This window comes from Triturus cristatus, chromosome 8 (genome assembly GCF_964204655.1).
Source record: "Triturus cristatus chromosome 8, aTriCri1.1, whole genome shotgun sequence".
Taxonomy (NCBI): Eukaryota; Metazoa; Chordata; class Amphibia; order Caudata; family Salamandridae; genus Triturus; species Triturus cristatus.
Genome location: NC_140591.1, coordinates 1,300,704,743 through 1,300,848,921, shown reverse-complemented (window position 1 = coordinate 1,300,848,921; position 144,179 = coordinate 1,300,704,743). Strand labels below are relative to the sequence as shown.

Sequence of the window (144,179 nt, the reverse complement as noted above, 5' to 3'; positions counted from 1 at the left end):
GGCAAAACACAGGGCCATGTCACAACCTGTGCACGAGCACAACGACAGCTACCTGCATCATATAAGTGTGTGGAACAACTCCATGTGCCCACGTACAGTGCTACACGGAAGGCGCCAATGCACGGCTCGCCACACCTGCCCACTCCACTGCTGACTGCAGTCACACTTGACGCAGCAAGTAAGACTGTGCCACACATAGGTAAAGTCGCCAAAGCTGTGCCCAAGGGACATACCCAGGCACAAGTGCACTGTGAGTGGAATGCAAGACATAACCAAATCCCCAGAGGAAATGTGCCAACTTTGAAATGAATGAAACATGGATGTTGCATGGAACAAAATTAACATTGTCTCTCTCACACACAGGTCAACGTCGTGGATCATCCCCCAACACTGGGGGGGAAGACTCACAGGACCCGGCTCGGCAGGATGAAGGAGCCACCGGCAGCGATGAACCCGACCCCGACCAACCTGGCCCCTCTGGTGTCCAACGACCTGCTGCACCTGCGTCAGGTACAACTGGGCCAACCACCACCCCCACTCCTGCCACATCCCAGGAGACACCCAGGATCCCTGCCCCACCACCACAATGCAGCCAGGCTGGCCAGGAGGGACACGGTGTCCCGGGCACCCAGGAGGAGGCAGGCGACAACGCCAATGCCACCCCTCAGGGGTCCCGGAGACCCGATGTGCCCACAAGGGCATGCCAGGTGCAAGTGGGCAGGGGTGGTGGGAGTGGAGGACAGCGGAGGCGCCAGCCTGACCAGTTGGCTGGGGAACCGGTATATTCCCATGTCCAAAACATCCTGGACACATACCGGCAGGACACCACGGGCATGGCCCAGGTTGTGTCCATCCTCGAGGAGATCAAGACCCAGCATGCCCAGCAACATGCGGAGCAACATGCCTGTCTACAGCAACACCAACGGCGGATGGAGGACAGACAGGCTGAGCTCGTGACGGTGTTCACGGGAATTCACAGTACACTCTGTCGGATGGCCGACAACATAGGCAACCCTCCCTGTGCCAGCAGGCGTAGAACATCACCACCCACAGGGAGGGATCAGGAGGAGGAGGAGGAAACATCCGATGGAGCATCCCAAACATCGTCACGGCCTGCTTCTGAGGGTCCCCGCAGGAGGGAGGGTCCCCGCAGGAGGGTGGGTCGTCCACGTAAAAGACCGTGAGGGTCGGCGCTACAGCACCATCTCCCAGGACACCTGGCCTGGCACCTGGCCCACTGGAGCAACAGCAGCACAGGATCAAAAGACATTCTCTGCCACATGGACTTGCTGGTCACTGTCTGACCAATGTTGACAAAGACTGTGGCATGGACTCTGAGGATTTCAAAAGGCAAGGACACCAACTCCCCTAGTGAACTTTGGATTCCACACACCCGGAAAGCCCCTCATGTCAAACCCCCCCCCCAACTAAAATAAAAAGTCACACCATGAAGAGAAGATGCCTACTGGTTGCATTATTACCTTACATGTGTCTTGTAAAGTCTAACCATGCCTGAGTTCTCATTTGACTTCAACCATCCACACCCTGGGGCCTGAGTCTGGCACAGGACACACATGGGTCACAGTGTATTAGGCAACACAGACATGGAGCACCATACACACCCGTGATGGGCCCAACCAGCTGAGGGGGGGCCCATCACGGGGGCCCCCACCGTGCCGACAGACATATTGAGTACAGCAACAGCCATGAGCAGAGGTCAGGGATCATGTGGAGTGTCCTGGGGGGCACCCAGGTATGTGTGGACAGGTGGCAGAACCATGTCCTGCAAGCTTGAGTCAGGTGGATGCAGAGAATGGTGGGCTGGCCAACGTTGGATGCATGGGGATGGCACATGTCACAATACCCACACAGTCATGGACATCATGCACAATACACAGTCTAATCCCACACAAACAGCTTGCATCTTGCTACTCTACACATAGACACATAGCCACTATTACGGTAAACCATGCCAGACATGCCGTGTGCCCCATGGCAACACACCAGCATTGACTGAGAAGAGGCACCTTGGAGGCATAGGGACACGGGGACACGGACAGAGGGAGGAGGCTGACACACAGAGGGAGGGAGAGGGGGACAGAGAGGGAGGGAGACACAGGGAGAGCAAATCAGCCTTGTGGTGTGTGGGAATGTCTGCTCGTCAGCAGGTGGACTGCGTGCATGTAGACAAGGGTGGCCAGTGCCAGAACCCCCCCTCTCCTCCATGGCAAAACACAGGGCCATGTCACAACCTGTGCACGAGCACAACGACAGCTACCTGCATCATATAAGTGTGTGGAACAACTCCATGTGCCCACGTACAGTGCTACACGGAAGGCGCCAATGCACGGCTCGCCACACCTGCCCACTCCACTGCTGACTGCAGTCACACTTGACGCAGCAAGTAAGACTGTGCCACACATAGGTAAAGTCGCCAAAGCTGTGCCCAAGGGACATACCCAGGCACAAGTGCACTGTGAGTGGAATGCAAGACATAACCAAATCCCCAGAGGAAATGTGCCAACTTTGAAATGAATGAAACATGGATGTTGCATGGAACAAAATGGTATGTGTGGACAGGTGGCAGAACCATGTCCTGCAAGCTTGAGTCAGGTGGATGCAGAGAATGGTGGGCTGGCCAACGTTGGATGCATGGGGATGGCACATGTCACAATACCCACACAGTCATGGACATCATGCACAATACACAGTCTAATCCCACACAAACAGCTTGCATCTTGCTACTCTACACATAGACACATAGCCACTATCACGGTAAACCATGCCAGACATGCCGTGTGCCCCATGGCAACACACCAGCATTGACTGAGAAGAGGCACCTTGGAGGCATAGGGACACCTTTATTAGTCATGTATTCGGGATTGCAGAGGCAACTCGGAGTACACATGAACAGGTCATGTGGAGTAACATGTGGATCCAACACTGGCACCCCCCTTCTGCACCACAAATGCGTGATATCCATGGAACTGGCACACAAGTGTCGGCTAACAGCTAAACACCCCCTGCTGCTCACGGAGAGCCTGCCATACACCATTGAACCGCTGATGTGGAAGTCCCACACCATGTCAAGCCAATGCAAACCGTATGTGTCCGAGGGCAGTGTAACACACATTGATGCCATCATCACATTCCACAATCCCATCACTGATGACTGTCAACAAGTCTGACCATCTATTCAGGTGTACCCATCTGCGTGTCATGTGTACCATGGTGATGCAACATGTCTGCAGAGGAACCAAACATCGACAGGGGCAGTGTGCATACATCGTGAACAACTGCCACACCCAATACACCCCTGATGCATCCCTTACCCTAAGGAGACTTCCAAACTTGTCCGTGCGTGTGACGCAGAGTCAGCACACGATGACGTGTCCATGAGGAATAGCAGTGCCACAACAATGCAAGCAGCAGACGGCATGCGCAAGTACCTGGGGAAGAGAGACACACAAGAAGTCAGCCACAAAAAGCACAGCCACTTGCATGTGCATGTGCATGTACTCGACACATGTATGGATGACAACATGCTAGGTCACAATTATGACTGGGGAAATACACTCATCACTGGAACCATCACTCCAGTGACACATCCACACACACCTCTGACTCACGTGGCATACATGCAGATGGACACACACATCGCAACACATGCCACACGGGGACCAATGCGTGCACACTCACACACTGGTACTCACCACTAAGCAAAGAAGTCGCGTATGAGCCGAGTCCGGATGTCCTCTTGCGGCTCCACATCCTCCACATCACTAGCCCCATTGCCAAGCCCTTCGTCCTCCACGGTTGGATGGTCCTGATCATCTTGATCCAGGATGAGTGGCACAGCTTTCTCAACTGCCATGTTGTGCAGCATGCAGCAGACCATGAAGATTTTGCAGACCTTCGCCGGGGCATATGGGAGGGCGCCGCCGGCCTTGTGGAGGCATCGGAATCGGCTCTTCAGGAGGCCAAATGTCCTCTCTATCACTCGCCTTGTCCGGCCATGGGCAGTGTTGTAGCGGAGCTGGGCCGGCATGCTGGGGTTGCGGAGAGGTGTGATCAGCCATGGCATGTTTGGATAGCCAGCGTCCCCTACATGGAAAGCACATGGACATAAGTAGGACAGGAGAAGCGGTCGTGCTGGAAGTCTACGCAAAATACAGGACAGACAGAGTGTACCCACCAACAACACATGCTCGTTCGTTGCGCAGCTGCGTCATCATTTCAGGCACCCTGCTACGCCTCATGATGTAGGCATCGTGTGCTGATCCTAGAAAACGAGCACAGACATGTGAAATCACCATGTTGGATAGACACACCACAAGGGCATTGATGGAGTGGTAGTGCTTGCGATTCCTGTACGCTACCTCCTGTGCCTGTGGTGGTACCAAAGCCACATGTGTCCCATCTATGGACCCAATGACATGGGGCATCCCTCCCAGGTCATAGAATCCACGCTTGACCCCAGTCAACATTTCAGGGGTTGGGAAATGGATGAAGTCATCCAGGTGAAGCAACATGGCCTCTAAGAAATCATGCAGCACACGGCAGAACATGCTCTGGGACATGCCACCAACATGAGCTATGGTATTTTGAAAGGTACCCGTGGCCAGAAAATGTAGGGCTGCCATTACCTTCAGCTTGGGTGTCAGTGCCGTAGGATACCTGTGCAGCGGTTGCAGGTGTGGTGCCAGTCTCGCCGTCAACTCCAGAATCAACCGTTGGGGGAAGCGGTAGCACCGGATACAGTCATTCTCCCGCATGGCCGCAAAGTCCGGAATTGGTCGGGGAAGAGGCGGCGCTCTGCAGTAATTTGGAAGTGACAAGGAAGAGTGAGTGCACTGCAACAACAATTTATATGTACTGAGCACATGTTAATCTGTCAATACACATATGCTACATACGGAGTCAGGTATGTGCTACATGCCCTGGACACGTATGGCTGCCAGGTGACACTCCTACCAAGACCCAGCTACACACGGAGATTGTGAACCTCCACATGCCATGGCATGGGACTAGCTGTGTCCCAGTGTAAGTGAACAGCCAGACGCAAGACAGGAGTGACATACATCCACACATCAGCAGAAGTAGGATGTCGATTGCAGAGACTGGTAGCGGAACACTAGAGCCACAGGTCACATGACATTACACTAGGACAGGCCACACACCTTGCCATGAAGGTGTCATGTGATGACTCACCACACATTCATAGTGAGGATGGAGACATGTCCTTGTGACGCTACTCTGTGTCCCATGCATACATACGCACCTCACATCGGGTACCACATGTGGCCTGGTGTGCAGAACAGTGTGCCATGTCAATCTACACACAGACACATGTTGGTTGCTGCAACAGCTGATGCTTTTGAGGGAGCACCAACATCAACCCAATGTGAACCCCCACACATACATGACATAGTCACATGGTGCACCGTGGGTAGTGACCTGTCTGGTGTGGTAACCCCTGTAGCGGGCATCAGGGGACACTTGCGTGTGTTGTTGACCGTGCCATGCCAGTGACGCTCATCCCAAGTGTGCAGTACGACATGCACACATGTCAAAGGAGTCAAGGGCATGCCCGGCACACATTGCACCGTCACACATAACATCTGTACACATCTCATCATACATCTGGTGCCTTCTCGACTCAGGAGTGAGTTGCCACATCACAGCCTTTCACACCTGTGCCCCACACATGTAGTACTGCCCAGACAATGGCTTGATGTCCATCCATGGACAAGTATGTCAGCCCTATTCCTTTCTGTGTGCTGCCTGTCACCACTGTGATGTGTGAAAGGCACCGTACTTTCGCTAAGAGGGCCTGTGTACATTCCCTATCACTATGGGAGTGCTGCCGTATGCGTACTCATAGTGATAGTGAGCGTACAGGCGTGTGTACGGTCCGTACCACTATGAGTACGCATACGCGAGAATACCCATCGTGGTACGGCCCGTACACACGCCTGTACGCTCACTATCACTATGAGTACGCATACGCGAGAACACCCATAGTGATAGTGAGCGTACAGGCGTGTGTACGGGCCGTACCACGATGGGTGTTCTCGCGTATGCGTACTCCTAGTGCTAGTGAGCGTACAGGCGTGTGTACGGGCCGTACCACGATGGGTGTTCTCGCGTATGCGTACTCATAGTGCTAGTGAGCGTACAGGCGTGTGTACGGGCCGTACCACTATGAGTACGCATACGCGAGAACACCCCTAGTGATACGGAGCGTACACACGCCTGTACAGGCCGTTGCTATGCATTTGGGGTGCCCTAGGGCCCCGGAACGCACCGTACCTGTGTGTGAAGCTCCAATTTACATAGGGGACACATGAGGGACAAGTATAAAGGCCTACATGCATGCTGGTTGTCATGGAGACCAAGTTTAAAGTTTGAATATTTGGAAGCAGGTGCACAGCAGTAGTCAGTTTGAATGAATCTACTTTGTTGCAATGTGCTTCAGGAGTTGACATCATGCTGAAGAAAAAAACCACAATGAGAACCCACTGACTGTGCTAGGTTTGAAGGGATTGGAGGAAACATAGGATGCAAATGTGAGTGACCAATCACTCTGTACTCCTGTGCATGAAACAGGCCAGCAAGGCAGATATAAGGCAGCCAGGTCCCATGAGGGAGCACTTGCCTGTACATATTTGTATTCCACGACCCAGCAGCTGCTACTGATTCCCTGGAACCATGTCAAGGTCTGTGGAGAGGTCACAGCCCTTCACCCTGGAGGAGAACTTGGCTTTGCTGGATGTGATCCTCCCACAGTACCCCATGCTGTATGGGCGACCAGGGTATCAGGTGAGTGCAGAGTCCACCAGCACAGACTGTGTACCTTTTTTGTGAGTGTGACTTCTGGCATTGTGTCCAGGTGTGGCACACATGCTATGTACTGTAGGGGGAGTCCCGGGGGGGGGGGGAATGCCTGATGTCTCCCAGCCAGTGCATGCTGTGGTGCATGTCTGCCGTCCTCACTTGCATTGTGTTTACTGTGACAATCACTGCATGGTGCATGCCACATTCTGCCTGTCTTGTCCTCCTGGGAATGTAGCCGCTGCAGTCCTCATGTGATTATGTGGTCAGCCCAGTGTGACAGGTGACTGTACCCACAGATGTGTGTTAGTTCTGTGTACCTGTGCTGAGAGTGTCCACATGATGTGTTCGTACCCTGGACATCGGTGTGTGTGTAAGTCCCCTGTCATGTGGGTGGGTGCATATGTGGAGTGTAGCACCCCAGCTGCATGAGGGATGGATATACCCTGCCCATGTGATGTGAGCAGGGAGCAGTGCTGTGTGTCTGACGTGCAGAGCCAGCCCCACACCTGTGGGCCCCCCGTCTAGTGGCACATGTGCAGAGTGAGGTTTGTCGCAGCATTTGGCAATGGCAGGTGAATGTCCTGTGCCTGTGTGTGTCTGTGTACTCTGCTGCGGTAGCGTCAGTGGCCTGTGGCATGTGACTGCTTAGAGGTGCTGCACATTATCCTGGTGTACCTTCTGATGCACAGTGTGAGCCTGGATCATTGATTGTGTTGTTGCCCTCATTCCACCTGTGTACTTTCAATGGCACGTACTACTTTTGCCCTTCCCCAGAGGATCATGTCCCTATGACAAAGGTGCAATGCGTTGGATGCATACTATGCCTTGTTGTAAACAGCTCATTTGTTCTAATATGTCTCTCTGTGACATGTGCCTGATGTATTGATGTAGTGTCACTTGTTCATCCTCACAGGTAGGCGCCTCTGCCAAGAAGCAGATATGGCTGACTGCCGTCAGTGCCGTGAGAAGTGTGCGGATGGTCGCAAGCGGCGCCTGGCCCAGGTGAGGAAACGCTGGCAGGATATCCGGTGCTGGACGCGGAGGATCGCACAGGTCCTGCTGGGGGACTCACCTGAGACCCATAAGAACCGGGGGCGCCGCCGTCTGACCCACATCCACAAGCGTGTTCTGGCGGTGGTATTTCCAGACTTGGAGAGGCGCTTACAGGAGAAGCAGCAGCAGGAAGGAGGTAGGTACATGTGTGTTTGTTGTGTGTCACCAGCATTTGTAAGTGCACAGTTGCATGGATACACTGCCAGGGTTTTAAGGTGCTGTGCAGATCCTGTTACCCACAGTATAGCTGTGCTCTCCTGCCTCCCTTCCCCTCCTTGCAATGTGTTCCCTGGTCTGTGTGTAGTCACTCCTTCACAAGGTAATGTAGGCTGGCGCTTTCTCCACGTGAACTATGCCTGTAGCATCATGTGTGGGGGTGGTGTCTAACAGGTTTGGGGACCTTGCCTGTGCCCTGTCCAGTTCAGTACATGTGGGTTCCATGTCAGTTGGCACTGATGCTGAGTCCAGACATGGGTGTTAGTCTCTCAAGTGTCAGGCCTTACAGCGCGCATGTCCTATGTTGTGGCCTGTGACATGATGTGCATGAGTGTGCGATACGCATAGTGCAGGGATGGTGGCGTGAGTTGCAGTCATTCCCATTCAGGACCATGGAGTTGTGTGGCCACTGCTGTCCCCTGGGGCATATGTTCATAGGTGTCATGTGTGTCATCACAAAACGTGGACACTCTCAGTCTCTACAGCATAGGTTGTGCTCTGTGCCATTGTCCCCTGGCGCCATGTCTAATGACGTAAAATGTAGTACAAGTGTGCACTGTACAGCCTGACCTGATTGTCCTTGTTCATACTCACGGTGGCCAGTGCCTGTGTGTCTTGTTACAATAATCTGACGGTGGACATTTGTACATGATTATTTGGACAGGCGCACCTTGTGTATTTGGCGTCCAATCTTGCATTTATGCAGCCCCTGTGTATTTCACCCAGACTAAGAGATGTAAGTGCCACCTGTGTCTCAACAAATTGTCTCATGTAGGGGGTGGTTGGTGCGGGCCAAGCCTACATGTCAAAACCAGAATTCTCCTTGCTAGGTCTGGCCAGTGTGTGATGTTTGTCTGGACATACACTCAAGGTGCAGTGAGCCAGTCATGGTGGGCATGTTCTCAGTATTACCTATGCAGCCTGTGCCTCAAGTTCATGTATATGGTCCCTGCTCATCCCTTTTTTCGGCAACGCTGTGTGGTGCAGATGCAGTGCTGGATTGTCCCCAGGGCCTGGCTCCTATGTCAAACTCAATCTCATGTCATTTGCTATTGTGTCATGCTCTCCATGGATTTTCATTGGCATGGTGGGTCAACCAACTGTGTGTTGCATGCCCTACATCTGTACCTTGTTTTGTAGGTGTTACAGATCTTTCTTTGCATATGTATACAGGTGTGTGATTAATTGCTGTCTCTTCACCTTGCCCACAGCATCGTCGGGGGACACGGAGGGAGACATGAGCACAGACGGAGCGGAGGGACCGAGCACCAGTGCCAGCGTTGACATCGTGCCTGGCACATTGAGTGATACTGAGGCGGAGGAGAGTGAGGCCGAGGACCTGTCCACTGGCACGACTGAATATGAAGCTGACGGGTCCGAGGATGATCTCTCCGAGTGGGCGGAGGCTGCACCAGCAGCTGACAGCGGCACAACATCTCAGCCCACCCCCTCCATTGCCATCAGCCGCCTCCCACTCGCTCGTGTCCCTTCCCAGCGTGCCCGGTCACCACATGTCTCCTTCCTGCCAGGCACCGCATCCCCTGCCCCTGTCTCCACTGCTGCCGCCAATGCTGAGTCTGTGGACATCCAGCGGCAGTTGCAGGTTGGTCAGGCTGCGATCCTTAATGTCCTCCATGGCAACAGCCAAGTGCTGCACAAAGTGGAGGCATACTTGGAGGGCATTTTTTCATCGCAGGCTGACCAACGCCAGTTGCTGAGGTCCATAGACTCAACACTGACTGCAGCAGTGGGTCTCCTGCAGCGCTACATCCCTCCCCCTACCCCTGCCCCATCCACACTTCCCACTCCCATGCCTGTCCCACGTACACCCAGACGTACGCATGCACACACCACAACAGACACAGGGACCACACCAGCAGTGAAGGTCATACGCACACCTCCTGGCACGCACACACAGGGTGAAGTAGGCACACCCACTGGGTCGGGGGGCAAACGCAAGTCATGCAGCCAGAGTGGGAGTCCGCATTCCACCCAATCCAGTCCCTCCAAATCCCCTCCCCTCAGCTCTCCTGGACACATATCCGGCAAGGACTCCTTCATGGCCGCTCTGTCCCTGAGCCCCACTGTGACCCCACCCCGCAAGCGGTCAAGGGAGTCCCCGGTCAGGATGGTTGTGTCCCCCCCCTGTCCACACCCTCCCCCAGTGGCGCTGCGACCCATCCCTCCGCACCCCCCCCTCCTTGGGGCCTGTGGTTCCTTCCGGTGCAGGGGAGATGCTGGAGGACCTTGCTAAGGTGTGCAGCGAGATCCTGGCCTCCGCCTTTGGCCCTGCCCCACCCCCTGTGGTGGAGTCCTCCATCCCTGCACCCACGACACCTACCCTTCGCCCTCATGTCCCTGTGGTGCCTGGTACTTCCCCCCCACATGATGCCCTCCCCGCTGTGGAAGACAAAGGAGTCTGACTGTGCAGGCAAGCTAGGGGACACGCGTCCCACTGTGTCCCCCATCCAGCTGTGACTCATGGACTGCCATATGGACTTTGTAAATATTGAACTTTCTCCACTCACAAATTTTTTCGTAATGCTGAATAAAGCCAATTTTTGTTTTCCTTAGATCATTACAGCTTTTGTGGTATTGCTGTTGGTGGGGCTGCTACATGATTTTGGGTGGTGAACATGTGTTGGGTGTGTGGGAAATTTAGTAGTGTGCTGGTCATAGTGGGGACCCTGGTATCTGTGTGCCATCACAAGGTGTTAGCTAAGTGTCTTTGTTCATGTAAGCAGTTACTGCATGGTGAAATTGTCCCAAGGTGTGTTCCTTCCTCTGTGTACCCTGACATCTTCCCTGCAGGGTGTTTCCACTATGTGGTGCTGAGCTGTGTCTACATCAGCTGGGGGTGTGACGGACTCCTTCAACTTTGCACAGGCATGCAGAGCGATGTCTCCACCTGCATCATTCGTGGCATCCTTGGTGATCACTGTACTTGTGTATGTAGTCTGTTGACATGACTTCATGTGGACATGTTCCCTTTTAGGCTGTATGCATGTGTATACTCCAAGCCTCGCACACATGTGGTACATGTACTGCAGGCTCTTTGTGCACCTGACTGACATTTGTGGGCATAGGATCTGTGGGTACTCCACCCTTTTCTTTGCAGGGGCACTGCTGTGAGTGTTAGGCATCCACCACTATTGTGACTGGGCACTGCTGGGAGGACTCTGCACCCACCCCTCCTGTGTCTGGGCACTGCTGGGAGGACTCTGCACCCACCCCTCCTATGTCTGGGCACTGCTGGGAGGACTCTGCACCCACCCCTCCTATGTCTGGGCACTGCTGGGAGTGATAGGCACCCACCCCTCCTATGTCTGGGCACTGCTGGGTGGACTCTGCACCCACCCCTCCTATGTCTGGGCACTGCTGGGAGGACTCTGCACCCACCCCTCCTATGTCTGGGCACTGCTGGGAGGACTCTGCACCCACCCCTCCTGTGTCTGGGCACTGCTGGGAGTGATGGGCACCCACCCCTCCTGTGTCTGGGCACTGCTGGGAGGACTCTGCACCCACCCCTCCTGTGTCTGGGCACTGCTGGGAGGACTCTGCACCCACCCCTCCTATTTCAAGATATGTATGCTTAGAACATACACGGGTGTGGGTTAGCTCCATGCATACGAGGTGGGGGTATGTGTCGTACATACACTGTTGCGGTGGGGGTACGCTCCATACGTACGCGTGTGAGGGTACGGGTCGTACTTACACTGTTGGGGTGGGGGTACGCTCCATACGTACGCGGGTGAGGGTACGGGTCGTAATTACACTGTTGGGGTGGGGGGTACGCTCCATACGTACGTGGGTGAGGGTACGGGTCGTACTTACACTGTTGGGGTGGGGGTACGCTCCATACGTACGCGGGTGAGGGTACGGGTCGTACTTACACTGTTGGGGTGGGGGTACGCTCCATACGTACCCGGGTGAGGGTACGGGTCGTACATACACTGTTGGGGTGGGGGTCCGCTCCATACATCCACGGGTGAGGGTACGGGTCGTACTTACACTGTTGGGGTGGGGGTACGGTCCATACATACGCGGGTGAGGGTACGGGTCATACTTACACTGTTGGGGTGGGGGGTACGCTCCATACGTACGCGGGTGAGGGTACGGGTCGTACTTACACTGTTGGGGTGGGGGTACGCTCCATACGTACGCGGGTGAGGGTACGGGTCGTACTTACACTGTTGGGGTGGGGGTACGCTCCATACATCCGCGGGTGAGGGTACGGGTCGTACTTACACTGTTGGGGTGGGGGGTACGCTCCATACATCCGCGGGTGAGGGTACGGGTCGTACTTACACTGTTGGGTTGGGGGGTACGCTCCATACGTCCGCGGGTGAGGGTACGGGTCGTACTTACACTGTTGGGGTGGGGGGTACGCTCCATACGTCCGCGGGTGAGGGTACGGGTCGTACTTACACTGTTGGGGTGGGGGGTACGCTCCATACGTACGCGGGTGAGGGTACGGGTCGTAATTACACTGTTGGGGTGGGGGTACGCTCCATACGTACGCGGGTGAGGGTACGGGTCATACTTACACTGTTGGGGTGGGGGTACGCTCCATACGTACGCGGGTGAGGGTACGGGTCGTACTTACACTGTTGGGGTGGGGGTACGCTCCACACGTACGCGGGTGAGGGTACGGGTCGTACTTACACTGTTGGGGTGGGGGGTACGCTCCATACGTCCGCGGGTGAGGGTACGGGTCGTACTTACACTGTTGGGGTGGGGGGTACGCTCCATACGTCCGCGGGTGAGGGTACGGGTCGTACTTACACTGTTGGGGTGGGGGGTACGCTCCATACGTACGCGGGTGAGGGTACGGGTCGTACTTACACTGTTGGGGTTGGGGGTATGCTCCATGCATACGGGGGTGGGGGTACGGTCCGTACATATCCGTCCCCACGCTATGTGATGCTTGTGCGGGCCGTACCCAGGCCTTTGCCACGTGGGTACAGCCTTCCCGCCATTGTTGGGATGACGTAGGTTTGGGCGGGGTACGACTCGTACCCACGCTCTTAAGGCGTGGGTACGGGACGTACCTGTATGGTTGTGTTGCCGGTTCGCGTTGTCAAGCACTTCTGTTGTGGCGGACGATGGCTTTGCTGGACACGCCCCCACCCCCTCGTAGTGACCAGGGCCTGGGGGTCAGGTATGTCCAGGGCATGTGTGCTGTGTGACTTTGGTGGGGGTTTTGTGGCCTGCCCCTGGTCCTGCCCCCCCCTCCCCCCTCCCTTTGTTGTTCTGACCTTCTGCGGCGTCTGCGTCCGAACCTGTAGAGGAGGTCGACTGCTATGAGGGCCGGGATGACACGTAGGTTCAGGTCCATGTCTGTCTGTCGCGTACAGGTACTCCTTGTTCGCGTCGTCCTGATTTCCCGGCAGTTTTTGGCAGCCGGAAAATATTCACCGTGCGGGATGACGTCGGTGCGAATCGTAATTCCTGGTTCGTGAATGGCAGGCTGCGTGCGTCCCGACGTCACGTCGGCGCTTTCCCGGAACGCATTTGTATGTTTATTTTCGTCGGTCGGGGTTTTGTACGAATCGTACGGAAATGGAGTTTCCGTGCGATTCGTAATTCCATGTTTGTAAGTTTTGACGACCGGGTACGCGTCGGACTGAGAATATGCTCCGTCCGACGGTTCGTACCCGGTTTTTACAGGATCGTGATCGGCACCAGAGTGTTTTGCCTTTGTATTTTATTTTGTTATTTGACCATATTGACACCCATCTCGAGTTTGTTATTCTATTTTCTAACTTTTGATCAACTTTCATTAGGGCATTTCTGGTGTTTGTAAGTATAGTGTTCATTAGAGTGTTGTGTCTGTTGGTTGTTAGAAGTGCTAGTGGTTCTAGGTTGTTTAGCATTGCTCTCTCTACTTTCAGCCACGCCGGTGTGTACTCCTGGTCTGGTAGAATCCAGTAGCTACCCTGTTTTGCTAGGAAGGCTGTTTGAAAAGTCTTGAAGTCTGCCAGGTTTAAACCCCCCAGAGTTTGCGTCAATCTTAGTTTTTTAAGGTTCATCCTTGGTTTGTTGTCTCGCCAGATAAAATTATTTTGCATCTTGTCTATTTTGCGGTGGAGGTCGACACTGAGGGTTAGAGGGAGCATGTTAGTAAGGTAGTGTGACCATCATTTTAATTGTTTCAATCCTCCCCACCATGTGATAAATTTCGGTGACCAACCCTCAAGCAGCTTCTTTATCTTGATCAAAAGCATTTTCTCATTGTATTCTAGCATGTTTTTAAGATCTTTGTCGAAATAGACGCTGAGGTATTTGATGAACCCAGTTTGCCAAGTGAGGCCCGAGTCTCCCAAAATGTCTCTAGTGGTATGTATGTTGAGAGGTTTACATTCCGACTTATCTCTGTTGAGTTTATAGCCAAAGTATGCCGAATATCTATTTATGGAGTCCATGAGGGCCATGATGGAGGTTTCAGGGCTTTGAGTGACAACAAGAATGTCGTCTGCATATGCCGCTAGTTTCGTTGTACTATCTTTAATGGCAAAACCCTTCATTTAATTGTTTGACTCAATATCCCTGATTAGTGGTTCTAGTGCAAGTAGGAATAGTGAGGGGGATAGTGGGTATCCTTGTCTTGTACCTCTGTAGAGTCTAAGAGGTTCGGAAATGGCCCTTTTGATCACTATGCGGGTCGTAGGTTTGTCATATAGTGCCATAACTTTCTTTATGAAAGCATTGCCTAGGTTGAAACTTCGCATGCAGTGTTCTAGAAAATGCCATGATACCCTGTCGAAAGCATTCTCTGCGTCGAGTGCGATAGCCACTGCTGGATTGGTTTTCCTGGCTGCCCTGTCGATAATGTGGCATAAGAGTCTGGTGTTGTCGTGTGACATGCTTGATTTGAGGAAGCCCACTTGTGTGTTTCTTATCAGTTTTGGGAGTATCCCATTAAGCCTCACTGCCAGGATTTTTTGCATATATCTTGCAGTCCACGTTAATCAGGGATATAGGCCTATAATTTTGTGGGAGTTGGGTGTTTTTGCCCTCCTTGGGTATGACTATAATATTCGCTTCGGACATTGTTTGAGAGATCGTCCCTGTCCCTTCGCAATGGTTGAAAACTTTTTTCAACATTGGCTGTAGTAGCGTGATAAATGTTTTATAGAAGGTGGCTGTATACCCATCTGGTCTGGGAGCCTTATCAGTTTTAAGAGACTTAACTGCCATTTCTATTTCCGCTGTGCTAATCTCTTTCTCCAAACTAAGTGCGTCTTCTGGTGTTATTTTTGGGAGGTTCAGGTTGTTAAGGTATTCGAAGCTGCCATTTTCATCCAGTGTTTGGTCTTTGTTATAGAGCTCCTGGTTAAAACCACTAAATGTGCGTAGGATTTCTTTATGTTGTGTGTGTGTGATGTTATGGGAGTCTGTGATCGCGGAGATGGTGTGTTGTCTCTGTTTGTGTTTTAGGTAGGATGCCAGAATTTTCCCCGATTTGTTGACTTCGCACAGGTTAATTGCCTTGTATTTGTTTACCCACAGACCTGCTCTCTCGCTTAGAATTCTGTTGAATTCGTATTTCTTCCTTGCAAGTTCTGTGAGTGCCCCTGCGTTCTTTGTGTCTGAGCTGTGCGCTGACTCTAGTTTTTGAATATCTAGCTCTAGTTGGTTTAATTGGGCCTTGGCTTTCTTGTTCATCCTGCCTTTGATGTCCATGATCGTTCCCCTAATTGTGGTTTTCAGGGCGTCCCAAATGATTTTGGGGTCTGAATCTTCTGTGTCGTTAAAGTTATTGTATTCATTTATGGCCTGTTTTATTACTTTGTTCTTTTAAAACATCGCTATTGAATCTCCATCTACGGGGATGATCTTCGTTCTGGTGGCCATTTAGTAGTAGGCTGATACAGGAATGATCTGAGATTGTTCTCGTGGCTATATCCGTGTTCTCTATTAGATGAGTGTGTGAGCCAGAGATCAGTATATAGTCAATTCTGCTATACGAGTTGTGTGGGTTTGAGTAGAAGGTGTAATCTCTCGTGTCTGGGTGTTGAAGTCTCCAGGTGTCTTTCAAGTTGTATTTGGTACATACATTTTTAAGTACTTTATGTCACCCCGGAGGTAGTGTGTGGCATTTTGATTGTCTATCTAAGGTGTAGTCAAGTGCCATATTAAAGTCGCCTGCCAGCACTGTTAGCTCATTTTGTGGGAGTGCATCCATCCTCTCTGATACGTTCGCCCAGAAGGTGGTATCGTCCGTGTTAGGACCATATATTGAGTACATGAAATTTTTCGTCTCCCCTTTTCAGATGTGTCAATAGGATTCTTCCTTCTAGGTCGCATTTGTGGTCTTCTATGCTTATCTTGGAGTTCCTATTTATCAAGGTGATCACTCCACGCTTTTTCCCTATAGACTGTGAGCATGCCATTTGCCCTACCCATCTTGCCCTAATCCGTTCTGCGTCATCCTGTGATAGCCTAGATTCCTGGAGGAGAAATACGTCTGCTTTAGTTTTAGCTAAGAAGTCAAGTACTTTTTTCCTTTTGACTGGGTGGTTAAGGCCTTTAACATTTAGGGATACTATCTTCAGGTTGGATGAGAGTGATAGGGCATTACCTTGTTTGGGGGTCATTATGTGAGGTTAAGCTGAGGTTGTAAAGATCGGGCCCTGATTCCTTTCCTTGTGCTAGTATTCACGTTGGCTCCTGGTGTTTCGTGAGTGTTGTCCCTGTCTCAGATCTCTGTCTGTGAATGTATCCGCTTTTACCCGTGCTCTGATCGCTCCCATCCTGTGCGTGATTGTGTCGGTGGAAAGAATGGGAAACAAGAGGGTAAATGGTGTAGATGCTACACTCGAGTGCTTGACAAAACAGTGCTAGTACTAACCTGACATACAAAACATATACCCCCCCCCCGCAGAAACCCTCCCTCCCACCCCCCGCATCCTACATCTTGAATTCTGGACGTGTTACAGCAAAGCTCCCGCTCCATTTCCCCATGGATGTTATTTCTATAATGCTTATCACCTTCGCGCCACAAGTTACTTGCATCGAATTTACTCTATTAGCACCATAATTGGACTGCAGGTCTGTGCTATAACATTGTCTTTAAAAAAAGGATATTATTGTTCTACTGCTCGCTTCGAGTCATTAAAAAAGAATGAGCACGTGACTGCGTCGGTGTATTCGAGGGATTGTTCCTTCAGGGTTCAAACCAGCTCCCAGTTCACAGTCTTTCTTGAAGGTCGGTCCCGGACGGTGGTTCTTGAGGTAGCAGATTGATTAGAAATAATACTCTTATTGAGTTAGATAGTAAGGATGAGGTAGATGGTTGATTATATATATTTGTGTCCTCGTTTATAAAGGTGGAAGTAGCTTCACACGCTCTCTCCTAATTCTGGTGAGGCTCTCCTCTTGTTTGCTATAGTTCCATTACTTGTGTAGACGGCCCTCGTAAGTTGTTGGTTAGATCATTGGGGTCCTCGAAGATGTGCATTCTGCCCCTATCTGTGATTTTGAATTTCGTTGGACCTATGAAAGAGAAGAGGATGTTTTCCTTCCTCAGCTTTTCTCTTTGTACAAGGAACCGTTTTCTTATGTCCACTGTGTGTTTCGAGTCGTCCTGAGTAAGGATTATTTTTTGACCATTCCACATCAAGTTCTGTTTTTTCCTGGCCAATGCAAATATGGTTTCCGTATGCTGGAGTCTCAATGGTTTGCATATAATGGGCCGTGGCGCAACCATATTTGTTGGTCTATAGGCCGGAACTCTGTAGGCTTTGTCTATCTCCAGAGGCACATCGAACTTCAGGTTGGTGAATTTAGGTATTATATCCTGTAGGAAGGCCATGCATGAACCGTATTTCTCTTCTTCTCCTTCTGCGATACCTAGGATCCTGATGTTCCCCCTTCTGTTGCGGTCGTCCAGCTCAGCTGTTTGTTTTAGTAGTATTGCTGTTGTTTTTGAGAGTTCTTGCAGAGCCTTGTTGGATTTTAGTTTGTTATCTTCCACGTCGCTTACCTTCTGTTCTACTTCCGCTAGACTATTATTTGCTGTGTGTATGCCTGCTCTAACTGCAGCCAATTCTAGCTGTATAGCATCCGTGGTTTGCTTGGTCGATTTCGCTTTTTTTAAGATCATGTCCAACGTGCTGTTAATGTCTGGTCTTTGTGTGAACGGGGAATCCAGATTCTCACTCTTATTTTTTTTTGCTTGTTGCGTGGGCTTCCCATCGTTACCAGCCATCGCTGCTCGTCCCCTCTCCTCCTGTTGTAGGGTGAGCTTTCCTCTGACCTTCCGCTCTACGATTGGTTCTCTTATAGGTCTTCTTTGTTTATGAGTGTCTTTAGCTTCCTCGATTCTACTCTCTGTCTTAGATTTGCCATCTGGTTTTGTGCTTTGAATGGCGAATATGACCAGTTGGTCTATGTATGTAGGCTGTGTGCTAGTTATAAGTCTTGCTGTGCTGCACTGTGTGAGCCGGTTATTCCACGCTATGCATCCCGCTGCTTATCTCATGATCATTGATTATAGAGTGGAAAGTTGAAGAGCTTGTCATTTTAGAGTTGCTTTGTATGCGAGTTGTGTACCATTCTTCTTCTTAGTTTTTACAAATCTTAACAGTGGCAAAACTATGCAGAATGATCTAAACAACAATATAATCTCCAAACTGAATTAATTGATATGTATACAACTTTTTAATTATTAGGATGGTTAGAACAGTCATTAAAAGCGTACCCTATGCACCAGACGCCGATATGGGGAACATCCCACAGTTTGCCCAAGTTGCACAGACAATGTTGGTTGAGAAATGGAAAGAAGGGGCTGTTGAATGCTGGCAGACCTACATCCTGAGGGCAGGTTCACAACGAACCAAGACGAGATGGAAACATTTGTGCTAGGTGAAGGGCAATATTTGCAGTATGCAAAGATGGGAGCCGCCGCACAACAGCTCTGGCCCACATTCCCAGAAGCTCCAGAACACTCACAAATGCTAACCACTATGAGCACAATGGCAGGGGCTGGAAATCAGTAACCCGCTTATATAGAGGATTAAGGGAGGATATACAATGTAAACCACTTAGGGTAGAAGAGAAGTGGCAAACAGCCAGCGAAGAGCCACTAACACCGGTAGATTGGGCAAAAATGCACAAGGAAGTCCATAAAGTCTCAATATGTGGCAGGTTTGAGCAGATAAAATACAATGTTGTACACATGATGTATCTCTTCCCTAGGCGACTACACACCATAAACATAATGTGAGATCGAAGATGTCCCAGGTGCTGACACACAGAGGCTGATTTCATACATATGGTCTGGCACTGCCCCACAATACAAGAATACTGGACAAAAATAGCAGAGCAAATTAGCAGGGTGACGGGTGGAAGGTAGCATTAGAAATAAGGAGCTGTCTCCTGGGACTGATACCCAGAAACCCAAATCGTAAAATTAGCCGACACTTTTTAACACGGGGGCTCATGGTAGCTAAGAGAATAGCAATACACTGGCTAACCCCACAGGGGCCGGCTATACACAATGTAGGCCAGCCGTTATGGAATGGGCAACGGCAGAGGAAGAACAAATGAGGAAAACTAGGTGGGATGAGAAACTACCAGAGGTGCTGCAGTCTTGGGGGATGATGATTCAAGAGGTAGTAAGACTAACCCCACGTACACAACAAGATGCAGATAGGGAGCGATAGGAATTGGAGGATACCCAAAGAAATAACAAACACTCTAGTGACAATCAGTAAAAAGCTAAATACAGGGGCTGGAGTCTGAGCTGTAACAGAATGTTGACTATGAAAAAGACACCTAATGTACCTAATGAAACGTTGGATAGAGGAAAGGGGGGGGAGTTGGGAGTTTGGAATCATGATCTCTGCAGCTATGGAGCAATGCATCCAAAGTTGACTTGAATACGCAGCAAAAAGATAAATGAACTGCTATAAGTGTTGTGATACATTGGCTATCTTGTCTGTGACTGTAAGAGAAAAATAATGATTGTAGAAAAAAACTTTGTAATTTAAAAAAAATGTACATTTGAAATGAAGATGTATATGGGAGTTTGATTAAAAGGAGTAGCACAGAGATGAGAACAAAAATATCAGATTAACTATATGTATTAGAGGGTATGTGTTTAAGAGGTTAGTGGTGAATGGTTTGAGAATAAGAGAAAAATAAATTAGTGTCTGTTTATTACATTGGGTATTTTATTTAAGAATAACAGTATAGTCTTGTGGAAAGTTGCAATGAGGAACTAAGAATGTTTTAAATGTCTAAACTTCATGTGCAAAATAGATACATCTATCATTTGCATTCTGGGAGTTGCAGTACTTTTAGTAATATTATTAAACAGGAATAGTGTAGTGATAAATAAAAGATGAGAACTTGTTGTCTGCCTGTAAATGAATTAGAAAGAAGTAATACTTGTTAGGTATTATTGGAAAGTGTTTGTCAATGTGGTTTTTAACTTATGTGGCCACTTGGCATATGCTTAGATGGTGAGATATGGTATTTGTGCTTGTACATAGCTATATATACAGTGAGTTTGCTTAAAGTTGCAGAGGGGTATATATTTTGGGAAAGATGGCTTGAAGGTGTACATCTAGAAAGAAATTGCATGTAAGTCTACATGGTGATCTACATTTTGATCGAATTTTTCTGGTCAATTCCAGCCCCTACCCCTCCCAGCCGTCCTTCCCTGGGTCTACCATCACACAGAATTAATTCTGACGTTTTTAGTCAGTCTCTTGCTGCCTCTCGCCCTCCAGCCGCTGTTCGGCTGGATGTGGCATTGGACAGTTTCTCTAACTGGATTGTGTCAGCAGTGGAGGCTTCTGCCCCCCCTTTGAGGAATGTACGTGTTAGGGCCTCCCCCTCGAAACCCTGGTTTACAAAAGTCCTTAAAGATCCTAAACATGGCTGCAAAACCCTCGAGCGACGTTGGCGTATTGACTATTGCCCGTCAGCCAAAATTTCCCTTAGATCTGCTCAGAGGGCCTACTACGCCGCTATTAAGGAGGCTAAAAGTTGTTATTATACTGAGCGTATCTTTGCAGCTAACAATAATTCTAAAGAGATCTTCTCTATCGTCCAATCCTTCCTTAAACCGGACGCTGAATGTCTGGCCAACCCCGCCTCCTTGGAATGGTGTGAAGAAATCTCTAATTACTTTTCGGACAAAATACTGGCTATTAATGATTCTTTTAAGTGTGATTCTTCTATCCCCCTTCCTTTGTATGACCCTAGCTCCCCCTCCGGGCCCTCTCTCTCTAATTTCTCCCCTGTCTCGTTACAAGGTGCCTTGGCCATTCTCAATTCGATTAAATCTGGATCACCTATTGATCCTTGTCCTGCTAGATTGCTGACCTGCTCTGCGGAGACGGTGTTGGTTGAGGTTACAAATAATGTTAGTCTCTCCCTTTCAACGGCCGTTGTTCCGGCAGGTTGGAAACAAGCCAAACTTATTCCACTTCTAAAAAAGCCCTCTCTATCCCCCAAAGAGTTAACTAGTTATTGCTCCATTTCCCTGCTACCTGCGTTGGCTAAGGTGACGGAAAAGGTGGTGTTCAGACAACTTGACGCCTTTATTGAGTCTTCTGGGGCGCTCCATCCTGCCCAGTCTGGCTTTCGAAAGTCCTACAGTACCGAGACCGCTCTGGTGGAAGTATCTGAGGCTATCAGAGATTGCCTCGACGACGGTGGCCGGGCGGCATTGGTGCTGTTGGACTTATCTGCAGCGTTTGACACCGTGCCTCACGATCTTCTGTTGGCCTGTCTTGCCTCTATTGGCCTTTCGGGTCCGGTTTAAGCCTGGTGCAAGTCCTTTCTCCAAGGCAGATCCCAGCAGTTGTGGATTCCACCTTTTTGTTCTACCTCCAAAGAGGTTAATACAGCTGTCCCTCAGGGTTCCACCCTTTCCCCCCTGTTTTTTAATATCTATCTGACACCTTTGATTGCCCTGGCGGAGGAGCTGGGTGCTAAGGTTATCGCCTATGCTGATGACACTCAGCTCCTCTTCACCTGGAAAAAGAGCGACTCCTAGGTGGTGCACGCCCGTAACTGTCTTGCAGCAGTCTTCAACTGGTTGACTAGGGCCAGGCTCAAATGTAATGAGGAAAAACAGAGATCCTCCTCTATGGCCATTTCCCCTCTGATTTTAAAGATGACCTGCGCCGGCTACGTTTCCTTCCCCTACCAATGTAGGTTCGATGGCTAAGACCCTGGGGGTTTGGTTCTGTAGCGATTTACGCTTCCCGGTACAAATTAAAAAAATGGCCGGGACATGCTTTGGGACTTTGAAGGCACTGCAAATTTTTTTTCCTTTTCTCCCTCAGCATGCTCGTGAGACAGTTGGTAGAGCTCTCATTTTGTCTCGCATTGACTATGCCAACGCTCTCTACATTGGCCTCCCCGTCTATCAGACTGAGAAGCTCCAAACAGTGCAGAATGCGACAGTCAGATTGGTGTTTGGCATTGATAGGCGGATTAACGTTAGAGAATACCTATCTGCCCTCCATTGGCTTCCTGTGTCCCGTCGGATACAGTTTAAGGCCCTTGTCCTTGCCCATCGCGCCCTTCATGCTGAAGGGCCGATCTATCTGAGGGACCGCTTCAGTTTTTATATACCTAACAGACCCCTTCGTTCGTCCAATCAGTGTTTGGCGGCTGTTCCACGCTTTCGCCTATCACGCATGAAGGGCGCTTCATTGGCAGTTAAAGCTGCCGTTGCCTGGAATGAGCTCCCTCTGGTTCATAGACTCGTGCACGATCTCAGGCTTTTTAAGAAACAACTGAAAACCTTCTTGTTTATCTAGATCGTCGCTCCCTTGCTGCATCTCTGTTATGGCTCTGCGCCGGGACACTCCTGAGTATCCGAGCGTGTAATAAATGTTAATAACATAACATAACATATGTTCAGTAAGGCTGATGAAAATTTTGTGTATATCGTGAGGGTAGTGTTTTTCTTTGAACATGCTTTGTTTACAAAAGAGAAGGAACAATAGGCAATAATGCTTAGAGAATTCTTGTGCCAGCTTCATTTTGAGTGTAAATTATGTTTGAGATATGCTGAATATATGTTTTAGAAGCAGAAGAAGTATTTAAGAAATTATGTAGGTATGCCAATCCCACAAGGTGTTGTACTTTGAAAATCTTTTAAATGTTGATTTCCATTTTAGAAACTTACAGATTCATGTGCATGCTTAGTAAACAATTAATGTATGTATCTAGAGGGCCGTGTATGTAATTATATATCAAATGTGATACCTAGATTTCTCTCCCACATAGCTCAGAAGAAAAACATGTATACAGTAAAACAGGTAGTTTGATACTGTCAGAAGGAGATGACCAATGAGTTAGAGATATAGGGCCATATGTAGGTACCCTAATACCGGTCGGTAACGGCCGATTTTCGGTAAAAATCCCGTTACCGACCGGTATTCAGGCTTTTGGTATGTAGGGGGGACATTTCAGGATTCGGTAATTTACCGAATCGGTAAAATTACCGAATCGGTAATTTTACCAATTCGGTAAATACCGAATCCTGAAATGAGATGTAGGGGGAGTGTGTGGGTGTTGTGTGGATTCGTTATTTACCACCAACTAAAAGTTGGTGGTAAATGACGAATGGCTTAGAAAAAGCATTTTTTGGCACTTAGAAGTGTGCAATGTGGCAGACATACATGCCCTTAGGGCATGTATGTGTGCCACATGTGCACACATGCAGGAATCAGGGGTGCAACAGGGTGTCACTGTGACACCCTGCCACCCTTGATTGTGCTCCCCCCATTACCGAATCGGTATTTACCGATTCGGTAATGGTAACTGGCTTCCCATTGATTCCTATGGGCCTCCTGGCCCATAGGAATCAATGGGAAGCCAGTTACCATTACCGAATCGGTAAATACCGATTCTAAATTACCGACCAATTCCGATTCGGTAATTTTTACCGACTGATTACCTACATAGCATTTAACACTTCATAAATACCGAATCGGTAAAATTCGGTATTTATGAAGTGGTAAATGTTAGGCCACCTACATAAGGCCCATAGTGATAACTGTTATGTATCTAACAGCAATGACATGGCTTGGCAGTTCGGGCTGGACTGTTCCCATGAGGCACAGGGTCAAGACTGATTTGCATATGGTCATGTCTAAACTGGGGTGGCGTAGTGGGCAAAAGAACGATGGATTTAACCCAGATCTCTTGACTGGGGGAGAATGTCTGCATTGTCAGCATTCCGTCCATCATTTGTTTGTTGTAACGCTTTTCGCCCTAAGTGGGATGGGTATTCCCAGACGTGGGACCCGTGCTCACTACGCCACTGGAGTCAAGCTATCCTGGCTGATGACGGCTGATAGCCAGAAACCGGTCCTAGGATGCTTGATTCTGGTCCAGGGAAGACATGGCTTGGCAGTTCGGGCTGGACTGTTCCCATGAGGCACAGGGTCAAGACTGATTTGCATATGGTCATGTCTAAACTGGGGTGGCGTAGTGGGCAAAAGAACGATGGATTTAACCCAGATCTCTTGACTGGGGGAGAATGTCTGCATTGTCAGCATTTCGTCCATCATTTGTTTGTTGTAACGCTTTTCGCCCTAAGTGGGATGGGTATTCCCAGACGTGGGACCCGTGCTCACTACGCCACTGGAGTCAAGCTATCCTGGCTGATGACGGCTGATAGCCAGAAACCGGTCCTAGGATGCTTGATTCTGGTCCAGGGAAGACATGGCTTGGCAGTTCGGGCTGGACTGTTCCCATGAGGCACAGGGTCAAGACTGATTTGCATATGGTCATGTCTAAACTGGGGTGGCGTAGTGGGCAAAAGAACGATGGATTTAACCCAGATCTCTTGACTGGGGGAGAATGTCTGCATTGTCAGCATTCCGTCCATCATTTGTTTGTTGTAACGCTTTTCGCCCTAAGTGGGATGGGTATTCCCAGACGTGGGACCCGTGCTCACTACGCCACTGGAGTCAAGCTATCCTGGCTGATGACGGCTGATAGCCAGAAACCGGTCCTAGGATGCTTGATTCTGGTCCAGGGAAGACATGGCTTGGCAGTTCGGGCTGGACTGTTCCCATGAGGCACAGGGTCAAGACTGATTTGCATATGGTCATGTCTAAACTGGGGTGGCGTAGTGGGCAAAAGAACGATGGATTTAACCCAGATCTCTTGACTGGGGGAGAATGTCTGCATTGTCAGCATTCCGTCCATCATTTGTTTGTTGTAACGCTTTTCGCCCTAAGTGGGATGGGTATTCCCAGATGTGGGACCCGTGCTCACTACGCCACTGGAGTCAAGCTATCCTGGCTGATGACGGCTGATAGCCAGAAACCGGTCCTAGGATGCTTGATTCTGGTCCAGGGAAGACATGGCTTGGCAGTTCGGGCTGGACTGTTCCCATGAGGAACAGGGTCAAGACTGATTTGCATATGGTCATGTCTAAACTGGGGTGGCGTAGTGGGCAAAAGAACGATGGATTTAACCCAGATCTCTTGACTGGGGGAGAATGTCTGCATTGTCAGCATTCCGTCCATCATTTGTTTGTTGTAACGCTTTTCGCCCTAAGTGGGATGGGTATTCCCAGACGTGGGACCCGTGCTCACTACGCCACTGGAGTCAAGCTATCCTGGCTGATGACGGCTGATAGCCAGAAACCGGTCCTAGGATGCTTGATTCTGGTCCAGGGAAGACATGGCTTGGCAGTTCGGGCTGGACTGTTCCCATGAGGCACAGGGTCAAGACTGATTTGCATATGGTCATGTCTAAACTGGGGTGGCGTAGTGGGCAAAAGAACGATGGATTTAACCCAGATCTCTTGACTGGGGGAGAATGTCTGCATTGTCAGCATTCCGTCCATCATTTGTTTGTTGTAACGCTTTTCGCCCTAAGTGGGATGGGTATTCCCAGACGTGGGACCCGTGCTCACTACGCCACTGGAGTCAAGCTATCCTGGCTGATGACGGCTGATAGCCAGAAACCGGTCCTAGGATGCTTGATTCTGGTCCAGGGAAGACATGGCTTGGCAGTTCGGGCTGGACTGTTCCCATGAGGCACAGGGTCAAGACTGATTTGCATATGGTCATGTCTAAACTGGGGTGGCGTAGTGGGCAAAAGAACGATGGATTTAACCCAGATCTCTTGACTGGGGGAGAATGTCTGCATTGTCAGCATTCCGTCCATCATTTGTTTGTTGTAACGCTTTTCGCCCTAAGTGGGATGGGTATTCCCAGACGTGGGACCCGTGCTCACTACGCCACTGGAGTCAAGCTATCCTGGCTGATGACGGCTGATAGCCAGAAACCGGTCCTAGGATGCTTGATTCTGGTCCAGGGAAGACATGGCTTGGCAGTTCGGGCTGGACTGTTCCCATGAGGCACAGGGTCAAGACTGATTTGCATATGGTCATGTCTAAACTGGGGTGGCGTAGTGGGCAAAAGAACGATGGATTTAACCCAGATCTCTTGACTGGGGGAGAATGTCTGCATTGTCAGCATTCCGTCCATCATTTGTTTGTTGTAACGCTTTTCGCCCTAAGTGGGATGGGTATTCCCAGACGTGGGACCCGTGCTCACTACGCCACTGGAGTCAAGCTATCCTGGCTGATGACGGCTGATAGCCAGAAACCGGTCCTAGGATGCTTGATTCTGGTCCAGGGAAGACATGGCTTGGCAGTTCGGGCTGGACTGTTCCCATGAGGCACAGGGTCAAGACTGATTTGCATATGGTCATGTCTAAACTGGGGTGGCGTAGTGGGCAAAAGAACGATGGATTTAACCCAGATCTCTTGACTGGGGGAGAATGTCTGCATTGTCAGCATTCCGTCCATCATTTGTTTGTTGTAACGCTTTTCGCCCTAAGTGGGATGGGTATTCCCAGACGTGGGACCCGTGCTCACTACGCCACTGGAGTCAAGCTATCCTGGCTGATGACGGCTGATAGCCAGAAACCGGTCCTAGGATGCTTGATTCTGGTCCAGGGAAGACATGGCTTGGCAGTTCGGGCTGGACTGTTCCCATGAGGCACAGGGTCAAGACTGATTTGCATATGGTCATGTCTAAACTGGGGTGGCGTAGTGGGCAAAAGAACGATGGATTTAACCCAGATCTCTTGACTGGGGGAGAATGTCTGCATTGTCAGCATTCCGTCCATCATTTGTTTGTTGTAACGCTTTTCGCCCTAAGTGGGATGGGTATTCCCAGACGTGGGACCCGTGCTCACTACGCCACTGGAGTCAAGCTATCCTGGCTGATGACGGCTGATAGCCAGAAACCGGTCCTAGGATGCTTGATTCTGGTCCAGGGAAGACATGGCTTGGCAGTTCGGGCTGGACTGTTCCCATGAGGCACAGGGTCAAGACTGATTTGCATATGGTCATGTCTAAACTGGGGTGGCGTAGTGGGCAAAAGAACGATGGTTTTAACCCAGATCTCTTGACTGGGGGAGAATGTCTGCATTGTCAGCATTCCGTCCATCATTTGTTTGTTGTAACGCTTTTCGCCCCAAGTGGGATGGGTATTCCCAGACGTGGGACCCGTGCTCACTACGCCACTGGAGTCAAGCTATCCTGGCTGATGACGGCTGATAGCCAGAAACCGGTCCTAGGATGCTTGATTCTGGTCCAGGGAAGACATGGCTTGGCAGTTCGGGCTGGACTGTTCCCATGAGGCACAGGGTCAAGACTGATTTGCATATGGTCATGTCTAAACTGGGGTGGCGTAGTGGGCAAAAGAACGATGGATTTAACCCAGATCTCTTGACTGGGGGAGAATGTCTGCATTGTCAGCATTCCGTCCATCATTTGTTTGTTGTAACGCTTTTCGCCCTAAGTGGGATGGGTATTCCCAGACGTGGGACCCGTGCTCACTACGCCACTGGAGTCAAGCTATCCTGGCTGATGACGGCTGATAGCCAGAAACCGGTCCTAGGATGCTTGATTCTGGTCCAGGGAAGACATGGCTTGGCAGTTCGGGCTGGACTGTTCCCATGAGGCACAGGGTCAAGACTGATTTGCATATGGTCATGTCTAAACTGGGGTGGCGTAGTGGGCAAAAGAACGATGGATTTAACCCAGATCTCTTGACTGGGGGAGAATGTCTGCATTGTCAGCATTCCGTCCATCATTTGTTTGTTGTAACGTCTAACAGCAATGAAGGCACTTTTTCAGTCAGTCAGGCAGTATACTGGCACTCATGGAATTACCCAGCTACTACTCAGGCAATCATGAAATCAGTGATTCACTATCAATGGAGTTATTCGGTTATCCAGAAACTACACATGTACTCTTGCAATCAGACAGGCATAAATTATGTAGTCATTGAAGTATGCAGGCACTATGTATACATTCATCCAATCACCTATTTACTAACTATTGACTCATGCAATTAACTACGCTGTAACTATGAAATCGTTATAACATTTGTGCAGAAACTATGCCCACTTACAACCCATGCAGTCATTCAAATACTGAGCTACAAACGTGCACTGATGAAACACTCAGGCTCAGCTACAAACGTGCACTGATGAAACACTCAGGCTCTACTCATGCACTCATGTGAAGTCTAGCGGAAGGCTGAGTTGCTGTATATCAAGGTTATCTTTCTGCAGAATAATTCTGTAGAGCTTGTTACAGAGGACTTGTGAGACGGTGATACTATTGGAGGCATCTATTAGTGAGGTGAAGTCTTATACAATGGTGTTGCTGTCTTTATTGCTGTTGGGTGCCGGTGTCAATGTGGTTTGTAAGTGTGATTTGCTTGAGGTTTCAGATCTGTTGTTGGAAGTGTCTCATGGCTGATTTGAAAGTACTTTTGTCTGTGGTGTCTTGGCTAATTCTCCATCTGTGCTCTACCTGTTTGCAGAGGTGCTTTGTCATCCTGAGTTGCTCTGCGTATCAGCTGGCTTAAAGAGTGGATATTGTGGCTTTGCTGTATTTGAGGGGGGCCACGGTGTTGGGGCAGGATGCAATTCAATTGTTAAAGTTGTTATTTGGTATTTATAGGCCGAGGGTGTCTTCAAGCCAGTTTGTAGTGAGTAACTACTGTAAGCTTGGTGGTATAAAAAAGTGTGTGGCGCTTCAAGGTGTGTGGCGTTCCAAGGAGTTTTGCAACAAGAACTTTTGTGGCAGTTGAAATTAGGGGCAGTGCAAAAAGGTAGGGAAAACCACCACATTTCCTGATGTGTGGTCACAAGGCCACATGCATGGAAAACACTAGTCCCCTGCACATGCTGAGAGTATATACAAAATTGGCAAAAATGTAGATAACAATAATTTTCTTCAGTTCTGTTGTTATTTTATTCCTTTCGCTTCTGTGGACTGTGTCTTTATATACCCCTGTCAGTTCATTACGTTTCAGGCCAACACGTGTTTCATCCCTGTACAAGGGATGAACCCGCAACTTCTTCAGGGCTAAGGAGGTATAAAAATACAAAGGTAGTGGCATGCACAAGTAAGAATGCATACAAGTGTGTACACCCTAGTGATATGGTGTCATGAATAATCCATATTAGCTCAAAGTGTATTCTGTGGAAACCCATGCATACATTTGTCATGATATTTCAAACTATATTGTTTATAAATAATGGTGGATTACAGAGCAGAGTGTAACACCCTTAAACAAGTATTCCAAAACCCATCTTCTGGTACAACTATTCACTTTTAAAATCATGCGTTCATTGAGTGCATAGTGAGCATGCATATAGTGTACACTCAATCGTCTCATATACTGGGGTAGTAAGCCCTCACGTTGCCAAGGCTGTAGTCCTATAGTATGAGCATGTGTCATGCCCCCCCACTCTGAGAACAGGGGTGAATACAATAGTTGAGGGATACAATACCTATTCTCTTGTCTTGTTGGTCCCTATAGGCAGAAAGGAAAATGAGTGCATCCCTATGAAAGTACAGTATACTCAAAATTCTTTGTGAAAGAGGTTGCTGACCCACGGATCTGGCATACCTTAGTTTCAATGATACTCAGGCTTTTCCTCTGCTTTTATATTGCCATTCAAATACGAGCTTCCCTAATATTAAAGAGCTTCAATCTGGTGCCCAATCCTTAAAGTAAAATGTGAGAAGGTGTTGTGTTCAGATCCCGATATTGTATAACAGTGTCTTAAGGTTGTAGCAGATCCCGTGATCGGGAAAGCGTGGAGCTTACCCGCACGATTCTCAATTGGAAGTATGTTCCGCCGTTGAGCAACCGGAAGTTCCTTAACATGACACCCTGGGGTGTCAAAATAAACGCAGACTACATGAAATCCTCACAATACAGCTTTATGGGTCCTGCCATCTTGTAACAGCGTGGCTTTGCTACTCAGATCCATTGGAATCCTATAGTTCAGTTAGTTCTAATGATAACAGTATCCCGAGTAATCTGTTAGTCGATATGTTTATCAGTCTGCCGGCCAAGTAGAATTTATAGCGGTGAGCTTAATATGAGTCATTGTATAGTTTGAGAATAACAGTCGTTCGGGTGAGCACATTCGTGATGCTCCTTCAGGAGGATGAATAAAGTGTAAGTAGTTATGCCATAAACGACAGTAAGAGAACAGTGGTCAGTCATTCTCTGGAATGCTGTTCCATTTCCAGCGGGTAGGTCCAGTGGTGGTTGGTCTATGTATGCTTGTCTAATGAAACGTTGTCAGAGGAAGTGAAGATTAGGGTCAGGAGGTATCCTGAGTAGTGTGTGGTTCAAGTCATGTATTTGGTGAGAACAACATTCCCAAGAATTTTTAAAAGAACTGTTGAGTTTGGGTAAGTGCGCTCTTTCAGGTGGAAGTTCAGTTCCTCAAGAATGTTGAAAGTGCTGGAGTCTAGATTGAGGGAGCACTTCCAAGTCTGTGATGGTGCTGGCAAAGTTGGAGCATGGTCCATGCGCTGTGTAGACAAGGGTTCCGCTTAAGGTGAAGTTGGCCATAATGTGAAGTTTGAACATGTGGTGTAACATGTTGATGGTGGATGTGTTCGTGGATGTGGTGCAGCTGATGTTTTCTTTGCAGATGCTGGTGACTCTGCATATGGGCTTGGGTTCACAGTCCTGCCTTGCCGTGCCAGTGGTGATTGCTGTGGTGATGTTGGTGGGTGTTGGAGGGTTCAGCCAGGTTTCAGAGAGGAACAGCAGGTCTGTGTTGTGGTCATGCAGCAGGTCTCAATTTTTTGTGGTGTGTTTGATGACGGAGTGGTTGTTGAGGAGCATGCGTGACAGTGTGGAGTGTTCTTTGGGTGGTCGATGGTCTATGAGAGAGATTGTGGTGTTTGTTGCTTTCAGTGCTATAGAGGTGAGTGAGGGTGTATAAGAACATGAAGGAGGTGCAGAAGAATGCTTTTTCAGTGTTGTGAGGTGAGGTGTGGCAGCTGTGCTGGCAAGTGGTGGTCAGATTTGAGAGCTTGGGGGGTCGTGCCTGGATCAGAGTTACTGACGCTGAGTGGTGACGGACTGCGGATGGGGCAGACCAGCGTGCTTAGTGTACCAGTGGCACACCTGCTGGGCTTGTCTACTGCACATCCATGCTGAGGCTACCATTAAACAGCTCACAAATGTGGTAAGGAGAGCAGTGGGCAGGGGGCAGTGGGAGCAGCTGGGAGAAGCATACGAAGTATGAGAGTAACAGTGTGCAGGAGGCGGGAGATCAGGTATGGAGCATGCAGGGGAAGGAAAAGAACAGGAGAAGGCCCCTGGAGGAGGGTGAGAACAAGGAGAGTGCAAGAGAAGTAACAAATGAGGAAACAGCAGAAATGTTCATCAAAAAGAGTAAAAGTGGAAAGCGAGAAAAAAACTGAAATTAATGAAAAGTGAGAAAAGAGTGGGAAGCAAAAAAAGCTGCAGAAAGGGGTAAAAGTAGAAAGGCAGAAAGGAGCAGAAACTGAGTGAAAACGAAAAATGAGACAATAGCAGTAAAGAGCAGAAAAAGGGTGAAGGTGGCAACAGAGACAGCAGTGCAAGCAGAAGAAGAGGCAGAAACAAGGACCATATAGCTGGCAGAGACCTAACATGCCTGAAGGAGGGAAGCTGCAATGACAGACAGAGAGTGAGAGAGAGAGAGAGAGAGAGAGAGAGAGAGAGAGAGAGAGATGGATAGACAGAGAGAAAAACTTACAGAGGAGAAAGAGTAAGGCAGGAGCCTCACATGCACAGGAGGGAGGTCCAGAACGACCTTGCCTTATCAGACGACCAAGTACAGGCAAATCCTGGGGACGCTAGCCAGGTGTCTGCCTAATGGAGTATTACTAAGGTACTACAAATTATTATTTATAAACCTACAAGTGTAAATCTCTATCCTCATCTCTCTTCGCACATGTACTTTTACTACTTATTAGCAAATGTAGGAAGGACTGGGGAGAGGTTCAAAATGGGGTACACACTAGGCCTGTGCAGTGAACTCCACACCGTTAGCAGAGTTTGCGAAGTTTTCTGTAATCTGCAGAGCTTGGGGAGTGTAGAAAACTCCACTCCGCATAGTGCAGCAGAGTTTTTTCCCAGCATGCACTTGCAAATGGTAAGTTCACGAGCGCAAGCTGCTGCTCGGGTAGAATTTCTACCCGAGGGGCAGAAGGACCAGCGCGAACGACCGTACGCACTGCACTCTGCCACTTGCGGACCTTCACGGGGTATTTTTGTCACTTCGCGGAGTTCCGTGTAGCAAAACTCCGCGAACTAAACCCCTGATAGGCACTGCAAAATGGGTAGGGTTTAGGGAGGAGTTAGAATGAGTTGAAGATAGATTAAGGAAGGGATTAGGAAGGGACAGAGATCCAGCTACAAAAAAGTAAGCCCATTGTTAGTCACAAATTGCACTTCTACTACAGCTCTGTACTGTAGCTCTTACCTGGAATAAGTACAGCACCACATATGGCAACCCACAGGTACTATAACACCATTCCATAGAAAATAATGGAGACATGAACTTAATAACACAGGAAATGTTGTCAAATAAAAATAAAATAATTTTGACTTTCAAATTTAAAAGTAGTTTAAATTCAGAATGATCTAAAAATATTTAAACATTAATATTTAATTATATAAAATGTAGTTATTTACTTGTTTAATTTAAAAAATCCATTACATTTTGTATTATATGGCAAATAATTAAGAATATTGGCTGTTCTTTGCATAATGTTTCTTATTTTTTATGCAAAGTAAATAAATGCAAACATTTAGCTCTCGGATGATTTTTGAAAACAATATTACTTAAATATATTTAAAATGTATTAAATATTTGAAAAATAAATGTTAATTTAATTTACAACTAAGTTAAAAACACCATAACATTTTATCTAACTTGTTCTATTTTTATTTTACATTTATACATTTGTTTTAGAATAATATTAAACATAAAATGTAATAAACTTTTAAACTTTTCCCTATATTTACTAAATTATATTTACCACCTTGGTGGCAGGAATCTCTGCCAAGTGTGCAGAATCGTAAAACATAATGGTAAAGTTATAAACAAACTTTACAGACATACACCCTGGTTTGTGGGGGTGGAGACATGTGAGTCTAAAACTTTGTGTAAGTTTACACTCAGATTCGATGAATAGGCAAAAGTTGTAAATTTGTCGAACATGTAAGAGTAAGTTTAAACATGTAGATTTACTGATGTGTAAGTTCACCTTTGCGACTAGCCCTCTATGTATTAGCATATGGATTAGTCCTCTCCTTAAAACATAGTGAAGTTGGCTTAAACTCAGCTGGCACATTTAAATCCTGGCACCGGTTTTTGGGGTGTCATCCCTCATCAGCCAGGCTAGCATGAATCCAGTGGCACAGTGAGCCCAGGACCCACGTACGGACATACCTGGCCCAATTAATACTAATGATGAACGGAATGCAGAGCAAATCAAACACTCACCCCCAGTCAAGTTATCTGGGCTAAAACCATTGTTCTTTTACTCATCATGCCACCCCTGTTCAACTACAGCAGTAAAGAAAAAGATTGTTAGCTATTTTATTGCTAATTTTGTATATACTCTCAGTGTGTGCAGGGTACTAGTGTTTTGCAGTTTGTAGAGAGAACTAATTTACACAGGGCTGAGTCTGAACTGGAATGGCATGGGAAGCAAAAAAACGATGGATTTAGGCCCAAATCTGTATGTTTGACAGCATTCTATCCATCAATTGTTTTTTTTGCTTTTGTCAGCCCGAGTGGGAACGGTATGCCCAGACGTGGGTCCTGTGCTCTTCATGCCACTGGAGTCAAGCTAGCCTGGCTGATGAGGAGCGATGCCCCGAAACCGGTCCCATGATGCTTGTTTCCAGTCCAGGGAAGACCAGGCATGGCAGTTCGGGCTGGACTGTTTCCCATGAGGAACAGGATCAAGACTGATTTGCATATGGCTGGGTCTGAACTAGAATGGCATGGGGAGAAACAACAATGGATTTATGCCCAGATCTCTGTACTGGGGTGAATGTTTGACATTGTGAAACATTCTGTCTATCTATTGTTCTTTTTACAACAAAATACTAACATGAAGATTCATTAGCTGCAACCAATTTGAAAATATATCTTGCATTTTGCAGATATTGTCAATAGTGTAGCTTGTGATTAAATAATTGATCAAGAGAGCATCAGTTGTTTTGCATGCCACTTGATTGATTTATTTTCTTTCCTTCTTCCTGAAATGGTGTACAATAGTCTTTTGAAGTCAAAAAGAGGAACGGGGTCTTCTAATTCAATGCCCAGGAATTAAAAGGCAAGGTAGAAAGGTTAAAAAAAATGCAGATATCAGTACACATCAGACCAATAAAGGGGTCCATCATTTTTTTATCATACATTTGGACACATGAAAATGGCCTGTTGCCAAAACCATTTGAATGAGCTGTAAAAAGAACACAAATTCCTGGTCTGTGGGTTTGATGATTGGCCATATACCACTAAGGGTTTAGTGTGAATTAATGGACCTTATAGTTGTCAAGACTGCAGCTTGCATAATTGAACTATAAGCAGAGTAGCAATTAAGGGCCCGATTACGATGAGACTCGGAAAGCCTCCGATCTCTGGCTAGATTCCGGCTGAATTCCAGCAGCCTCTCGGAGCCCGTCAGACAGTCAGAGACCACAACGTAGTCCCTGAAGATGGCATTTCTGACGTAGGGATTATGATGTTGGTTTCCAACAGGCTTTCCATGCTGGGCTTTCTAACATGGAAGCCTGTTAGAAAGTAATTTTGGGGGGCCCGAGCAGGGCACCCTTCTCCCTGCGGCCTCTGGTTGGAGGCCGAGCTGTGAATCCCTGCACCACGTGGCAGGAACTATGAGGTGCCTGCCACACGGAGCAGGGATTCACACTATCTCCCATTTCTCTATGGGAGCCTGTGCTATGGCTGGTTTACGGCCGCAGCACATGCCCCAAAGGGAAATGTGAATTTGCGACAGCACCGTGTGCGGTTACATTGTAATTAGGTATTCAGAACCGCTGACCAATGGTCAGGCGGTTCCCATACCGTTACGGTGTCGTCCACCTGACATCATAATAGGGAGAATCGCCTTCTTGGTGGAAACATTCACTTTGGCCCACAACAGCTAATTAAAATAGAAAACTTTGCTTCCGATCAACAGATGCAACACAAACACCAAAATTACCCAAGACTTCTGTCAGGAGTCTTTGGAAGAAACCTGCAGTATCCATTGGGGAATCACTCAGTTCCCAGGTTAATTAGAACTGAACCAGATTCAGGATTTTATACTTAATCCCAAGATAAAGCATCACTTGTTAGTTTCTACATCCTATCAGATACGTCATTGTTGGTAATTTTTCCTTTCTCTCAAGTCACTTCATCTGAACTATCCTGCAAGCAACCATGCTGTTCATTCCAAGCAATTTTTTAATAGCGTCTTCATTTTATAGCAGGTTTCTGAAACAGCATCTGAGAAGACAAAGCAAAAACAAAGTAATCATGGAGCTTCACATCTTGTACTAGTTCCAACATAGTTTGATCACAATGAGTAGCAATCAATTTCATAGTTTAATTTAAGCGTGCAACCTTAGATGCAGACACAAAGGATTTTGGAACAGGAATAAGTATGTTCATAAACGACTCTGGTAAAAACACAAGTTTTTGGTTGAAAATAAAGTCAATACTGGGTTCTGCGACCAACAAATGATACACTCTGAATTAGAAAAGATCGCACCAGGAGTGGAACTAAGAGCACGTGGAGAGGGCCACTCCCTGAGAAGCTTGGCTTTAGTGGAGCCCTGTACCCCTGTTACACATCAACCCAGGGACCCTTATTAACAGCCAGGGTATGGAACCCAGGATGCAAATGTCCAGGGTGCTAAAGATGAGGCCGTGTCGTGCCAATGGCCACCACTTAGTGCATCCCGATCTACGGTAAGGCTCGGCTGGGAAAAGCCTAGTAGTTTGGGCACCGGGGGATCCTACTAGAGGGATACTCCAGATGCACCAACTTTCCCCATGCTCTTGCAGCTGAAACCAACAAAGAAACTCATTGACCTGCCCAAAGTGGCGAACAAGAGAGGGGCATATCTCTTCAAGCCATAGCGCTTCTTCCGAATGAACTGCAGGGCACTGGTGCAGGGATTGGTGGGCCTGGAAGGCACAGGGCCACATGAGGCATCCTTTGGCAGGGCTCCGGGGTGCAAAAGGGGCCTCAGTGCCTACTGGGGCCCTCATGGGGAACAGTATTAAACAGCAGAGAAGCACACTGATCTCTTCCACCCCGCCACAGGAGGGGAAATAGGGAAAGATACAACAGGGCACGCTGCTCTTCATGCAGCAGAACAGGAGTTCTCTAAAGGTCCCTGGCGGGGCAACTGAGAGGGGAGACACCCCCCTGAGGTAAACTGAGGCAGTCATAGAGGATTAATGGCACAATTACTGCTGACACTATAGTGTACCCTTCTCAGCTCATGATCGAAGACTCTGGAGGATTACTGGCTCCCTAATGCTACCTCAGGAGCTAAAATAGAAGAAAACAGACACCACATACAGAGAGCAAAAAGTTTGATCGGTGGGCATTTAGAAGTCAGTAAAGAGGCCTAGTACAGCCTAGTAAAGTGACATATCAAAAACATATGAGTGGTAGGCCTGCACTCGCTACCCCTGTGCTGTTGTGACACAACAAGGGGATACCTCCCAGTTGAATAAGGCCTCTAGAGTGACTTTGTGCAAACAGTACAAAGTAGATACTAATTCCTTCCTGTCATCTACATTCAGGGAGCAAAGGGAATCTATTAGCATTCTGGCCAGCCTTCACCGATAGACGAGCATGGTTGGCTGCATCACACTATACATCGAGAAGTCGATCAATTAAGCCTCCACAGACTGACAGTGTTGACAAAGAAGGAACTCCAACATCCTTATCTACATTGCTGAGGGGTCTTCTTTTTCCACCACATGCTGCTCCCTCGAAGTCCCCTCAAACTGGACATCAACTCACCAGAGATATACTACCCCATGCAATAAGGTTCTGTCACCTGCCTGTGAAGGAACATTTGACATTACTCTCAAATGTTTCATACTTAAATGGAACTGTAGGCACACTCCCATAGAAAGCCTGCAGTGCCCCAGAAGACAGGAGGAGCAATACGAGAAAACCTCACTAGGAGGGGGTACCACAAAAGAGGATAGTATCATTATGGACCCAAGCAGTATCTTGTCTCAGAGGCAGTTAGGAAAGGCAGATGAGCAGAACAGTCACCCTCAGATATTTTCCTGCCAGCAATATGGAGGCTTTACTTAAAGAAATCACAGCCATCAGCACTACTCTCTGCAGCATGGATACGAAGATCATGGACCTATCTACAGAAGTCATCTCCATGCGGCTGGAGTCTTTTAAGAACCGCCTGGATAAAATTGACAAGAGATTGACATCTGTAGAATCCATCATTAACCATATACCTGATGTAGAAAGAGATAATGAATAGTGCCTAGACAGACTGGGACTCCGGTGCTCAGAAATGCTAGAAGGGCAGTGTACAGAAAAGTAATGCTCAGAAACACCCACAGCTCAAGTGTACTCAAAGCACTGACAACTATAATGTCAGGAACATCAAGAAAGTACATTATACTTAACAAATGCAAAGTCATTTGGGGAGAATCCAGGTATTCCTGTGGTACACCTGAAAGATGTATGAAGCATCAAACAATTTATTTTGGCATGTGCCAAGTAACGGAAAACAAGCACACAGTCTTTCTTTGAATGTGTTCTTGTTAGAGTTCATACCCTCACGAGCCCAGGAGCTATGTTGGGGGTGACTGCCTATTAAAAGGCCATGCCCCTCTGATGCCTTGCCTGTAATTAGTTGCTGGTGCAATTGGATCTTCAAATTCTCTCCAACTACTGACGATGGATACACACATTCTGGCTCTGCAGCTATGGCGATTCTGCACGTCCTCATGATCCAGTCCCAGTTGGGATACACCAACTTTGGAACTCTGAAAGAAACAAGAAAAAGAACAACATAAGTTTGTTCCTTGGATAAGACAGTTGTGTGCAAGTAACCATAATTACTATGTTTGGGAGGGCTCTTCCTGTGATGCTAGCCTCAGACTTTCCAGCTCTTCTACATCATTTGACAGTGGCAATAATTCCTGGAATCCTGCAGTACAAAAACCATGAGAGAATAACATGTACAACTATTAGAGGCATATTGTGCTGCAACAGCGCTGAAGTGATAATGGTTATGAAGGTGGAAGTCTAGCATCATAGCTATACTTAGGTTGCAAATCCAAGGAATGAGAATAATTTCTGGTTGCAGGATCTCAAGCTGGTTTCAGCAGTCACTCACAGTATGATGCCGGGACAGATGTGTAGAGGAAAAAGAGAACTATTGCAATCGAGAGCTTTATGTAACCTCAGTCTTCTCTTCTTGCAGGGATTTCTGCTTTTGTGAATGCTTACATGTAAGTACCGGGAAAGAGAGAATTGAGTAGTGAGCTCAGTTGGTTCGTTATATCAGGTTGAGTACACAAGGAAGAAAGAAATAATATTGTATACATATCATACATTGTTATTCACTTTTCACAGCTTCACTGATGTCAACTGCTGCTCACCATAACATCCTCCAGTACTTTTGAGAATGCTAAAGTACAATAGAGCCAGACAACTGGAGACATCAGAGAAGAAGACTCAGGGCCTGATTTAGATCTTGGTGGGACTACAGTCATCCGTCTGTGGTGGAGTTTACAAGTACTCCACCAAGCTGATGGAATCCTGGCCACCCTATTTAGATGTGTGCTGGCTGAACTACCGTCCTATTCAACATAGTGTTTCCCGTAGCGTAACCAGTTTGCTGATTTTGACGCTGCAAATTCTCTGCTGGCTAACATCACTCTATCCCCGCCAGGGTTGTGGAATTTAGCCACACCTATTTAGATTTAACAGTTGTGCTGGCGGTGTTCTAGCGGTGGGTTACTGACAGAGTGATCCTGTCACGGGACATGTTCAACATTGGATTATTCCTGTGACTGTAGGATGGATGCTAGAACAACACACCTGATATATAAACACACTGCTTTTCAGACCATGATCCTTTGCCATTCCAGCACTGCACAACATTTTCCTGGAGAAGTTTTGTCAGAGAATTAGGGTGGTGCTAGAGGGCGTGCAGCAAGTTGTCCGCACATTAGTACAGCTCCGCTGGCTAGGCGACAACTATCCTTATAATATCCTAGAATCCACCTCCCACAGGACCTGAAATAGGCAGTGAGTGCATGGACCGAGCACTGCGTTAACATCCTGCCCAAAAAACGGTGAGCCAGGACTCTGCTGATTGGACCCCCGGGCTGGAGCACTGAGGTGCTATTGATAGAGATCAGGGTGTGTACAATATCTCCACTACCACGGATAGAGTAATCTCACAGTTACACGCACATGCATACATCATACGCTAGGGCCCATTTCACTAACATACGCTCAAATACTCTACCAGCAATAAACCTGTGGAAGGAAACACTCCTAAACACCCTGCATCTATATCGAGGTCGATAAGACCTGGTTTTTGTGACTGTCCCTAAGCATAAGCATAATCTATACAATATATACAACAATAATCAATAATGCAAACCCAATAATTGACAAGAAAGAATATCCAACACCATGTTTAAAATTATATTGCTTTATCTAAAATTAGTCAAAGGAAATCAATTAGAGTAAATCATTTCTCATAGTTACCTATTCTAGCTAAATGTCAGAACGGGTCAGGACAAGTCTCTCGGTAAATGTCTCTCAAGACGAAGTCCCTTCAGCATCAATCTTCAGCAACGCAGATTCGATACGCAGCAAAGGCAAAATGGCAAGTGGCAAAAGACCCTCTCTAGGCTAACATCTTATAGACTCTAAACAATAGAAAGATACATTGGAAACATAGAAAAAATCATAATGTCCGCCGAACTTGCTGAGCAGAGCGAGAAGGAAAGGATGTAACATTGTTACATTTGAGAATCTCCGCTCAGGAAAAATACACATAGCGAAAACTACGGAACAGGAACCAAGAAAATAAAACATGTATCACAATTATCCTGCTTCTCCTCGGCCATCGAGCCACAGTTCAGAGTTTCCCTCTAAGGCTCCTTTGTTTCCCAAGGCTGCCAAGGACACTTTCACTTCTCTTGGAGAACTCCCAAAAACTGCTGCCGTCCTCATGGAAAGTTTTCGACAAGGACCATGGTCAGTTAGCTTCAGGACCATTTCCAGCAGAGGTCTCCCTCGTCTCAGTTTTCATATTATAAATCACAGCCAGGCTCACTATTCAGCCATCTTTCTCAGGCCAACATAGGCCTTAATAGACAATCTTAATTAAAAGAGACAAAACAACGTTACTACAGCATAGTGATTAAACAGTGTTAACCCCACTAATACCCTTATGTGTATGCATTTATCTAGCACTTGCAACATGGAAAAGCATTAATTCAGAAAGCGTTTTGTGCTCAAAAATAAACAGCACATAGCAACGTTTAAACATGAAAACACATTTAACTCGCGTGTTATTATCAGTCAGCACATTTAAGCACACTCACGTGTAACCCTCTCTTGTTAAAACAAACGGATTGATTAATATAAACGCACTTGCACAAGACAAATAATTAATTATTAATTATTAATACTTTAGTACAACGAATAGACATGCCAGAGCTTCAAAAGCCCCAGAATTTTCAAACTGAAAACTCTGCTCCAGCAATCCCCCCTTTGGTGATTTTATCACCAAATAAACCCAAAAAAGAATTAGTGAAAATTTAGTCCCATTTTAGGAGAAATCAGAAATGTCTTTTCCCCTATACACAACATTAAACACCAGTCACTCTTTCATCATCCCTTTTTGTCTCTAAGTAAACACTCTCCCTCAATTCTTCTAGTTCAATTTCTTGAGGTTCTCTTTTCAACCTCTTGTTTTTCTTCTCTTTATTCAATTTCTTCCTCCCTCCCCTGTTTTTACAACACACACACACCAATCTTATTATCAATAAAGCCACAATTATACAAGACAAGGGAAACAATATTCTACCTATAATAGTACTACCTATCTTTGCAATAAAATCCTTAACAACTATCATTTTATTAGCTTTTTTAGTCCATAAACTCTCAGCTTCAAGTGGTACTAATTCTTCATGCAAATCAGTAATATTTTTGATATAGACCTTTAGGTCTCTGCTTTCGTCTGGAATGTAAGTGCAACAATGTTGAACTTTCAGCATTCCACAGACTCCACCCTCCTTGGCCAATAGAATATCAAGGGCAAGTCGATTTTGCATAGACATGGCACGTACGGCACTTAATTCCGTATTCACCAAAAGAAACCCTCCAGCGGTATTTGTCGATAAGCGATCAACCACTGTGGACAGTTTCCGAATTCCATAAGCATTCAAAGAAATTCCCACTGCTGGAATCAAAACCCCAAAAATATCACCCACTATTTCAGACCAAGTTTCTCTCTTAAAACGCATTAGTAAGTTAACATCTTCTACATCTGTTACTTTATCTATATGAAAAATCTTTGGAAAAACTAGGCCCACATAACACGTGCCATACCAATGGTCAGGCAACTTGTAATAAGCCTTATTCCCACAAACATAATATACTCCTGGAAAAATTGTATCTTCTCCACCTCTGAAACCCCAACCTGTTGCAATGAAGTATGTATCATGGCACTCACTAGTCCCGACAAAATATGTATCATATTGGGATTTCCTTCTTGTAATACAAAGTTTACCCTTCTGCGGTGCATCTAGAGCTAAAGTTGGACTAGCCCCATTCTTCAACTCTTTTCCCATCTCAATGTCCCAAATTGTCTCACTCACTTTATATTTTCCTGCTTTCTCATGCATGTTCAATCTCCTTTCTTCTACCATATCCAGGAAAGCTTTCTCCTCTCCTTTCAAACTGCAAGTTAAATTATTCTTAAAAATGTAATCTAATGTTAATCCTTTTTCTTCAATAAAAATCTCACCAAAAGTGTTAGCTTCTTTAGCTGGATTCAGCTCTTTGTTCATTGGCAAATGCCCAAAAATACTATCTCTGTTAGACATCTAATAATCTACTTTCCCTAACAAATAAAAAACACTTCTTAAAATACTACAGGAAATACCATATGTAGCTGGTAAATGATGATAAGTAACACCCTCTGAAACGGATGCAGGTAATTGCATACAGACGTAGCAATCCCTTACTTCCATTGTCTTCACATATTCATATAACAGTTTCGAAAAAACATTACTAGAAAAGTTATTAATTGACCTATCTTTGTGTATGTAAGCATTACTAATTCTAATTGGAACTACTTTTTGTGAATTCTTCTCTACATTTGTCACATTCTCTATATGCATTCCAAACTCTACTTTAAAAGTAACTAATAAAACTAAAACACCCCATAGAAGCATTAATAATCCAGTACAGCAGCAGCACATCCTACACCACCTCTTAAAGAAGGCACATCTATTTCTATTATCCTCTATGTTAGCCATTTTAGTTTAGCCTCTACTACTCCACTACTGTTTGAACTTTTCAATTTCAATCCTCCAGCAATTCTTCAGCTTTCAGTTTATCCAAATGATCTCTCCGTTCACTTGATCCAAGTGAATCCTTTTTTTCACTCAGTTTGGATACTTGTCATTCTTTACTTCAATTTCTTCAACATCAAATTGTATTAGATCTCCAACATCAAAATCCTCAGTACTCGACTCTTCTCCAATGTCAGTCAAGAGTACTTTCAGAATTTCACCAGTATCTTCCTCAACCACTTCTCTCAAGATCTCTTCCGGATTATCTCGAGTCACTGCTTCTTCTTTTCCTCCTTCAGACAGTGCCACATAAGACCATTCCGGTGATCTGTACTTTTGGTTGGGTCTTCTTACTCTTTTTATTTCCACTGGTTCGTTTGACTCCTTTGATTCTTCTCCTTCAGCTTTTGAACTTTGACTCGAAACTTCATTCACTTGTTCAGCTTTCGATGTATTTGCTCTTATTATTTTGTATCTCAGCCTCTTAACTCTGTTGTTAGGCCAACGATCTCCTCTTAACACCTTTTTCGGCTTTATTTCTTTATTACTTCTTTCTCCAATCCAAGTTCTCTTTCTCAGAACTCGACCCTCTGTCTGTTCATCTTCATCATCTGTTTCAAGTGCCTCTTGTTTCCGTTTTCCAGCAGCTCTCTTCTTTTCCACAGATTTTTTCACCACTGTTTGAGACTTCCCTACTCCTGTCCCTCCTCGGGTCTCCGACACGCAATCTTCTTGCTGTCCACTTGTCCCTTCACCTGGCTCATCAAGAATGTTCCCTACACCTCCTCGGGGGTCTTCCGCAATCTGTCCCTCTCTATCTTTTTCTGACCCTACTTCTTCAAGTATCATCTCAAGTGGTTCTTCAATCTCCTCCTCTTCTGATTCAGGAGTAGTCTCTGTGTGATTTCTCTTTTCTTTTCTTTTTCCTTCGCTGCTGTTTGAAACTTCAGGCTCTCTTACAGAATTTGATTTCTTCTCTGATACTCGCAGTGGTTCATTCGAAGCTCTTCCTACTTCTTTCCCCACTGATTCTGTATCTTCATCATCGCTGGAATCTGACTCTTCAAAATACTCTTTACCAGTCCCTTCTTTCGGGTTTGGAACTCTCAGAGTATGACTTGCATGTACCCAGTGCTTCACTCCAGCACACTTTACTGCAGTCGTCGTAGTCAGAATAACTTGTCTCGGCCTTCCCCACCTTGGAATCAAGCAATTTCTTCTTCTGTGAACTTTTATCCTCACCCAGTCTCCTGAACTCAGATCATGGGCTTGCTTCTTTTCAAGTGTGGTAGCTTCTTCTCCAACCTGGTGAAACACAGAATGAACTGCGTCAGCCAGGCCTTTACAGTAATCCAAAATCATGTCATCAGTTATTGTCACCAACTTATTGACAGGCACGAATGCATGGCGCATAGCACGTCCCATGATTATCTCGTGCGGACTCAAACCAGTAGTTCTATCTGGAGTAGATCTCATTGTCATCAGAACTAGAGGTAAAACATCTGGCCATTTCATGCCAGTGGCTAAGCACATTTTTCCAATCCTATTCTTTATTGTGCCATTAATCTGCTCAACCACACCAGAAGCCTCTGGTCGGTATGCACAATGTAGCTTCTGCTGTATTTTCAATGCTTCACAAATCAAACCCATGAGCTCATTTTGAAAGTGTCCACCTCTATCAGACTCAACTGTTACTGGAAACCCGTACCTAGGAATCAATTCCCTTAACAGTAACTTTGCCACTGTTAATCCATCATTTCTTCTAGTCGGGTAAGCTTCCACCCACCTTGAAAACAAACAGACTACCACTAGAACATACCTCAGTCTGTTTACTTGGGGCATTTCAATGAAATCAATCTGCATTCTTGTAAAAGGACCTCCTTCTCTGCCTATTGTCCCCAGACTCACCACTGTCTTTTTCCCAGTGTTAAATTGCTGACAAACTAAACACCTCTGACAGATGCTTTCTGCAATTGTCCTGAACTTTGCATTGTACCAGGTCTGCTTGAACGACCTAACCATCGCGTCCCTCCCCAAATGCCCCTGGCCATGATACATCCTTGCCATTGACGACAAGATGGAGTTGGGCATCACTGGTCTGCCATCTCTGTAGACCCAAACATGGTCTGTTTCTCTTGGAGCACATCCTGCCTTAATCCAATCTCTTTTCTCTTCCTCTCCTGCCTCATCTTGCAACTGTTTCACTTCATCCCAGGTCTCTAGGACATTAGTAAACATCACAGAGAGAAAAGACATTTCCCCTTCTCTGTCCCTGTTGATGGACTGATTCGTCTTAGCACAGTATTGCGCAACATCGTTGGCATATCTGTTTCCGACCGTTATAAAATCCTCCCCTAGACCATGGGCAGCACATTTTACAACTGCTAACTCCTTAGGCAGCTGTATCGCCTCAAGCAATTTACCAATCATTTCAGCATTCTTTATTGGAGTTCCACTCGATGTCAAGAAACCTCTTTGTAGCCAAAGTTGGCCAAAATCATGCACCACTCCAAATCCATACTGACTATCAGTCAACACAGTCGTCCTCAAATCTTTCCCAATTTCACAAGCTTTTGTCAATGCTATCAATTCAGCAACTTGCGCAGATTTCACCCCTTTCAATGGCGATGCTTCCATGACCTCTGAAACTTTGCATACCGCATATGCTGCACATAGCACACCATCATCATTTCTCAGGCATGATCCATCCACAAACAACACATGATCACTCTCATTCAAGGGTAAATCTCTTATGTCTGGTCTTTGGTTTTGTACAGTACTCAAGCACATCCAAACAGTCATGATCATCTTCCATCTTCACACCCACATTTTCAATGTCTGGCAAAAGCGTCGCTGGATTCACATTCACACATCTCTCAAGAGTCACATTTGATGCTCCCAGTATCACTTTTTCATATTTGGTCAATCGACTATGTGACATGTACTGAGTTCTGCTTCTTGTCAAAAGAATTGCCACATTGTGAGGTACGAATACCCTTACAGGATATCCCATTATGATTCCCTCACTCTGTTCCAGGCTCCTGCATGTTGCAGCCACAGATTTCAGACAACCTGGTAAACCCACAGCTACAGGGTCAAGTGTCGATGAGAAGTACGCAATAGGCCTTCTCAGTAATCCATGTTTCTGAATTAACACTGAAAGTGCACATCCATTTCTCTCACTACAGTACAGCTCAAATTCTTTCTCATAGTCAGGCATACCCAAAGCTGGAGCCTCACACATTTTATTCTTGAGCTCTTCAAATGCTGCCATTTGTTCTGCATCTAGATCCAATGGATCTGTCATCTCACTTTTTGTCAGTTTAATCAGTGGCTTTGGTATCAGGGAAAAATTAATTATCCACTGACGACAATAACCCACCATACCCAGGAACATTCTCACTTCTCTCTGGGTCTTTGGAGCTTTCATTTCTCTGATTATTCTGATCCTGTCAGTAGTCACCTTTCTCAGACCTTTTTCAATATTGTGTCCAAGATAATGAACCTCTTTCTTGCAAAACTGTAATTTGGCTGGAGATACCTTTAACCCTCCATCTGCCAGATGATTCAGTAAAGCTATGGTATCTACTTCACAAGCTTCACGTGTCTTTGATGCCACCAGTAGGTCATCAATGTACTGCACTAGCACTGAACTCTCGGGCATGATCAAACTTTCCAACGATTTCTTCAATAACTGATTGAATATCGAAGGACTCTCCGTATATCCCTGTGGGATTCGACACCATGCTAAAATACGCTGGCCAAACCTAAATGCAAAAATCGGCTGGCTATCATGATGCAATGGAATTGAAAAGAACGCATGACACAAATCAATCACTGTATACCACTCAGCATCGTGTGGAATTTGATACAGGATCACTGATGGATTTGGCACAATAGGACAACATGCCACCACAATTTGATTAACTTTTCTCAAATCCTGTACGATCCTAAATTTCCCATTGGGCTTTTTTAGTCCCATTATCGGTGAATTACACGGACTACTCAGTAGTTCTCTCAGGACTCCTTGCTGAATCATTTTCTCAATTATAGGAGTTATCCCTTCAATTATTTCTGGTGTCATTTTGTATTGAGGAATGTTAGGATATGTGATTCCCTCTTTTACTGCAATTTTCACTGGATCTACATTATTCATCAATCCCACATCCTCTCCAGTAAAATCCCAAACTGTCCTTTTCACTGTGTCTCTCAGCTCTTGAGGCAAATCCTCCGGATTAAACACAGCAAATGCACCAATTAACTCACTTTCTCTATTTTCTAGAGTCACTCGGTACAAAGCATCTTCATCTGGTGTCTCAAAGGCTATTCCATCCGGTGTACAAAAAATTGTGCAGTTCATCTTGCACAACAAGTCCCTACCCAATAGGTTCACTGGACTCGTGTCACAGACAATGAATCTGTGCATGTCTGAAAATTTCCCTATCTGTACTCTTACAGGTTCAGTAAGACGTGTTTTGATTTGTGTATTGGCTACACCAACTACTTGGATTGCTTCATCCGAGAGAGGAAGATTTCTAACATCTGTTGACCTGACAGTTGATCTTGTCGCTCCTGTGTCTACCAAAAAAGTAACACTTTCCTCATTTATTTTCCCATCCACAAATGGTCCTGCCTGGTCTATTTCTAGAGTTGCACCAAGTATGCACTCTTCTTCCTCTCCTCGGCACCGTCAATATTCACCCTCAGACTCACTCCCTTCACTCTTTAACAAGTACTGCTGTACTTTGTTAGAACGTCTTGGTTTGTTTACCTGCTCATCATTGTAGAATCCTGAATCCTTATTATACTTTTGTAACTCTCTATTCTGCGGCAAGGGCCGTTTTGGCTCTTGACTCTGCTGTCTCACAACTTTCTGTTGTTGCTGCTGTTGATTATTTCCTTCGTTCTGGTTCTGCACCTGTTGATTTAAAGGTTTACTCTCATTACTCACTAATGGTGGATTAGGACACTCCGATCTCCAATGCCCCAATTGGCCACAGTTGTGACAAGGAAACTTTTTCTTCGCTTCCTCAAGACTTCCTTTTCCTTTTCCTGCATATCTTGGTCTATTCCCTGCATTGTTTCCTGGATTATTCGCCTGTTCCACTAACTGTGCTTCCTGTCTCTCCGCAACTTTCACTTGTGCCCACATTGCTTTCTCTTTCAGCTTTCTTTGTTTTGCTTCAATTTCATCACTGAAGTATTTTGCATGTCTCAGGATCTCATCTACTTTTTTACTCTGCCAATCCACTGTGTGCTCACGAATTCTTTCACCAATTTCAGGTCTAAGGCCATATACAAATCTGTATACAAAGTGACTCAAATCTTTGTCACCCAGGTGTTCATCTCCACTGAATTGTTTAAATGCCAGTATCAGCCTCTCATAAAAAGCATGAACTGATTATTTCGCTTCCTGTTGTGTTCGATCTATCTTTACCCAGTCTGTCTCTTTTGCAGGTACTTTACTCTTCAGGTATACCATCACCTGATCATACTTCCTCATTACTTCTGGATCTGGTGCCCCTGTTCTTGGGTCTCTTGGATATTCCTCAGTAGGCCAACTCACAACTATTTTACACTCAGTCCACAAGTCTGCTGGAACAATTATATCAAACAGACTATTCAGGTCAACCCACAGCACTTTTGACAATTTCACAAACCTATCTACCTGCCTATACCACTCGACGGGCTTTTCTCTCAATCGAGGGAAATCATTCGTAAATGATAAAATATCCTGTCTGGTCCATGGAACATGTACATATCCTCCTCCAGGTATTTCTCTCATAGGATAATTATCCACTGGTTTCTCCTTTTCTCTCACTGGAAATGCTGAATAAGTTGTTCCATCTTCAGTCTCATCTCTTTTCTTGTACCACCTATCCTTCCACTTTTCAACATCACCCCATCTTCGCAATAATGCTACCATTTCCTTAATCTGTCCTGTTCTACCAGTAGCATTCAAATTTTCAATGTCCTTTTCTGTAAAATCCATCCTGTAAGTTCTCTGTAAAGCTTTCACTTTATCAATGTCAACTCCCTGCTCATTTGCTATTGCTCTTAGCCTGTCATGTGTATTCCTTGCTCTCCAGGTAACACTCTTACACATAAACATTAGTTCACCATCATGATGACTCTTCAGAATCTCTGTTGGAACTGTCCCTGTGACAAGCTCTTCTAGTTCTACACGTAACTTAGCTACGTCAATTACTTGTGAATCTTTATCCTTTTTCTGTAGAACCTTCATCCAATCATTCAAATCATCAACTGTTATTTCAGCAGTTTTTCTCACTGGAACCACTCTCTTTTGCGGTTCTAAAATTGGCATCCCTGAACAACAACTAGCTTCACTAGCATCCAATATTTCACTACATGTGTCATGTCTTGATTGTCTCAGGTCATTTTTTTCTACTCTTTTGCCTGAATCTCCTGAAGGACCAACTGAATTTGTCAGATTATTCCCAACATATGGAATCACCAGTCCATTCTCACCTGCTCTCTGCTTGTCAAACACAGGCATAACTGGACCTATTGTTACAGGCACCGTAACAGCTTCTAGATTTTTCGTTAACTCCCTAATCTTCTCAGTCAACTCTGTTGTAGTTCTGGCTAATTGTCTGGCATTCTTATCAAGGTAATGATCACTCCTTACCTCAGGTGTCTCATTTTCTGTCTCACTAACACAAACTGTATCTCTTATCGGAGAAACAACTGGTGTACTTTTGTCCGGTTCTGGTCTATATGGAGGTGGTCTCTTGTAAATCATGTCATTCAAGACCTCATCCTCATACTCATTAACTCCATATTTTCTTATTTCTGACTCAGGAACCCTTTCTGCTCCTCCTTCAACTGTTCTCATCGGATATAATCCCTTTGACATACTAACATCTCGCCACCTTTTCATTCGATCATGATGAGTCTCACGATCATGTCTCCTCCCAAACATGTACCTATAGTACCCCCCAGATCTTTGTTTCTCTCTCTCATGTACTTCTTCTTCCCATTCCACTAAAGCCTCGAACTGTGTAGGTCTCGGTTTCGGGTCAAGACATAACATCTTTTCCCGTAAATTTCTCAACACGGCCAGATTAAATGAACCATGTTCTGGAAATGCTAGAACACCATCTTCTTTAGTATACCTAACCCAATTCTCCAACCATATACAGGTATGAAACCCATGTCTCGCAGCCATGAAGGATGCAGGTGTTTTCGGTGGAGGTAACAACTCGCCCTCTCTTGTTTAAACATCTTTATCCTTGCTAAACCACTTTTTAACTTCACCAAAAAATGTCTTTTTCTTCTTCTCTTCTTGGTAATACATTTTAGCGCTTACAAAGAACTCTCTACTCTTTCCGTATTATAAATATACAATACGAATTTTCAACCAATTGCAGCGCGACTCACACTAACGCACCAATCCTGGAACGTCTACGTCACTAGATAGCTCTTCCAATCCTTGCGCGGCTCACACTAACGCACCAATCCTAGCGCGAGCACTATTCTGATCTACCACCCAATCAGAGCGCGGTCTTTCTGACGTCAACAGTTGCTGCAGTTTGTCTCTTGTCTTCTGTCACTCGTCTACCCCTCCTTTACAAAATCTTTTCAGTAGACTTCGTGTCAAAATTTCTACAAAATCTATTAGTTACAACATAAAAACATCTCCATTGTCTGCTTCGCTAACCACAGAATAGTAAAAAAGAGTCTATTTCATAAGAAACCTTTCATTGACACAGTAGCACTTCTTCTACTCTGTCCTACTAACATACATTCATTAACTGTTTCCTCTAGGACTTGTCCAAAGAGTCTTACAATCAACTAAATGTACAAACATTCACGCACATTCATACAAAGTAAATATAGTACATACGCACAGAATCCTGATTCCCGAGAACAGACAATCTGCTCCACTACAGAATTATAACACACATTAACTAAGCAAGCTTTCTTTGCCCAGTTCTTCAAATAAGCTCAGAGAATACCTATTACTCCTCCCGCAATAAGCTTTAACGGAAATCCTTACAGATCCCTGGGACTTAAGACCAGAGTTTCACAGATAACCTTCACTATCATACACACTCCTTATATACCAGAAATATCTAATAGTAACATACGACGATGTCACTGATTCCGAACCCAGACAATGTGACGCGCAACTTCAATTGTCACACGTTATTCCTTACAATTCCGTCTTTCCCGAGAGCAGCATTTACTTCCCTCTGCCCTACTACAGAACTGCTACAGCTTCCAAGTTCCAGAAGCACTACATATAACTCAACATTACGACTCCAACATATAGTATTAGTACATATACCAACATGAACAACCAATAATCAATAATCAATAAAAACAATCTTATCTAATCAAGACAATCATCAAAAACCATCAATCTCTGCTACCAGGAAATTGATAGAGATCAGGGTGTGTACAATATCTCCACTACCACGGATAGAGTAATCTCACAGTTACACGCACATGCATACATCATACGCTAGGGCCCATTTCACTAACATACGCTCAAATACTCTACCAGCAATAAACCTGTGGAAGGAAACACTCCTAAACACCCTGCATCTATATCGAGGTCGATAAGACCTGGTTTTTGTGACTGTCCCTAAGCATAAGCATAATCTATACAATATATACAACAATAATCAATAATGCAAACCCGATAATTGACAAGAAAGAATATCCAACACCATGTTTAAAATTATATTGCTTTATCTAAAATTAGTCAAAGGAAATCAATTAGAGTAAATCATTTCTCATAGTTACCTATTCTAGCTAAATGTCAGAACGGGTCAGGACAAGTCTCTCGGTAAATGTCTCTCAAGACGAAGTCCCTTCAGCATCAATCTTCAGCAACGCAGATTCGATACGCAGCAAAGGCAAAATGGCAAGTGGCAAAAGACCCTCTCTAGGCTAACATCTTATAGACTCTAAACAATAGAAAGATACATTGGAAACATAGGAAAAATCATAATGTCCGCCGAACTTGCTGAGCAGAGCGAGAAGGAAAGGATGTAACATTGCTACATTTGAGAATCTCCGCTCAGGAAAAATACACATAGCGAAAACTACGGAACAGGAACCAAGAAAATAAAACATGTATCACAATTATCCTGCTTCTCCTCGGCCATCGAGCCACAGTTCAGAGTTTCCCTCTAAGGCTCCTTTGTTTCCCAAGGCTGCCAAGGACACTTTCACTTCTCTTGGAGAACTCCCAAAAACTGCTGCCGTCCTCATGGAAAGTTTTCGACAAGGACCATGGTCAGTTAGCTTCAGGACCATTTCCAGCAGAGGTCTCCCTCGTCTCAGTTTTCATATTATAAATCACAGCCAGGCTCACTATTCAGCCATCTTTCTCAGGCCAACATAGGCCTTAATAGACCATCTTAATTAAAAGAGACAAAACAACGTTACTACAGCATAGTGATTAAACAGTGTTAACCCCACTAATACCCTTATGTGTATGCATTTATCTAGCACTTGCAACATGGAAAAGCATTAATTCAGAAAGCGTTTTGTGCTCAAAAATAAACAGCACATAGCAACGTTTAAACATGAAAACACATTTAACTCGCGTGTTATTATCAGTCAGCACATTTAAGCACACTCACGTGTAACCCTCTCTTGTTAAAACAAACGGATTGATTAATATAAACGCACTTGCACAAGACAAATAATTAATTATTAATTATTAATACTTTAGTACAACGAATAGACATGCCAGAGCTTCAAAAGCCCCAGAATTTTCAAACTGAAAACTCTGCTCCAGCACTATCACACACTGTGAACTGTACTGGTGGGCCGAGGCCGGTGAGTCGAACTAGCGCTGCGGGCAAGGCTGCGGTGGAAGTGCTGTACCCGGGATGCCAGCGTGGCCTTGGCCTGCTCATTTGGATCTAGCCGGAGAGAGTGTGGCCGCTGTCAAATATAAAGAGAAGTTCTGCGGCGGAAGCGGCCGGTGCTGTCTACGGCAGAAATAGGAAGTGCCAAAATATCATTAGCAAAGCTGGGAGTGGCCGGGGGGAAAATATTCGATACATGGCTGCAGAGCTGGCACTGCACTGAAGGCCTGAGCTCTGGGCCTGGAGGGACGTGACCTGAGTGTGAGGGTGAACTTGGCAGCCAGGAAGAAAGACTAGAGCTGGCATATCCTTACCGCGGTTAGAGCGGAGGATAAAAAAAAGAAGAAAAAAAAGTGATCGTAACTTGCGCACTAATAAACCTGGGTGAACTTCATGAGCGACCGGAGTGAGGTCTGGGGTATATGATGACAACTTCAGAGGGCAATACACCTGGTCCTAAGGACTACCGATTGGACTTCTGAGCTGCCTGGAGCCTGCTGCACATTGATTAAGGCTCCTGACACGCGGACGCATACTACTCTGAGACTGGTTATATAAAATGGGTAATCCTGACAAAGGGCAACCACAGCTTACTTTTGAAGCCAGAAAATGTCAAAAAATTATACGAGGAGACCAGGATGGACAGGGCGATCAGGAGCAAACCCCTGCAATAATGGATCCAGCACAAATAGTGGTGACACTTCAAGCTATGCAGCAGAGTCATATGTCTATAGACAGCAAAATGGACACCTTAACCCAATGAATGGACTCCATGGCATCCAAACTGGATAAACAAGCATCTAGAATTGCAGAAGCGGAGCGACGGATATCCAATGTGAAGGCCGATGTACAAGCTATAATAAGTAAATGCACCAAAATGGAGAAGCTTCTTAGCATCAGTCAAGCTAAAAAAGAAGACTTGGAGGCACGCTCACGTCGCAGAAATGTCCGAATTATCGACATTCCGGAGACTACAATACCAGCAGAATGGAGGTGTATGTGGAGCAGATGCTCACAACCTATTTGGTCGCAAAAGCTTCTCAACGATGTTTGTGATAGAATGTGCTCACAGATCATTAGCCGGGGAACCTAGATCGCTAACCGCAAAACTTCTAAATTACCGCAATTGAGTTGCGATCCTCTGCCAATCCCGCGAGAAAGCTAAACTACACTATCAAGGATACCAAGTTGCCTTTAATCCTGATTTTACTGCCACAGTGCAAGCGGCAAGGAGAGAATTTACTATGGTCAAGAAACAATTTCAGAAGACAAACATTACTTATGCCATGATATATCGAGCGCGGCTGCGGATTGAACATGAAGGGCATCAAAAAATCTACAACTCCCCTAAAGCAGTGCAAGAGTTCCTGAAAACTACTCTGAAAAAGACACAAGCTCAACGCTCAAAGCAAACTGTGGATTCTGTCTAAAGAAGAGAGCAGGCTGTCATTATGAGTCTGAGTTGTGCACTTGAGCATGTTGTAGACTTATATGTGGGTTGCCGTGGGGGTAGACGGGTATTTGTTTCGCCCAGCCACCTCCGTTGAGGAGGCTGTTCCGGCCCCTGGCGATCCTCCAGTTGGTGTTTCTCATTCTTTTACTGTTTCTTAGCAGTAGTATTCCTAGGGTTGGATGGGGGGCTCTTTGGTATATTGTTCTCAGCATGATTGCGATGCTGTTGTGGGTGGGCTGGGGTGGGAGGGGTTGGAGTTGTGGGATTATTCTATATGGCTTGCAAGTATCTTAGGATTTCTTGCTGTGCATTCGGTTGCATTTGGTTCCTTCATATGTTTTTGATGTGGTAAATGGCTGGGGTAGCAAAGGCAGATAGTACTCCAATAGCATGTGTCACCTGGAATGTGTGCAGACTTTACTGCCCCCAAAAAATCAGGCCGGTTTAAGCCCACCTCAACAGATATAATATGAAGGTAGCCCTTCTTCAGTAATCACACCTGACTAAACAAAATGAGGCTAGGATGGAGCGCAGTGGGTGGGATACTGTTTGTTCTCCGCGTACTCTTCCTATGCAAGGGCAGTGGGTATACTGATCAAAAAAGGTACTCCTTTCACCGTAATAGATTCAAACACAGACAGTGACTGCTGGCACGCCATAGGTCATGGCAAACTGCATAGGGCGCTCATCACCTTAGTGAACACCTATGAGCCTAACACTGATGAACCACAATTTTTTCAGGAGCTAATGAGAGTACTTCGCGGGTGGCCAGACTCAGACTTAATTTGGGGCGAGGACCTCAATACACATTTCGACCTGTTAAAGTACAAACCAGTTCAACACAGGGGCATTCACCCAGGGCTCCCCACGTCATCAGAGAAGGAATAGATGAACTAGGGATAGTGGACACGTGGAGAATGCGGAATGAGAATGTACTAGAAGGCACATACATGTCCACTACCCATGGAAGCTGGTTGAGATTAGACTACTGGCTTCTTAGCGAGAAAGTCAATAAATGGGTGTCAGATATAATCGGGTAACCCAGAACTCTGTCAGACCACAACCCAGTCAGGCTTACGCTGCACATTCCTACTGCGACTCCCCGCCAGTTCACATGGAGATTTAGACCCGAGGTGCTACTCGACCCGATATACAAGGCCACGATCAGGGAAGCTATTCAACAATACTTTACCTTAAACGGTGGGTCAGTCAGCGAGGCAGCCACACTTTGAGAGGCATCTAAGGCCACAATTAGAGGGACCTGCATCAGCACCAATGCGGGCATACTAAACAATATCAGAGAGAGGCTTTCGAGGGTTGGAGGTGGCGCTACATCAGCTTGAAAGCGAATATGAGACTGTCCCTAGCTCGGCTACGCTGGCAAAAATTAAAGAACTAGTGCTAGAATATAATGAACTGGTGGCGGATGAGGTGAAATACTTGTCAAAGAGGCACGTTGCATGGGCATACGGTGAGGGCAGAAGGCCTGGTCATAACCTGGCAGAGAGGGTTAGGATGAGACAGGACCACCACACTATCACTTAGATTGTCAACGACCTGGGAAAGGACCACTTCACGCCACATTAATTCACCGCTCAATTTCGGAAATTCTATGCTGATTTATACACCTCAAGGGGCGGTATACCACAGAATGAACTGAACAAATATTTAGCGGATACTGCTCTTGTCTGGCTGTCCAATGTGCAACGGGTGTATCTATCTCGTCCGATAGAGGTAAAAGAAATTAGAGAAGCAATTCAGGCTCTTCCAAATAGAAAGGCGCCAGGGCATGATGGACTTTCAAGCAAACTTTATAAGGAATTTGCAGATGAATTGATACCCTGCATGCTGGCTATGTATGTGGAGGCCTATGAGAGAGGCAGGCCACCGCCCACACTTAGAGAGGCTCTGATTATCGCCCTGCTAACGAAAGATAAACCCCCACCTGGGTGTGAATCACACCGCCCATTGTCACTCAATATAGATACCAAGATATTGGCCAAAATACTCACCACTAGACTTCAACCCCTGCTCCCGAATATGGTTCTGCCAGATCAGTCAGGCTTCATAGCAGAGAGATCTACGCCGCATAACCTGCGCACGGTTTTTGGCATGTTCCATATCCTAAACCCTGAATTGAAGGCAGTGGCAATATTGTCAGATGCAGCCAAAGCCTTCGATTCCATTGAGTGGGACTACATGTTTCAAGTCCTAGAAAAAAGTGGGGTTGCCTGTGTTTTTCAGCAGATGGGTGGAACTATTTGACACTGACCCATCAGCTAGGGTAAGGATTGAGGGCCTGATGTCAGAACCTATTTAGATCTGCAAGCAGGGGTGTCCGCTTTCACCACTTTTTTTTTCCATATTGCTAGAGCCTTCGGCCTGCATCATCAGGCTGCGACACAGGGACTCAGCCCTGAGATTCGCACTACGGCCAGTTAATATCTCGCTATATGAGGATGACATGATATTAAATGTCAGGGAACCCCAGAGTTACCTAGAACCTATTTAATGTGAATATATTTGGTGTGGCCACGTCTTGGGCCTAAATATAAATTGGTCCAAATCAATCGTGGTCCCTCTGACTATGAGCACAGACCCGTACGCTCTGGAGTTCCCTCTAGAGTGGGCTTTCAAGCCTGTCAAATATCTAGGCATGTGGATCCATCGTCACCCAGACACAGTGGTGAGGGAAAACTATGGCAGGGCATACTGGAAGTTAGAACAACAGGTAATAAAGTGGATTGGACTACACCTTATACTGGTGAATAGAATTGCTCTTCTCAAAATGATAGTACTGCTATGCTTTTTGTATCTTTTCAGTAATATCCCTGTTAAGCTGACCAGTCAATTTTAAAAGAACCCTCACTCACCAACCTAGTTGGTGACATGCTCCATCATCGGGTTCCCACCGGAGAGACCGAGTGCCTCTCCGGTGTGCTGCGACGCCTGATTTACAGCGGAGCGTGTGTCACCACATATAGCACTGCATCTAATGCAGTGACTAAATCAATCCGCAAACACTGGCGCATCCTTGAAAGTAACAACTTGAAATGGGAAAAAACGGTTTTCTCCTTCAGAAAAGCGATGAGTATCAAGGATGCCCTGGTCCATACTAGACCAAGGACAGTAATGAATGACTACACTCCATCTGTGCTTCAGTCCTGGGGTCTCCCAAAAGTCTCAGGGCATTTTCCCTGTGGCTCGTGTAGCGTCTGTCATCTTACTAAAGCCACCAAGACCTTGACACTTGAACAAGGAAAAGTTTGGACTGCAATTCGTCCAATGTTGTATATCTGATAACGTGTCCTTGTGGCACTAGATATGTTGGTATGACGACGCGTAAAATAAAGCAACGCATTGGAGAACACAGGAGCAACATACGGTGTGGAAAGAACATCACCAAACTAACTGAACACTACGCTCAAATTAAGCATGACATCAATGATCTCTACTGGACAGTAATTGAGCAAATAAAAACAGGAAATAGGTCCACAAACATCCTATTTGAAAAAGAACAGAGATGGATCTACCGTCTTTCCACTCACACGCAGGGATTTAATGATAATATCCCCTGGGGTTCAGTACTCAGACGTTAGGTGACACCTCTCCACCCACATTTGAAGAGACAACAAATTGTAACCACTCTTCGTTACCATCAGCCTTACTGAGTTATTTGTGATTTTCCCCTAATAATCATTTTGAACTCAAATCAGCACCCATTGTGATTACTTTAGTTAGCTCTTTCCTTTCTTGAGAATACCCAGAATGAGTATCTTCCCAATCCGCATCACAAGAGCCCCTGAAGTATACTGGCCATCAAAGAGTTCTTTCTGTAAATTTTTCCTGTAATTTTTTCTGGAATTTTTCTGGAATGAGTAGGACTCTCACTGATACTAACTCCCTTGCATTATGAAGTGAACAGTGAGCAAGTGTAGTAACACCATCCCTACTTTCCATGCGTCCCTCCAAAGTTAATCAACTAAGGAATACGAAAGCTAAAATCTGCCTTTAAGTTCTCATTTTTTCTTCATATCTATTCCAACATCTAATTAGGTATGATAAGTTTTTTGTATTCAACCCTCTCGATGCTTTATCAATTGCCTGCCAAGCCATGACGACCGCTCACCTAAATGGGTTAGCAGTCTAGTTATTTCTGCATGTCCGCGTTTGCAATCATCAGTACGCCAGCGCGTTAAACGCGCCCGCCTTGTTTTCAGTTCCTACATTAACGGCTGATTATGAATGATTAATTTTTCACCCTTGTTTAAACCTCTAGGTGCTTTATTTATCGTTGGCTCACTAATTCACAAGAAAAGACCGCCCGCCGTAATGACCGAGCGGTCTAGTGTTTTCATTTTCGAGCGTCTGGACAACAAACACGCCAGCGCGTTGACGTAACGTCCTCCCCTTTCCTAGCGAAACACTTCCTATTTTACCCCCGCGTTCGAGGGACCTGACAATATTCGAGTCCTCATGAGGGATGAAGGAGGTGTCCCGTGAGTGGAAGACTTTGATGTAGTAAGTAGGTGGTAGAATCCAGCTTTATTATTTAAACGGAGTATGGATAGTTTTCTCCTTTGGAGATTCTTCCTATTTTCCTATTTATAGTGTGACTACAAGTCTCGCCCCCCCCACCAGGACTCATGTTGTGATGTGCAATTTCACTTCACGTAAGCGTCAATCTAGAATCCAATTTCTTTCATCGATCTGCCATTACGACTGGATCAAGTATGATAAGCCCTACGTTTTTCCACTCTATTTTAAGTCTGCTATGTCGCCTCTTTCTCTCAGCACAATAATGTGGCGCTGAGTTTTGTGGATGGCGCTTTTCTCTATTAAGAGTTTAAGCTATAGGTAATAGACCTTTAATTAGAAAAACTCTAAGTTAGGTCCTCTCTTGGAACGTAAGAGTGTTCTTATTCGATTTACTAGTGATATTGTCACTACGGTTCTCTTATCAACCAAGCATACCTTTATTGACTGAGAATATTTGTTTGCATACAGGTGCTCTGATATACAATACCAGATAAACTAGTGAAGAGCATTTACAGACATATCTATTCTATATATATTGTCTATATGTTGGGAATTACTGTTTGTTTGTCTTTTTATTATTATTTTTGTTTCAACAGAGATCAAAAAAGCTTTCAGAAATCCTGAAGGCCACATTTAAACCGTAAGTTGAAGCGGTTCCAGACACCACAGGTTAGGGTGCGCCTTAGCGAGCGCATACCGCCGTGGTAGTCCATTAAAGGTCCTGACGAATGCTTCACGTAATATCTCTAGAAGCAGAAACATGTTGACTACCTCTCACTTTGATTAGGACGTAGCCGGTCCAATAGTCACCAGAGCTTATACGTCCACCTCACCCCTTTTAACTGTGTCCAGTTTTCCACTATTAAAGTTATTTTTGGATTAAATTGTGACACCTTTTTAATCTGCACTTTCACAATTTGCACTGTCTCCACCAAACCCAGCTCCGCTGTAAATCAGGCGTCGCAGCACACCGGAGAGGCACTCAGTCTCTCCGGTGGGAACCCGATGATGAAGCATGTCACCAACTAGGTTGGTGAGTGAGGGTTCTTTTAAAACACAGTGATTCACTTCTTTATCACTTCTTTGTTATTTCTCAGTCTTAATGGATACACTCTTTTTTTGTTTAACTATACTAGCCCAGGGGGATTAAGAGTGGCTCCAAAAATTTCCCTCCCTCTCTTGTTGTTAAGTAATAAAACTCAAGCACAATATGCCCACTACTGGTATAACCCCCATGTGTTTATTCCACACGTAGAGGTCAAAGTCGGTGACGCACATCCAATTCCTTTGCGTAGCATCCTGACACACTCTAAACGAGGGACACCCACAACTGTGATCATCACCATAGACTGCACCATATCAGCCTGGCAGGCTATAGGCTGCCTTGAGGCAAAGCTTCCACTAGATGCTCCTCTGCTCCCACTGTCACATCATGCAGCGTTGTCGGTCACACAAGAGGCGGGGTCTGTATGCTCACTTAAGCTAGCTGGAATAGATAAAATGCAAGACCTGTACCCGGAGAGTAAGTTTATTTTGCAAGAAGAATTGCACTATATACAAAATAAGACACCAGTATTTATATTCACATAACGCAGACTGAGGGCAGCCATGCAGGCACACTACCGTACTTTCCCTGAAGAGGCTGCGACACTACAAGCACTTTAAACACTCCTCGTGAGTCCATCAAGGTATACACTAGTCACCAGGTTATGGAGAGTGGTGAGGGAGGAATGTCTGCCGGGCATCAACGTAGTCTGACCCACTGGAATGAAGCAATCCTGCCCCAGATGACACAGAAGGAATGGGAATCTAGTTGTCAGCTCACTGATGCCCTGAGCCGGAATGGTAATTTACGTATCATACATTTTAAATACTTAATTTGTACTATTATACACCTGTCCAATTACGACAATATGGGCTCAGGGAATCTGACTTATGTATAAGATGTGGGGCTCAAGGGGCAGACTTCATGCATCTGGCATGCCACTGCAGGAGAATAGAGGAATTTTGGGTAGAGGTGACAACTCAGAAACATGATATGACTAATGTTGCATTGCAATGCTGTCCAAAGGTATGTTTACTGTGTATAATGCCTCATCTTGAAAGACAGTGGAGGAGAGCATATAAGGCCTCCGACCTGATCCTCTATAAAGCTGCTCTGGTCTTTTATAAAAAAAATGCTATCACTGCCAGGAAAGCAGAATATTATGAGGCTCGGATTATTGATGCCCCTAATAAACAAAAAGAAATCTTCAAGATCCTAAAAGAACTTAGTAGAAAGGTCGATGTGCCGTCAACTCTAATACCTTTCGACGTTGACACTTTGCAGTCTTTTTTCCTACAGAAAGTGATGGATATCTTGCTTGAGATCAACAGACCTCCTGCGATTGCTGCCAGTCAGGGACTGACGTCACCTCAAATTTTACCAGTCCAATCTCTTGCCCAATTTCCTCCGCTGGACTCAGAAGCTTTGGCCTTCTTGGTAAATAAAGTTAAATACGGCTCACCGGCTGATCCTTGTCCTCCCAGGATTTTTCAGCTGGCTCGCCCAATCTTGGAATGTAAGATCCTCTCACTCCTCAGTAACTCCCTAGCCACTGGTCAGGTGCCAACTAACCTGAAGGAGGCTAGAGTTATCCCTTTATTGAAAAAGCCAGGAGCTGACAAGGCTGAACTGAAAAACTATTGGCCTATTTCACAACTCCCCTTTTTGGCTAAAGTTATGGAGCAACATGTCCTAAAAAGCCTATCTGACTTCCTGGACACATTTAAGCTTTTACATCCACGTCAGGCTGGTTTCAGAGCTTATCATAGCACGGAGCTAGTCATGGTGTCTGTCCTTGACGACCTTAGATTGAATGCTGACAAGAGAGAGCCGAGCGCACTTGTGCTCTTGGACCTCTCTGCAGCATTCGATACGGTCAGCCATTCCATCTTGCTGACCCGCCTGATGGATCTGGGACTCAGGGGCTTGGTCCTTGACTGGCTAAAATCCTTTCTCTCTGGTCGCTCGCAAAGGGTGCAGCTTGGTGATTGTTCCTCTAAGAGAGGTGTCATCCCATGCGGCGTACCCCAGGGCTCTGCGCTGTCCCCTTTGCTTTTTAATATCTATTTGCAACCCTTAGTGACCGCCTTATCCAATCTGGACTGTCGTGTCTTTAACTATGCTGACGACACTCAGCTTATTCTGAGGATTGACAATTCAGCCCATGCCCAGGAGACGGTTCAAAATATTCTAAGATTCACAACTAACTGGATGACAGCTAATTCTTTAAAAATCAACCCCGATAAAACGGAGGTTCTCGTCGTCCCAACCATTAATAACTCCTGGGGTGGCCTGTTCTGGCCTAAAGAACTTGGGACTCCTCCCTGTCCATCCCCAGTTGTGAAAAGCTTGGGAATCAAGATTGATGCAGAACTCTCACTAAGTCATCAAGTCTCCTCAGTGGTGGGCACACCTGCTCTGGTATCCTGAGGCAACTAAGGAAGCTGGTTCCCATTCTTTCAACTTCCACAATGAAAACCATAGTCTCGGCAACTATTTTATCACGCCTTGACTATGGGAATGCGTTGTACCTGGGCCTTCCTCAGAAACTCACAAACCGGCTCCAGGTGGTACAGAATGACGCCGCTAGGCTGGTTTTCAGCCTTCCTAGGAGGTCCCATGCCTCACCTCTGCTTCTTAAGCTACACTGGCTGCCCGTTAGACAACGCGCAAATTTCAAGGGCCTATGTATCACCCATAAATCCTTCTATGGTCACACCCCCAGCTACATTAGGGATCGCCTGGCTAAGTATGTTCCAGGACGCCTTCTCCGATCTACAGATGCTTTCCAGCTGATCTGCCCCCGCAGCAATCTGGCCTCCAAGGGCGGGCGAGCTTTTTCTGTTATCTTGCCACGTCTTTGGAACTAACTGCCGGACGCCTTACGGAAAGAACCAGGCTTATTCCCTTTTTGAAAGCTACTGAAAACGCTGCCTTTTAGAGACACTTTTTAAGATCCCTGTCACCAGGACTGTCTTTGCCAGGCCATTTTTGCAAATCTCCTTCAGTCAGCGCTAAGAGACCTGTCGGTATACATGCGCTATATAAATTTCCCTACAAATACAAATACAAATACAAATCTTAAAGGTGTAACTGGAAAATGTATAAAGATTGCTCTGCTTCTTGCAAAAAGGAGGGTGGCGATGTGGTGGGAGAGCAGAGCGGCCCCCAAGCTGAGCAATGGGTAAAAGATTTAGAATATGGTAAAGAAAATCTGGAACTTTATGCGGAGGAGCTGCCACTGTCATCAAGGCCGAAAGACATTTGGGGGCTTCTGCTGGACTATTTGAGAGGGCAGGACTTGCCTTTACCTGATATTGTACAAGTTTGAGTATCACTCCATGTGTCTAGATTGCGCACTGTAACTGAAATGAATGAATGAATAATTACGCACTTGTATAGCGCATGGCTACCCGAGGGCATCCCAGTGCTTCATGTGGCACCTCAGTCAACAAAGCACAAATCAAGGGAAAAGGAAGGTTTTAAGCTGTTTCCTGAAACTAAAGTAGTTAGGTTCCAGGCGAATATGCTCAGGAATTCGGTTCCATAACTTGGCTGCGTTGTATGAAAACCGCCGGCCTCCTGTACAAACTCGCTTAATCATGGGCACTATGAGTAAGCGTTTATGGTTGGATCTCAACATCCTATTGGGGTGATAGAGTTGAACCATAGACTGGATCAATGGGGAGCCTTTTGCAGAGATGGCTTTGTGAACAATGCACATCGCCTTGAAGCTAATTCTGGCCTGAATGTGAAGCCAGTGCAGGCTAGTAAGTGCTGGTTTGACTGAACTGCGTTTAGGGATGTTCATTAATAGGCGGGCAGCACAGTTCTGAACAATTTGTAGTCTGTTGGTAGTTCCCTGGGGCACTCCTAGATACACTGCACTTGCATAGTCCAGTCGCTAGAGTATCAGCGCTTGGACTAATACCCGTCTAGCAACAAAAGGAAGAAGAGGGAGGATCTTCCTTATCATCCTAGAAGTCCATAACAACTAGCTGCAACTTACTTGACGAGCCTGTTCTTTTAAATCTAGCTTACAGTCGAGCCATATTCCCAGACTCTTAATCTGTTTTTTTTGGTACAGGTGAAGGGCCCAGACAGCTGGGCCAGGATGCATCAATACTAGCAGGGACAGTATGCCCACGGAACACAAGTTCTGCTTTGGCTCCGTTCAATTTCAGAAATTCGGATATCTTTCCCAGGCATGATATGATACCAGGCTCAGATTTGTCCTTCTGACTAAGGGATTCCACCAATTGCATGTTGTCAGCATAAGTGACGATCTGGATCCCCCCAGGATACACCATTTCAGCCAGAGAACTTATGTAAGTGTTAAACATGGTGGGACTTAATGATGATCCTTGGGGAACTCCACACCGCAAAGGGATCTGCTCTGAGGCAACTTCGCCTTTGTAGACACAGAAGCAGTGATTTTCGAGGAAAGACTGGAGCCAGTTCAATGCAACTCCTGCCACACCCACTTCCTTAAGTCTTTGAACCATAAGTTGGTGATTGGCAGTGTCGAAGGCTGAGCTGAGATCTAACAATATAAGAGCAGCGCATCCTCCGTCATCCATTATTTTCCTGGCCTCTTCTTTCACAACTATAAGGGCAGTTTCAGTGCCCTGTTGGCATCTGAAGCCTGTCTGAGAGGGGTGCAGACATTTGTTGTTTTCCAAAAATGTTGACAGTACCAGATTGACATATTTTTCAGCTAACTTGCTGATTCCTGGCAGCAAGGAGATGGGCCGATAATTGGCCCAGTCCTCAGGGTCAAGATTTGTCTTTTTTAAAAGTGCCTTGACCCTAGCCTGTTTCCAAAGAGGGGGCACCACTCCGCTAAGGAGGGAAGAGTTTATCACATCCTGTGTGATTGGGGAAACTATTTCGGGAATTAGATTTAGAATAGACGGAGGAGCAGGGTCTGTGGGTGAGCCCGATTTCAATTGTCTGAGGAGTTCCTGCGTAGATGCTAAGGAAAGAGGGGGGAACTCTTCCAACAGGGCTGGCTGTTTCGGGATAGCACAGTCAGTAAATGGGGTTGGGATGTGAAAAAGTCTTATAGATCTTTTGGACTTTGGCCGAGAAATATTCTGCGATTTCATCACACCGCTGCTGGGAACTATCAGGGGCAGCAATAGGGCTGGAAGGTGTGAGGAGAGATTTTGTGATTTTAAAATTTTCACCGGGGGAATTAGCAGCATAGAGAATTTTATCATGGTAAAAGCACGATTGAGCAGCCTTTATTTCTTTTTTATACAGTTTAATTACCTCTCTGTATTTGGCTTTATTAATTTCAGAAAAATCAGTTCTCCATTTCCTTTCACATTGTTTGCACGTTTGTTTTAGTTGCCTCAGTTTCTGAGAATACCAGGCTTTTTTGTTGATTCCTACTCGATGGAAGGATTCTTTCCTGGGAAGCACTGTATCTAAAGAGGATTCAAGCCAGTTATTATAATTATTATTGGCAATGATGGGGTTAGCATGAGGTGTGGAGACTGAGGGATTTAACTCGGTGATCCAATTTTCTACCGGTAATTTAGACCATGTTCTACTACATTTACAGGGGATCAGATAGTGTCCAGGTAATTGAAAGTAAGAAATGGTCTGACAGGGGACCGGGATAGGGTCAGCCACCGTAAGATTCTGTAAATTGTTAAAAATGGGGTCAAGCAAATGGCCTGGATCATGGGTAGGGCCATTCACTTTTTGCTTAAGTTGAAATGTATCCAGGCCTTCAATAAGATCAATAGTGGCATTAGAAAACAGTTAATCGAAATGTATATTAAAATCGCCCAGGATTGAAAAATTTGATAAGGGGCTCGCCAGATTGGCAGCAATATCTGGGAGATCCTTACAAAAATGAGTAGATACGCCTGGGGGACAATGTATTAAAATTCCTGAAAAGGTATTGGTAGGTGAAAAGCTGATTGAGAAAGCTAAACTCTCACAGTCAGGTAAGGGGCTATTAGTGGACCTGCATCTAAAAATATTTTTGCAAATGATGGCAATGCCCCCGCCTCGACCACTTCCACGATCTTGCCTCAGAATGACATAGTTTGGAGGAAGAGCTCGAACAATTGCATGATCCGACTCCTTATTTTACCAAGTTTCGGTGAGAAACAGTACATCTGGGCTATTGTCCTCAATAAGTAAATGTATCTCAGTTGAATGTTTAGGCAAGGATCGGCAATTCAGAAGTAACATTTTAATCTTATTATCGTCCGTAATTCCAAAGGGTGTAAGAATGGGACAGTGAGAGCAAGGAGAGCTCATCTTATCTGGCAGCATAGCATGAGTACACTCACTTTTAGTCTTACCTCTAAGTTTGATAAGCTGTTCCCTGTTATAATAATGGCTGACTGAAGGGAATTCAACAGGGGTCCTGGCCCCTGCGCCCGGTCTGGCGCAGACGGGCGCAGACGGGCTTGCCTTTGGCGCGCCGGCGGCGCGCCCGCTGAGCGGAAGCGGCATCGGCGCTTTTTTAGGCCGAATGATCGCATCAGCTTCTAGAACTAGACCGCTGACCTATACTAATGCGCAATCAAGATGCTCCCCCTCGAGTATTGAACACAGCTCGTGAATCCCCAAAACAGAGTTAAAACACACACAACTACAGCAATGATTAAAATACGCTTTTTAAAAAGATCAGGTAAGGTAAAAATGAACCTTTCACTCAGGAGCAGTGCTCTGACTAAGAACAAGGCGCCAAGCGCTGAAGCGTCATCGGCAGTTTTTCAGGCTGAATGATCGCGTCAGCGTCTAGAACTAGACCGCTGACCTAGACTTATGTGCAATCAAGATGCCCCCCCCCCTCGAACATTGAACATATACCCTTATCTGATGTTGGGAATCGACCATGCACTGATATAACAGAAAGCAATGCAATGTTGGTTATTGTTGACTGTATAACGATGAATATTAAAATAATAAATACAAAAAAAAGGTTTTGTCAGAGAATTCTGGGGCATATCATCAAGGTGCGGCGATTATATTATCGCCGCTTTAGCGTCCGTTTTCAGACAAAAAGCGGCGATAATATTATCGCATTATTTACAAGGACACGCTAGCGCATGTTTCCTTGATTCTGTTCCCGTTTTGTGAACGCCTTGCTTTGCATCTCTAATGAGATGCAAAGCAGGCATTCCCCGGGAAAACTGATGGGAAATTATCGTTAACTGTCCTTCGTCGTATTTACATAGCGATATTTTAAGACGCGCTAACAACGGTTATCGCCCTTCTTGTAGGTCTGCTTTTTTCCTGACTAACATATATTTTAGATGGAAGGTGGATTGAGTGGCTTGAGTGGCTAAATCTACATCTTCCTATTATCAAGTATTCCGCTATCGCTGCAGGATTATCGCTCGATTCCCAGCGATAATCCTGCATTACGCAGGCCATTGCCGGATTTCACATCGCCATGGAGATAAGCGTTGTAAATTACGCGATATCTCGGCGATCTGATCCAGTGATAGCCGGCGTTAGGCAAATCCTCGCTAAGCACGCTCAGCGCTATTTAATGCTGTTCTTTGATATTATGCCCCTCCATGATTATGTTTTTGCTCCGTTTCATGTGAATATTTCTCTGTATCTTCTTTTACTCGTGGGTTCAAAAATGCATTTCACTTATTTACATTATAAAGGAAGGGGGGAGAAATCCTAGTTTTACAGAGGAAGAATTGTCAGTCATGCTGGTTGAAATTTTTAGAATAGATCCACAATTGTTTGGAGCCTAAGTGCAAAATACAACCATATCTCAAAAAAGGCAAATGTGGGCCAGAATAGTTGGCAGGTGAGTGCAGTAGCAAACAACCTCTGCACACAGGAGGAAATTAGGAAGAGGTGTAATGACCTGTAAAGGAGAGTGCGTTCCCTGGCCTTCAGGTATCACATAGAGGCCCAGAAGGCTGTTGGGGTTCTTCCAACCCCCTGCTGACAACTTTTTCCCTGGGAGGAGAAGGTCTTGCAGATCCTACATCCTGAAGGCTTGACAGTAATCCATGGTGGAGTGGAGACTGATAAGTTACACTTTTGAATTAGTCACTAAACTTAAATCTCCTTTTGCATCATTTAAACCTAGATATATTAGTATAATATGTTTGGTCTTGTTTGTTTGTTTAACTATATTTGTTGCAACTAAGATTACAGGTTTCGGTATCCATTACACTTCACATGATGTAAAGGTGCTTTTACACCAAATAACATATATCATATATATGTTTTATATTTTAAAGGTTAGTTTGTTGTTCTTACTGCATATTTTAACTAGGTGTGTTTAACTTACTATTTTGCAGCTGTTGTGCATGTTTAATTGAAATGAGTCCAATTTTCATGATGCCTTGTTTTTGTTATGTGAAGACAATATTGCAATGAACGTTGCCGCATTTTCACATATGTTGAAGTTCTATGTGTTTATCAATCTCTCTTTCATGCTATGTTTTGAAATGTGTTTGTTTTTAATGTTGTGTGTTGTTCTATCCTTCATATCTCATTGAATTGATGGTATTTGTTTCACAAATCAAAGTGTTCTGACTTACAAAGGTTAAAGTATAAAGCTTTTTATGCCGAATATCAGTTGATTTTTTTAATCACATTTTTTAAATACATGTATGCTGCAGTGTTTCTATGATGAGTAATGCTATATGTCCTCCTAAGTTGTGTAATTGTCAGAATTTTTCCCTGCGAGGCCTTGGAATGGTTTCTATCACATTTCTTCTCTCTAATGTGTTGTGTTGAATCTTTGGTATATCTCATGTGTACTCACTAATTTATTTTCATTTCAAGACAACTTTTTACCTGCTGTTTTGAAGTTGTGTTATGTGTAGTTTAAACTATTTGTGTAATTTATCATACCACCACTGAAAGGTACATTCAGTATATTACTTAACTTTTCCGTTTATTCTTCTTCATTTTGAGCTTCAAACTCATTTGATGTATCATCCATTCTTCTACACCTTTCTTATTTTTTTACATTCATTATATGTCTAACACCTAGAGTATACGGCCAACAATCTGCCATTGAGGATACCTCCACTCCATACCAGGAACAAGCCTTCAGGGATAACTCCAATCAGGAATGTCCAGATGACAAAGAGGAGCCTGGTCCATCTGGTCTGCCTGTGCAGATAGCTCTAGTGAGTCACACTTGGCCCACACCTACACCTCTCACCCCAGCTGTTATCACCCCTCAGCCATTGGATATTTCCACTTCCTGTGTCCAAACCAACATCACCCCAATCCTGTGCCCCCAGTCCTGGCAGCAGTTCAACAAACCCCACCACCACCTCCAGTTCAGCTAGGAACCAGTGGGATGGGCCACACTGGGTCAATGTTAATGATGCATTCATATGTGAGAACGAAATTGCCTCTCTATTATAAGATTCACCAATCATGAATTCTCCTTTAACCTGGCTTCAGAAACACGTGGTCAGGCAGACTATGAGACCTATGCCTCAGGTTACTGATTGACAGTCACAGGAGGGGAGGCATGTAACCGGCAGACAAACGCACAAACAGGAAACTCAGATCAATCCCACAGATAGGCGCAGCAACACCACAATGGTCCAGGGAGATTGGCCTCAATAAAGCACATATGGCCAGAGGGATGCGCACACTCCCAAAACCCCATAAAGTCAGATGCCACATGAAGTTAGGAACACACAGGCAATCAGGATACATCACACACAGTTCATGTAGTGATCACGCACACCTCATGCCGGACATCTGGACATGTTACCCATTGGCCCCCATTGTGTCCACGCAAGGTCAAGGCCAACCTGTATTTGTTATCAGGGGCCTTATTTATGACACCAAAGACAAGGCTACATTCTTTACCAAAAAGGATCAATGAAAACATTTTATTACACCCAAAGCAATGTATAAAATCTTACTCAGATCGATTTTACTTTGAGACAGTCCCCAGACATGCTTCTGTAACTGTATTCCAAACCGAAGGGTTTAATTAAACAAACTGTCCCTGTTTTGCTAAATACATCTTGTCTTTTGCCTTTTCAAGGTAAATTCAAATTGAAGCAACATTATGGTGAGCCAGCCAGGTGTGATTGGTATTTCGGACCCGGCTGAAGCTGAAGGGAGGGGACCCACCCAGACAGATTCACATTTGCACAGCAAGGAAGGTGAGCAGACATCGCAATTGATTGTAAGTTCTGCTGAATCCGCAGGGCACAGGTCCATCCTGAAGAGATGACATTAGATCCTTAGTCCCATCAATTGGCATATGGTAAACTAAGAAGAAGCGCAAAAGTGTAACCTGAGCGCTATGCCACTGACAGAAATATGGCATGTTACCTATTTTATCTGCCATAACGGAGTAGTTGCAAGGCAGCCTTGGAGGCGTTCCTGCAGAGGTCACTTTTTTTTCAAGAGTCAGCACTCTATGGCTGGTGATTACTGTTTGTCACTTGGACCGCTGGGCGTGACACAGATGGTACACTTGTCTCCTGGATGTGATACAGAGTTGCGGTCTTACTGCTTGGACTGCTGGCCATGAGACAGATGGTAGGCATTTAGGTCTGGCACCTCAATCTTATTTGTAAGTCTGAAAAGGTTTTTTTCAGTGCTACCGCTTTCTTAACACTGATGGTATTTAAAAGAAGTGAGAGGTGTTGTTGGCTTGGCCTGCTGGGCGTGACACAGACGGCATGCTTGTCCCCTGGGTGTGATACAGGGTGCGATTTGGACGTTATGAAATAATATTCAGATCTGGGAGATTAGGTCTAGCTTGTGTTTGGCCAAGAGGGGCCAGTGGTTTTTTGAGTTATTCCTTTTCTCAACAAAAATCTTGTATTATCTTTTCCCTGAACTGATATTGCCAGACTATCAGGCTCACTTAGTGCTGTGTGCTGCACAGAGCTTACCCTGGTCACAGGATAGCATGTGCTAGGAGCGGGCTAAGGTATTATTTTCAAAGTCATAATTTCTTCTCAGTCAGATTTTTGTTATTATAATTTGAAATTGATGCAAGGTATATTGGATGTTGTGGTGCTGGTAATTATTGCAACTGTGTTTTATCTTAAGTGTCTATTTTGTTGATGATTAAATGTGGTATAAGAAGGTGCTGCTATTTCTCACAATCGTTATTTGATGCCCAAGCAAAAAAACATTTTTATTGCCAGAGTCAAAATTTGTTATTTGATGCCAAATTTCATCTTGCTTGCTTAACAATTTCACTTTCTTCTAGGTTGTGACCCTTAATAAGTATTGTTATTTGTGTTTGTGAAATATTTATGTAGATCGCACTGAACTCATAGTAAGTAGTTACAACCAGTAAACCCCCATGTATATATTTTACCAACGATCAGAGCAAAACTGAAGATTCCCTAAATAAGAGAAAGAAGGGCGCATCTGTCTTCTAAAACTACCCAACTTATCATGGAGTCGCCACTAAAACACATGCAAACCAGGTGCCTCACACAGGCTAAAAAACGCAACAAGTTTCGCCAAGAATGGCAAGCACACACTAAGGCACATGCGTTTTCCTAGCAAAAGGAGTGAACTTTTGTCACTAACATAATCGAGCACATGAGAACACTCATATAAACCAAATATGCAGGACAGAAGAAGGATAGAAGAGAGGTGTTATTAGAACTAATGGCCATCTTTGAGGAAACCCAGACTAATAATCCTATCCCACTGACTATAAGCAAGGCTTCCGCTTCTCCCCTGCCATATGCAGGTTTGGAGTTGCTCTTCCTGATGCCTGATACTCCAATCCACCAATTGAGGAAGCCGGAGGGTCCCCTATAGAATAATTAACTGTTAGGTCTGTTAAAGATTACGGGGATCTGTTAGCATGAGCTGAAAGCCATTTTGTCCTTGGCAGCCATTTTAGTTAGCTATGTGCTGGCCATTTGCTGTTTCTCTCTTCCAGAGCCTTGCACATGCTCAGAAGGGCCTAGCTAGTAGAATGCACCTGCTCCTAGTATAGAACTGTCAGGCTGTTCTAACTGATGTCAGCAACTTATTACTCCTCCTACTTGTTGACTGTATGACCGTCTATGTGTGTAACTCTTCTCTTGTGTACTTGTACCACCTTCTTTAGAGCCCCTGTATGGGTATATAAGGCCCCTGTTCTCTGTTATCCTTAGAATGCCTCCTACAGTGACTTGAGATTACTGTGTGATGCAATCTCCCTCATCTGAGGTTAATAAAAAAGATGTATTTTATATTACAGCTTGTGTGCCAATCTCTTCTTTGTTGGTTTAAAAGGACCAGGTTTATCAGTGAAACCCCTGAGAAAGGTTTGATTGTCTTCAATTGGTGCCCTCTGTGAGGCTCATCAGAGAAGTGGCTATTCAAGGGAGTGGTCTTGATGGGAGACAGGAATCTACTGAGGAGGACAGAACAGAACAGGACTCTAGGACTCTAGTAAACTGAGATTCTCTGTCTCTGCAGCCCGGTATATTTCTGGTCTTCCTGATTTGCCTCCTCCAACTGCTTACCACTCCTGACTGAGAACATTTTTGGCGTGAGTATTCTAAAAACGACCGTTTGGTCACTCAGAACTTGTCATTGAGGTTGGAGATTTTTGTGCTTGGTAAGATCGTTTGTTGCAACGCTTTTTGGAATTGTATGGAAATTGGCCAATATTTGGTATTTGGAAATATATAAATTGCAATTTATGTAGGCAGGTAATGAGAGACTTTTATAAACTTGAACGGCACACTTTGAACTTAAGTGCTACTTTGTGTATAATATTGTATATGCTGCAATATTCTTGGCATGCCTATTATTAGCACACATCGTAGAATGTGTTGCTTTCTTGGAGGTACCATTTTGGAACTTGTATAGAATTAGCCGGCACCCCTAGAGGGGATACCTAACTAGGTTTAGGTATAAAAAACGTATTTCTTCCTCGGTGACTAGTACCCAGAGGAACTAAATATGTACATAGAAAGGATCCTGGTCTGTGCACTTAGTAACATTCATAAGTGGTGATATGCAGAGCAATTTTTGGTGTTCTGCCAGCCAAATCTAGTGAATTTGATGTATCTTGAATTCGTGAAAATTATTAGTATTTACAAATGGTTTGGTTTAAGTACAGTCTGTGGGCTGTCTTTTGTTTCTGTCCTAAGTGTTGATCTGTGGGTAAAATGTGTGTTTAAATGTCTATGTGGTTTGTCATTAGTGGTACTTGTGTGAGTAAATAGTGATTGCGCTCTTGGTGCAAGAATGGCTAGCCTTAAGCGCGCTCTATTGTGTGTTCTGAGTGTATGACCCCCTTCTGAAAATGTCTGGAATGAGCTCAATGTGTTTTTTTTTGTCATCATTCTGTTAAGCAAAATATCATTAAAATAAAATCTATTTTAAAATAATCCAGCAATGAATTATATAATATATGCTAAATAGCTGCAGGCTATCATTAAATTTGACAGAGTAAAACACTATACATGTGTACAAATTGCCACGATGCTAAAGATAAAATTAGAATTCACAATGAATAGGAATAAAAAAGGCCTCAAAAACGAAATTGTGTGTTTTGCAATAAATAAATTAAAATACAGAATGTCACATCATTTATCCTTATGTATTAGGTATTAAAAGGCATTCACATTATCTGAGTGAGTTGGTTGTTGTTGAACTAAACATACAATATAGAACGATAGAGTTGACTGCATTGAAATGCCTCAGTTTTAAATAGACTGTCACTGTGCTTACATTTCGAAACTAAAAAGCTCTCAGTCTCCAGGGTCACTTTGAATTGGGAGAATGGCATGGAAACCCTTGCACACAAAATGGGGCAGCTGGCAATGGGTTAAAAGGTCAAAGTTCTACATTTAGAAGCCTAGCAGAGCTCAGAGCAAGATTTGCTTTGACATTTCGACATTTGAAACTTTTTGAACGCCGAAATGGCAGGGCACGGAGAGAAAGAGAGTTTTTGCTTACTTTTATTTGGGCAAAAGCAAGTTTTTGTGCACTGATATGAGCAAAGGGCAATATAATGGTATATGTGAGCTCTGATTAAGAGACTGGCTCTGCCATGTATATAGCACTAATGCTTTTAGGGCTGAGTTAAGAAAGCAATGGGATTTAGTTTGAATTCATGCGCCCTCATGTTCCACTTGTATATTTGCTGAATGAATTGGTGGTTGGTTATTCATGTTCTTTAGCTAGTTCAATGTGCTATTTACCTTCTATAACTTTGTTTATGCCCAGTTGCTACAAATAGGGGTTGATAGTGTTGACAGAAGTGAAACCTGTTTCAGGTTTCCTACTGTCAAAATGGGGGAAGGAGGCTAGCTCCTCTACAAATTAAGGGTAGGCAAATTTATGTTTTCTCTCTATTTTCTCAATTTCTTTTGAGCCTGTCTAAACTGTCTGAGAAATAGCCATGAGACATTTAATTGGCTATTCAGTAATACTGTTTTAAACATTGTTAGCATGAATAAAATGAATAAATAAATATGTTATGTTAATGCCCATCCTGTTTGATGAAATTATGAAAGGATGAGTAGTCTAGATTGCTGTTCCCTTATTTGATCTTTAAGGGGAGCTAGATGTGGGTAGTTTTTGTTCTAAAATTCTCAGGTGATAACACCATTATTGTTTATGTTATTCTCATGCTACATACAGTTTTGCAAGGGCATTGCTAGTCTTTTATTAGCTAGTCTGTGTAAATAAACTGACAGTCTTTACTAGAGCTGATGTTGCATAGTTTGGATCGTGAAAAGTAGAATGCAGGGAAGATGCCCATGTGATCCTTAGCAAACATTTTTGAGGAAAATATTGTTTTATAGGAGTTTGTTTGTCAAAATATGTTCTGCTGGAGAAATGTATGTACCCATTATGTTGAAGTTTTAAGTTCTTTATGTAATCGGAATCCCTGTTAAATTAGCAGTTTTAGATTTTCCTGTTGCTCCTATAGCATGAGAGCATGGTCCTAAGTGTACAATGTTGGTGCTTTTATTAAGAGAAATCATTTTAGAAGTGTCTGCAGTCCTGTACAAGTAATGCAAAGTCTATGAGTAAAAGTGTAGAACATTTCCTTTTTTCTTGAGGGTCTTCAGATGAATAATATAGGAATACACAGATGTAAGGATTTGGAGTATGTTTGTATTGTTTTTCTCTTTTCCTCAGAATTTAGTAAATGAACACAGAATTCCTTGGCTGCTTGGTATTGGGTGACGTATTACTCTTGTCAGGTCACCAAAGAGTTCCTTTTATACTTGCCAATAGGTCCAGGCTGTTGTTTTTTTTTTACTCTCACATAGATAAATGAAGTGGCTTGTGGGTGCCTTGCTAATATATGGGGCGTACCAAGACTAGGAAGTATTCTGAGACTATCCTCTCTGTTGATAGATTATTTCTGTGCCTTCTCTAAAGACCCATTTGTTCTGTCCACCAATACATATTTGCTGCCTTACAACCATTGCCAGAGGGCCCGGACATCAGATCTAGCTTGGGGAGTCAGCACCAGTCCAGCTTGAAGTCAAGGTGAAGGTAACCAGCACAGGCATTGCTGGCAACTAGGACCTCAGTGAAGGTAGAAGGCCGGAAGCACTGGGATGTGAAGTGTGTTTTTGATGCCCAGCTAAGAGTCACAGACCGACCAGAACGACAAGGAAGTTTTTGCTTGAGGTGACCCCTTTTGAAACAAGCGTTGCTTCAGAGATCCTAGCATCAGGCCTCTGAATCCTGTTCCCATAGTGACTGCAAGTATGCACCTTTTGGTTGTTGGTCAAGAGATACCTGGGCACACTGGATGCAATCTGTGGCCCCAATGAAAGAGCAGTGTACCAGCAGAGCAATACAGGAGTTAGGGAAGGACTTGAGTTCAGCGTACAGGTGCTGTGTCTCTGGTGCCTGTTAGATTGAAGTGAAGAAAACTAGTGCACTGCCTGAGACACTGGACAGGATTGCTGAGAGCATTTGCCCTGGTGGGTGATTGCCCTATCCTGAAAGAAGAAACATTTCCCTTGAAACTTGGCCGTGATTCCTGAGTTGCGAGTTGTGCAGTTCCACTGTGAGGCTCAAATGGACACAGGGAGAAGACTCCTCTCTGGCTGGCTGTACAGTGGCTTCAATTTCCAAAGGACTTCTTCTTTTTTGCTAAAAATGTACCCCTTTAGTCGTCCCATTTTTGAGGAGGAGCAGCCCTTTGCAGCTCTTCGTCCTAATTCCTATGGCCCTGTGTGGTCCTCCTGGTCCCCTGGATCCAGGATTATTTTTGTAATAATAAGTCTGACTGCTTTAATATTTGCATTAGGAATAATGTTTATTCTGTGAGAGCAAAGTTCATCTGAGCAGTTGACAAATGTTACTTTACCCTTTCCTTGATTATAATGATTGATGTTCTGGCCCTCATAAAGGAAACACTAGAAAAGTCTAGTGAAAATGTTTTTATTAGATATGTGCTGTTGGCTATTCTGAAGTTGAAATGGATGGTCACTGAAATACATAGGAGCTTTGAAAATGTTTTTTCTAGATGGTTCTGGGATTTGCTTAGGACTAGAAAGTTAATAATTCTGTTTGTGGTAATAGTCATTACTCTCTCCTGCTATCTGTATGACCCAATGCTCTGTTCCCTTTGTACTCCTGCTTATACCTTATATATACCCGCTTACTGAAATGTATGGAATGTAAAATGCCCACCTAGCAATGAATTAGGATATTGATAAATTTATGAAAATTATTGTGCAAAATATTTTCTGTGTTCCTACTGGATCATAGGAATGTCTTTAGCTTATGCTAAAAGGACCATCTGTTAAAGATTACGGGGATCTGTTAGCATGAGCTGAAAGCCATTTTGTACTTGGCAGCCATTTTAGTTAGCTATGTGCTGGCCATTTGCTGTTTCCCTCTTCCAGAGCCTTGCACATGCTCAGAAGGGCCTAGCTAGTAGAATGCACCTGCTCCTAGTATAGAACTGTCAGGCTATTCTAACTGATGTCAGCAACGTATTACTCCTCCTACTTGTTGACTGTGCATTTACTGTATGACCATCTATGTGTGTAATTCTTCTCATGTGTACTTGTACCGCCTTCTTTTGAGCCCCTGTGTGGGTATATAAGGCCCCTCTTCTCTGTACTCCTTAGAATGCCTCCTACAGTGACTTGAGATTACTGTGTGACGCAACTCCCTCATCTGAGGTTAATAAAAAAGATTTCTTTTATATTACAGCTTCTGTGCCAATCTATTCTTTGTTGGTTTAAAAGGACCAGGTGTATCAGTGCAACCCCTGAGAAGGTTTTGATTTCTTCAGGTACAGTCATGAGAGCCAAACAGGCCAGCAGGCCAAGGCAATCTCAGCACTGCCCCAGTCCAGGGACTCCCTGAAGTTGACCCTCCCGTTTGTCGCGTTCAGCCCATGAAACCCCAGCAGAGCAGAGACCACGCACTCCCACTGGTTCAGGAAAACACAATCGGGTAACAGGGAGCTTCATAACGGTTTTAGAAAGTGATAAAACCAGCGAGAATGAAGAAGAGGGTCCCAGTCCAACAGGATCCACTAACGAGAATGAGGCTACAGGGTACACCCAGCTAACAAGGGGGAAATTGGGAATCGATTCCTGAAGCAGAAGAGGTACACAAAAAACACATACACCCTGGGCCGATCAGAGAAAAATGAGTAGTCATGGATTTTGTGAACAATACACCATACTGTTTCCTAATAGACATGGGGGAGACAAGGTTATGCCTAAGGTGAGGGATAGTCCCGTTAGCAAAAAACACTGCTGTTATACAACAGTTCTCAGGTACAGTGACAGTGATACCTTTTACGGAAAATCTCGAGCTAGAGATAGGGGCAATAATTTGAGGGAACAGTTATTGTATTTTCCCTCATCCCCGACTAACATACTGGGGCGAGACCTGATGACCAAGCTTACAAATATCTATCCAGTTTGCCAATGATGGGATTATCACCTGCTCCTCCCCTGGATCTCTTTTTCTAGTGCAATGGACATTAAAAAACTACTGCAAAAGCAACAGTTGATGGACAGAATGCAGAACAATGTCATACATTCACCCCAGTACAGAGACCTGGGCCTAAAGCCATCGTTTTTTTGCTCACCATGCCTTTCCAGTTTGAACCCAGCCATATGCAAATCAGTCTTGACCCTGTACCTCATGGGAACAGTCCAGCCCGAACTGCTAAGCCAGGTCCTCGCTGGACTGGAAACAAGCATCCTAGGACCGGTTTCGTGGTTTTACCCCTCTTCAGCCAGGATAGCTTGATTCCAGTGGCATGGAGAGCACGGGACCCACGTCTGGGCATACCCTTCCCACTCGGGGTGACAAATGCAAAAACAACAGTTGATGGACAGAATGCAGAACAATGTCAAACATTCACCCCAGTACAGAGATCTGGGCCTAAATCCATCGTTTTTTTGCTCACCATGCCTTTCCAGTTTGAACCCAGCCATATGCAAATCAGTCTTGATCCTGTGCCTCATGGGAACTGTCCAGCCAGAACTGCCAAGCCAGGTCCTCGCTTGACTGGAAACAAGCATGCTGGGACCGGTTTCGGGGTTTCACCCCTCTTCAGCCAGAATAGCTTGATTCCAGTGGCATGGAGAGCACGGGACCCACGTCTGGGCATACCCTTCCCACTCGGGGTGACAAATGCAAAAACAACAGTTGATGGACAGAATGCAGAACAATGTCATACATTCACCCCAGTACAGAGATCTGGGCCTAAATCCATCGTTTTTTTGCTCACCATGCCTTTCCAGTTTGAACCCAGCCATATGCAAATAAGTCTTGACCCTGTACCTCATGGGAACAGTCCAGCCCGAGCTGCCAATCCAGGTTCTCGCTGGACTGGAAACAAGCATCCTAAGACCGGTTTTGGTGTTTTACCCCTCTTCATCCAGGATAGCTTGATTCCAGTGGCATGGAGAGCATGGGACCCACGTCTGGGCATACCCTTCCCACTCGGGGTGACAAATGCAAAAACAACAGTTGATGGACAGAATGCAGAACAATGTCATACATTCACCCCAGTACAGAGACCTGGGCCTAAAGCCATCGTTTTTTTGCTCACCATGCCTTTCCAGTTTGAACCCAGCCATACGCAAATCAGTCTTGACCCTATGCCTCATTGGGATAGTCCAGCCCGAACTGCCAAGCCAGGTCCTCGCTGGACTGGAAACAAGCATCCTAGGACCAGTTTCGGGGTTTCACCCCTCTTCAGCCAGGATAGCTTGATTCAAGTGGCATGGAGAGCACGGGACCACGTCTGGGCATACCCTTCCCACTCGGGGTGACAAATGCAAAAACAACAGTTGATGGACAGAATGCAGAACAATGTCATACATTCAACCCAGTACAGAGATCTGGGCCTAAATCCATCGTTTTTTTGCTCACCATGCCTTTCCAGTTTGAACCCAGCCATATGCAAATCAGTCTTGACCCTGTACCTCATGGGAACAGTCCAGCCCGAACTGCTAAGCCAGGTCCTCGCTGGACTGGAAACAAGCATCCTAGGACCGGTTTCGTGGTTTTACCCCTCTTCAGCCAGGATAGCTTGATTCCAGTGGCATGGAGAGCACAGGACCCACGTCTGGGCATACCCTTCCCACTCGGGGTGACAAATGCAAAAACAACAGTTGATGGACAGAATGCAGAACAATGTCAAACATTCACCCCAGTACAGAGATCTGGGCCTAAATCCATCGTTTTTTTGCTCACCATGCCTTTCCAGTTTGAACCCAGCCATATGCAAATCAGTCTTGACCCTGTGCCTCATGGGAACTGTCCAGCCAGAACTGCCAAGCCAGGTCCTCGCTTGACTGGAAACAAGCATGCTGGGACCGGTTTCGGGGTTTCACCCCTCTTCAGCCAGAATAGCTTGATTCCAGTGGCATGGAGAGCACGGGACCCACGTCTGGGCATACCCTTCCCATTCGGGGTGACAAATGCAAAAACAACAGTTGATGGACAGAATGCAGAACAATGTCATACATTCACCCCAGTACAGAGATCTGGGCCAAAATCCATCGTTTTTTTGCTCACCATGCCTTTCCAGTTTGAACCCAGCCATATGCAAATCAGTCTTGACCCTATACCTCATTGGGACAGTCCAGCCCGAACTGCCAAGCCAAGTCCTCGCTGGACTGGAAACAAGCATCCTAGGACCAGTTTCGGGGTTTCACCCCTCTTCAGCCAGGATAGCTTGATTCAAGTGGCATGGAGAGCACGGGACCACGTCTGGGCATACCCTTCCCACTCGGGGTGACAAATGCAAAAACAACAGTTGATGGACAGAATGCAGAACAATGTCATACATTCACACCAGTACAGAGACCTGGGCCTAAAGCCATCGTTTTTTTGCTCACCATGCCTTTCCAGTTTGAACCCAGCCATATGCAAATCAGTTTTGACCCTGTGCCTCATGGGAACAGTCCAGCCTGAACTGCCAAGCCAGGTCCTCGCTGGACTGGAAACAAGCATCCTAGGACCGGTTTTGGGGTTTCACCCCTCTTCAGCCAGAATAGGTTAATTCCAGTGGCATTGAGAGCACGGGACCCACGTCTGGGCACACCCTTCCCACTCGGGGTGACAAATGCAAAACCAACAGTTGATGGACAGAATGCAGAACAATGTCATACATTCAACCCAGTACAGAGATCTGGGACTAAATCCATCGTTTTTTTGCTCACCATGCCTTTCCAGTTTGAACCCAGCCATATGCAAATCAGTCTTGACCCTGTACCTCATGGGAACAGTCCAGCCCGAACTGCTAAGCCAGGTCCTCGCTGGACTGGAAACAAGCATCCTAGGACCGGTTTCGTGGTTTTACCCCTCTTCAGCCAGAATAGCTTGATTCCAGTGGCATGGAGAGCACGGGACCCACGTCTGGGCATACCCTTCCCACTCGGGGTGACAAATGCAAAAACAACAGTTGATGGACAGAATGCAGAACAATGTCATACATTCACCCCAGTACAGAGATCTGGGCCTAAATCCATCGTTTTTTTGCTCACCATGCCTTTCCAGTTTGAACCCAGCCATATGCAAATAAGTCTTGACCCTGTACCTCATGGGAACAGTCCAGCCCGAGCTGCCAATCCAGGTTCTCGCTGGACTGGAAACAAGCATCCTAAGACCGGTTTTGGTGTTTTACCCCTCTTCATCCAGGATAGCTTGATTCCAGTGGCATGGAGAGCATGGGACCCACGTCTGGGCATACCCTTCCCACTCGGGGTGACAAATGCAAAAACAACAGTTGATGGACAGAATGCAGAACAATGTCATACATTCACCCCAGTACAGAGACCTGGGCCTAAAGCCATCGTTTTTTTGCTCACCATGCCTTTCCAGTTTGAACCCATCCATACGCAAATCAGTCTTGACCCTATGCCTCATTGGGATAGTCCAGCCCGAACTGCCAAGCCAGGTCCTCGCTGGACTGGAAACAAGCATCCTAGGACCAGTTTCGGGGTTTCACCCCTCTTCAGCCAGGATAGCTTGATTCAAGTGGCATGGAGAGCACGGGACCACGTCTGGGCATACCCTTCCCACTCGGGGTGACAAATGCAAAAACAACAGTTGATGGACAGAATGCAGAACAATGTCATACATTCAACCCAGTACAGAGATCTGGGCCTAAATCCATCGTTTTTTTGCTCACCATGCCTTTCCAGTTTGAACCCAGCCATATGCAAATCAGTCTTGACCCTGTACCTCATGGGAACAGTCCAGCCCGAACTGCTAAGCCAGGTCCTCGCTGGACTGGAAACAATCATCCTAGGACCCGTTTCGTGGTTTTACCCCTCTTCAGCCAGGATAGCTTGATTCCAGTGGCATGGAGAGCACGGGACCCACGTCTGGGCATACCCTTCCCACTCGGGGTGACAAATGCAAAAACAACAGTTGATGGACAGAATGCAGAACAATGTCAAACATTCACCCCAGTACAGAGATCTGGGCCTAAATCCATCGTTTTTTTGCTCACCATGCCTTTCCAGTTTGAACCCAGCCATATGCAAATCAGTCTTGACCCTGTGCCTCATGGGAACTGTCCAGCCAGAACTGCCAAGCCAGGTCCTCGCTTGACTGGAAACAAGCATGCTGGGACCGGTTTCGGGGTTTCACCCCTCTTCAGCCAGAATAGCATGATTCCAGTGGCATGGAGAGCACGGGACCCACGTCTGGGCATACCCTTCCCATTCGGTGTGACAAAAGCAAAAACAACAGTTGATGGACAGAATGCAGAACAATGTCATACATTCACCCCAGTACAGAGATCTGGGCCTAAATCCATCGTTTTTTTGCTCACCATGCCTTTCCAGTTTGAACCCAGCCATATGCAAATCAGTCTTGACCCTATGCCTCATTGGGACAGTCCAGCCCGAACTGCCAAGCCAAGTCCTCGCTGGACTGGAAACAAGCATCCTAGGACCAGTTTCGGGGTTTCACCCCTCTTCAGCCAGGATAGCTTGATTCAAGTGGCATGGAGAGCACCGGACCACGTCTGGGCATACCCTTCCCACTCGGGGTGACAAATGCAAAAACAACAGTTGATGGACAGAATGCAGAACAATGTCATACATTCAACCCAGTACAGAGATCTGGGACTAAATCCATCGTTTTTTTGCTCACCATGCCTTTCCAGTTTGAACCCAGCCATATGCAAATCAGTCTTGACCCTGTACCTCATGGGAACAGTCCAGCCCGAACTGCTAAGCCAGGTCCTCGCTGGACTGGAAACAAGCATCCTAGGACCAGTTTCGGGGTTTCACCCCTCTTCAGCCAGGATAGCTTGATTCAAGTGGCATGGAGAGCACGGGACCACGTCTGGGCATACCCTTCCCACTCGGGGTGACAAATGCAAAAACAACAGTTGATCGACAGAATGCAGAACAATGTCATACATTCAACCCAGTACAGAGATCTGGGCCTAAATCCATCGTTTTTTTGCTCACCATGCCTTTCCAGTTTGAACCCAGCCATATGCAAATCAGTCTTGACTCTGTACCTCATGGGAACAGTCCAGCCCGAACTGCTAAGCCAGGTCCTCGCTGGACTGGAAACAAGCATCCTAGGACCGGTTTCGTGGTTTTACCCCTCTTCAGCCAGGATAGCTTGATTCCAGTGGCATGGAGAGCACGGGACCCACGTCTGGGCATACCCTTCCCACTCGGGGTGACAAATGCAAAAACAACAGTTGATGGACAGAATGCAGAACAATGTCAAACATTCACCCCAGTACAGAGATCTGGGCCTAAATCCATCGTTTTTTTGCTCACCATGCCTTTCCAGTTTGAACCCAGCCATATGCAAATCAGTCTTGACCCTGTGCCTCATGGGAACTGTCCAGCCAGAACTGCCAAGCCAGGTCCTCGCTTGACTGGAAACAAGCATGCTGGGACCGGTTTCGGGGTTTCACCCCTCTTCAGCCAGAATAGCTTGATTCCAGTGGCATGGAGAGCACGGGACCCACGTCTGGGCATACCCTTCCCACTCGGGGTGACAAATGCAAAAACAACAGTTGATGGACAGAATGCAGAACAATGTCATACATTCAACCCAGTGCAGAGATCTGGGCCTAAATCCATCGTTTTTTTGCTCACCATGCCTTTCCAGTTTGAACCCAGCCATATGCAATTCAGTCTTGACCCTGTACCTCATGGGAACAGTCCAGCCCGAACTGCCAATCCAGGTCCTCGCTGGACTGGAAACAAGCATCCTAGGACCTGTTTTGGGGTTTTGCCCCTCTTCAGCCAGGATAGCTTTATTCCAGTGGCATGGAGAGCACGGGACACACGTCTGGGCATACCCTTCCCACTCGGGGTGACAAATGCAAAAACAACAGTTGATGGAGAGAATGCAGAACAATGTCATACATTCACCCCAGTACAGAGATCTGGACCTAAATCCATCGTTTTTTTGCTCACCATGCCTTTCCAGTTTGAACCCAGCCATATGCAAATCAGTCTTGACCCTATGCCTCATTGGGGCAGTCCAGCCCGAACTGCCAAGCCAGGTCCTCGCTGGACTGGAAACAAGCATCTTAGGACCAGTTTCGGGGTTTCACCCCTCTTCAGCCAGGATAGCTTGATTCAAGTGGCATGGAGAGCTCGGGACCACGTCTGGGCATACCCTTCCCACTCGGGGTGACAAATGCAAAAACAACAGTTGATGGACAGAATGCAGAACAATGTCATACATTCACCCCAGTACAGAGATCTGGGCCTAAATCCATCGTTTTTTAAAATACTACCACATCATATTTACACAGGCTGGGACAATCTCCACTGATCAGACCCCCTTTGCTGAGGCAATCTTAGAATAAACTGATGATTTCTTCGTGTTGTGCAAACTTGCTCGGCAGTGGGCGTGTCCGTGCACCGCCTCTTTGTTCGTGTAGCTAAAGAGACAAGGTCCTTGATAGCCAATAATATATGTAGGGAGGAAGAGAGTTGCGGCTGTGTCACACACAGGTCCTCTGGGTCCACTAGTATGAATCGGAAAGCAGGGCTAAAGCACACAGAGGCAATGGCAATAACAATTGGAGCATATATGCCTCCAGGTCCACCAAACTCCGCCTCTGCTGCCAACTTAGCACCTACATGCACAATGAAGTGGCATAGACGAGGCTGTCTGGTACTATGTGATGCATTCTCCATTCCTGAAGACCCCTTTCTGCTGCCAAATGTGGCACACAAACACGTAGCTATCATAGAAAATACTGCACATAAATTAGACAGAAAAACACCACAGGAAAGTCTCCCCGCCAACCGCATGGGAAGGGAAGCTGAGCGGGATATGAGCCGGCAGTCACATGCACCCCCCACTCAGTGACCCACAAGGAAGACTTTCAAACAGGAGCAAGCCCAAAGAGACACCATTAGGTTGGTCCAACATACATTGAAAAAGACAGCCCTCGAGGGGCCCTCATTGGCATCAAGCGTTCAGATGGCACCTGTCTTAAAGGGGATTCCAACGCAAAACCCCAGTGGGTTTCACCCTAGCTATAAAGGCAAAGGCCAGAGTAGGTGGCAGCAACCAGACCTTAGGAAATGTTAATACTGTCTTAGAATGGGCCACATTGCAGACAGATGCCAACTAAAAGCATACCACGAACAGAGGTTGATGAGTTAAGGCCAGTCTCCACAAAATCTCTATCCACCAAACCAAGCCCATGAAAACCCAAATGCACCCTACACTCAACCACACGGAGGTCAGTCAGCCAGCCACCACCCCACCACAAGAGAGATCAGGTGGTTGTACAAACACGTGGCAACAGCAACAACAGACAGCAAACCCAGCCCAACAGGTACCGGGGCCATAATAGAGGCAGGGAGAGGTAACTGTCTGGGGAGCAAATGCCTTCACACAATAGCTGAACCCAAATGTGCAGTAAGTTAAAACCCGCAATGCATACCACCTATTTCACCCATACCTCAAAATTTGCTGTACGAAAAATCTAAAACAGATCAATGTGAAAATATTAGCAATTCCAGCCTTTACTTGCATCTTGGAATTTAGGGCTGCTATATGTGCTTTGTCAATCAGGTATCCTCACTTGAATCTGACATTCAGGGTGCCTGCAGGAACATATGCCCCACTCTGTTGCTGAGCACCCAGGGCAGAGCTGTTAGGCCACACCCTAGGGGGAGGTCAGTTTGACGAGGGGGCCAGGCCGGCTCCCTGACCAGTCCTTTAGGGCAGGCGCACAGGCTCTTTCAACCACAAGTCAATTTGGACAGGTTCTAATCTCCAGATCAGAGGTTCCCATTCTCAGTCATCCAACCTGGGACCAAAATTCCTGCATGGCACATGGTCCCAACAGCACCCCCAAAAAACTAGAAGCCTCCAGCCAAATGAAGGCTCCCTTTTTCTTGTTCCAAAATGCAGCTGTTCTCCAGTGTAGGGAGCCAGATTTCCCATACTCTTGGGATAGTGAAAACCCAATAGCCTCCACACCACGCACAAGATTTGACAGATTGCAATGTGCCATGGCGCAAAGTCAGTCAGGAGGGAATGTTCGCCAGAACAACCAGCTGCCCAAGCCCATCATTAGAATTAGGTGGATTTAGATGAGTTCTTGACCTTAAACCTAGATTCTTCATGCAGCAATGTTTTTTCCCTTTTCATCAAAGTCTTTCCAACTATCCAAAGCCTGCTCACCGGGTCATGCCCCTCCAAAATAACGACCAAAGCATTCGAATGCCCAGGTGCACCACATTTTCAGCAGCCACATCAGCACCTCAACAGGATGTACAGTATGCAAATTGAGAACTATGAACTATACCCTGAACTTTTTTTCCCGGACTTTGTAAACTAAAGAAACTCCCAATTATTAGAGGACTACAGACAACTTCCCTGGATTCATACCACGACCTGCAATGTTCAATAAGTTATGAATTGTTGCACTCCTATGTACTCTCTGTTTACTATGGGTGTTGCCGAATTCATTTATCACCAGAGACCTGAAAATGGATTCCACCCAAGAACTATTACAGGGCTTGCTTAGGGACCTCTCCCATGTTTCTTACAATTAAACCAACAAAAACACAAGCATCCCACATGCACTACACTTTGCCCTCAAACACAACAAATGGTATCGGCACATGACTGCCATGGGCTCCAAGACATCAGCCAGGTCATGTTACTTTGTGTTACATTGGCTGATACTGAATCCAGTAAATGCAGATAGGATTTACTTGTCCCACAAGGTAGCCCAGAAAAAGCAAAATGCCTTCTCCACCTATACCTATGCAGGATTACGGCCAAAATACAACCCAACATGGTAGAACCACTAGTAGTGAATCTGACCTGATACAAGACCAATCCAACAGTGTGGTACCTTTCCAACGAGCTTAGTGACATTCAAACTTTGCTATATAGGATATCCAGGAGGGGTAACATAGGGGAGGATGCTGTTTAGGCCTGAGAGATCCCAGAAAACAGATTCTTAGAGGCAGGCAAGGCACCGAACCAGTACATGAACACATCCACCCATGCTGCCATCTATGGCCCCAGGGTGGCCCTCAGAGTAACTGGGGCAGTCTTCTTTAATAACAAATGGACCCCAGACATGGAGTTCCAGTATAGGACCATCTATCTCCATGATATGAAGGGAAATGAGTCTCATAGAGGAGGGTTTAACAACAGCTTGGATACCCCATGTCAGGAAATCTGGCATACAGAGGTGGGTGGGTACACGAGGCTAGAAGGGAAGGGGCAACCCCTAATTATTTGGAAACTTACAGTGTAATCCATATGTTTCAGAGGTAAAGGGACAATTCCACTGGGCACAAATGAAAACTGTGGCACAATCCTGCACATTCCAGACATGCAATGGGGCACCTTTATGCTGAAGGATACAGTATGTGTGGCGAGTTTGCCTACACTCAGCTTGTCCTCGGATGGTGTGGCCTCTGCTTCATCCTCACAATACACACCCCACCCTGGTCAGTCCCAGAGAAAAACTGTCAGATTTGTACCAACACCCACTAAAGAAGAAAAATCTGTTGCATCAGGCTTGTGACAAAAGAACTGCTGATTATTTTGACTGGGCGCAGTACAAGGTCATGCCAGAAGAATATAGACAGTTTTCTGATGCACAAGCATCAGCAGGAAGGTCCATGCCCTTCTTCACCTTATAGATGAAAGCAAACACCCGCTGGTTGCAGATAACCAGGTGGGAAATGCTCAAGATGATGAATAGCAGTGAGCTTGGACTTAATTAAATCAAGGAAGAACTGAGAGCCATCCACATCACAGTGATGCAGCATTGATACATATAAAACTTAATGAAATCAATGGAGAGAGGGGTGTTTGCCAAGATAGGTGCGTCCTGATGCACGTTTATCCCAGGCAATGGTATAGACAATGGGACTCTGGCTCTTGTCATCAAAGCACTGCACCACTTTCAAAGAGACGTGCATGAGAAGGGAGGTATTCCTGAGCAGGAATGGTTCACAACCTGGTTCTCCTTGCTCCACAGGTGGCTGTCCAGACTATACACATCATTGCTGCTCATTTTCTTATTGCTAATGCTTTTGTGTGGTTTCCTACAATTGCTGTAAAAACGCAATACTCAAATTGGTTAGAAGCAAATAACTAGGAAAGTAATAAACAATATATAGCGCAAACTGGACCCGAAGGTATCAAAGCACCTTATAAGAGTACTAGCTGTGTCCCACAGATAGGAGCAACAACACCACAATAGTACAGAGAGATTTGCCCCGATAAGGGACACTTGGAAGGAGGAGTACGTGCATTTCCAAAACACCATAAAGTCAGATCCCACATGAAGTAAGGAACACGCAGCCAATCAGGACACAGCACAGACAGCACACACAGTCCACACAGTGATCATGTGCCCTTCATGCCGGGCATCTGAATACGTTACCCACTGGCCCCCAATGTGTCCACGCTAGTTTGTAGCCAACCACATTTGTTATCCAGGGCCTTACTTATGACCCCAAATGCAATGCCTGCATTCTTTATCAAAAAAGGATCAAGGGAAACATTTTATGATACCCGAAGAAATGTATAAAAGCTTGCTCAGATCGATTGCACCTTGAGACAGCCCTCAAACCTGCTTCTGTAACTGTACTCCTAGCCTAAGAGTTTAATATAACTACCTGTTACTTTTTTGCCAATCGCTTCTTGTCTTTAGTTTTTTCAAGGAAAATTCATATTTGAGCAATAAAAGCTCTGGGAGGTGAAGCAGTTGAAGAGGGACACAATGTACAGATAAAGAATGCAAACTTCAATTTGGGCTCCCTGACTGGGGTGCTGCATGACATTTACACCCATTGTGCAGGGCTTTTCCAGCACCATCTTCCCCTTTCTGTGGTCCAACAGCATCTGGGCCAACTACATCTGCTTCAGTCACAGAACGAGAGGCCCTGCCTCAAGAGGCAACACCTGCACCCACGCTCCAACTGTGGATCCACCAGACCCCCTGAATGAGCACACGTTCATCAGGACCACCAGGTGAGGATGGTGAGACAACCACCAACAAGAGATGCAGAGCCTAATTTCCTCCTACAAGTGACTACCATTCACTCTGTGGACTATTTTCTGGACACATTTACCATTCTGATGTCAGTTGTATTTTGGACATTGGAGTTCAAACATTTTTGGATCTTCAATAATAGTTCGTTCACCATGATTCACCAGTGTATGTGCGAAGATTTCTACTTCTGTCTTGTCGGTGTTGAGTTTGAGACTGTTGGCTTACCTCTAGTTAGTGAAGGCTGTCATGAGGGAAGTAAAATTATTTCTTGTGTTGGGGGCTTCCCCGAGAAGGAGAATATGAGTTGTGTGTCTTTGTCATGGGTGAGGATGTTGATGTAATGTGCATGGACGATGTTTAACAGAGGGATCATGTATGTGTTGAAGGTGGTGGGGCTGAGTGTTGATCATTGAAATACTCTGTGGATGAGTTTGTGGGCTTCACATGAGTAAAGTGTTAGGCTGACAGCTAGTGTTCAATCCTTTAAGAAGGAGCAGAGTAAACAGAGTGTGGGTCCTTGGATGCCAATCAATGATGAGAATAGGGTGTGAGACCATGTCAGATTCTGCAAAGAGGTCCAGGAAAATGAGGGCTGCAATGTCTCCTCTACCAATAAACATGCAGATGTTATCAATGGCTGTGATGAGTGCTGTTACTGTACTATGCATGGCCATAAATCTGGATTGCTTACATCAAGCATAGAGGAGCTAGTGGTTGCTGAGGTAGCTTGTGAGTTGTCTGCTGATTAGTTTCTCCAAGACCTTGGCCAGGTGAGAGTGATGGGTCAGCAGAGCATGCTCAGCAGAAGGATTAATGAAGTAATAGAGGTTTTCATATGTTGATGATGGGTGTTAATGCTCCACTGGTTTATAGGAGTCCTTTGGTGAAGGTGTGGTGGGAGCAAGCACCATATGGGGCCCCAAGCATATGGGTTTCTTGGCTGCTGCACTATTGACAGTGGTGATGGCAGGCCACAAAGTCAGGGTTAATTTTTCAGCCATGATAGGTAGCTGAGACACAATTGAGTCCTGTTGAGTGTTGAAGTTGCCACATATGGAGGTGATTTTTTTTACAAAAGAATTCAGAAAGCTTCTTGAAAAGGTATTTTGAGGAGGATGTTGCTGGGGGCAGCAAGAGGTGCAGTGAAATATTTGATGATGGTGAAGATTTCATTGACATTGTTTAGGTCAGTGTCAATGTGGCTTTCAAAACTGTGCACTTCGGGGGGATTCACTAAGCTTTTGCGCTGTGTTTGTGTCACAAAAGTGGCGCAAAACGATGTAAAATCTTTTTTTGTAATTTACTTTCCAGCGCTAAACTTGTTTAGTGCTGGAAATAACGTAAAAGTAATGCAAAGCAGCGCATTGCGCTGCTTTGCATTACTTTGCGCCATGGGGGCGTACCAAGGGTGTTGCATGGGTGTTCCCATGCATGCACCCAAGGTTTCTCATGCTAAACCCAATTTACCAAAAACAGTAGATTGGGTTTAGCGTGAAAAAACTGCGCCTTTTTCAACTAGGGGCAAGGAAGGAGAAATGCTTTCATTTCTACTTCCTTTTCCAACTTTGAATGCATGCTGCACTGTGCAGCACTCATACCAAGTGGGAAAAGCTTTCCCTTGTGTCGAGCATAGTATTTTGTACAGGAAAGGTACCCTTCTTGTATAAAACCTATGCTGGACTCATGCATACACCCTAGCACTGCGGCGCTAAGGTGTGTGGATGGCGCACGGGATCTGTAATCAACGGAGAGGGGAGGAGAGAGCCATGTCTTTGAAGATATGGCGCTCCCCTGCTCCCTCCCTGTCGCTCAAGGCAGCGTAGCATCTCGGGGGACTGCACCGCGTTGCAAACTTTTTTGTAAATCTCCCCCTTGGTGTTCGATATGTGCTGGTGGTAGTGTCTTAGGGCAGATTTTAAGATGAATGTATCCATGTTGTTTTGACCTATTTTTCCTTTGCGCTCTAATTTCTTATTCTTAAAATAAAGCAAATACAAGGGTCACTTGGATATTTATGGTCCTATGACCCTAGTGGCACTTGGGTCATAGGACCATAAATATCCAAGTGACCCTTGTATTTGCTTTATTTTAATATCCCATTCTGTTCCAAGAATAAAGGGATACCGGGAACTGTCTGAGGACTTTTAATCTTTAAGACCCCCTGGCCATATCTTCAAAGAGCTCCCTGAAATATGGTCGAGCCCATCCGGTCTTTTAGGGGACTGGGTGACTCGATTATGAAGCATGACACCACTAGGGTGTGTGAGGGTAACTAAAACAAAAGGAATTGTTTCCTTTCCCACGACCCGGTAGGTAAAATCTAAGTCACTTCATCAAAACACTTTCCCAGGGTATTTAATGTTATCTCTACATAAAGTGGGGGTACTGCTTGTGATTCTGAGTCTACCAAGGGAGGTGTGCTCCAACCAGATATTTCCTTTCTGCCCTTCTGACACAGGAGGAGTGTCCCTCCTCTTTGTGCTCTAGGTTTACCACAAGTTTAACATCAAACATGTCCATACCATAAAAAAGTCAAAAAAGCTTATTTATCTGTAGCAAGGCTGGCGATTCTATCAGAAAGTAGTGGAGAAAATTAATATATCTAATAAAGTCAGTTTTGGTTTGGAAACAGTTAGAAATATAATTCAAAGACTCTTTTAAAAAGTAATTCAAAATCCAATTTAATGGGAAAATTATTTGCTTCAACTATTAAGGAAAAGGTAGTTTTAGAAAGTAACCTTCTCATTGCCTAAATCTTCTGGAGAACCAATTGCATGATTTCCAGCTGTCACCTGACATCTGCCCCCTGATGAGCTATGAAAGCTCCTCCCAAAGCAAGAAAAAGTATTTTGGTGTGGGGGAGGTGTTTCTGTTCTTCTGTTCAGAAATTAAACAGAACTAATTTGGGGTGGGAAGAACTTGTAGAGTAGTTTCACCCATGGAATTCCACTGGGTTACATGAAACCTTCATGGGATACTGCAGAGTTCTGTGAGTGGGTGGAATCGGCACATCACGCAGAATATTAGCACCGGGAGATTGTTCTTTGCTGCAAAATCAGCACAAATGGCACTACATGGTGCACCAGAGTCTGCTGCTTCTTTGCAGCCACTCAAGTAGATTTTCTACTCTGGTGGCAGCTTTCTCACCCCAAACAGTTTCACCACCCACAACCCCCCTCGTTGAGAACATCTCATCCGGTGCCATTCTAGTGCCCAAAAATTACACTAGGGGATGCCAATTCTCACTCGTGCTCACCAATGTGCTATTTGGGAACCTGGGGTGAGAAAAAACTCCACCACGTGGAGGTTGGCAGAGTTTTGTCAGAACTCTGCTTTACCAGCAGAGTGGGCAAAACTCTGCCAACTCAGCCGGTGTAAAGGAATTTATCGCCTAGATCTAGATTAGTATGTTTGCCTTTGTCAGCAGGTCACCTGACAGAACACAAAGAATGCATGCTCCCACCTGCCTCAAAATAGTCAGAACAACTTGAAATAAAAATAGACTCGAATCATGTGGCAAGCTATTCTTCATGCAATGTATCCACCATTTTGAGTTGTTTGTGAGTGTTAAGTATGTGTTTAGAAAATTAAGCATATATTTTTGTTAAATTAATTTAATTTTAACTATTTGAAATATTATTTACAAGGAAAGATTTAATACATTTGTTGTGCAATCAAGTAAATATGTTATATAATTTGACACATTTTAATACAATGCTATAAAATATTACTTTCATTTTTTGATTTTTTTATAAATTACGGATACGCCAATTGTTTTTGTTTAGAAAATGTATTTGAAATTACAAATTTTTTAAATATTTACACTTTTTAATTGGTTGAGCTTAGCAATATTTAGAAACGATATCAATTAAAAAATACAGTAATATGAAACACTGTATTTGTAAGCAGATTGTTTCATTCTAATATTTAATTTAACATACTAAATTTTTGCGGTCTATTTTAAATACTAAATATTTTTGAGTTGATATTTGGTCATTTAAGGGCACATGCATGACGCAAACCTCTACGTCAGATTTATGAAGTCACACAAAGCCATTTTGAGTGGCTTTGAATGACTTCAAAATTATGGGGAAAGGCAATGCATCGCAAATTGCTGCCTTGACTTATCTGCGCAAGGGAGGTGTTCCATGGGTGTTGACGGGGTGTTCCCATGCAACTCCCATGATTTCGGATGCATTCCCAGATTTACATGGAGAGGCATAACAAGAAGAAATATTACTATTTCTCCTAGTTTTTTGCCCTTTCTCTGTGCTGTATTTAGCAGCACACATAGAAAGAAGAAAAATACTTTCAGGATTCTAAATATGCAGGAAAGTGCCTCTTTCTGCACCAAAACAATCCTGCTACAACACAGGCACCCTTGCACAATGATGCAAGGGTACCTGCATTAGCACTAGGCTGCCAAAACACCACCAGTGCAGGGGGGACAGGAAAGCACCTTTGGATAAATGCAGCACATTCATGCCCTTCCTCTGTGATGCAGTGCAGCACAGTACCGCAAGGTGATTTGCTGAGCTGCCTGCACCAACAAATTCAATAAATATGGCCTTACTTTTTATGTTGGAGAAACTACATACTTTCTTCACAGATATTTTGTTCTTAATATTTGTTTAGGTCAATGGTTTTGTAGTTGATATTTAGGTATTCAGCCTTCTAATGATGTTGCCCAATACAAGGAAGCACCTCACAGCTGATTATTCTGCAAGGTGTGTTTTGGGAAGTCTATTTAATATTGAACTGGATAAACAGTAGAGTGTCCAAAGAGAGCTTTTTCGACGCCAACCAACAGCGGGTCTGATTTTATTTATGCTGTGTCTGTAATAGTGATGAAGCAGATAAATTGCTGAACCAATACTTGACAAATAAAACTGATCTTGACCCCTTTTTTAAGAGGAAAATGACAAACCTGCACAATGTGTGTACATTATACGTAGAAGATTCATGAGAAAGAGATCATAATAAATTAGGTACTGCACGAAAATGCATGCAGAAGTCTGTAAACTGGATGAAAATGCTTGTTTGAATCACATATTATTATAGAAAAACAATGGTCGTAGACCTACTTGTCGCGCAATTAAGTCCAGAGTATTTAATGATTTTTAACATTATTTTGGGCATGAATAGAATCAGCACTAGTTACTAAATACACACAAACATTCTCCAAATAGCACCTTCAAATGGAAGAAAAGGAACACTGGCACCCAATGGTTTTTCAAGACAAAAAATCTTTTCTGTTTTATTCACAGAGACATATTCAAAACGTAAGTAACATTATCATATATAATAGTTGTAGAGAGGTTGCTTCAAGGGGGAGGGTGAAAAAAGTAGTGCTCATGTGTGATATAGATAAAGATAAAAAAAGAGGGGGGAGTACTCAGAGTGAAGATGGTTCAAAAGATATAAATTGCAATGATTCAGATCGGAACCGGTTCTAAGTTGCAACCACACCAGTTCATTATGGCCTGTCCTTAAGTGGTCATTTTTGTAGCTGTTTATTATAATTTACAAATAATCCAGAGAAGTATCATCTGGTTGATGGGGCAATGGTGACAAAAGGTACAGGCCCTTCAGGGTATGAGTTTCAATGTTTTGACCCGACTTAGGGACCGATTATGATGGTGGACTGACAGGAGTCCGTCCGCCATGGTGGTGGAGAGCGGGACCATCCACAGTACCTGCGGCAGTTCCGCACACCAAATAAGGATGCGACTGTCACCGTAGCAGTCACATCCTGCACCTTTAACACTGCGGAGGTTGCTGCTGACAGCAGCTCCGCCGCTGTGTCAAAAAAGGCATGCTGTGCATTTAATTGCACTACATGGCAGGCACCACATGGTGCCTGCCACTTGGTGCAGTAAAATGTCGGGGGCTACCATGGGTACCCCCCTCAGTGTACCAACACCTCCCCCCAACATTGGGGCCCCGCGACAGGCCCCCAAAACCAATCTCCACCACCCTTTCAGCAGCGGTTTTTCCGCTGCGGAAAGGCTGGCAGAGGAGCACATCGTAATTTGGAGAACGGTGCTTGCTAGGCACCGCCTCCATTTTAGGGACGTAGACTGCTCTGCCAGGCAATCGGAACGATTGCCTGTGGCGGGTCCCGGGCGGACGGTCTTTGCGTCCACCATGGTCGTGGTCTGGATCCCACCGCCATCGTAATCTGGCGGTGGGAGATTCGTGGTCCACAGTGGGAAGGACCGTCACTGCCATTCCAGCGGTGACGGTCCTTGCGCCATCGTAATCAGACCCTTAGTACGTGGGGGGAAATTACATCCTCAGCATGTGGGTATTCCTCAGGACAAGAGGAAGGCTGGAAAGCAACCTACTAAGGGTGCCGGTAGGTTGATGATCCTAATCACAACACCCGGGGTTGAGGTTTAATAATTGTAATCATCACCAGCCACTGTTCTGGTTATGCAGAGGGATAACTAAATCCAGAGGGAACCAATGACCCCCAACAGGATCTTAGGCGATTCATTCCAGACTGCGAAGGCGAGTCAGTACTTCTTTCTTCAAGCTACGGCATGTTTGAATAACATAGGTCCGGGTTTACTAAGCTTTCATGGCGTATCGTTTCAATGTGGAATTGTGATAGTGATGACTTACGTGCTATACCCAATAACTCATTCTCTTTTGAGATGTATGTGAAGAATTAATGGAACTAAATGCTAATTAGATAATCTTATGAACAGTTATTGAAGAGTTTGGTTCTAACACTATCTTTGCTAATGTTAAATTCTGAACCACCAGAGAAAAAAAAATGGTGCTGCACGTTTATACTAATTCTAATTTAACTGAAACTTTTAGAGAATGATCTTCATACATGTAGAAATGAGAATTACTAGAAATTATTTTGTCACTTTGTATATTGAAATACTTTTATTAATTAGTACTTTAGAGATGTATTAATGTGCAATAGTTATACATGCTAAATGCAATGACATTAAAATGTTTACAAAGTAACATAATTTGAAGAAAGAATGTAAGCATTTAGAAATCTTAGAATGAAATATGTATTTCCATTAATTTATATTGTATATTTCATTAACTAAAGTATAACTTAGACCTGCAATTCCTTTTCTTTATTCGATTCCTTTCTTGTCAGGTTTACTTTTGTTTCTGCAGGAATGTCATGCTAATGATGAAAAATCCTCCACTTAACCTGGTTATATACTGTACCCAACTTAGTCAAGGTACGAACAGTAACCCGGGGAAGAGGGGAAGAAAATAAGTAGGAAAAACACAAAAGTCCCACGTTGCACCCCAATCTGAGATAGTGTCACTGTGGAAAAAATAGGGAGAACAGGTAAGTATAAACTCAGTTTACACACTTGGATATCGCTAATCTCTAGGCTAGGATGTATATCCCTGATCTATTACCTTCTTCTGTTTGTTCTAGTAGCTGAGGTGAGTCTTAGAGCATAGAGGAATAAAATGTAAGCAATATGTTTGCATGTCTGATATAAGAGACATGCGGTAAAGTTTTATGGGAACTGCTCCAAATATATCTTTGTTATCTGTAATGTTCATGAAATAAAACCCCTTGACTGCAGGTAACTAATTAATTCCTTTATCTCTTCAGGAATCAACAAGAAAAAAAGAAAAATCGAACCTCCATCATCTCGGAGCGCAAATCAGATGAGTGTCTTAAAAATAAATAAGCTAAATAGTAAAAGACTGCGAGCAAACACGAATATCTCTATTGGCAGTATTCAGCATTTTTTTTGTATTGTCTCTGTTTATTTTTACTACAATAGGTAAACAGGAGCCTGTAGCCTGCTGCGGTGTAAAATATGCATCAGAGAAGCTTACCAAGTGGTTAATTGCCTACCGTGGTGAGTAGATAAAGGTCAGGAGAAGTGCCATGCCAGGAACGAGGAACTCCAATGCCGAGGATGCCACATTGAGGAGAATGCCGAAGGGGGAGATGTGTGAACCCGGAAGCACAGGTAAGTGAACCCTGAAGCAGAGACTCAGTCCTGAAGCTAGAATGTGAAGCGTTCTTGCCCGGGAACGGCTAGATTTAAAACACCTCGGCCGACTCCCGCGCATGTGCAGATGTGCAAGGCGGCTGTCGTTGTAGTCTGCTGGCCGCTCGTGCTCTGCATACCTGACAGTACACCCCCGTTATAATTCCCCCTACTGGCTTGGGTGTGTCGGGGTGTCGTCTGTGACACAGAAGTATTAAACGAGGGGCGTGCACATGACTAGCAGGTTCCCAGGTGCGTTCCTCAATACCATAGCCTTTACAATGAATAAGATATTGGAGTTTACGTCTCACTCTTCTTGAATCAATAATAGCCTCCACTTCATATTCTGGTTCGTGGTCCACCATTATAGGTACTGTAGTGATAGGGAAACTTGTGCTTAGTGCCACAGGTTTTAGAAGAGAGACATGAAATACTGGATGTATTCTCAACGCTGCCGGGAGTTCTAGTCTCATTACAACAGGATTTATTACCTTACATATTTTGTAAAGACCAATGTACCGTGGTTTAAATTTACAGAACCCTTTCAGGGCAAGATTCTTTGTGGATAACCACACTTCATCTCCTTGACTGTATTTTGGCTCCACACATCAGTGGAGGTCAGCTTTTTCCTTATAATCTGCTTTCACCCGCTCTAAATTAACTATAGTTGTCTTGTGTATTTCTTGTAGGGTTTTTACAAAATCAATGGCAGCAGGAACAGACAGGAAGAGGGAAGCGGAGACATTATAGTTCGTGGATGAAAACCATAAGAGCAAAAGAAGGGAGAGTAAGTAGTAGAGGAGTGACAACTATTGTTGTAAGTGAATTCAGCCTCCCATACTATGTTGTCCCAATCTGAGGGAGTGTGTAAAAACTGGCATTGCATATATTGTTCAAAGCATTGATTCACTCTCTCAATCTGGCCATCAGTTTGAGGATGATGACTGGAGGACAATCTAATGTCTATCTGCAACAAAGCCCCCATCCCTTTCCAAAATTTAGAAATTAATTGGGCTTCTCTATCGGACACAAGAACAGATGGTAGACCACGTAGGTGTACAATGTGTTGAATGAATAGAGACACCAACATTTTATATGTGGGGAGGACTTTTAGCGGGATAAAGTGGGCCATCTTGGTAAATAAATCGACTGCAACAAGGAGGGTAGTATTCCCTTGAGCCGTTTTAGGTATATCTACAATGAATGAGACACAGTGTGCCAAGGAGTAGGGGCCTCAACAAACCTGCAGGGGTCTGACGAGAAGCTTTCTCTTGTGCGCATACATGGCACGTTTGAATATATTCTCTGGTGTCTCTTCCCATTCTAGGCCACCAAAAGTGTCTTTTCAGGATTTCTACAGTCTTTTTGTACCCAGGGTACCCAGCACGTTGATGAGTGTGACTCCATTCTAGAGCTTGTTGTTGAAGGCTATGTGTAGGAAATACCAAACCCCCTTGGACTTAAGCTAAACCCTGAACTTTGCTAACTTCATTAGGTTTAGCTATCTGTTCTTTCAGTCTACGAAAGGGCTCCTTGGCCTCAGGGATCCACCGAAACTCCATTCCTTTTTCAGAAGCTTGGTAAAGGGGGAGGCAAAAGCAGAAAAATTACGAAAAAATGTCTGTAAAAATTCTGAACATCTGTGACAGTTTTCGGTGCTTACCACCGTGTAACAGCTTCCACTTGCTGTGGATCCATACTGATTCCTTGGGGGGACACAACGAACCTGAGGAAGCATACCCGAAAGGTATGAAATTGACATTTCTCAAGCTTGCAAAATAAGTGATTGTCTCACAAACGTTCAAGAACCGATCTAACATTAAGTTCATGTTCTTGTATGGACGGGGAGTAAATCAAAATGTCATCAATATAAGCTATAACAAAGAGGTCCAACATGTCTTTTAATACTTCATTAATAAAAAACTGAAAGGCGGAAGGGGCATTACAGAGTCTGAATGGCATTACTAAATACTTATAAAGGCCAAACTTAGTGCAAAAGGCTGTCTTCCATTCATCCCCCTCTCTCACTATCCCCAGGTGGTAGGCTCCACACAGATCTAATTTGGTGAAGATTTTGGCGTTCTCTAACTGGTCAAAAGAGGGAAGATATGAGTGGAAGAGAATACCGATTCTTGATTGTGATGTCATTAAGCTCTCTGTTCTCTATACAACATGGAAGACCCCCTTCTCGTTTGGGTATGAAGAAGAGAGACGAAGATGCTGGTGATCTAGAAGGGTGAATAAAACCGATTCTAAACATCTCGTCTAGATCGTTCAGCAAATACGCATTTTCTTTTTCTGTCAGAGCGTATATCCTGGTGAACGTTATGCGAGCACCAGGTACTAGGTCAATTTGACAGACATAGGGCCGATGGGGCAGGAGAGTATTAGCCCTTTCTTCATCAAAAACCTCTTTCAAATCGTGATTGTAGACAGGCAAATTGCCAACTTCCGAACTAGTGAGAAGTGCTGTTTTCATGGGGGGGGGAAAAATTACAAAAAATATGGTGTTTACAGTTTTCAGGACTGAAAGCCAATGCCATTATTTTCCAATTAATAATGGGACTGTGTTGGCATAACCAAGGCAACCCCAGTATGGCAGGAAATTGAGGAGACTGAATAAGATCAAAGGTAATTGTTTCTTATGTTTCCCCTCAATAATCAATGTTAAATCATCAGTAATATGTGTAATAAGGTCAAACTTAGGAGTGCTGCCATCTATGGTGGTAACTTCCTCCCAGGAAGCTTTAGGCACTCAGGGAATGTTCTTACTATGTGCCCATTTTGAATTCATAAAGTTACCAGTGGCACTGGAATCCACCATTATTTGTATATCCATAACCTGTTGTTCCCACATCAAACGAGAGGAGAGAAAGAAATGGTGCGGGGGAGACAAATCAGTTTTCGTTTGTGAGACAGTCAAACTCGAACTACCCTAGATCTTTGTCTCATAAGGCTTCGGCTTTCTAGTTCTCTGAAGATTTTCTCTGCTTTGGTTTCACAGGACATTCCCTGAGAAAATGACCTTGTTTTCCACAATATAAACACAGTTTTATGTAACGCCGTCTCTGCTTCTCTTCCTCACTAAGTGGCCCCCTAACACTCCCAAACTACATGGGTTCTGGGTCTTCGACTGATCTTTCTGAATTGGATTTTTTTCTTTATAATCAAAAATACGTCCTCCTGACTTCTCCTTTTCTCTTTTTCTATCACTTATTCTGTGGTCTAATTTGACCACCAGATCTGTCAAGGCGGTGCAGGACTCGGGAGGATCAACCACCTGTGCTAGGAGATCCTGCAAATCATCTCTCAGTTCTCTATAAAACAAGGCGCTACATTTTTCTTCTAGCCACCCAGCCTCTGCTACCAGTCTATTAAAGGTAGATATGTATGTTGTCAAGTCATTTGTCCCTTGTTTCAGGTTTAACAACTCAGTATAAACTGACTGCATAAAGGTATGTCTGTCAAAGAATTTCTCGAGTTCACCCTTGAAAGCAGCGTACTTTTCAACAAAAGGTCATTCCTTTCTATTAAAGGTATGGACCAATTGGCTGCAGACCCCCCGAAATATGAAATGACAAAAGCCACTTTTTCTTGATCTGTTGGAAAACAAGGGGCTTTGAACATAAAGTGGAGTTGGCTTTGACTTATTAAGGCCGCAAACTATGGAAATGGAAAAGACTGGGGTGTTGTAACTTGTATCACCGGAACACTAGTACCAGGAGACTGAGAGGAGTATGGAAACTGCATCTTTGGCATAGTACCACCACTAGTTTCTATTCTCATACCTCCTTGCAGGGCATCTACTTGAGCTTACAGGGCCTGTGTTTCCTTCTGAAAATTACCCAACATGTGGGCTAAGTCTGAAAGCGTTACCTGACTCATTTCCATCACGTTCAGGCAGAAAATAGATTTTTATCTGGCTTCTCGTTCTCTCAGGTCTAAATATGTTTCTGCAGGAACGTCATGCAAATGATGAAAAATCCTCAACTTTACCTGGTTATCTGTTGTACCTAACTTAGTCAAAGTACGAACAGTAACCCAGGGAACAAGAGAAGAAAACAAGGAGGAAAAAACACAAAGGTCCCATGTTACACCCCAATCTGAGATAGTGTCACCGTGGAAAAAATAGGGAGAATAGGTAAGTATAAACTCAGTTTACACTGTTGGATATCGCTAATTTCTAGTCTAGTATGTATTTACCTGATCAATTACCTTATTCTGTTTGTTGTAGCAGATGGAGTAGTCTTAGAGCATAGAAAACCTGGATAGAGGAATAAAATGTAAGAATATATATTATAAGCAGTCTTAATATGTTTGCATTTCTGATATATGGGACATGCGGTAATGGAACCCACCAAAGGTTTTATGGGAACTGCTCCAAATATATCTTGGTTATCCGTATTGTTCATAACATAAAACCCTTTGACTGCAGATAACTAATTAATTCCTTTATCTCTTCCGGAATCGACAAGAAGTAAAGAAAAATCAAACCTCCATCAACTCGGAGCGCAAATCAGATAAGTGTCTTAAAAATAAATAAGCTAAATAGTAAAAGACTGCGAGCAAACATGATTATCTCTATTGGCAGTATTCGGCTTTTCTTTTGCATTTTCTCTGTTTCTTTTTACTACAATAGGTAAACAGGAGCCTGTAGCCTGCCGCGGTGGAAAATAGGCATCAGAGACGCTTCCCAAGCAGTTAATTGTCTACCGCGGTAAGAAGATAAAGGTCAGGAGAAGTGCCGTGCCAGGAAGGAGGAACTCCGAGGACGCCGCGATGAGGAGAAAGCTGACTGGGGAGACGCGTGAACACGGAAGAACAGGTAAGTGAACCCGTTAGCAGATATTCAGTGCCAAAGCTAGAACACGAGGCGATCTTGCCCGGGAACGTCTAGATTTAAAACAACTCGGCCGACTCCCGGGCATGTGAAGATGCGCGAGGCGGCCATCATTGTAGTCCACTGGCGGCTCACGCTCTGCATACCCGACAGTTCGCATGAGAAGCTCATACAATTGCAATATTGGATTAAACTATGCTTCATAAAAAGAGTTCCCATGCATACCAGGATTTTTCACAACTACATTGTTTCTTTGGAAACATCTGCCATGAGAAACTGTCCTTTTCTACTCACTCATGTGACGCCTTTGCTAAAAGATGATTGTTCACACTCTTATTTTTTTTTCAATGTTTTGATAGCTCATGTAATGAACTCCACTTTTCCCTGTAGAATATGTCTTTTTTATGCTGCACTGCAATCACCCTATGCAAACTGACAAATGGACTGAGTGGTCTGACCAGATGAGATCACCCAAGAGGTGTCACCCCGGAACTTGGCCAATTTTATTAGCTGTTGGATTGATGATAAGGATGCAATTCTCGCCATTTTGTAATTTTTGCCAATTTGCCATTTTCTTTCCTACACTCTGCCACTTTTCCATTGAAGATTGCTTCCTTGCGGACTGAGAGACACCTCTCGTTTCTTGATGACTCTACTGGCTTTTCTTGGTCTGGTGCATACGCAGTGTGCAATACTCCCGAAATATTCTCCCCATAGGAGAGAACTCTTGAGCTGATAAAAGTCCATGTCCTTTCCTGAACTTTCCTTTTGAACTTTATAAAATGATGGCCTAAAAGTGATTAATTTGCTTATGCTGAATTACTAAATTCAAATGCCTGATATTAATTTAATTTTTAAACTTACTGATAAAAATCTAACCATCCTTAAATCCTGTTTCCATCTCTCTATGACTTGTCTCCAGTAATTGACTGTGCATACCAATATAGTATTAATGATGGATGTGAATTGTAATAGAGAGGTCTCTGGTCAACCGATCCTGATGTTATTATTTTGCGTAGCTCAAACCCAATTATTGGTTTGTATGATCCAAGCCCGGATAAATTTGTTTAGGAGATTTGGTCTAGTAGTAATAAACTTGTATTGATATGGCATAGTTTTACGAGTTATAGACATGAATCTAATCACGAGTTTGCAGGTCAGTTACCCAATTCCTGCTCCTCACTGAATAACTGGAATGGATATCCTATATCCAACCCCTCTAGGCACGGTTAAAAGATTTATCAGAGGACCAAGTAAATGCCACTGAGGAATAGTACCAGGAAATATCAAGAGCAATAGAAAATTGGCCCATGGCGCTACAGCAATAATATTCTCCTTCTGTAAAATATCAGTTTACATATTGTGCTGCTGTAGAACCAATCAATATCCCTGGAGGGACAAAACTGTCTATATCGTCTCAAACAACTCAGGGCTGAAATCAAGGAGGGGGGTGGTTTATTATCCTTCCTGAAATAAAAGGTATCCTTTGACTTTGCAGCACTGTTTGTACCAGCACGAACAGATGATTCAGTAGTCTGGTCCCTGTAAATTAGTGACAAACAACACCAGAAGTCAAATTTTGCAAAGCCAATTAAAATCCTAGGAGAAATTCTCAAATACCAGTTGATATAGCGAGGTTTTCGTGTACCTATGAGTGAACTGGAATTACAGTGTAGGAATTTGTAGTACACCAAAGGTAACAGAACTAATGCCACAATTCTATCTTGTAAGTGCAGAAAAAGATTCCCAAAAAAGAGAAGCATAAAATAGATGGATACAAAGGAAACAGGAGCTGGGGAGGAGTGCAAACATCGGATACTGTAAAAGAGGAAGAACCCTGCAGTGATTACTCCTCACACTTAAAATAGTAATCCTGAAGAAATGCAGTACATTGAGGAGAGCCCTGCTGAATTTAAGTATTAACAGTACTGCAAGTACATGTTCGAAACACAGCTTACTAAAGTGGTAAGCATTAATGATTGGCCACAACCAAAGGCAGAGTCACAATCTGGGCGAACATGCTGTCAAGGAACTCTGGTATTATTAAGCAAAAGCAATGGTGGCTTGAAGGTTTCAATGCTGAAATTCTGCCTGAAGCAAACCCATGCCAATAATTTAAAAACAATGGAAAAAAGAGGTATATAAAACGAAATAATTACTAAAGTGCAGTAGGCGTAACAGTACCTAGAAAGCACAGTCTCTGCATTTTTGGGAGCTGAAGAGCGCAGTTTTCCAGAGCTTTGTATGCAATGAGTATGGAGTGCAAATGTTGGGAGAAATATTAAAATAGACAAGAGCAGGTGCTTGAACCAAGTATCTCAGTAGTCAGTGAACGGAAGGAATTCGACTCTGCTCAATCAGATTTATCTCTCACAGTTAATCAATGAAGGTTTCATTTACTGTATAAAATGTTTGCTCCACCAGAAAATGAAAAAAGCCTTTTGTAACTGATGTATGACGTATTCATGCATGCTTTTACAATGCATGCCTTTACAACGCGGGCAATACAATGAACGCGTCGTTACCACGCGTTCCATTACAATGCAAGTCATCACAACACCTTGCCTTAGGAAAGCGCTGGACTTTGGAATAGTATAGTTTGCTATTCCACTCCAGTCTGTGCAACAGTAGGGAAGGTGTTGGATTTAATATCCAAAAATGCGTTCTCTAAAGCAAGTTGTTGTAACGACTTGCGTGGTAATGGAACATGTGATAACAACTCGTTCGTTGTAGTGCCTGCGTTGTAATGGCACTGCGTCATTTTTTCTGCATTGTAAACATTGTTTCCCTTTTGTAACAGTATATTGTAACTCAATGTGTGCAATAGTGATTCATACAGGAAATAATCAATGATAACTCTTTCTTCTTTTTGAAATATAAATATGTAATTACCAATTTCCTTTTAAAATAATCTAGAGTATTGTGGGTCTAGAGTTTACATTGTAAGTTTTCTCAAGACCCATAGAATTCAATGGTAAATGATTAACTGATAGATTTGCTAATAGTAGAATGAACACAAATAAAATAAATAGGCATTATTGACCAAACGATGAAGGACACAGTATGTCCTATACATTGATTTTCCTCTAGAAATGATAACTAATTACCTGAAAAATAATATGATAAAATTAATTATGTTTCACTACATCGCACATTTTGAGATTCTGCTTTTATATCTATCATATCCTAGGTAAAGTATCACTAAATAATAGTCTCTTATTACGAAGAAGTACAATAGAGGGTGGAGTCAAGGTGCGGGAGGACTAACATGCACTGATCACTCCTCTGCCCGAGTATCACTAAAATAGCTAAATTAGCTAATTCTACTGACTTAAGCTGATATCTCTGAGGCTCAGAATGTATAGTATACTTCCACAAGAGAATGGCAGGCTCCTCAGGCAAGTGAATAAGAGCAAATGACATGTCTTGAGCTTCAGCCTTGAAGCAGGCTCAAGCACAGCAGCCTGGAAATGGTGGCCATGTGATAAAACTGACAACCCGAGCAAGAATAGTCTGCAGCCATACGGAGGAGGAGAAGCTTCAGTAGTGGTGAATTGGACACCACTGCAGAATCACAGCCATGGTCCAAGCAAAGAACTAAACATTGTCCACCAGGGAAAGTTATACAAGCCCACTGACACAAAAGTGAGCCCAGGATGCGCAGTTCAGCATGGGTGGCATCTGTGCCGGAGCGTGAGTGCTTACTAGCGGGTGGGGCTCAGAATGAAAGCAGAGTGGGAGCCTCCCAATGGATATTGCAGGGGTGGAACAACAGGAGGGTTAGACAACCTGAGGGGGAACAAGTAACGATGGCAGGGCTCAATGCCCACCATAGCTTTTTGCCCAATTAACTGTGATTGATCAAGAAGACTTTTTTTTCCATAAGGCAAAGACAAGCGCACAGAAGTGGCTCACAAATAGGGACTGGAGGGGGAGACACTGTGGAACTAAAAGAGATTAGGGGTGCTTGGACTAATAGTGCCCTAGAGAGTGCAGCATACATAAGCATTGAGATGGAAGAGATAGGGCCTAATGTTTATACATTCCAGCAGTCTGGGGGGTGATCTGTAATAAACAAGCACACCATCTGCGCTCCAGGGCTCCTTGAGCTAAAGAAAGTTCAGTAATGAATCATGATACACATGAGTTTCAAACAATATTGCCAGCTATGAACCAATGTTCCGCACAACCAGTGAGTTCCTCTATGTATATGAGCTTGTTTATTTTATTTATTTGTCCTCATACGCGTTGGATTTAAAATCCAGATTCTCCCTCAGTGATCACCTTCCCACAGAAGATTGTTTATACCAAGGTTTAAAAATCCCATTATCCTCTCCTTAGGTTTCTTACCTGGCTGACCGTGCCGAATTGCAGAACACACAAGAGAAGCAGAGACCAAGAAAAAGCATAATCATTGGACCTACCACTACCACCAGTCGTTTCCCCAAGGATATATATATTTTTTCACTTTAACTCTTCTTCTCACTACTGCTCCATCTAATTTGATGGTATATTTAATAGATTTGTACCCAGTCAAATTCTGTAGGTGGTAAGTTACTAATCCAATTTTTGCAAATCTCCCTATGGGCAAGAAGAATTAAGTAGAAAATCATTTCTTTTACATCATTAGACAGAAAATCATGTTGTACTAGCACCCCAAATAAGAAGAGAGGCAAGCTTACCTAAAATGCCATGTCAAAAATAGTTGACATACATCTACTCAAATCACCCCAGAATTTTTGGATCCCTGGACATTCCAAAAACATGTGAATATCATCAGCTTTCTCTTGGCTGCATTTTGCAAATCTCTGCATTCTTCCGTTACCCAGTTACAATAGTTTTAGAGGTGTCAAATATTCCCTATGTAAACAAAAATATGTGATTTCTCCTTAAACTGGCAGCATGGACAGTGGAATAGAGAAAGTTAAAAGATACTTGCCATATATATTCTGGCTGCATTCCCGGCAAGCATTTTTTCCACAGCTCGTCTGGCAGTCTAAAGACACCGTCCGATAGATCACCAGTAACCAATACCATCCAGCCACTTCCTTCTTTTTTGGTACACCTCGAATCAAACTAGTTTCTAAATTGTTTGAGGTGCCTATTTCCGCTCCTTGTGTCTGAAACAAATTTTAACTTGAAGGTATTTGAACCTCAAGACTTTGTTGTTAGAGGCCTCAGCAATTTTGTCCCAGAGGACCAACTCTTATTCCTCCACCAAAAGGTCCCATCTCACTAGAATCGGCCTCCTTTAAAGGAACTGCCAGTGTATCCTTGGGCCATTTGAGGGAGCCTGGTGCCAGCCTGCTGTAGTAGGTGAGTTTAGCCTCCTTTGTAATCCAGAACCATAATGCAGCCATGCTTTGTAGGACTTTAAGATGCAACTTTTTGTTGTAATTTGGGTCTCCAAACTTATACATGAATCCCTGCTCTCCTCTGCTTATGTCTGATAACATAACTCTGAATATGCTGCCAATGTCTGAGATGTCTGGCTCCAGTAATAACATCTTTCCATTCTTCAATAGAAAGAATCAGAAATAGTAATGCAGGATCAGCAGGGTTAAACCCCCTTTGTCTCCCCCCCGGAATTTCTTCCAGGCAATCTGGGGGCCTATTGAAGCCCAAATTAAGCTACTGATCTTACCCTGTATTTTTGCCAGCCACTCAGCATTATACGTTTGAGAATTTTCCTGGAATTAAAAAGTAAACTTACATAGGATAGACATTTTTACCAGGTTTATTTTCCCTAAGATGGCTAGCAGTAAGTGAGACCAACTCAACATCAGGTTGCAAGGTTCCTTCATTACTTTTGAGAAGTTTACGTCCGGAATATCCTTGATGTCCTGTATGATTTTTATATCTCATTTCTTTTTCACCAATGCTCGGTTTCTTCTCTGAATTTCAAGTCATAATCCCTATTTTAGCATTATTTACTGAGTAGCCTGCAATCAGACCAAATGTCAGAGTTAAGTTGTTTATTAAAGGGACAGCTGCCTGCAGATCTGAAATGTATACCATCAGATCATCCGCATATGAGGCCACCTTTTTTCCCAGCCCTTATATCTAAAAGGAGGTATTCATCCCTCCTTCCTGATCTTTGTTGCCAGCGGTTCAATATATAAATTGAAGAGCAGGGGAGCTAGCGGGCAGCCCTGTCTAGTCTCTCTCAAAATATTAAAGGGTGTAGAGAGATTCCCATTTACCAGGAATCTGGCACGCGGTTCTTGAAATATCATGGCCAGCATCCTACAAAACTTTTCCCTTAAATTGTGCAACTTTAACATTGACTGTAGATAAGCCCAGTTTACCTGGTCAAAAGTCTTACTGGAATCCAAAGTAATAACTGCCTGGGGTTCTTCATATTTGGTAGCTATAGCGACTGCACCTGTTTGATTAACCCGTTCTGTGCCCATGACGAGCTGGACTCGTCATGGAGCACAGTCGCGATGTGCCCATGACGAGTCCAGCTCATCATGACACCCACCCACGGGGGAAGCGCTGGCGCTCCCCCCGTGAGTGGTCAATCCTTTTTTTTTTACTGGGAAGGCAGGGGAAGACATACCCCTGCCTCCCCCAGCATCATCAATGACGTCAGCGCGCAAGCCACGCTGACGTCATTGGAGGTTTCCCCTTTGTTCTCCGTCGCGCAGGAAGCTTTTTGCTTCCTGCGCGTCGGAGAAGAAAGGTGAGTTTTGGGGCTGGGGAGGGGGGATTTTCGGCGATCAGTGGCGTAGTTAGGGTGGGGGCACTCTTTTGGGGGAGGACAAAGGCATTCAGGGCTCGGCTTGCTTTAGCGGACGTTCGGGGACGGACAGAGAGGGAATAGGACTCGGGCAATGTCCTCTTCTTTTTTTGTGCTGGCAGCTGTCTTCCTATTATTCCCTCTCTTTCTGTCTTGCTCATCACTTACTGAAAACCGTGACTTGAAGAAACGGGTCACAGCCTCTATTTCCTTCATTTAGTTGCTTCCCTGGGAAATGGATACAAAAAAGAAAAACACTCTTCCGAGAAATGCCCTTTTCTGACATTTTTCTCTTCCAAAGTGCAGCAGGATGGAGAGAAATAGAAGGTTTTAAATATGAAAAATAAATACATAACTAAATAAAGGAAGACAGAGGGTTTGCAAAGTGGCCAGATTGGTTTTATTTACATCCAAATACGTCAGCATCACTTTACAGAGTTTGCCAGTGAAGCGCTACTTTCGTTTTCTCGTCTTTCTTTGAACAGCATTGTTGTTCCCAGGTGGGAAAGTGTACTATTCCTGGAGGTACTGCAATACCTGGTTGATGGATGGATTGGAAAACACAATGTGTACCATGGCTCTGTGTTTATGGATGTGGTCTTTTTATACCATACTGCTTACGTTTTGTAAGGATATAAGCAATGGACATTGAAATGGTTCCCTTCAGGGCCCTCTAGTCATGTCCATAACTTTTCAGGTAAAACCACTCGCTGATTTCTGAATAGTGAGTGAGAGATCGTTCAGGTAACCATGTTGTTTCTGCTTACATTTCACATGCCTTACTTAATCTTGCATTCCCTATGAGTGGTTGCTTTTACTTTTTTTTAGGCAGCATATTACTCTTATCAAGTGCATAATTTGCATTCAGCCACATCCAAGTGTTTATAGTGGGCACAATTAGGTTATAGCTGAAGGCAGTGCGAGTTTCTCTTAGTGGGGAAGTATGGTGTTCAAAGGGGGAGAGGATGAGGCACTATGGCCAGAGCTGTCGAATTTGGAACTGGGGAACTGGGTTCATCCTTTATGACCAGTCCACCAGACCACTCTACTGAGGGAGCACATTCCCATGCTAGACCGTAGAAGGCCCCACTAGACCTTAGAAGGCTTGATGTCTTAGCACAAGCAGGTGTAACCTAGTGGTGTCAATTGTGGGTTAACCTTGAAGGCCTGTCCACCACAATCCATACTGAAATTCATCTCCAGTCTTGCAGGCAGGCCTACGAAGCAGCACACCCTAGAGTAACATGTTAGGGCGATGCGAACGGTGTGACCTCACTGGGTACCTATTTCGGGTGGGTGCGTAGTGTTTGCAAGTATATTATGGTTTGAAAAAAACTTGTTGCCTCCTTCCTGGCCTCCAGCAATTTTCAGAAACAATAAAAATGTCATGATAACTTTGGTGATTAATGTTCTTCCTAGAGAGAGATGGAGTTTTGTCTAGTGGAAGGGCTGACTCCTGGAAAGGTAGCACAGAGGGTTAATGTGCCTGCTGCAAAGAACATGTACCATGCAGATCACAAAGTGCACTGCTTTAATGGGGGGGCCATGATGAATGGTCATTTAATGTCAGCTGTAGATGATGGATCCCTGAACAGTGTCATGTATGTGCATGTTTGCATTGTGCGGAGGAGATTACCAGGTAATTATTCATGCAGCTCTCTGATGGATGTCACATGCGGTTTTTCTGAGTCCCCAGATAGATCATGCAGTCTGTGCGTTCTCTTTTGTACTGCCAGTCACCGGTGTATTCAACTGTGTAGCCTTGGACCGTGTCATGTATGTGCCTATAACTTGCATGATCGAGGGAACTATTAGCGGCGATACTACGTGTCTCTCGGACCTCTTTCAAGTGGTCGCCGTCCTTTTTCCCCAGAAACTCCCCCTCCCCAGGGGCGGCAATCTGAGAGATAGCCCCGGGCGCCACAAGCTCTAGCTACGCCTCTGCCCCCGATGTCTCTTTTATGCATTCCTGCTGCACGATTGTGCGATCGTGCAGCAGGAATGGCCATTAGTGCCAGAGTTTTTTTTCCTTTTTTAGGTTTGGGGCTGTTTGTGGGAGCGGCCCCATAGGCAAGGGTCGCTCCCCTTATGGCCACATTATTTTTTCAATATTTTAAAGTGCAAACAAAATCAAAGAGGTAGCAGACAATACGTTACAAGAGGAAAAAGTGATGTGTGCATGTTACAAAAGAGTACAAAATACAAGTAGAGGTAAAATACTGCAATAAATGGCAGACACTCAGAAAACAAGAGCAAACGTTACGTTACATGAGGCAATGGTGGTAATTGTGCATGTATCAAAAGCAAACAAAATACAAGAGGTAGCAAGCAATACGTTACAAGAGGAAAAGTGACATGTGTCCAAGTTACAAAAGAGTACAAAGTACAAGTAGAGGTATAAAATATGCAATAAATGGCAGACACTCAAAACACAGGAACACACTGGGAAGGCACTTCTATAGGCATGGAGAACAGAATTTCCTATAATGTAAAGACTTCCATCAGAAAATAGAGAGGGTGTGAATTAAGTTTGGAAGTGTCTTTGCAGGAGGAGAACTTTGAGGTCAGTTTTGAAGGACTGGGGAGAGGGGGTGGTCCGGAGCTGAGGCTGAGTTCCAGATTCTCGCCGCGTTGCCTGTAAAGGATTGGGCCATCGATCTTTCCTTCTTGAAAGTGGGAGGTTCAAGCAATAAATTTTGCGCAGTACATGAAGGTCTAGAGCATTATGTGCATATGTGACATTAATGTTTTTTTCTCCTTTTTATTCTAGTCTAAAGCTTTTGATTCCTGTTTCCGGTTTCGACAGTGGTTGTTCTGCAGTTTTGTGTAGTTGCATTTTTTTGGTAAGAAATTTTTTTTTTTTTGTATTTACTCCAAATGAGTAATATTGTAATGTTTGAATGTGTAATTTCTTTTCTCTTTCTTTTTTAGTGGGATATTGTTGATCCATACTGTGTCTGTGCAGAGTAGGTGGTGGTGAGTAGTTTAGATGCCACTGGCAAGTGAGTGGTATTGTTTTGGAGTATATATGTGTTTTTGATAAAGGTGCTTTTTGTTTATTACTTATTTTACAACGTGTTTGTTGTTGACTTGTTTGACAAATTACCTTTATTAGTAAGCATTATGGCCAGCCATAGAATGACTGCTCAACAGGTGGTTGGTATGCTTCTTGAATCTTCCTCTGAGCATGATTATGAGACTGACAGTGCGTCTGAGGGAGAGGAGGGAGGGGAAGATTCTGGCAGTGAGTTTTCTCTCCACATGGAAACATCGGATGATGAAGGTACTCTCAGTGCAGATGAAGGTACTCTTGGTGTGGATGAAGCAACTCTCAGTGCGGATGAAGTGCCTGTCTTAGAGGAGGAAACTGCTATGCCGATGGTGCAAGAGGCATCTGGATTGCAGTCTGAGGCTGCTAGGCTTCCTACTGGAAGTGCTGGACTTTGGGTTGATCCAAACATGGTGCAGACGGTGTTGCCTGCCTTTAGCGGGGATGCAGGGTGTAGAGTGGATTGTGAACATTTTTTGCCTATACAGTTTTTTCAGTTGTTTATGGATGATGTATTTTTGGGTGAGATTGTTGAGCAGACAAATTTGTATGCTGAACAGTTTTTGAGGGACAACAGTGACAAACTTAGGCCCCAGTCTAGAGCTACCCGGTGGACTCCCACAAATCTGGAAGAGATTAAGAAGTTTTTGGGTTTGACTTTATTGATGGGTGTGGTAAGGAAGCCAAACTTGGCTTCATATTGGTCTACTAGCCCCTTGTTGGCAACTGCCATATTTCCTGCAGTTATGACTCGTAATCGGTATTTACTTTTGCTACGTATGCTGCATTTTGTTGATAATTCTATGGCGTTGCCACGAGATCACCCTGACTGTGACCGTCTTTTTAAGATTCGGCCTGTTCTTAATCACTTTGTAGATCGATTTTCTGAGATATATACTCCAGGGAAAGAAATATCTAACGATGAGTCTTTGGTCTTGTTCAAGGGCCGTTTGGTTTTTAGGCAGTACATCCCTAGCAAGAGGGCACGCTATGGAATTAAGCTGTATATGTTGTCTGAGAGTAGGACAGGATACGTTTTTATTTTTCGTGTGTACACAGGTAGAGATTCTACTATTGACCCCCCAGGTTGTCCGTCCACTTTTGGAGTTTCAGAGCAAATTGTATGGGATCTTGCTAGAAGACTGTTTAACAGAGGCCACCATTTGTACCTTGATAACTTCTATACTGCTGTGCAATTATTTAAGGAATTGTATAAAGTGGACACTTTTGCATGTCGCACAATCCGCTCTAACCGTAAAGGTTATCCGAAAGAGCTTGTTTGCAAAAAACTTCAGAGGGGGCAGTGCAGTTCCTTGCGTAGTGATTAACTACTAGCTGTAAAATTTGTGGACAGGAGGGATGTGTACATGCTGACTACCATCCATGATGAGAGTACTTCACCTGTGGCTGTTTGGGGTCAGCACATGGGTGGTGTTGACAGAGTAGATCAGAGGTTGGAACCTTAGTCTGCTATTCGGAAGGCTTATGTTTGGTATAAGAAGTTGGCCATCCATTTCTTCAAATTAGCAAGTTTCAATGCTTTTATTGTGTTCAAGGAGTGTTCTCCTGCGTCAAAGGTGACATTTCTGCAGTTTCAGCACTCTGTGATAGCTAACCTTGTTGTTGTGGAACAGGCAAGTGTTCCTAGATTTGGAGGGGTGGAGCATGTGGCTCGATTGAAAGATCGCCACTTTCCTGATTACAACCCTCCCACACCTTCAAAAGATTTTCCCACTAGGAGATGTAGAGTCAGTTGGCGAAGAGATACGCGGAAGGAGTCTCGTTATTTCTGTCCCGGGTGTCCTTCTAACCCTGGGCTGTGTATGCCTGCTTGGTTTAGAGCGTACCACACGCAAAAGAAATTTTGGGAGCTTCCATGAGTGGTAAAGTGAACTGCCTGGTCTGTATTGTTTAAAAAAAATATTCTGTTTCAAGGTTGGCATTAGTGCAATGTATTTAGTTTCAGATGTTGTTTTAGAAGATTTATATCTATTTGCAATTTGTTTGTGTTTTTTTGTATATAAAATCCTAAATGTGACGGTGGTGTGTGTAGGTTGGCGCTTGGCTGGAGGTGTGCGTGGACTGCCGCTTGGCTGGCGGTGTGTGTGTTCTGGTGCTTGGCTGGCGGTGTGCGTGGACTGGCGCTAGGCTGGTGGTGTGCATGGACTGGCGCTTGGCTGGAGGTGTGCGTGGACTGGCGCTTGGCTGGAGGTTTGCATGGACTGGTGCTTGGCTGGAGGTGTGCGTGGACTGGCGCCAAGCTGGTGGTGTGCGTGGACTGGCGCTTGGCTGGAGGTGTGCACAGACTGGCGCTTGGCTGGCAGTGTGCATGGAGTGGTGCTTGGCTGGCAGTGTGCGTGGAGTGGTGCTTGGCTGGAGGTGTGCATGGACTGGCGCTTGGCTGGTGGTGTGCGTGCACTGGCGCTTGGCTGGTTGTGTGTGTGGACTGGCGCTCGGCTTTGCGGTGTGTGAGTAGTGACTTGCTGCTGGTCACTACACACACTGCTAGCTGAGCGCCACTCCATGCAATCCATCAGTTTGTCTTTTTGCTGTGTCAGGAATGTGGGCGTGTGGAAGTGATGGGCCCTTGAATGGCGCGGTCTGCTGGTGTGAGTGTTGTAATGTGATGGGCCCGCGGCTGGCGGCGTGAATGTTTTGTATGTGTCACACGTATGAAAGGTGTATGAATGGCCTGTAAAGAGGTTGGTGCCTTGTCATGGCTTTACAGCTCACGAGCTGTGAGTCAATGGTTCAGTTTCTCGTCCTTTCAATTATTAATAGTGCATTTCATTTTTGTGAAATCACTTGCAAATACAATTGTATATACTGAACCATTACTCACCCTTGTGCCAAATCCAACCAGTATGTGTGTGTGCTTTAGGATTAGATGGCTGTGCAGTAATATTTGTCTGTTTTGTCTTCCTGAAGCAGGGTGTACCTTGTCCCTTTTTGTGAATGTTGTGATGTGTTGGTTTTGTGCCTGGTGGTGTGAATGGTCTTGTGTGTATCACGTATGAAAGGTGTGTGAATGGCCTGTAAAGCGGTTGGTGCCTTGCCGTGGCTTTACAGCTCACGAGCTGCGAGTCATTGGTTCAGTTTTTTGTCCATTTTATTATTGACAGTGCATTTTATTTTTGTGAAATCTTTTGTTAATAAAATTTAATATACTGAACCATCACTCGCCCTCGTGCCAAATCCAACCAGTATGTGTGTGTGTTTGAGGAATAGATGGCTGTGCAAGAACCTTTGTCTTTTTAGTTTCTCTGCCAAGGTGTATGTTCCATGTAAGAATAACCCACCAACTGTAGATATTGTCGTAAAAACCCATGGGAGTTCATGGTGATGGCACCATTTTTACCGGGAGACCCGGGGGAACGATGGGTGGTGGGAAATTTGAGTGAGCCTGGCGATGCCACAACTTTCCCACACAAAAATGTGTGAAAAATGTGATTTTTTTCAGCTAAAATTGAGGTTTGCAGGGGATTCTGGGTAAGGAAACGTTGGGGGATCCACGGAAGCCATACCTCCCTGGAAGCCCCCGGGAGTCTTGTTTTCAGAAATGTATGGGCTTGGTAGGTTTCCCTAGATGGCCGCATAGCACCGGGCCAAAAACCCAAGTGACCCCCCCTTGCAAAACCAGGTGGTTTTGAGATAGGCAATTTTGATATCTCCTCACTACGTTTTGGGCCCTTGCCTGTCGCGGGTACTTGGGCCTCCCACACAAGTGAGGCACCATTTTTATCGGGAGACCCGGGGGAACGCTGAGTGGTGGGAAATTTGAGTGAGCCCGGTGATGTCACAAGTTTCCCACACAAAAATGTGTGAAAAATGTGATTTTTTCAGCTAAAATTGAGGTTTGCAGGGGATTCTGGGTAAGGAAACATTGGGGGATCCACGCAAGCCATACCTCCGTGGAAGCACACGGATGTCTAGTTTTCAGAAATGTATAAGTTTGCTAGGTTTCCCAAGGTGCCCGCAGAGCTAGGGTTCATAAACTACAGCATGGCACTTTGCCAAAAAAGGGTCATTTTTCACTGCAAAATTGAGGTGTGACCACGTTGCGTTTTTGCACCGTTTCCTGCCGCGGGCACTAGGCCGACCCGCACAAGTGAGGTACCATTTTTCTCGAAAGACTTTGGGGAACGCGGGGTGGGTGGAAATTTGTGGATCCACGCTGATTCCGGAACTTTCCACCACAGAAATGTGGGGAAAATGTTTTTTTTTTACAATTATTTAGGTTTGCAAGGGGTTCTGGGTAACGGACCCTGGTGTGAGGCAGTCAAGTCACCCCATTCTGGATTCCCCTGGGTGTCTAGTTTTCACAAATATATAGGTTTGCTATGTTTCCCAAGGTGCCCGCAGAGCTAGGGTTAAAAAACTAGAGCTAGGCACTTTGCCGAAAAAGGGTCATTTTTCACTGCGAAATTGAGGTGTGACCACGTTGTGTTTTGCTCCATTTCCTGTTGTGGGCACTAGGCCGACCCACACAAGAGAGGTACCGTTTTTCTTGTAAGACTTTGGGGAACGCGGGGTGGGTGCAAATTTGTGGATCCACGCAGATTCCGGAACTTTCCACCACAGAAATGTGGGGAAAATATGTTTTTTTTGACAATTTTATAGGTTTGCAAGGGATTCTGGGTAACAGACCCTGGTGGGAGGCAGTCAAGTCACCCCATCCTGGATTCCCCTGGGTGTCTAGTTTTCAAAAATGTATAGGTTTACTAGGTTTCCCAAGGTGCCCGCAGAGCTAGGGTTCAAAAACTACAGCTAGACATTTTGCCAAAAAAGGGTCATTTTTCACTGCGAAATTGAGATGTGACCACGTTGCGTTTTGCGCCGTTTCGTGCCGCGGGCACTAGGCCGACCCCCACAAGTGAGGTACCATTTTTCTCGTAAGACTTTGGGGAACGCGGGGTGGGTGGAAATTTGTGGATCCACGCAGATTCCGGAACTTTCCACCACAGAAATGTGGGGAAAGAGTGTTTTTTTGACAATTATTTAGGTTTGCAAGTGATTCTGGGTAACAGACCCTGGTGGGAGGCAGTCAAGTCACCCCATCCTGAATTTCCCTTGGTGTCTACTTTCCAAAAATGTATAGGTTTGCTAGGTTTCCCATGGTGCCCACAGAGCTAGGGTTCAAAAACTAGAGCTAGGCACTTTGCCAAAAAAGTGTCATTTTTCAATGCGATATTGAGATGTGACCACGTTGAATTTTGCGCCGTTTACTGTCGCAGGCACTAGGCCGACCCACACTAGTGAGGTACCATTTTTCACATACGACTTTGCGGAATGCGGTGTGGATGGAAATTTGTGGCTCCACACAGATTCCGGAACTTTCCACCACAGAAATGTGGAGAAAATATGTTTATTTTTACACTTTTTTAGGTTTGCAAGGGATTCTGGGTAACAGACCCTGGTGGGAGGCAGTCAAGTCACCCCATCCTGGATTCCCCTGGGTGTCTAGTTTTCAAAAATGTATAAGTTTGCTAGGTTTCCCAAGGTGCCCACAGAGCTAGGGTTCAAAAACTAGAGCTAGACACTTTGCCAAAAAAGGGTCATTTTTCACTGCGAAATTGAGGTGTGACCACGTTGCGTTTTGTGCCGTTTCCTGCCGCGGGCACTATGCCAACCCGCACAAGTGAGGTACCATTTTTCTCGAAAGACTTTGGGGAACGCGGGGTGGGTGGAAATTTGTGGATCCACGCAGATTCCGGAACTCTCCACCACAGAAATGTGGGGAAAATGTGGGTTTTTTTACAGTTTTTTCGGTTTGCAAGGAATTCTGGGTAACAGACCCTGGTGGGAGGCAGTCAAGTCACTCCATCCTGGATTCCCCTGGGTGTCTAGTTTTCAAAAATGTATAGGTTTGCTAGGTTTCCCAAGGTGCCCGCAGAGCTAGGGTTCAAAAACTACAGCTAGGCACTTTGCCAAAAAAGGGCCATTTTTCACTGCGAAATTGAGGTGTGTCCACGTTGTTTTTTGTGCCATTTCCTGTCGCAATCACTAGGCCGACCTACACAAGTGAGGTACCATTTTTTTTTCTCGTAAGACTTTGGGGGACGCTGGGTGGGTGGAAATTTGGGGATCCACGCAGATTCCGGAACTTTCCACCACAGAAATGTGGAGAAAATATGGGTTTTTTGACAACTTTTTTAGGTTTGCAAGGGATTCTGGGTAACAGAACCTGGTGGAGGCAGTCAAGTCACCCCATCCTGGATTCCCCTGGGTGTCTAGTTTTCAAAAATGTATAGGTTTACTAGGTTTCCCAAGGTGCCCGCAGAGCTAGGGTTCAAAAACTACAGCTAGACATTTTGCCAAAAAAGGGTCATTTTTCACTGCGAAATTGAGATGTGACCACGTTGCGTTTTGCGCCGTTTCGTGCCGCGGGCACTAGGCCGACCCCCACAAGTGAGGTACCATTTTTCTCGTAAGACTTTGGGGAACGCGGGGTGGGTGGAAATTTGTGGATCCACGCAGATTCCGGAACTTTCCACCACAGAAATGTGGGGAAAAAGTGTTTTTTTGACAATTATTTAGGTTTGCAAGTGATTCTGGGTAACAGACCCTGGTGGGAGGCAGTCAAGTCACCCCATCCTGAATTTCCCTTGGTGTCTACTTTCCAAAAATGTATAGGTTTGCTAGGTTTCCCATGGTGCCCACAGAGCTAGGGTTCAAAAACTAGAGCTAGGCACTTTGCCAAAAAAGTGTCATTTTTCAATGCGATATTGAGATGTGACCACGTTGAATTTTGCGCCGTTTACTGTCGCAGGCACTAGGCCGACCCACACTAGTGAGGTACCATTTTTCACATACGACTTTGCGGAATGCGGTGTGGATGGAAATTTGTGGCTCCACACAGATTCCGGAACTTTCCACCACAGAAATGTGGAGAAAATATGTTTATTTTTACACTTTTTTAGGTTTGCAAGGGATTCTGGGTAACAGACCCTGGTGGGAGGCAGTCAAGTCACCCCATCCTGGATTCCCCTGGGTGTCTAGTTTTCAAAAATGTATAAGTTTGCTAGGTTTCCCAAGGTGCCCACAGAGCTAGGGTTCAAAAACTAGAGCTAGACACTTTGCCAAAAAAGGGTCATTTTTCACTGCGAAATTGAGGTGTGACCACGTTGCGTTTTGTGCCGTTTCCTGCCGCGGGCACTATGCCAACCCGCACAAGTGAGGTACCATTTTTCTCGAAAGACTTTGGGGAACGCGGGGTGGGTGGAAATTTGTGGATCCACGCAGATTCCTTAACTCTCCACCACAGAAATGTGGGGAAAATGTGGTTTTTTTTTACAGTTTTTTCGGTTTGCAAGGAATTCTGGGTAACAGACCCTGGTGGGAGGCAGTCAAGTCACTCCATCCTGGATTCCCCTGGGTGTCTAGTTTTAAAAAATGTATAGGTTTGCTAGGTTTCCCAAGGTGCCCGCAGAGCTAGGGTTCAAAAACTACAGCTAGGCACTTTGCCAAAAAAGGGCCATTTTTCACTGCGAAATTGAGGTGTGTCCACGTTGTTTTTTGTGCCATTTCCTGACGCAATCACTAGGCCGACCTACACAAGTGAGGTACCATTTTTTTTTCTCGTAAGACTTTGGGGGACGCGGGGTGGGTGGAAATTTGTGGATCCACGCAGATTCCGGAACTTTCCACCACAGAAATGTGGAGAAAATATGGGTTTTTTGACAACTTTTTTAGGTTTGCAAGGGATTCTGGGTAACAGAACCTGGTGGAGGCAGTCAAGTCACCCCATCCTGGATTCCCCAGGGTGTCTAGTTTTCAAAAATGTATAGGTTTGCAACATTTCACTAGGTGCCGGCAAAGCTAGTGTTAAAAAACTACAGCTAGACACTTCGCAAAAAAAGGGTACATTTTCATTGTGAAAATGTGGTGTGTTCACGTTGGGTTTTGAGCCATTTCCTGCTGTGGGCACTATGCCTACCCACACAAGTGAGGTACCATTTTTATCAGGAGACTTAGGGTAATTCAGATTTGTAAAGGAACTGTTGTTACCTATTGACTTTCGATGCATTTCTGCCTTCCAAATGAAAGACATTGTGTAAAAAAGAAGTCATTCTAAAAAATGACTGATAATTCTCATGTTAGTATGAGTATTCCCAATTTCGGAAATGTGCAAATATCTACTGTTTCTAAACTCTATATTTTGTTCCCATTTCAGAAATACATAGGTGTCTTTCATACCGATTTTTACATGTACACAATTTTTTACAGACTAATTACTATATACCCGGTACATAATAAAAAACCATTGCAAGTTGCTGCTTCGTTTTTGGCTCTGGGTTCATCGGGTTCTTGGTGAACCTACAAGTCCTATATATCCCCACAACCAGTAATGTCCAGCGGATGTAACGGTATATTGCTTTCAAAGAGCCGTCATAATTAGAAGAAGTTACAAGTGAAAACGTTGACACAAAAGGCTGCTTTTTTCAACTAGTTGTCAATTTATCCTTTATTTAACTGTTAGTTTCTATAAAGAAACCCTGATAGATCTACAGAAATGACCCCTTGCAGAATTCAGAAGTTTGTCTACTTCTCCAAAATGTATAGCTTTCCAGGATCCATTATTGCTTTTGTACCCATTTCTACCATTAACTGGAAGGAGGTCTAAAGCACAAAAAATAGCAAAAATAGGCTCTGTCCCAGAAAAATGCCAAAACTGTGTAAAGAATGTTGGTTTTTGACAAAAGTCTGGTATCCCCTAAAAGCTGGGAAAATTGTGATTTCAACCCCACAAACCCTTTTTTGATAACATTTGCAGGGAAAAACCCAGATGCTTTCATTTGCAGCCCGTTTTCCCCATTTTTCCAAAAAAATAAAAAATGTTGCTATATTTTGGCTCATTTCTGTGACCCCTCCAGGGGAATCCACAAACCCTGAGTACCTTTAGAATCCCCATGATGTTGGAAGAAAAGGACGCAAAGTTGGCGTGGATACCTTATGTGGCCTAAAAGTTACAGGGGCCTCATCGCGCACTACCCCAAATAGCCAAAAAAAGGCTTGGCACAGGAGAGGGAAAAGGCCTGGCAGCGAAGGGGTTAAAAGTCAGCTCTTTCTCTCCGCTTCCCCTTACAAAATCTTTCAGATCTTCATGCAAGAGGTCCCCCACCACACCACCCTGCCAAGATATTAACAAATATTTTATAATTGCTATTTAATAGAGAGATAGGTCTCTATGAATTGCATATATATTTTGGGGCTTTTCTGGTTTAAGAATTAATGTCACCATGGCCTCATTCCAAGAAGTGGACATTTCCACACCTTTCCAAAAGATGTCTGCAAACAACTTAGAAATCAATGGCAGTAGGACGTCCTCTAATAACTTGTATATTTCTATTGGCAGCCCATCCGATCCCTCTTCCCCGTCCCAATTGTGGTCTTAACGTCTATAGATGTTATATCACTATTTATCACAGTGCTGCTGTCCTCACTAATATTGGGTGGAGTGTCCTGGTCCAGCCATGCCTTAACCTCCTTCTTGTTAACCACTAGCCCTTCCTGATATAACTCCCCAAAATATTTCTGGAAAGCTTCCTCGATTTCCTCGCATCTTGTGAGAAGTCTACCCGAGTTATCACAAATAACTTCTTTTATGGTGCTCCTCACTTGCTCCGTCTTGGCTTTTCAGGTTAGCAAGATTATGCTAGACTGCCACCTCTTTCTACCCTAGCTTCCACTACTTCTCAAGTTCCGTTTTTAAGGCTTGTAGAGAAGATTGTAGAGTTGCTTTTTCACTTTCATTCACAGCACATACCATCTCCCATTCCCGAGCCTGAATTCGATTTCCAGCTTCCCTACCTCTGCCATATACATTTTCCTTTTCAATGCTAACATTCTAATTATTATTTTCCCCCTCAAAAAGGCCTTGTCTACATCCCAAACGACTCCCACTGGGGCACTATCCACATTTATGGGAAGAAATTCCTCAGTCTCTAACCTACGCACCTAGATAGCTGCCTCATTCTGCAGCAAAGTGCAGTCCATGGTCCATCTTCTTTGAACTAATCTAGTGGCCAGAGACATAACTAATGAGACCACAGAGTGGTCTGACAAGTGGGTCCCTACATTTGAGATATCTTGCACAAACTCTATTAATCCCTCGGCAATCAGAAAAAAATCGATTCTGGACTGGTGCCCATAATTTTTGTTGTTACAAGTAAAACATTTTTTCTAACCCCCATCTTCTCTCACCATATACGACATAATCCAAGCTGTTTCATTGAAATTTTGATTTGAGATAACATCTTACTATTCATAATTAACCTGCTATTGGCCAAACGGTCTAATGTGTTGTCTAAAATCATATTAAAATCCCCAGCCAAAATTACAGGATCAGGGAAGTTTATGAGCTTTTTCAACATTTCCTCAAACGAAAGTCACAACTTAATAAGACAACAGATACGTATATACAATCACATGGGTAAATATCCAACAAATTTGATAGGCAGACAAATAGGAAGACACATTATCGGACCAAGGTCTAAAACGTTTGCTTGTTTTTTTGTCCTTTCTATTAAGCACTGGACTTGAACGGCTGAGAATTTAGCTGAAAGTGTAAAATTGCCCGATTTACAAACTGAGGGGCATATTCTCAATGAGTTATTGCCTAGTTAATGGTACTCTATCGCAGCCAAACTAGCGATAAAGTTATTGCTAACAGCCCATATCACCAGTTTTCCGGGGATAGCATCCTCAAAAAACATCGTCACAGATGACCCCGGCAACTATCGCTAATGAGATGCAGAGTAGGCGTTCCCGTGCAGTAAGCCGCGACAACACCACTCCACAACATTCTCAACGACCAGCCAGATCGGCGATAAGATCACAAAACATGCGATAAGGTGCCTTAGTAGCAGAAAATTAACAACTGCTCTGACCTGGTGCAAAGTCAGACAACAACCGGCAACAGACACGGGAGCACAGCCCATAGCCAAACATGAAGAACAACAGATGCCCCCAGGCAACTGAACATGCAGCCCGGAGCCCCAATAGAGCAACAGCACCCACCGCCATCACCCCTAGGACCCCCCCTGGACCCCCCGCCCAAACCAACACTGAGGCAGCGCAGAAAAAGACATCGACCTGCTGAAAACGCACCAACCTCACAGACCCAACACCAGGGAATGTCCAACCGCCACCTGCAAAAGTCAAAACAGTCATACTGGCAGACTAACTGAGTTGCTCACACCTGTGGTGGATGCCATCATCTGCCTTATACCCTGCTTGGCACTCCAGGTGCCCCAAACTCAGTGCACTGCAACTCACAGACACTTCTGTTTGCATATTGGGTGACCTCTGTACTTGCTTGGGCTACCTCCATGATGCTCCGCTGTTGTCTCTGTTATGCTGGTTGTTGGACCAGGCCCTTTTAGCAGGTTCACCCCTAAACTCTTTGCATTTATCTTAGCCTTGGTCCCTATGTAGTGTTAATAGTTGTAGGCCTCTAGGCACTTTAGCACTGTATCCCCGTGTAAAGTGCGTGCGCTCTGTGTTACATTGAGGGAGACTGACCTGCCCTCCCATAGGAATGCATGGGGAATGTGTGTGTCCATGGTAGTTCCTGATGCGTGGGGAGTGCAGGGTCGAGTTTGGTATGTGAGAATTTGTGAGATTGAATGCTGCACAATGATATGTGCGGCATTACTGTGTCTAGTGTAGAAGTGCCACTTCTAGAACCTGGCATGTCTGGGTAATAAATGTGAAGTGACTGTCTGGCTTGTGATTGGTTGGTGTGCCTGGCTCCAGGAGTCAGGATGAGTCTGCCCCAGTGGTGAATAGGGAGATTTACATCCAGATGGGTGGGAGGAGTGCACCTGGAACCTGAATTGGGCTGGGCCTTCCCTAAACAATGCTGGCTCCACCCCCTGTGGTCCGACTGATGTGCCTAGCCTATCCTGTGAATAGGGAGAGGGGCTGAGCAGAACAAAGTGCTCAGGAACCAGTTGCATCTGGTTAGCCCCTTCCCTGCACCTTGGAAACAAAGGAAATGTGTATATAAAAAGGGGCTGTGACCCCATGTAAAGGGTTCTGTTGCTCTGATCCTGACGCTGGGGGCTGCTGCGGCTGGGCTCCAGGAGGAACCACCCAGGGGACTGCCTCTCTGCTGGAGGGCCCTGTGTGCTGGCCTGCCTGAGCCCAGCCTTGTGCCCCCCAAAACTTGGCCTCTACTTTGAAGGGGCGCTTTGCTCTTTATTGCTGGGAAGAGCACGCCATTCCTGACCCTGGACTTTAACTCTAGCGGCCTTGGGAGCGTTTGGCATCTACTTTTGAAGAACGCTTTGCTCTCTATAGCTGAGAAGCAGCGCTTACCATCTCAATTGCAGCACGGAGCTGCGATCCATTGGAAAAGGGAATCCCCGGCGTGGAGATTCCCCCATAATCCCCTATATTCCAGGAAGCGGGTGCACACCCCGCATCACGGCTGCTTTTTAGCATATCTGAGCAGACGGGTGCCTACCCCGCGTTTCTGCCGCCGTTTCCCTTTGCTTTGTAGGCGGGAGCCCACCCCGCGTATTCGCTGTAATTTTCAAATACTTCTGGCGGGTGCCCACCCCGCAGGCAACTTTTATTGAACATATCCCTCTAGCGGGTGCCCACACCGCAGGTGACTTCACTCAAAACGGGAGCCCACCCCGTACTGCTGCCAGAAGGAGCCACCAAAACCCGGAGGGCCGCCGCGCTGCCCACGGCGTCCCGGAAGTAGAACTCGGCAGCCTTGGTTGTGGGCGGGACTTGAGAGGAGCCCAGAAGAGAAGCGGCGGTCAGAACACAGGCGAAGCCGTGCCTGTGTTCCAGGAAGCGCCGCATCGAGAGACCCAGGCGGGAGCCCACCCCACCAAGGGAGCAAGCAGCCGGTCTGGAGGCGAGGCTCCCGTGATCACGGTGAGAGCCCCGCGAATGCTGCAGCCGACACCCGAAAGAAGAGTGGAGCGGAGTCGGCGCGGCTGCAGTACTCCCGGTGAGTGGGGCTCCACATGGTTGTCACAGCTGCCCCTTCTTGTCACTGGGCAGCTGCAACGCGGGGTCACCAGAAGTTAGAAGTCCCGAAGTGGGACTTGGGGTCAGTTTCAAAGTGTGAGTCCCCGAGTAGGGCCCCACAGGCACTGTGAGTCTTTACTGTTCGCCACAGCTTCGCCGCCGAATGCGGGTTGCGGCCACGTGGGGCCGTATTTGGATTGAAAGGGTCCCAGTGGGGTCCTTGAGGGTCCGTGCTACCCCCAGTTTTGCACATAGTTATTTCAGGAGCCCGTGTGCTCCCTACGGCATGTTTATGTCCAGAGCCAGAAGGCTCCAACGTATGGCTAATTGTTTTCCAGAGCCCCATGGCTCCCACGAAGGGGACACATTTGTTTAATGGGCAACTGAGTGCCCAGCCTATAGTTCTATCCACAGCTGCCCAGCAAGTAGTGGGCAGTGCCACGTTTAGGCGGTGCCTTTGCGCATTCTTCCCTGGCTGCCTGCGCAGCCCAGCCCTGACATTTTGGAAGAAGGGCGTTTGAGCCCCTGAGAGGCCAAGTTGGCCTGGGGACAGTTTTCTGTGTTGTGCCCTCACCTAGGGTACATGGTTATGTCTACATGTGTAAGTTTGCGTAATGTGCACTGCCTTTAGGCCTATTTCTATTTCTAAAAATTTGACTTCTGCATAGGAGGTGGTTTAATGCTTTGGGTGTTAGGAAATGTACCGTGTGTAGTATGTTTTGCGCACCCTGTGTTTAATAGCTCTAGATATGATTTCTGCATAGGAGGTGGTTTAATGCTTTGGGTGTTAGGAAATGTACCGTGTGTAGTATGTTTGCGCACCCTGTGTTTTATACCTCTAGATATGATTTCTGCATAGGAGGTTGGTTACCTGTTTTGGTTTATGTTAGGGAGATTATACTTCCCTGTGTGATGTACGCCCCTAGTGTAATTATACCTAGGAGGAAGGGTCTAATGCGTTAGACTTGAGAGAGATTGCATAATGTGTTTAGGCCCCTGTGATGTATACAGGATAGGCTTTATACCTGATTCTATTGTGGTCATGCTGAGGTCATTATTGCTCCAGTAGATAATATTTGTGCTGTCCAGTTATAATTTGTGTTACAGTTGGTATATGTTCTTCATTTACAATTGGTGATTTGTGCTAATTCTGACAGTGGTCCATGTGACCCTGTCTTGTGTAAATAGTCCCCTGTAAAATTGGCACAGTGTAAATTATGTGATATCATCTAATGTGTTTATTATAATACAAAGGCTATTTTTTTATATATAACCTTGTGTGGAGTTTCTTTTGTGGTGGGTCTAGGGTGTTGTCGCTGGGTGCGCGCGCAAACGCTTTACACATTGCCTCTGGGATAAGCCTGACTGCTCGTGCCAAGCTACCAAGGGGGTGAGCAGGGGTTATCTTTGGTGTGTAACTTCCTTGCCCTGACTAGAGTGGTGGTTTCTGCCTGGCTTTGGCGCACGCCTTAGCCAGCCAGAAATCCCATTTCTAACACTGGTGTTTTCTGTTTCTGTTTTACTGCTGTTCACTGTTCACGTTTTTGCCAGCACCAACAACCCCTTGCGGGCTGGCTTAAACTCACTCTACACACATCCGGCACAGGCGTCACTGTACATGTGGTCCTGCCAATAAAGGGGCCGGGCGCACATGCCCGTGGCCAGTTCCACTAACTATCTACGTGTGCCCTTGTGTTCATAATGTATGCATGAGAGCCCCGGGCCTGACAACATTACCTTGTATTGTGTACAGCGGACGCCAACATGTCACTGCAGGTAGCGTGTTTGACCTTGGACATGTATCTTTTTTCGTCACCCACTCAATACGTTAGAGGAGTGTACTGGGCCGTCGTATGCATGTCCAGCGTGTGTGTGTGACTGATAATTGCGTGCCTCTGGGCGAGGTTCAGTACTGTAAATGTGCACATGCATGAATGTGTCTCTGTCGCAGTGTGGGTCTCCTTGCCGTGGTGTAGGTGGTCCCTGAGGGGAATTAGACAACCACGCATGTGGTCTAGTTCGTGTTCCATGGGTTTAGACCCCACCCACACCTGTTTGGCCACCTCCTTTTGTCATTCTGACATTTGGCATTGGAATGCAATGTGCGCCTAGGTGACGTGTTGGGAGCCAGCCGCGGTGGCGGGTGCTTCCTGCTGTGAGGTCTCTGCAGGGGCTGGGGTCTCCTCTGTGTGGCTTGGCTGCCTTGCTCCTGGGGGTGGGTTGTCTAAGATGTCCATTGGCTGTTCTAGGGCATCGGTACCAATGGTGGTATGGCCCTCTCCAGCATCACTGATGGGTAGTCTGGTCTGCTCTGCTGAAGGTGTTGTTTGTCCCTCTACAATGTAAAGGGGAGATGCATGTTGACATTGTGTCGACATGTATGTTGGCGCATTGTCCCTGTTTATATGCAGACTGTATGACTATGTGCATTGTGACTGTTTGGGAGGTGCTGGATTTTGATGCGGGACAGTGGACATTTGAACTGCATGATGGATGTGGGTTTGTACGAGTACATTTCCTTCACACAGTTTCCTGCTCTGTTAGAAGTGGTTGGCATGTTTCAGCGCATGAGCATAGCCAGTTGTGTGCTCTGTTCTGTAGTGTCGTTGTTGCACTTTGTGGCACATTGTCGTCAATGTGTGTGTGCTGCCGTGTGCCATGGGGAGGAGGGACATGTTCCAGGGTCATTGTGGGTGTGCACTGTGGTCCACATCGTTGTGCATGTGTGCCATTGTGCCCATCTCCCCCAGTCCCCCCAGTCCCTGGTCGTTACTCACTCTGTTGTGTCAGGTCCTCTCGGGCTGTGTCCTGACTCCCGCCTCCTTGCAGCGTCTCCGCACTGATGACTGTGGCCTCAGTTTCCTCCAGCTCCTCCTGTGGTGCAGGACTCCCACCTCCTGTTGCTGTTGCTGCCTTCCTGTTGGCCGCAGGTTTTTGCTTGGTTTGGCATTTCACATCATGCAAGCGCCTCCGTTGACCCCCTCGACACTCCGACTGCATTCACGGTGGTTTAATAGTGTGTCAGTTGATGGTAGTGTTCTGTCACCTCCGTGACGCTGATCTGCTTTTCCTGCTGACTGCACCCCGTCTTCCTCTCACTCTTCTCCTTATCCTTCCCTGACCTCGTTGTTCCTTGCTAGTGGCTTGTGGGGCTTGTGGGGTTCGCGTTGTCCTCTGCACTTGGTCCGGGTGCATCCATGGTGCTACACAGTTGCTTTTTTTCTCCCTTTTATTTCCGTGGCTTTTATGGTGCATTTTCCCGCATGACACATGGGAATTGCAGACCTGTGGCTAGTTCTTGCTGGTTTTAGTGTCGCGATTGGCATAATCGTAATTTCTTTGGCGTTGGTGTTTCGCGTTTTTGCGACGTTGCGTATTATTGTGGGACTATCGCATGGTGCCACCGGCTTCTGCATGCCGCGTTATGGAGGGGTTATTTTCCCACGATGGACTGCAATGTGGTGAGTTGCGATAAGCTACTCTTGTGGTAGTTATCACACATTCTTGAGAATATACTCCTGAGTGTATTTTGGATGCCATTTACATTGCTAATGACAGTCTTGCGCAGTGCGAGGTAGATGTTGTAGGTGACAGGTTTTAAATGCCAAACATTTTTTAGGGGGGCATTGTCGATGGTATATGTAAAAGACAGATTGAAACATCAGTTTTCTCTGCCTCCTTTCCTTTACCTGAACCCCAAAGGTGCTATATTTCTACGGTTGTTGTTTTAATTGAACACAAAAATACATCTACCTTTATATTTAAGCTCTTGAGAATATGCTATGACACAATAATATTAGTGAAATGATGCCTCTTCGACCATGAATTCTCTAATCCTATTAAGTATGTAGGTCTAAACTTTTTACCACCGTATCTGTTCAACAAATGAACTGGAGTTCTCGTTTCTACTTAAACTGGTGGGTAAACATGCAAAAATTAGTTATTCAAAATACTCAATACTCAATATTTTGTATTTCATCAATAGAAATTTACTTCATACTTTTGTTTTTTCTTTTTTTTGTTTCAAAAGTGGGATACATATGTTTTCATTTTGAGACTACTTTGCATATTAGTGCATGATTGTGATACAATAAAAACTCCATATACAGTGCATGGGAAACAAAATACAGAAAGTATTATTTACAAGCATTGCATGAACAGTGTCAGAAATCAGAAAGGTCCGACTTCATTATAATCATGTCTCAGGATATTGTACCCTACTTATCCTCGATACTTATTCAATAGATGGTCCAGATAGTGAGGAGGTCAGAGAGCGCCTTAGTGCATTTTATGTCAGTTTCGACCAACATTGGTTGGCTGAACTTTAAATGTCCAGAGTTTCTTTGCAATTTGGTATGGCGATACTCTTGGCCTCGTGAAGTGGAGGGGTAAGAGGAGGGTGTGCCGAAGCATTTCGACCTTCGTGTGGGGACCAAGAGGATTCAAAGAAGGTCTTCTTCAGGGCTGGGAACTTCGGTGTAGGACATTGAGATTTAACAGATTAAAGTGAGTGTTACTCTTTTATTCTGGATAGTGATGTGTAATTAAAGAACTTTTGAGCTGCCAACCATACATGTTAGCCATACTTATTGTAAATCGGCACAGTCTTCTCAATAGGGTTTTTGAGCGCTTGCTGCCTGTGGGTGAAAATGGGTAGTCTTGTCAGGCACTGATCATTGAGGTGAATAAAATTTACACCATACGCGTCTATCGTAATGCGTGCAAGATGGAAGCATACAATGCTTATGTTTCAAGATGAAATAGATGTGTGGAATTATTTTGAAGCAAAATATATTCTAAAAATGGGTACTATAGACAATGGACTGAATGAACTCTCGGAGATTATGCATTGCTTTTGAATTCCAATATGCGCACTGAAAACGATCGGAAGGCATCCAGGCCTCACTGTAGCTATACGCCATCTATTGCTCCTGCACAATCAGTGTCATCGATGCAGTTGTATGCCATCTAATGATTCTGTACAATCAATGCCATCGGTGACCCGAGGACATAAGCGACTCCACAAGTGACCCCGTAGCTATGGCAAAACAAACCGGAAGCCAGGCAACCTCTAGCAGACAGCACGTCACCACGCAGAGAGCGTGCATACGCATCCAAAGTAAAAGAGAATGGATTAATGTCAACCACGTGACAAACACGGAAGTTGGAAGAAGTGACCAGATCGCCGAAGCAGCCAGACATGTGCGGTGAAGCACGAGTACCCTGCCCTGGACATCGGGTTCGAGGCAGCGCTCAAGGTAACAGAATTCTAGTATCAACAAAAATCCACATGAAGATGGGTCGCATGCGGCACTATTATTAGAGCATTCCTTAATACCGCTACACCAGGGTGAAAGACAGCTATCTTATAAATATCACCAACGCAGACCAGAAGTCCCGTGCAACAAAATGCGATGGTTTTCAATCGCACACCTCACCTATTAACCTTTAAATAATTCCACACATCTATTTCATCTTGAAACATAAGTATTGTGTGCTTCCATCTTGCACGCATTATGATAGACGCGTTTAGCGTAAATTTTATTTACCTCAATGATCAGTGCCTGACAAGACTACCCATTTTTGCCCACAGGCAGCAAGCACACAAAAAAGCGAAATTGGTATCTTTCTGTGGCAAAATGACACCCAAACCCTATTGAGAAGACTGTCCCGACTTACAATAGGTATGGCTAACATGTATGGTTGGTGGCTCAAAGTTCTTTAATTACACATCACTATCCAAAATAAAAGAGTAACACTTGCTTTAATCTCTTAAATCTCAGTGTCCTACACAGAAGTTTCCAGCCCTGAGGAAGACCTTCTTTGAATCCTCTTGGTCCCTACACGAAGGTTGAAACGTGTTGGCACACCCTCCCCTTACCCCTCCACTTCACGAGGCCAATAAGATTGCCATACCAAATTGCAAAGAAACTATAGATATTTAAAGTTTAGCCAACCGATGGTGGTCTAAACTGACATAAAATGCACTAAGGCGCTCTCTGACCTCCACACTATCTGGACCGTCTATGGAATAAGTATCGAGGATAAGTAGGGTACATTATCCCGATACATGATTATAATGAAGTAGGAGCTTTCTGTTTTATGACACTGTTCATGCAATGTTTGTAAATAATATTTTCTGTATTTCGTTTCCCATGCACTGTATATAGAGGTTTTATTGTATCACAATCATGCACTAATATGCAAAGTAGTATCAGAATGAAAACATATGTATTCCACTTTTGAAACTAAAAAAAAGAAATAACAAAAGAATGAAGTAAATTCGTATTGATGAAATACAAAATATTGAGCACTGAGTATTTTGAATAATTAATGTTTGCTTGTTTACCCACCAGTTTAAGTAGAAACGAGAACTCCAGTACATTTGTTGAACAGATATGGAGGTAAAAAGTTTAGACCTATGTACTTAATAGGATTAGAGAATTCATGGTCCAAGATGCATCATTTCAATAAAATGATTGTGTCATAGCATATCCTCAAGTGCTTAAATATAACGGTAGATGTATTTTTGTGTTCAATTAAAACAACAACAGTGGCAATATAGCACCTTTGGGGTTCAGGTAAAGTAAAGGAGGCAGAGAAAACTGATGTTTCAATCTGTCTTTTACATACACAATCGACAATGCCCCCCTAAAAAATGTTTCGCATTTAAAACTTGTCACCTACAACATCTACCTCGCACTGCGCAAGACTTTCATTAGCAATGCAAATAGCGTCCAAAATACACTCAGGAGTATATTCTGAAGAATGAAAACATATGTATTCCACTTTTGAAACTAAAAAAAAGAAAGAACAAAAGTATGAAGTAAATTTGTATTGATGAAATACAAAATATTGAGTATTGAGTATTTTGAATAATTAATGTTTGCTTGTTTACCCAACAGTTCAAATAGAAACGAAAACTCCAGTTCATTTGTTGAACAGGTACGGAGGAAAAAAGTTTAGACCTACGTACTTAATAGCATTAGAGAATTCATGGTCCAAGAGGCATCATTTCACTGTACTGTTTAATAGATTCCAACCTCTTTGGTCCTAAATTGTATCAGTCCCCTTCCTTTTTGTAAAACAATAATATTAGTGACATATATGGTGAGGTAATGTTTTGTCTTTTCATGATTGTAAATTTGTGGTGGGTCATTTTGTGAACATCTGCAACAGTTTTGTGAAAGTCAGGCTTAATATGGAAAGCTCTAATACTAACTTAAAAAGGGACTAAGTGATTTCTCCCTCTTTCTCAAAATGTTTTAAATATTGCAAATACGTGATTATTTCATTAGTTGCTTTCCCACTACCCACAAGTATTGTGATAATGATTAGGCCACGTATACAACTTAAGGGACCAAACTTGTAGATTGAAATGGCATGGGTATGCTATAGAAAGAAATGATGTTTATGCACTTTACAATTACTTGGCTGTCTCTACTAGTATGTGGGCTATGAGTTTTGACGCAATGTATTGATGAATTAAGAAATACGCTGCGAGGATCCCTTTGTTACTATGCTTTTCAAGGATATTTGCATAACATGACAAGATTTGTGTACTAATCATTAAATCAGAAACAAGTGAAAGATGAGCCAAATCTATGTATTGTGCTATGTATTGTGCTATCATCCCATGTCAAAGCCTTGCTTGCTAACTCATCCAAGAATTTCTATTTAAAGTAACATGATGGGTCTGATATTGTGATTTCCTATTTGACTGCCTCCCTAATTTGTTTGGAACAATTTCATGAATTTTGTTTAAATGTTTTGTATGTTGCCTCTCTGATTTGACATAAAAATGTTTACTATAAGACAGCCATTGTCCCTGGTAGCAAGGACTGAAACGAGTAAGCCAATGATCGGCAGGGGGTTAGTTCACAGCAAAGACCTCTGGCAAAGGCAAGAGGGGTGTCACCCTGCTTGATATGTTGGCTAATGCAAAGGCACATAAAGCTGAAACCCCAAACAAAGAGAATCACTCCATTGCAAGTGCCTCAAGTACATCTTCCATAAACCTATGGAGGAAAAATGACCTATCATCTGTTCCATGAGTATTTTAAAATTGAAAAAATTGGAAACGCAACATGCAGAAATTTGAAGTCAACAAATAATAACTTTGCAGTAAAAACAGATAGGAAAAAAGGATGTGAAAGGAATAAAAAGTAGGAGTTACGAAAAGAAAGGGAGTAGTCAAAGATGATAAATTAGAGAAAGAGATAGGAAGAAAGGAGCCAGAAGACAAAGAGGAAGAAACAGAATAAGGGAAATAGGAGTGGGAGAGAAAGAGAAAGAAGAGAAGGAAGAGAATATAAATGATAGATAAAGAGAAGTTGACGAGAAGCCAAGAGACTTCAGCCAAGAAAGACAGGATACATATCCAGACTGAAGGGGATATCATGAAGAAGCGGGGAGCCACAAAGGAAGTCAGATGACAGAGCCAGCGAGGACAACAAGAAACAACAAGGAACACTAGATAGAAAAGTAGGAAAAAGGGGAACCTAATAAGAAGCGGCAGCCAGGGAAATAACGATAACATATATGACATAAAAATGATAAATGTAGCAACAAGCAAACATATGTAACAAGGGTACTTGATGAAAAAATTAACACTTACCACACATGGGGAGTAACTATGAACATTAGGAGCGGGATGGGAGGGCAGGAAGGAGGAAACATCAAGGAAGGGAGTCAGTACGAGACAGGAGACTTCTGTAGAAATGAATCAAATAGGTAATAAGGAAAAACTTCCAGAGAAGGCAGACAAACTGCAGCAACCAGCGGTTAAACAACAAGCAACATCGAAAAAAACGAATAGCACCAGAGCCAGTAAATAGGGAGAAGTTATGCCAGAGAGACTAAAACATAGCAAAGGAGAAGGTGCCCAAGTTTTTCCAAAGTCCATTTCTTCTCCTTTATGGCAAAAAATAAATTGTCTTAGATCTTCGGGATGATCAAATGAGTAGGTTCTTTCTTTATAAGTGACTTTAAAAAAGTAAGGGTGCACCAGACCGTATCTAGCATTCATGGATCGAAGGGCAAGGCAAAAAGAAAGGAACTCCTTGCAACGCGCAGCAGTAGCACAGGCCACATCCTGAGAAAGAAAAACTCTTTGACCGGACCAGAACATCTGCTTTCTTTGCCCTGCCACTGGGAGAACCATTAACAGTTCAGTGTACTCCAGAAAAAGATCAATTACACTCTAGGGCGATTGACTGATGAAGTAGAAGGGGAACCTCCAGGTTTAGGACCAATGCGATGGGCACGTTGCAGATTAAGAGTGGTGTCATCCTTGAGACCAACAATTTTAGGAATGTGTATTTTTAAAAAGGTGAGCATCTCCGACCCCTCCTCTCCCTCAGGAATACCATCAATTAGAAGGTTATTATGCCTATTGCGAATTTCCAGGTCCTCCGTTTGCATTTTGAGAAGAGCAATTTCTTTAGACATAGCTGTAACCTGAGGAATCACATCCTGAGTGTCACTAATCTTCTGTTCCACCGCGGACACTCTCGAATCTACATTAGACCACTTTTCATCTAGCCTCTGAAGCATAGAGTTAGTGTCAATCACAAATGGTTTTATAAGCTTTTGCTCCTCCATGAAGTCATCCAATGTAATGTGTAGAGGAGATTTAGTAGGGGAGTTAGGTTCCTTCTTTTGACGATTGGAGGCAGCAGTAGTAGAGTCCTTGCTGAGGGAAGACATATTGGCAGAGGCACTCTTCTGACTGAGGAAGGAGAGGGTCTCCATGAACATGAAGCAAAATATGTATTGATATGGCAAAGCCTCAAGAGGCAAGCAGTATATAGGAATGGAATGTTAAACCTATAAAAACTGCTAGAAGGCAAAATGAGACAAAAACCTCTATCTTGCAATTTTGCTTCAGCACTGCGCAAACAGAAGTGTCTCTAATGACCAAATTGGAGCTGAGGTTTTTTAAAAAAAAAGGCAAAGAGAAATCAAAAACAGCTCAAATATATCATAAAGGGGCATATGTCTCGAAAATGTGATTTGCGATCCTAAAATAGCGAATTTTAGCGAATCGCTAATTGAGAATCGCAAAACGTGATGTAATTTATTTACGCAAAGATTCAACAATTCCTTAAAATTCTCAAAATCAAATAGCGATCTCCCAAATAGCAATTCCTTATTAGCAAATTCACTATTAAGAAATCGCGAAATTAGCGAATCCGCAATTCAGGTGCAGCTTGATGACATCACACCCAGGAAGTGTGACAGCCCATGCTGTTCCTGATTGCCTGAGGCTGTGTCAGAGGCTGGGAGGAGAAGCAAACCACCCTGAACTGCAACACCACCATTACACAATGGACCCACAGGAGAATGATAAGGAGGCAGCGGGGAGGAAAAGAAAACACAAATTCAGTAAGAATGAGCAGGAGGTACTCATTGAGGAGATGGTTAATAGCCATGAGTTGCTGTTTGGCACGAAATCCCTGAATGTCCCTGAGTCTCAAAAGCGCAAAATCTGACTGGACATACAGGTCAAGGTGAATGCCATAGGTGTAACACAGCCCTCCATTAGTGACCAACGCAAGAGCTGGTATGACATGCGATCAAGGTCCAAGGACAAGGTTGCCACCATGCTTGCGGAGGCAAAGAAAACTGGTGGGGGTACATCCACAGAGCCTAAATCTACATCCCTTGAGGAGTTGGTGGAGTCCACCCTACAGCCTGAAAGCATCAGCGGGGTGGCAGACATCGATAGCTCTGACACGCCCAACACCAGACAAGGTAAGAAGCATGCTAAATCAGCCCTGACACATTACCAACTTAATGACACACTCAGGAATGCCCAAACCACGAAGTAACAATGCAACTCCATTCCACATGTTCCACCCCACCCAGCAATCTATCATGGGAGATGTGGTCACACGCATAACACAGTTGAGCAATGACACACAGCAATGTATCAGCAGTTGACACAAAATAGTAAAGCCAAAAATGTAAGACAGCACTTAGGTAACCAAAATGCAAAACTATTTATTAAGTGAACAATGGAAATCAGAACACACAATAAGTAGTGCTTTTGTATTTACAGTTGAACCTGAAACACAGGGTGACAACACCAAAACGGAGGAGGCAGCACAGACACAGGACTAGGCAGGGGCAGAGGACACAGAGCAGACAACACTGCCAGCACTTGTCCTACCAAGACACCGTCACATTTTGCCTCCCCTACCGGTGTTGGACGGAGAACCCAAAGCCATAGAGGATGAGGCACATACAGAGCAAGAACAGCATGCGCGGCAGGAACATGATCAGCCTCCTATGCGCCGTAGGGACGAGAGTTGCAGGAGACGCAGGCCAGGGGCACAAACCAGCTCAAAGGCAGGAGAGGATCCTTCCATTTTTTCTGGCCTGGAAGGCACAATGGTGAAGGTCCAGCGCCTGCAAGCCAAAAGCATGAGGTCAATACACAGGCATCTGGTGCTTGTTAATCATAACCTACAGACATGAAGGAGGGCTTCAGAGAGCTTAATCACAAAGTCAATGAGGGACATAAGGCCTGTGCAGACAGCATTAGGGAAATGACTGGAGCAATTAAAGAACTCTGTGCCACAATGAATAGGGACCATGCATCCAGACGCAGGGGAAAACAACATCTGTTCACCCGTATGGATATACATAGCAAGGCGGCCAACCGTTTGTTAAATGCCACATCGGTACTGTCACGACCCACAGTGACCATGCAGGTAAAAATGGCACACTGCAGTCAGGATGTTGCTGAAGGTTTGGTGCAGATCACTAATGCAGTTGACCAGCTGCAGACAGCTAACATAGGTGGCACAGGTCTCCTGGGGCCAGGGAACCTGTGAGGAGCTCTCCAGCTGAAACAGCTTTACCCCACCTATTTCAGAAGCCAGACGGCGGAGTGTGAGCCAGGGAACACCATCAGATGCCTCAAGGGAGAGCAGTCAGAACCCTGAGCATGCAACTGCAGGACGTGCACGGAAGTTATGAACTGAGTTGCAACAGCTGAATGCTAATGGGTGAAGTAACCCATGGCATATGAACATTTGTGAACCCATTACTCACGTCTGTGTACATAACATGTGCAACAGCAAGTGTCGCACATAAAGTGTGTTTGTAGGCTGTGTGAATGCAATTTACCTGACGCTAAGGTTCATTAAAACACAGTCATTCTCAAATCATTAAGTGCATTGTGTCATCATTACTCACCTAGAAATAGTTGTGTGTTATTGCATCACATCTCTGTTGTCCCTCAGCTGCCCCTACACCACCTGCTGGTCTGCAACATGGACCTGGTACCTCATCCTCATCTGATTCTGTATCTGTGAGTTCCACTGGTATGCCTTTTCTTGTTGCATTACTGTGCAGCATGGCACAAGTAGCCACAATCTTGCAGCAGGTCTCGGGCCGTTTGTAGCGCTCCTCCACTTTTATGCCAGCAGCGGAACCTGTTTTTCAGTATACCAAATGTGTGTTCAATTACACAGCGCGTTGACTTGTGTGCGCAATTGTATCTTCGCTCTCTTGGATTAGCCGGATTGAGGTACGGTGTGAGGATGATTTTGCGCACTGCATATGCACTGTAACCTACAGGATGAAAGACATACGGTTTATCACTGACCTCTCACTTCAGCCCTTAACTGTATGTACGAGTGCTTAACATGCATTTACCTATCAGGTATCCCTCGCCAAATTCCCCGTCAGTGAGATTTGTGTATATCCCACTGTGTTTAAAAATGAAGGAATCGTGTGTACAGCCAGAGTATTTTGTCGCTATATCAGTTATGATATATTATGCATTGCAGAGGACCTGTATGTTGAGTGAATGGAATGATACAATCTATGTAACCAATGACATGGGGAAATTAGGCAATCTGGTAGAAGTCCAGTTTGGTTTGCTGCAATGCCTGTTGTGTGGCAGGGAATGTGATGTGATGATGTAGCCTCTGTACCATTGCATCCAAGAATGCATGGAAGAAGTGAGACAGGCAACACTGGGAGACCCCTCCTGCTGTCGCTATCACCCCCCGGAAGCTCCCTGATGCCAGTAAGTGCAGTGAACATAGGACCTGCACATCTGGTGGAAGGGTTTGGGTCATGTGGGTTGGGTGTTCAGGCATAGGTTTTAGGTAAGCAATCAAGTCCAGTATGGTAGCTGAGCCAAGCCTATACTTCACATGTATCTCTTCCTCTGTCTGCTGGAACAGAGTGATGCACAGTCTGAAGACCTGTTCCTGATGCCTACTCCTCTGTGCTGCTGCTTGAATCCGTATCCTCCTGGCTATCACATACAGGGCTGCCATTGTAGAAGTCCCTGTGGCATTGTGGGCATGTTTAAATAGGTTGCACCCGGTTACCACCTGGTTTAAGTTGGTGGTAAAAATCAGGTGCAAATATTCGAATTTTGGAGATTCGCAATTTGCGAATTCTTGTTACCTAGGTTTGCGATTTCGCTATTTGCGACATAGATTTTTGCGACATTCGCTTATTGCATTACAGTGTTTGCGATTTCCCAAAATATTATTCGCAGATTGTGGGGCTCGCAAAATAGGTATACGCTAAAATTGTGAAACTCTGTTATACATTGGAAAAGGGTATTTTGCAACCGTAAACACTGTTTTTTTGCAAATCGTAGCATTTGCGACCTCAAAATGCCTTGATACATATGGCCCAAAGTCATTAATAGCAGGCTAATGAAGAGGGCTGAAGCATTTCCAAAGACCAGGCAGAATAAGGGGTGCTACTAATCACCACCGCATCCCGCTACGAACAAAATGGAGGGCGCTACCAGAACTTCTGAGGAGAACGCAGCGTGAGGAAAACAGGGGCAAAGAGCAGCTTAAATTAGACAAAAAAGACAGCTACCTGTGCCCCCGCACCCGCGTTTCAAATATATTTAGTTCATGGTGCGCAAACTCCTGCAACCACTCCGTGAAGAGAGGCAGTCCCGGTCGATGCACAGAGCCTCAGCTAGACGCGGCCATTCTGCAGCGGCTCAAGCCACGCCCCCCTATATACTTATGTCTAAATCGTTACAGACGTAAATGTCCAGTAGCTGATAAGCGAGCACACTCAGTTGACCCTTTTTTTTTTATTTCGAGAATGGCAGGGGTCAACTCAAATGTAAGGTCTGCAAGATAAATATTTTTATATGAGGTTGAACTCGAGCTGCTAATGTGGTCAATGATATATTCCCACAAAACTATGCATGTGCTATATAAATCACAGAGCTCCCTGTTATACCCCTATGTAAAGGTCAATTCAATTTAAATGCCTTTGGTGAAGCTGAATAAATCTCAAAAGACACATAATGGACAGAGCACAAAAGAAAACCATGCTACACAAATATGTGTCCAGGATCTACCCTTATTGACAAAGATGGCTGTCATGTATACTGATCTTTAGAAACGAAAAACATTTTTCTGCAGTCGGAAACCCTTGCTAGAACGGGAAGGATAGTGACTTGCCAAAGTGACGTAGAACAACGGGCACGATGCAAACAAACAGCTTCTTTGCTATAATTTGCAAATTTTCCGTGCCGGAAATCTCTTTAAACATAATTACAAGTGGTACATAGAAATGGTTTTAATAACAAGTTTACGACATATTATGAGAGTGTCGGTAATTAACAACCCCTGTGAAAACATTCATATGGTCACGCAGAGTTGCAATCATACGTTGATCTGAGTTTTTGCCCTTCTTAATCAACGGGTGACGTAAAGTTCTCATCACTGTTTAAATTTCATTGTGCCAAAACTGACAAACTTCATAGGAAGATCACTAAATTCGAGGCCCTTCTCCACCCACAGGCTCCTGCCTGCGCCTCATCCATGGTGGTCTAGTGTCAAATCATCACTGCTCTGCTGCTAGGGTTGCCTTCTGTTTCTCTTTCAGCTTTTTGCTGTCTTTCTTTCTACTTTTTTTCGCTCTCTCTTTCTGCTATCCTCTTCCCTTTTTAAATTTTTCATCCTCTGCCTTGGACTTTCCTTTTTTCCACTTACCGCCGTTTTTCCCCTTCTTCGCCCCTGCGAACCACCACGGCCCGCCTCCCTCCAATGTCCCTTAACGTGTTTTCCGCCTCCCAGCTGTCCAACCCCCCTCGCAGAACTACTTAATGGCGGCCACTGTGTAGTGAAAGTGCAGTCCACTATGCTTTTAGTGAACTTGACGCTTTCACAGGCCAGCTCTATCTGGTAGCTGCTGCTGTTCCTGGTGCTGTTGCTGACCCGGAGGTCAGGGGTTCGAGGCCCTCCCCACCCACAGGCTCCTGCCTGTGCTTCATCCCCTGGGGTCTTGTGGCAGAGTGTCACTGCTCTGATGCTAAGGCTACCCTTCTGTCTCTCTTTCTGTTTTTTTGCTGTCTTTCTACTGTTTTTCGCTCTCTTTTTCTGCTTTTTCTGTCCCTTTTTTCCTTTGTCAGCCTCTGCCTTGCGCTTTCCTTTTTCCACTTCCCGCTGGTTTTCCCCTTTGTCACCCCTGCAACTGCAATCCCAGCAGCCCCACCCCCACAAGTGTCCCTTCCCACGTTTTCCTACCTTCCAGCCGTCCAACTGCCCTGCAGCACTACTTACTGGCGGCAGCTGTGCAGCGAAAGTGCATTCCACTATCCTTTTAGTGCACTTGCCCCTTTCACAGGGCAGCTCCATGTGGTTGTTGCTGCTGTCCCCGTTGCAGCTGCTGACCCGGAGGTCAGGAGTTCGAGGTCCTCCACCCGCAGGCTCCTGCTGCCTGTGCCTCATCCTTCGTGGGCTAGTGGCAGACCATCACTGCTCTGATGCTTGGGCTGTCCTTCTGTCTCTCTTTCTGTTTTTTTTGCTCGCTCTTTCTGTTTTTCGCTTCCCTTTTATTATTTTTTCAGCCTCTGCCTTGGACATTCCTTTTTCCACTTCCTGTCATTTTCCCCCTTGTTTACCCCGTCGCTGTGATCATTGTGGCCCGCCCCCTCCAGTGACTCTTGCAGCTTTTTTCACCTATCCAAACCCCAGCAGCACTACTTAACGGCAGCCGCTGTGCCACCGCACAGCAGTTTCAATGCTGGCACTCAGCAGGCACGTCAAAAGCAAGCCCGTCTGCGCCCATCCATGCCTGGGCCACTCCCAGCACCAGGGACCCTAGTTCTCTGACCTTCCACCGCTATGATGCTGGCAACCTCCGCACCCTCAACCCTGGACACCATGCCACCTGGCATCACCGAAGAAAACCCATGGAACCTTCACCTGCTGGAACTGCAACCACTCTACGTCAACACGCTAGCTCCTCTTGCCACCCAGCCAACCAACAGCGCACCTGACCGGCTCAACTGCACCCACTCAACAAGTGATCCTTCCACAAACATGCCACAGAAATCTGGGACCTTCTCGATGCAACCTCCCCTGACATCACTGTCCTGGACTAACCCCTGCTCCGGACTGAACATCACCTTCCCCATCCCCAATGTCTACAAAATCACCAGCAAGGACCTCCCCGCCCGCCCAGGAGGAGGCATCTTCCACAAGAAAACCCCACAGCTAACCATGCACTCTGACGACCCAAAGATGACCATGGAACACCTGCACTTCCAGTTCCAAACCAACCCCAACACTACCCTCCATGGCACCCTCATATACAGGCCCCCGGACCCTGACCGCTATTTTCTGACTTCATCATAGACCTCATTGCACCTCAGGCTCTAACATTCACTGACTACAACCCACTCAGAGACGTCAACTTCCACATGGACAATGCGATTGACCAGAAAACAGCCTCCGTACTTTAGAACTTCTCCAACAATGGACTCAAGCAGCTAGTCACCGCACTGACCCACACAGCTGGACAAGTGCTCAAACCTGTCTACTCTGCAAGAGAGGACATCAGCTACAGCCACACCACTGAAATCGCATGGATGGACCACCACTGCATGTATTTCACCTTCGTCACTCCCACTGTACGTCACCACCCCCATCACAGCTGGATCAAGGCCACAGAAGAACTGCTCATCGACTCCCTCAGCACAGCCACTCCACCAACAGACGCCAACACCACAGCATGCAACTTCCACCAATGGATCTCCAACTGCTCCGACACTCTGGCACCCCGTAAGGAAATACCAGGCAAGGAACACTCCTAGAAAGTCAGCTGGTTCCCTCCCATGCTCCACAAATGCAGACGCACCTGCAGATGAATCAAGTAGAGATGGAGGAACAAAAAAAAAAAACAGAAACCCACGCTGGCTTCAAATCTGCCATCAACGCATACAACCTCCTCCTCATAACCACAAAGAATACGGCCCTCCAGGAAAAAATCAGTGTCAACGCACACAACAGGAAAGAACTCTTCGGCATCATCAAGGAGTTCACCAGGCCCAACAGCGAGACAACAGACATCCCTCCCTCCCAAGACCTTTGCAACAAACTCGGCAGCTTCTTCCACCACAAAACCAGACAGATCTACAAAAGCTTCAACACCCCCAGACCCTGCTAATATGCCTGACACTACCACATGCAACCACACCACACCCCACCAGATCGTGCTCAGCTGGACCCCACTCACAACAGAGGATACACTCAAGACCATGAAGAGTATCCTCTCAGGAGCCCCATCAGATCCTTGCCCTTACCAGATCTTCCAAAAAGCAGCTGCCACCATCGCCCCCCAGCTTCGCTACACCATCAACTGCTCCATCGAAACTGCCACTTTCCCCGATGACTAGAAACTCAATGAGACCAACCCCATGCTGAAGAAGCTGTACACAGACCTAACGGACCTCAAGAATATCAGACCCATCTCCCTCCTTCCCTTCTTAGCCAAGGTCATCGAGAAGGCCAACAAAGCCCAACTCGCCACTTTTATAGAAGTGAGCGCACCCTGGACACCTTCCAATCCGGCTTCCGAAGCAACCACAGCAGGGAGACCACACTCATCACTGCCACAATGACATCTGCTCCCTGCTAGACTGGGGTGAGACCCCAACCCTCATCCTACTTGACCTATTGCCCGCCTTTAACCTATCTCCCACCGCACCCTAATCATGAGACTCCACGATGCCTGCATCTGCGACAAGGCACTCAAATGGAGCCATTCTCTCCTCACCTGCCGGGCTCAGTGAGTCTGACTAACCCTGTTCCTCTCAGAACCTACAGAGTACAGCTGTGGGGTGCATCAGGGCTCCTCCCTGATCACCATCCTCTTCAACATCTACATGGCCCCCCTCACTGCCATTGTCAAAAGCCATGGACTCAACATCGTCTCCTACGTCGCCAAAACATAGCTGATCCTCTCCCTCACCAACAAATCCACAACCGCCAGAACCAACTTCCACAGCGGAATGAAGGCCATTTGCCACTTGGATGAAAGGCAGCTTCCTCAAGCTCAACTCAGACAGACTGAAGTACCCATTCGGGGACCCTCCCCTTCAGCCTGGAATGATTCTTGGTAGCCTGCCACTCTAGGACCCCCTCCCACCCCACCAGGACACACTCGCAACCTCGGCATCACACTAGACTCATTGCTCACAATGAACCGCCAAATCAACGCAGTTTCCTCAGCCTGCTTCCACATGCTCTGCATACTTCGAAAGACATTCAGATGGATGCCCACAGAATCCAGAAAGATGGTTTCCCACGCACTCATCACCAGCAGAGTCAAGTACAGCAATGCACTCTACGCCGGCGTCACCCAGAAACAGCTCGTGAAACTACAGAACATCCAAAACGCCACAGCCAGACTGTTCCTTGACAACCCCGCCACATCACGCAACACCTATGACAACTCCACTGGGTCCCAATCAACAAGAGAATCATCTTCAAGCTCTTCACCCATGCGTACAAAGCTCTCCATGGTGAAGGTTCAGCATACCTGAACCACTCCATTCGCATTCCACATACCTGCCAGACAACTCTGTTCCCCTCTCCTCGCCCTAGCCTCTGTCCCCAAGATCCACATGTCCAGAATGGGTGGAAGTTCATTCTCCTACCTCGCCGCTAAGACCTGGAACACCCTGCCCCTCAGGCAATCCACGTCACTCACCCAATTCAAGAAGGACCTCAAGACCTGGGTCTTCAACTGATCCTACACCCTGAGGGACCAGCAGCCCCCCAGCACCTTGAGACTCTAATGGGTGAGTAGTAGTCACGCTCTACAGGCCCCTGATTGATTGATTGATTAAAATGTTTTAACATGTTCAGTTCTGTTTTCCTATATTTACTGTGGTGGCTACATCATAGGATCAGAAATATAACTTGATTTTCGAATTTAATTCTTTAATACAAAGTCTCCTTATTTTCCTAATATCCTTACTGTTAGATACACTGTGCAATGGAGAAAAGAATCCAAAACGAACATTCTTTGGTAATTTTGGTAATTTGTTTAGATTCATTTAGTTTAAATTATTTAACTGATGCACTTTCTGTCTATGGTCTTGTGCCACGCCATTTCAAAATTTTAATTGGATAAAACATTTTGAAACAAATTCACAGGGCATCCTGGTCATAAACTATGTCAATATTTCATATGTATTTAGGGCCCCATGTACGCCCATATCCTTAATCTGTTTGAAGTTGTACTATGCTCTTACCCGTTGTAAACATATGTGATGGCCCACTCTTCCCAAGAATAATTTATTTTGGAATCAGTTTCACGACTTGAAACACTTGCTGAATTTTCACAATCCAGAAAGAGAGATTGCATGATAAAAAAAAGCAACCGATTTTCTAAGGGGTCATATTGTGAACAT

At 45.1% G+C, this 144,179-nt stretch overlaps 1 long non-coding RNA gene across 1 annotated transcript; it reads right to left on the bottom strand.

Moving 5' to 3' along the window:
- Positions 1-135,720: 135,720 nt before the first annotated feature.
- LOC146805730 (uncharacterized) lies at positions 135,721-138,450 on the bottom strand. Its single transcript, XR_014967499.1, has 3 exons — positions 138,335-138,450; positions 136,679-137,056; positions 135,721-135,886 (listed from the first exon to the last, which is right to left on the bottom strand). It is a non-coding gene; the product is annotated as an uncharacterized LOC146805730 (long non-coding RNA).
- Between the last annotated feature and the right edge of the window lie 5,729 nt (positions 138,451-144,179).